At 35.6% G+C, this 123,624-nt stretch overlaps 7 protein-coding genes across 13 annotated transcripts; 3 read left to right on the forward strand and 4 right to left on the reverse strand.

The window, feature by feature from the left end:
• The first annotated feature begins 10,397 nt into the window (after positions 1–10,397).
• LOC131958354 (fibroblast growth factor receptor 3) lies at positions 10,398–29,567 on the forward strand. The gene is made up of 15 exons (XM_059323344.1): positions 10,398–11,253; positions 20,129–20,248; positions 23,867–24,066; positions 24,286–24,403; positions 24,569–24,759; positions 24,870–25,187; positions 25,405–25,511; positions 25,648–25,763; positions 26,276–26,395; positions 26,713–26,945; positions 27,213–27,326; positions 27,465–27,535; positions 27,772–27,909; positions 28,187–28,292; positions 28,405–29,567. Exons 2-15 carry the CDS (start codon positions 20,143–20,145, stop codon positions 28,435–28,437), a joined length of 1,971 nt encoding a protein of 656 aa, XP_059179327.1. The 5' UTR covers positions 10,398–11,253; positions 20,129–20,142; the 3' UTR covers positions 28,438–29,567.
• A 3,495-nt stretch (positions 29,568–33,062) lies between these two features.
• LOC131958356 (uncharacterized) lies at positions 33,063–41,689 on the reverse strand. Of its 3 annotated transcripts, none has more exons than XM_059323347.1 (13): positions 41,636–41,689; positions 41,230–41,315; positions 40,775–40,972; positions 40,428–40,580; positions 40,224–40,296; positions 39,971–40,078; positions 39,836–39,876; positions 39,468–39,585; positions 38,217–38,305; positions 37,975–38,085; positions 37,445–37,546; positions 37,173–37,274; positions 33,063–36,408 (listed from the first exon to the last, which is right to left on the reverse strand). In XM_059323347.1, exons 2-13 carry the CDS (start codon positions 41,311–41,313, stop codon positions 34,045–34,047), a joined length of 3,543 nt encoding a protein of 1,180 aa, XP_059179330.1. In that variant the 5' UTR covers positions 41,314–41,315; positions 41,636–41,689; the 3' UTR covers positions 33,063–34,044. The 3 variants fall into 3 exon arrangements, with proteins under 3 accessions (XP_059179330.1, XP_059179331.1, XP_059179332.1); XM_059323348.1 differs by having other exon boundaries at positions 41,614–41,689; XM_059323349.1 differs by having other exon boundaries at positions 33,063–33,315; positions 35,212–36,408; positions 41,230–41,683.
• A 2,791-nt stretch (positions 41,690–44,480) lies between these two features.
• On the forward strand, positions 44,481–59,570 carry LOC131958352 (transcription elongation factor SPT6). 2 transcript variants are annotated; one of them, XM_059323338.1, is made up of 38 exons: positions 44,481–44,584; positions 47,515–47,701; positions 48,618–48,814; positions 49,048–49,123; positions 49,275–49,403; positions 49,514–49,598; positions 49,743–49,842; positions 50,129–50,215; positions 50,340–50,426; positions 50,510–50,611; positions 50,727–50,843; positions 50,963–51,052; positions 51,144–51,280; positions 51,483–51,694; positions 51,870–51,999; positions 52,160–52,310; positions 52,730–52,825; positions 52,908–53,015; positions 53,106–53,249; positions 53,357–53,490; positions 53,589–53,706; positions 53,829–53,905; positions 54,027–54,162; positions 54,272–54,409; positions 54,535–54,702; positions 54,858–54,985; positions 55,084–55,291; positions 55,395–55,542; positions 55,858–56,006; positions 56,096–56,343; positions 56,599–56,687; positions 56,809–56,924; positions 57,012–57,134; positions 57,234–57,394; positions 57,623–57,813; positions 57,965–58,024; positions 58,405–58,592; positions 58,679–59,570. In XM_059323338.1, exons 2-38 carry the CDS (start codon positions 47,542–47,544, stop codon positions 59,102–59,104), a joined length of 5,214 nt encoding a protein of 1,737 aa, XP_059179321.1. In that variant the 5' UTR covers positions 44,481–44,584; positions 47,515–47,541; the 3' UTR covers positions 59,105–59,570. The 2 variants fall into 2 exon arrangements, with proteins under 2 accessions (XP_059179321.1, XP_059179323.1); XM_059323340.1 differs by having other exon boundaries at positions 44,503–44,540.
• Positions 59,571–59,629: 59 nt separating this feature from the next.
• On the reverse strand, positions 59,630–82,072 carry LOC131958353 (ubiquitin carboxyl-terminal hydrolase 32). Of its 3 annotated transcripts, none has more exons than XM_059323342.1 (35): positions 81,894–82,072; positions 79,863–79,990; positions 79,325–79,430; positions 78,847–78,965; positions 78,012–78,171; positions 77,683–77,814; positions 77,474–77,581; positions 77,078–77,193; positions 76,299–76,373; positions 76,034–76,117; positions 74,768–74,829; positions 74,331–74,436; positions 73,866–73,981; positions 73,599–73,746; positions 72,919–73,059; positions 72,427–72,565; positions 71,877–72,034; positions 71,618–71,699; positions 71,426–71,500; positions 71,150–71,288; positions 70,268–70,373; positions 69,767–69,940; positions 69,412–69,586; positions 69,106–69,257; positions 68,612–68,780; positions 68,220–68,386; positions 67,793–67,983; positions 67,613–67,699; positions 67,255–67,375; positions 66,635–66,826; positions 66,117–66,512; positions 65,663–65,768; positions 64,945–65,012; positions 64,422–64,514; positions 59,630–64,216 (listed from the first exon to the last, which is right to left on the reverse strand). In XM_059323342.1, the coding sequence occupies exons 1-35, from the start codon at positions 81,949–81,951 to the stop codon at positions 64,046–64,048; spliced, it is 4,620 nt and encodes a 1,539-aa protein (XP_059179325.1). In that variant the 5' UTR covers positions 81,952–82,072; the 3' UTR covers positions 59,630–64,045. The 3 variants fall into 3 exon arrangements, with proteins under 3 accessions (XP_059179325.1, XP_059179324.1, XP_059179326.1); XM_059323341.1 differs by having other exon boundaries at positions 76,299–76,376; XM_059323343.1 differs by lacking the exon at positions 76,299–76,373.
• Positions 82,073–93,084: 11,012 nt separating this feature from the next.
• On the forward strand, positions 93,085–100,603 carry LOC131958355 (synaptic vesicle 2-related protein-like). 2 transcript variants are annotated; one of them, XM_059323345.1, is made up of 14 exons: positions 93,085–93,154; positions 94,223–94,354; positions 94,760–94,848; positions 95,572–95,670; positions 95,771–95,842; positions 97,260–97,384; positions 97,986–98,049; positions 98,525–98,650; positions 98,926–99,057; positions 99,175–99,251; positions 99,471–99,547; positions 99,869–99,976; positions 100,297–100,408; positions 100,498–100,603. In XM_059323345.1, exons 2-14 carry the CDS (start codon positions 94,258–94,260, stop codon positions 100,589–100,591), a joined length of 1,272 nt encoding a protein of 423 aa, XP_059179328.1. In that variant the 5' UTR covers positions 93,085–93,154; positions 94,223–94,257; the 3' UTR covers positions 100,592–100,603. The 2 variants fall into 2 exon arrangements, with proteins under 2 accessions (XP_059179328.1, XP_059179329.1); XM_059323346.1 differs by lacking the exon at positions 93,085–93,154 and adding an exon at positions 93,407–93,479.
• A 2,410-nt stretch (positions 100,604–103,013) lies between these two features.
• Positions 103,014–109,528, reverse strand: LOC131958359 (uncharacterized). Its single transcript, XM_059323351.1, has 4 exons — positions 109,351–109,528; positions 105,783–106,157; positions 105,001–105,215; positions 103,014–104,171 (listed from the first exon to the last, which is right to left on the reverse strand). Exons 2-4 carry the CDS (start codon positions 106,057–106,059, stop codon positions 103,326–103,328), a joined length of 1,338 nt encoding a protein of 445 aa, XP_059179334.1. The 5' UTR covers positions 106,060–106,157; positions 109,351–109,528; the 3' UTR covers positions 103,014–103,325.
• A 4,511-nt stretch (positions 109,529–114,039) lies between these two features.
• On the reverse strand, positions 114,040–118,359 carry LOC131958358 (uncharacterized). The gene is made up of 3 exons (XM_059323350.1): positions 117,641–118,359; positions 116,786–117,006; positions 114,040–116,578 (listed from the first exon to the last, which is right to left on the reverse strand). The coding sequence occupies exons 1-3, from the start codon at positions 117,939–117,941 to the stop codon at positions 115,730–115,732; spliced, it is 1,371 nt and encodes a 456-aa protein (XP_059179333.1). The 5' UTR covers positions 117,942–118,359; the 3' UTR covers positions 114,040–115,729.
• Positions 118,360–123,624: the final 5,265 nt, after the last annotated feature.

The raw sequence follows: 123,624 nt of genomic DNA on the forward strand, positions 1-123,624 counted from the left end.
AGTTTACATTTTTTTAAAGTAATAAATTTATAAAATTAACCCGTTCATATTTCCCCAGCCTAAATTTTAAAAAGATAAAAAAAAAAAACTAGCTCTGTGTTAGTTTAAATCAGCTTAGCCGTAAGGGAGTTAACCGAGTGTGACGTCTAGCAGATCCACGCTTCGTCTCGCACCACTAATTTCTAACGGTGTTATTGGTGACGCGAACACCTCGTGATTTCACAGGGGGGGGGGGGGGGCGCTGGTTGAGGGGGTGGGGGTGTGACAGCTACTACAAGAGGCGCTAGTGCCCTAATTTTCATGTGAAAATACCGGACGATTTATTGCAACTTGGGTACTTAAATATTTACCAACGGCTAGGGTTGGATACTACGGCAACGTGGCCAGGAACAAACTGTCGTCTGCAAGTGTTATAACTCTAGGCTTTAGTAGGTCAAGTACTCTGACTGAAAGTCAGACCATGAAAATGGCAGAATTTAGTAAACATGGGCCTGTTTACTTTTTTTAATTGTTCAAATAAAACAAGACGTTTTTTTAATCAGGTTGTCGGTAACGAAAAAATAGTGTAAAAAACAAACGAATTTTAGACAAGGCAATACCGTGTGTCTACTGAGGATAGTCAAAACAAGAAAACTGAGTTGGAATGAGCATGTCACAAGATCAAACAACCAATCACAATCCAAAACAATATTGCAAGATAGAGGCGCCACAGAGGCGTAGCGAGGGGGGGGGGGTGCGGGGGTGCGGATCGCACCGGGTGACACCATTTAGGGGGGGGGGGTGACACCAAGGCAAAAAATAGCAAAATATATAGAGAAAAATTTGAGGGGGGGGGGTGCAAATCGAAAGTTTTGAGGAGGGGGGGGGTGCAAATCGAAAGTTTGAGGGAGGGGGGTCGCTACACCCGACCTCGCTACGCCACTGCTGTGCCAGGAGGGAGAAGTAGAAGGAAGGCAAAACTGGGTGGATGACATCAAGGATTTGACGGGGCTACCCTTCGCTGAACTAATCAAAGCGGCAGAGAATTATAAAGTCAACAGTTGTGCCCCAACAACCCCCCCCCCCCAAGGTTAAGGGGCAATAATAATGATGATGATAAATGGAAGACTCCTGAGTCAGATTTAAATAGGTATAGGGGAAAAAAGGCAATTGTTAAGACTGGAGCCTCAGAATAATTAGTTATGTTCGATTTGGAACTATAGGCCTACATGTCCCTTGATTTCTCTGTATTAAATAAAGGTAAAAATAAAGTTACCATTTCGAACGTGGTGGTCAATAGGGCACATGAAGTAGATTTAATCTGCCCGACCATCATTACTTACCCTAACGAACGTCATATAGTCTCGAAATTCAGATTGTTAAAAATTGTTAACAACAACAAAAAAAGTTTTATTTGTGCTATTTCTTCGACCTCCATTTAACAATAATGGTTCGTTATAGTTGATGACCATATAATTAAATTTTATAGCTTCCTCTACTCGAGCCTTAACCCATTATTTCAAACATGGATCGTTCAGAAAAAAAAAACATTTGTTCATGGTGTTATAATAAATGAACATTGTAAATCGCTTACAAGTACAAGTGCAATGGTTTGAGACGTCTCCATGGTGATGCGTATAGTAATTAGTGATTTAATCGTTTTATTGTAATGGTATAAGACGACGCTTGAAGGTTACGTATAATGTTAGGGGATTAAGTGTTATATTTTAATTATCTGAGACGCCTTCTAGAGGTTACGTAAGTAATTTCAGGCGGGGGGGGGGGGTAAGCGTTATATTTTACAATCTTTATTTTACAGCTTCCTAAAACAGTGGTGGATATTGCTTGAGCGGAGACGATTTGTCTTCAGAGTACATTGATAAGTCGTATAAAGACAGTAATGTAGCCAGGATCGTCTCAAGGGGGGGGGGGGGGGGGGTCCAATTTTTACCCGGGGACAAACTTTCGATTTGCACCCCCCCCCCCCTCAAACTTTCGATTTGCACCCCCCCCCTCAAACTTTCGATTTCCACCCCCCCTCATACTTTTTATATATATACCCAGGGGTCTATGGGGGGAGGGGTCCCCTGCCTACGCCACTGTATAAAGAAGTACGTCGCCGAAGTCACGATAAGAATAGTCTACCATGGCAGTAAACTAGCAGCGGATTCGGCTTCGTCGGGTGGTAGAGCGCTAGACCGCCAACCCGGAAGTCTCTGTGTACGTCCCTGAGTCCACCCAGCTCTTATGGGTATTTGACTCACGTTAGTAAAGTTAAGGCGGCTGGGCATAGCGCTGACCACACTATCCTTATTATGCCGAGGTAATTGAAACAGATGAATTCTACTTCTACAGCTTTATCTGTGCGATCTTTTACCACATACAATGATATCTGTACCTTTGACTCCATCCACACGTTCTTTGTCTCTAAAGAAGAAACATAGACTTTAATGAGTTTTACGTCTAGCTTTCGCAACTAGCTTGTGGTGTGTTAGAAAAAGACAATATGTATGCCTTGGGGCGACAGAACACGGGGGCCGGTTGGCCGAAAAGTCTACGATGAGGGGGTCAAAACTGACCTCGAATGACCGGCGCCTTATATGGGCGAATTAATTAAGCATTCAAATTCTCAATGTCTTCGAAAGCCTAAGCGAAGCTGGGCAGCATGCCTAGTGGTTATAGAGTGTACATCACACATGGTTATAGAGTGTACATTACACACTTGGTTATAGAGTGTATACCACACATAATATTATAGAGTGTACATTCTTTATGACTTGATTTGGATTCAGTTATGGTTCGTGTCAGGTGCCATTCATTTCACGGGTTGTAAACACTGATCCTTTTGTCGCGACTGATCAAAGGTAACTATTGTTTCATATTCTATTGCTCCAGACGTTTGCTGCATACCTCACTGATTCATTATAAGCCAATTAGATCTGTTTTACACAAGGATAACTAGCACTGATAAAGACTTCCTTTGATGTTGTATAGAGTGTACATCTCTTTATAATAGTTCAATAATTTTCTTACTTCACACTCAGAAAAAGTGAAAAACAGACATACATACGATACTTACAATTTGGCGCACAACTCATGTACACAATACATAACAAGCAGGTGTACATAACACTAATACACACCCCACATACAAGCAGGTGTACATAACACTAATACACACCCCACATACAAGCAGGTGTACATAACACTAATACACACCCCACATACAAGCAGGTGTACATAACACTAATACACACCCCACATACAAGCAAGCAAGTGTACACAAGACACAAAAACTGTGCATTTAGCACATACGATTATATAGTGTACATCACATATATACTCATAGAGTATGCAACAAACATATGTTATAGATTGAACATCACACACATGGTTGTACAGTGTATATTACACATAAGTTTATGGAGTGTACATCACACATAAGGTTATAGAGTGTCGTTATACCATGGTTATGGATTGTACGTTACACATACGTTTAAAGTGTGTACATTACACAAATGTTTATAGAGTGTTCATAACACACATTATTAAAGAGTGCACATTAAACGGAAGTTTAAAGAGTGTACATTACACAAGTTTATAAAGTGTACATAACACACATGTTTATAGATTATACATTAAACACATAGTTATACATTGTACACTACACGTACGTTTAAAGAGTGTACATTACAAATATATGTGTATAGAGTGTACAAAACATATGGTTATAGAGTGTACATCACTCATAGTAATAGAGTGTATACCACACATAATGGTATAGAGCAGGGGTCGGCAACCTTTTGAAGCGGAAGAGCCAAAAGTTACAATTTTCAAAATTTCCCTGGTTTTAAAGAGCCACTAACATTTTTTTAATTTCAAATATTTTTTTTTTTTATTAAGATTATTAGTATTTGTGCAAGGAGCTGGAGAGCCGCATCTAGATATCAAGGGAGCCGCATGCGGCTCGCGAGCCGCAGGTTGCCGACCCCTGGTATAGAGTGTACATTCTTTATGACTTGATTTGGATTCAGTTATGGTTCGTGTCAGGTGCCATTCATTTCACGGGTTGTAAACACTGATCCTTTTGTCGCGACTGATCAAAGGTAACTATTGTTTCATATTCTATTGTGTCAGACGTATGCTGCATACCTCACTGATTCATTATAAGCCAATTAGATCTGTTTTACACAAGGATAACTAGCACTGATAAAGACTTCCTTTGATGTTGTATAGAGTGTACATCTCTTTATAATAGTTCAATAATTTTCTTACTTCACACTCAGAAAAAGTGAAAAACAGACATACATACGATACTTACAATTTGGCGCACAACCCATTTACACAATACATAACAAGCAGGTGTACATAACACTAATACACACCCCACATACAAGCAGGTGTACATAAGACTAATACACACCCCACATACAAGCAGGTGTACATAACACTAATACACACCCCACATACAAGCAGGTGTACATAACACTAATACACACCCCACATACAAGCAGGTGTACATAACACTAATACACACCCCACATACAAGCAGGTGTACATAACACTAATACACACCCCACATACAAGCAGGTGTACATAACACTAATACACACCCCACATACAAGCAAGCAAGTGTACACAAGACACAAAAACTGTGCATTTAGCACATAAGATTATATAGTGTACATCACATATATACTCATAGAGTGTGCAACAAACATATGTTATAGATTGAACATCACACACATGGTTGTACAGTGTATATTACACATAAGTTTATGGAGTGTACATCACACATAAGGTTATAGAGTGTCGTTATACCATGGTTATGGATTGTACGTTACACATACGTTTAAAGTGTGTACATTACACAAATGTTTATAGAGTGTTCATAACACACATTATTAAAGAGTGCACATTAAACGGAAGTTTAAAGAGTGTACATTGCACAAGTTTATAAAGTGTACATAACACACATGTTTATAGATTATACATTAAACACATAGTTATACATTGTACATTACACGTACGTTTAAAGAGTGTACATTACAAATATATGTGTATAGTGTACAAAACATATGGTTATAGAGTGTACATCACTCATGGTAATAGAGTGTATACCACACATATTGGTATAGAGTGTACATTCTTTATGACTTGATTTGGATTCAGTTATGGTTCGTGTCAGGTGCCATTCATTTCACGGGTTGTAAACACTGATCCTTTTGTCGCGACTGATCAAAGGTAACTATTGTTTCATATTCTATTGCTCCAGACGTTTGCTGCATACCTCACTGATTCATTATAAGCCAATTAGATCTGTTTTACACAAGGATAACTAGCACTGATAAAGACTTCCTTTGATGTTGTATAGAGTGTAAGTTACACATACCTTTAATGAGTGTACATTACACATAAGTTTATAGAGTGTACATAACACACATATTTATAGAGTGTACATCAAACATGGTTATACATTGTACATTACACATATGGTTATAGAGTGTACATCAAACATGGTTATATAGTGTATATTACACATATGGTTATAGAGTGTACATCACACATGGTTATACAGTGTACATCACACACATTGTAATAGAGTTTACATTAAACGGAAGTTTAAAGAGTGTACATTACACATAAGTTTATACAGTGTATATAATACATATGTTTATAGAGTGTACATTACACATTTGGTTATAGAGTGTATACCACACATCTATATATATATAAAGCAAAGTGGTCAAGTGCCCGAAAGGGCACTTCCCGGCGCCGCAGGCGCGTCAAAATTGGCACGATGGTGCCTGGGAGCTATAGAACACGAGGGCCGGTGACGGTTCGCCGAAAAGTCTAAGGAGAGGGGGTCAAAACTGACCTCGACTGACCGGCGCCTTATATGGGCTATATTACGAAAAAAAACTTTCCTCCGACGACCTTTGATATTTTGTGGGGTGGTAGGAGAACGCCTTGGGGTGTCACAAAAACTCGCCATGTCCGGGAAAAATTGGGAAATGGGTCAAAACTGACCAGTCGTATTTCCCTATATAATCTTTTTTATGGGAAAAACAGAGGGTAATTTCAAAACGGATTTTAGGGCACTTGCCCTCTTTACATCTGGCTAATTTTTTACATGCTTATAGGTAAATAGCTTGGCCGTAGGGCAAACCTGTCGGTTTCACTCAAAGCCCTCGACGAGGGCTAAAAAGAGACCGTGAGTGAAATTCTCTTTATATGAGCTTTATTACGAACTTTTTTCCTCCGACGACCCCCCTTGATATTTTGTGAGGTGGTAAGAGAACCCCTTGGGGTGTCACAAAAAACTCGCCATGTGTGGGAAAAATCGGTTAATGGGTAAAAACTGACCAGTCGTATTTCCCTATATAATCTTTGTATTTTATGGGAAAAACAGAGGGTTATTTCAAAACGAATTTTAGTGCACTTACCCTCTTTATGCATATAGGTAAATGGCTATGCCGTAGGGCAAACCTGTCGGTGACCGTAAATAATTCAGTTACGTATCCTCATTAAATAAATTAATTTTAAAAGGCAATGTAATATAAATTATGAGATATACTGTTCATGGAACCAGTGTAGTTCTAATTCCATTTTAGTTATACATTCGTACTTTCCAATATTTTCTCTGAGAACGGAATTTAAACAACAAACAACATTTTCCCTAAAGTTAGCATTACTGTTTAAATTTAAGCACTCCACACCTCATCCATCGCTAAATAATTAAGTGTTGAAATTCTCAAATGCTTTTTAAAAATCTAAGCGAAGCTAGGCAGTATGCCTAGTATGTGTATAGACGCCAAAAATGTTCTCCGTTACCCCAAAAGCCCCCCCCCCAACCACGCTTCAAGAATGTTGGAAATCCCCAAGGTTTTATAATCTGTAAAATATACCCGTTCAATACATCAGCTTTCATAGACCAAGTCTGCACTAAACGATACTCCAATGCAGAATTTCAGTTAACTCAAAATGCGTTTATACGAAACAATATACCCCTCTTATAAAGCTTACGTTATTTAAATTCAAATAGATCTCGCTGGGTAAACGGTGGAGCTCTCTCGACGAGAGGTACACCCTTGGATGAACTTGATCACGTGCTCCAAATCTCCAATCGTATCCTTTGCAAGATAAAATCGTGCTCAGCCCCCAGTCACAACAAAACAAAAAAAAACTAACAAAAGAAACCGTTATGTTTTTTAGATTGCCGTATAAATAGGTTATCAGACAGCAACCACCCTACCTCTGTATCAAACACCCATCCACCCTAACCTTTTCATTACACGATGTTAGCGTGTGTAAGGCACCCCCCCCCCCCCCCCCAGATTATCCCCCATCCGACTGGTCGCTTTTGAAACGTTTTTTTTTTCTTTTCTAAAATTTGAATATTCCCCACGTAGTGTTTTAATTTTCTGATTTACTCGACCGTGCAAGGTCATCTGCGTCGTCGCGACAGCGTCATGCTTGTCACAAGTACCGTTAACTCGAGATAACGGAGGTGGGGTGGGGGGGGGGACGACACTACTACCCAGGTGATCAACAGGTTGTAGCCATTCTTCCATTGGCTGTTTATTTTTAACATCTTTATTTCTATTGGTTGTTCGGTAAACAGTTGCTTCAGTTTAAAAAAAAAAATTAAAGCGAGAACACAAACACACACACACACACACACAGAGGACAAAAGCACACGTACACACTCACGCCGGCATAATCCCCGCCACACACACACGCTGTTGCACACACAAAAGCGTCAACAGAGTAGAAACTTCCCGTTACGTTTTTTTTTTTACTGCACCCATAAACAATATTTCAAGTAGCGTTTCATCTCAATACATTACCACGAGATTGCCACGTGGTTTATGGGGGCCGGCCACTTGATGTGTCGTAGAATGCAGCCATACTGAAATTCGCTAATAATTTTGGCTAGTTAAAGCTAGGGCGACTGATCTTTGTACACTATCGTCGCCCCTTCCTTGTTGGAATAACCCATCAGTTAGGTCTAGACGACACCACTGTGTGAGTGTGCTTTGGGTATCGATGCCACAACGTTGTGAACCAACGGCATCTAGTTGCAATGATGTCAAACTGGTGAATTAGTATAAGTCAAATACACGAATGGAATGGTAATTGGCGTAATAAATTTTTAAAATGTGTATTTTATCAATTGTTTACAGAATAGATCTAAACGAAAACCTCTTTCAATTTCAATAAACAAAATGAAACATTTTACGCATAAGATTATTCTGCAAATGAAGATCTCTTACAGCTTACATCATCTGGAGCGATATAAAAATTATTTTTGTTTAGTTTAAAAGCTTCACTAAAATAATTTTTTTTAAAATAAGAAAATTAAAGGGAAATAATAAATATATAACTACCGACTTTTTCACGACTTATTTCCCCGGAATTGAGGATTGCAGTGCTATAAAATCCAACTAAAACAGCATTGTTGGGGGCAGCAGAGTTTCTTCCAGGCATCTCTTCGGGGGGGGGGGGGGGGGGGGGGCTATGCGCCCCCCCCCCCCCCAAAGAAAGTCTACCGCCCCGCCCCCCCGAACGAGAAGGAATTTATATAGTAAACATTCACTTTTACTAGTGTGCTACTACCCTGTGTTACACGTGTAATAGATTATTATAATAGAAAATAGTGGGTGTTGTAAACAAGCGTCGTCGACAGTGTTTTTTTCCAGATTTTGTTCTACGAAGTAGGGGGGTGGCGGTCACTGTAAAAAGGATACGGCTGTTCCACCCCCCCCCCCCCCCGAATGAAAAATAATATAATGGAATAATATATACTTTAATCAGTGTTTAAAGTGACCCCCACCCCCTTTTCAGAAAAAAAAATGTTTTAAAGAAAAACTACTGTAGGCATAGTTGGTTTTCAATAACTCGTAATTAATGCAAATGACGGTGTGGCCGCGCGGCTGAGCGCTAAACTACTACCCCGAAAGTCTCGAGTTCTAATTCAGGGTAGGAAGTCCCTAAGTCTACCCAGCTCACTTCAAGGAAGGTAAAGGCGACTGGGCAAGGTCTGACAACACTATCCTTATATATATCAAGGTCACTCAAACTGGTGAACTCTACTTCGCCTGCCCCACGTACCGTACGATTTGAAATGGGATATTATATATATATATATATATATATATATATATATATATATATATATATATATATATATATATATGTGTGTGTGTGTGTGGCATAGTGCCACATACTGAATTAGTTATCTAAAAAGGGGTCATCCGTAAATGACGTCATGCTTTTTCTTTACGAGTTTTACCTCCCCCTCCCCTCCGTCACAAAAAGCCAGACACCCCCCTAAAATGACGTCACACCTCAGCCTTCTTCACACACCGTCACAAAATTACGGACAACTCCTCCCCCCTACGAGTGTGACGTTATTTATGGACGACCCCCAAACTAAAGTGGTTAAAATTAAAACAGATACGTTTATCAGTCAGCAATGAATGCAACTAATATAAAGTTACAAACTGGAGCCAGATATCAACGTTTTTCCGTTTTGGCTCATTTGCGACCTTGTCTATTTAAGGCCGTGATGAAACGAGAGTTCTGTTTACCACAGAAACCAACGCCAAGTCTGATTTGAAGAATTGTGGGAAGGCTCAGTGTCAACAGGAGGCAGACGTGTAGTTTGCATCGGACGCGCCGCTCAGACTGTCCACACATGTCCCCCTCGCGCCACTCGGCGACTGGCCAGATATTTCACCCGTCCCCCAGGACAACAATATTTCCACAGTATCTAAGGCTAGGCCACAATGAAAAACAATTACTGTTAACAAAGTGCAGCCATATCTTTGAAAATCTCATATAAACATTATTTAAGGTACAGCTGCTATAAATTATCATTCATTCAGATATTATAATTTGTATAATAAATAAAACAGGACCTTTGGTTATTTGCATATTTTCTTATTTTTTTAAAAAGTTAATTACTAAAGCTTATAATTAGTATGAGGCATATTACGAGGGGTGTAAGGCACGGGAAAATATGCTTGGTTGAGTATGTTTTTTTGAGTAGAAGTAGAAAGACAAAATCGAAATTATAAGCAGTTTATTTATTTATTTGGAGAAATATTGTTACATATAATAGTAGCCTATATTTATTGTAGACCCTATTATAATTTGTTTTTAATTCTCTAGATCTAGCTTTCTTGGTCTAAAAAAAAAGCAGCGATTTAAGTAAAAATCGTTACATAATTCCAACCTAGAACGTAAAGCCCGAATGGGGTGGGGACGTGATATTCGCTTGGACAGCCAGCGTGCACACTTGCAAAGACGTCGCATGATTTCTCTGGGCGAATTTCCTCGCAGGCTTTCTTCATCGCGGCGAGAATCCGTACTTTGTTAGGGGTTTCCTCGACACTTCCACACACGCAGTTTTAAAACCCGAAGCCACGCCGAGGGGTTTAAATCTGGGTAGAGTTCCCTGGTGTTTATTTCGGTGTATAATTATAGATTAAACCAGACACCAGGCGTAGTGCTTTAAATATTGGTATGTGGTGTTAACTTTGAATTTGACATTCGAAATTCTTTGAGTTATGCTACAGGAAGTATAGCCCGGTTAACAAATTCCGATGCAGAGCTGTTAGGTCCGGATTTTTATTGTGCTAAAGTGGACGAAAATTATTTAAAGTCTTAAATAAATCCACAAGTTAGGGCGGAAAAAAAGATTTCCAGGACTTGCAAGTTCAACTCGTCTGTTTACACTGAAGGTTGTTGACTGGTATTTAGATCTCCTTACTCCCACCACAGCAGACGACAGGGACTGGACGAGGGTGACGCATCCAATCGCGGGCAAGCGAGACCTGAGCAGAAAACAAACTTGTTGAGGCGCACAGTCCGGTTGACAGAGGACCTCTTGTGTCGTGGGGGGAAAGACGGTAAACAAGCGAGCCTTGTTGTGTTTGGGGTTTCCATCACGCCGAAAAAGGTGAGCAAATACAGCGCGGAAGTAAAGGAAACGAGCTACTAGCAAAAGGTGCGATGGACACATTCGTCAGTGATCAATGAATTAAAACACCTTGAGCCACTGTGCTTGTTGCTTCCAATACAACAAGTTATAGTAAAACAGTATGGATTAATTTCATATCTTGAATCTATTTTGTAAACCATCCAGGCAATAAAATAATAAACTGAACACGCGACAACGCTCAACACAGGGATATTGTTTATTCTGTGTTGTATTATTCAAATTTTGAAGAACTCGATGACAGTGTAAATTGCCCAGGTGATACAAAGGTAAGACCGCTCTTTGCTAACTACCTTTCTATGAAATTTTTAATTAAATTGAAGTCCCACCATTTGGTTTTAGAATTCTTTTAGAATTACATAAAGTAGGTATAAAATACTCGAGAAAAAGATCTTGCCCGAAATGAAGCATGCGTATTTGAATCTGTTGTAAATGTGGTGCCTAACTAAATCAAACTAAATTACTGTATTATTTAATAAGTTAATAAGTTAATACACTTGTTTATCTAACAGTTACCCGTGTCCATTGTTCGGTATCTTTTGGACGATTTTTATTAGCTTACTTACTAGATCTAGATTCTACTTTACTTTTACTGCGAATTGATTACTTTTTACTTTTTAATCACTTTTGATTATATAATATTGTATATTATAGTGTTTAATGTTTATATTAGTTTATAAGTAGAGACCATGTCATTAATAAAATTAATATTACTATCTTAGATCTACAATAATAGTAGTGCTGTTAATATAATATTAATCCCCCTGTTATATTAATTTTTTTAAAGGCTATGTCCGCACGCTGACCTTAATTCGCACACTACCCCCCCCCCCCCCCCAGTCGTGCTGAAATGTGTGTAAAATATTTAGTAGGGTGGGTGGGGAAGGAAGGGTACATACTTGGGTGTGGTCTTGGGCCATGTGCATTTATTGTGAAAAAAAAACCCGCCTCTTCTGTAGCCCGGGGCTGAACGAAGTGATAGGGTCATCGCAGGCTAGGGTAATCGCAGGCTAGGGTCATCGCAGGCTAGGCCTTCGCTGTGACGAAATGAAAGGCACTGATTTCAATGAACGAGTTTCAGTGGCGTAGGCAGGAGGGTGGTTAGGGGGGTCATAACCCCCCCCCCATAGACCCCTCGGTTTATATATAAAGTATGAGGGGGGTGCAAATCGAAAGTTTGAGGGGGGGGGTTGCAAATCGAAAGCTTGAGGGGGTGTGTGCAAATCGAAAGTTTGAGGGGGGAGGGGGCAAATCAAAAGTCTGAGGGGGGAGGGGTGCAAATCGAAAGCTTGTCCCCGGGTAAAAATTGGACACCCCCCCCCCCCCCACTCGAGACGATCCTGGCTACGCCACTGATGAGTTTATTAGGGGTGTCAAACTGATTTTTTAAAGCGGTCCCAGAGCTTTTTTGAAAGTTGCTATGTCAAGAACTCATGATTCTAAGATAGTGTACACTAAATTTGTTCATAAATCTCAAGTAGTAAAAAAGTTATGACGTTTTAAAAAAATTAGTTTTTAACTTTTTTTTCAACACCCTAAAAAGTGCCATGTTTGAGAGGTTATATCTGTAAAAGTATATGTCACAAACACAATCTTTTGAACTCAACACAAACACACATACATAGAGAACAGACTCAATTTTTTTCAAACCTCAAAAATAAGTACATCAATTAAATTTATTGCTTTTAAATCGGCTTTTCTCACTTTTTGAAAAAATTGAAAAGGGAAGTAAAAAACACAGTTTGTACATTTTTAAAACATCACAAAAAAAATGTTACATGTATGACTAGAACAAGTACGTTTGAAACACACGTTTGTTCAGAAGAGTGCAGGTTTCACAATCTGTCGAAAATGCGTCTTTTTAAAAAAATTACAAAAAATAAATTATGACACCTACAGTAGATCTGAATACATAGAAATAAAGGATAATCATAGCGCTTAACATGTAAACAGTGTTTGTGTCTGTGACTAATTTATATGCGATCCAATTGTGGCTGGAACAGTGCTAGGGTCACATAAAGAAATTTTTGTTGTTGAAATAATTATTAGTCTCTAGAACCAGTAGTACATTTAAAAGTAAGAACATTTATTTAGAATGCCTCAGTCAATTTGACTTACGCGAGCTTTTGATAAAATGAGGGTCAGACTTTTGGAGCTTAACTCACTATGTGAGCCTATGTTTGGAACTGTATGTAGGGTTAGGTTTAGGGCTAGGGTTAGGTTTAGGGCTAGGGTTAGGTTTGTGGTTGAAGTAGGCCAATCATCGCTGAATGTGCGACTGGCTAATCGACCAGCACCAGTCAGACCTGTGTAGAACACAGAAGAAATAAATATTACATAGTCAAAGCTAAAGTGGGGCCAAGTTTTTTTTTAAAAACACATTGTGGTGTCGAGATTATTAAGGGGAAATACAATTACATTTTTTTAAAGTTCCACCTCTTTCAACCCTGCCCTATAACCACCCCCCCTCATCTCTCTCTGCTTCCCTGAACTTCAATACAAGACACTAATGTATGCTTAATGACAACCAGTGGCGTAGGCAGGGGGGGGTTAGGGGGGGTTATAACCCCCCCCCCCCCATGGACCCCCAAAATGACTACTTTTTTACGTTAAGCTATAGCTATTGACTTGTGTCAATATTATTTAGGGCTTAAACACTAAACACTTAAGCCTGGCAGCCTCTAGAACAACAATGTATATCATTGTGATGAGAATTGCCTGTAGAATTTAGTTATGAATTTTATTATCGCGCTAAAGTAAAGTATAATAATCTGGAACGCAGTAGGCCAAGGGAAAGTTGGCCAAGGTTAGATCAGTTAAGGAGTGTCGAAAGGGAGGGGTGGGCTACGTGGGTAGGCCTTTGTTGTCTAATATGATTGTAGTGCAATCGGAAAGCGTCTAGAAATGAAAAACAAACAAAGGAATTGATTATTATTCGCATTGAGGTTCTATAATGTGTATGTTTTTACTACTTCAAACCATTTGAAATTCATTTCACTTAATTTTTAAAAAGATAAGTAAACTGAAAATGATAAAGATGGCAGAGGGAGGAGTAGGCAGGGGTGAGGGGAGGGGAGGGGGGGGTTAGAACCTTCAAAATGACAATCCTTTACGTTAAGTTACAGCTATTGACGACGATGGACTTGTGTCGCTATCATTCAGTGCTTAAACAACAAACACTCAGGGTCGCAATAGGCGAAGGGAAAGCTGAACAAGGTTATCAGTTAAGGGGTGTAAAAGGGGGTGAGGGTGGGATGAATATTGGTACGTATCAATTATAAAATACTACCTGATGCACATCTGGCAGGAAGGCGTGGGCTTGACCCACAATTGTTGACACAAAACTTTGTGTTGGTAGGCTATATAAAAAAACTGCGTATTTGGTTAAATATAGATGTAAAGCCAGGAACCTACAGTAGTCAATTTAGACAGAATAGAAGACCAATAATAATTTGCTTTCTTCTTCGTATAGTCGTGTTTTAATGTGTATCTTTTAACTACTTCAAGCAATTTAAATTCATTTTAATGATGGCGGAAGGAAAAAGGAAATTAAAAACTACTTTATTAACTGATTTCTTTACAAAGAAAAGTAAAACTGAAAATGATAAAAATGAAGATGGTACTATTGCTTTTCAAAGTACATTACATCAAGAAATGTCCATAAATTCAGCACCTTCGACTGTTTCTTACGCAAATGATATCGGCAATTTTATCAAAGGAGTTATAACAGACGATACACGGTTGTATTTATTAGAAAACATCTGGCGTCCTGATGAACTTTTAAAATTTCCAGCAAGCGGACAAAGAAATTTAAAGTTTCAATATTTGTGGCTACTTAGGTGGAACTGGTTGACTTATTCCAAATTACTTGATGGCGCATTTTGCAAATATTGTGTTTTGATTAGTTTGAATTATCGTGGTGTAGGTAGTCAGCCTATGGATAAGCTATCAAAAATTTCATTTTCAAACTGGAAAAAGGCAACAGACAAGTTTAATGAGCACCAGCAATGTGAGTATCATAAAAGAGCAATTTTACTTTCCCAAAATCGTAAATCGGTGATGGAGAAAAAAAAATTAACTTATTAAAATCTCCTTAAATGTATCATAAGTCAACAAATTCAAGAAAATCGTTTAAGATTAGCGCCCATAATAGAATCTATAATATTTTGCGGCCGACAAGGAAATTTTTAGTTGGAGAAAACTGCTGAAAATGATGGAAATTTGATTTTTATAATTTTTTACGATAGTGTACATGTGTTACTTGTTACAAAACAATAGCTAATACTAAGATAAGTTAGTCGGTGGCACCCACGAGTTTCTATTGTCACCAGCCACCAATACTTTACACGCACGCACTTACACATGCATATGTACACACACACACACACACATATATATATATATATATATATATATATATATATATATATATATATATATATATATATATATATATATATATATATAAAATGCTGGAAAAAATTTGAACCCCCCCCATGAGACGATCCTGGCTACGCCACTGATGACAACATTAATTTTTTTTAAACGTCTCGCGTATAAAACTGTCCCGAAAATTAGTGCGAATTAAAAGATTTGATTAAGTGATCGATATGATAGCAAACTAGATGGCTTGGAGTTCGAATATCGCCGCGGCAATGCGTAAAACATGTGGACTTCTTTTTCGCACCCCCCCCCCCCCCCACATACCCCCGCGCCCTGGTGTGTACGTGACATTATGCTTCCTTAGGCGATGAAAAATAAAGCATTGCGTTGTTCTGACCGTACCCTACCCTTATGTGAAATTCCCTAAAGACGCTAATTGTATTAGAATAAAGAAACGTGGACCCCAGCCAGAGTTTCTTCCAGGCATCTCTTCGGGGGGGCGAAGCCCCCCCGAAAATTTTTTACCGCCCCCCCGAACGAAATGAAATTTATATAATTTATATAGAAAATATATACTTTTAACAGTGTCCGCCCCCCCGAAGAAAGTTTACCGCCCCCCCGAAGATTTCAAGTGCCCCCCCGGAGAAAAAAGTCTGGAAGAAACACTGACCCCAGCTTGACGTAATTTTTTTTTCTGTGTTAAAAAATAAGCCGAGGCTTCAAGTGGATCTTGGCATTTCTAAAAACCCCTCAGTGCTGAGATAAGAAAATAAAAAATGGCAGTCCCACTCAACTTATCACACAACCACATCGAGGATCTTTATCGGGTGAAAGTGGACACATCCATTCCTTGTTACCCAGTCATAATTATTTCCAGAGTTTCTTTCAGGCATCTCCGAATGGGGGGGGGGGGGGGGCTCACCGGACAAAACAGGAAAAAAAAACAATTTATATAGCAAATTATAATTTACCAGTGTCCGGTCCCCTTTCCCCCTCTCAGAGTTTTAATTTAAATACGCCTATCCCCCGGAAGTTCCAAGTACCCCCTACCCCGGAGAAAAAAAATATCTGAAAGCAACCCTGATTAATATATTTTAAACGTTGGGCTGGCGATAAATTTCAGTAGCTGGTGCACGAGTTGTTTACAATCACTTAAGCAGCACCGTTATGGGACGGGGGAAGTCAAGTTGTAGGTGCCGGTTCTCGTCTTTTGTCCACGTAGGCCTAACGGTCCCGTTCTGTGTGAACCGAGCCTGGGGTCGCAGTGATGTGATACATACGTACCCCGGGGCAAGTCAAGCATCACATTGGCCATGGTGTGCCAGAACTTGTCGTGGTGGTGCCAGGATAACTACGTCTGTTGTTTGACGATGCCGCACTATATTCTTACTTGTGTGCTGTTTTGTCAGGGCCACACACTTTATCGTGTCGATTTGTGTGCGTGTGTGTGTGTGTGTCGTCGATGGAGGTTATGGTTATTAGGGATACTACCAGGGTTAGACGGCCATCTCTTTGTTGGATGGGGGGGAGGGAGAGGGGGCACAGGGAAATATTGTCCCTCCCTCAACCCCATTTTAAAGTGCTCCCCACCTCCAGATAAAATAGTCTGAAAGCGTAGTGATATCTGCAACAGATAACCGGGGTTTCTTTCAGACATTTTCCTCCATTGGGGGGGGTATGATGTGGAGAAACACCGGTTGAGGTATTATATGTCCCTTCCCTGGAGTGATCCTTGAAAGAAGCACTACAGATTAACTTCAATACAGCCATGTTAAATAAAGAAGCAGGCCTACAGTTGTTGTTTTTTTTTTCAGTTATAAATTATCCAGTTTCCACTCTTACGTAATTAATAATTATAAATAAAGCTTGGCTCATGCATATTAGGCTTCTATACATATCTTTTCATGCATGCCTGACTGCTTTTAATAGTATTGCCATATACATGCAACATAAGGCCTAACGCGTTGCCTTCCCGGCAGCAGTATTAAAAGACGGCTGCTATAAACCTAGGTTTTTATCTGCAGAAATGTGTCGAAGGGACACCGGATATTTGACACAGTTATCTTATAAAGCTCTAAATCCGAACACCGCGTCCCCAAACAAAATAACGCTTCCGGAGTCTAGTGAGGCTTTGCTACCCAGTTTAAATGTCCCGAATCTTTCTTTACGTTTTACTCCTGTATTTTGTAGAAAAGGTCTGGTGAAAGGATTTTGACATTTGTGAGAAAACTAATAATCAAACAATTCAGTATTCGGTATCTGAAATCTGGACATATTTTCTGTGGGCCAAAGAAGTTTAGTCTAGATTTAAGCACATTGGTAGGGAAAGCGAGGACTGCTGTATTAGAAGGGGCCTAATTAGCCAAATTAAGGTTGAAGGCTATTAAGGAAAGATAATATTATTACAAGACAGGATTATTATAGAAACACAATCCTTCTTGTAAACAGGGATTTCCATCCAAGACAAAAGCGAGTAAATAATATAGGGCCTGTAACATAATAATTTCTATTGTCATAAAATTATTAACACCCATAACTTGTCATTAAAGTGATTTTATTTGTTATCGATTACTAGAATAGGGTTAGCCTACTTCTGGTTGAGTTAGCGATATGGCAGTGGTCATCAGGTACGCATACTTTAACAACGTACCGATTTCTCTCCCCCCCCCCCCTTACAACATTCTATACACAGATTGTCATTAGATACGAGTAATTTATGCGCTTTCACCTACGCAGATATTCACCAATGTTGATACGCCCTTTTCTTTTGTTGTTAAAAATCTGGGTGAATACATATATTTGTGCACAGTTGGATTGGGGAGGGGGGGGGGGTTTGGAGACGCACGCTAAAATGGCCTTATTCGAACATTCTACTGGTTCCTTTTTTTTTTTTAAATGTACCGTTATATCACACGTGTACAACCGTTATCAGCCGGGTATTTAAAAAAAAAAGCACCAATCAGTGTAGTGGTGTTTAAAACATAGTTGTTTTGTACGCTCTCTTGTTTATCTTTGCCATGTGAGGGGGGGGGGGGGTAGAGGGGTTGGGGTGCGAAGCTAGTAGGGAGAATGGGTCTGGGAAAATTTTCACCCTCCCACATGTTGTACCGCAAGACCTATAAAGAGTTCGTGCTGATTTCCCCTTTTTTCGTGCGTGCGCCCATTATAGGGCGTGTCCAATTTTAGCGTTAGGCTCTATTTTTAAATTTTCTGTTCGCTAACTCAATGATTAGGCATGTGTGTTAGTAGACTGACCCAAAGACGCCCGAAATCAGAGTTTCTCCCAGGCATCTCCGCCCCCCCCCCCCCCCCGGAGATAGTCTACCGCCCCCCCCCCCCGGAGAAAGTCTACCGCCCCCCCCCCCCTCCGCCCCAACGAAATGGAATTTATATAGAAAATATATACTTTTAATAGTGTCGTCGTCCCCCCCCCCCCCCCCCCGCCCGGAGGAAAAAGTCTGGAAAAACACTGCCCGAAATGCACTGATCTTTAGATGCCACTCAAGTACTGTCCCCCCGTCAACTCAGTACTATCCCCCCAGGGTCAACTACGCCCTATCCCTCTGTGTCCACTAGCGCAGTGACCCTATGTCCGTACACTGAAGCAGTGACCTTCAAACGTGTGTGTGTGTGTGTCCCCGCTACCAGTAGCAGCCTCGCACATCACCTTGTTAAAAAAAAATACCTGTCGCCTAGTGCTAGCTCTGGTGTGGTGCACGACTGTAACTGGATAGGGTCAGCCACAATACAAGAATGGGCCGCTAACCGGACCGTCCAGTACCCTTGACCCCCGCGCAGCTATCGAGGTAGGATGTTGCCCGGTTGTGTGTTGCTAACACTAGGTCCTGTAGGGATTTAAAAGTAATGGTCAGTATGTGTTTTTTTTTCTATTACAAATTTTAGTGTTCGGGAAGAAATATTTCAAATTGATCTTTTTTTTTTTTAAAAGAACAATTTGAAATAGATAATAAAACAGCATGTATATCTAGGTTTCGTGGCTGTCTCTTATTTATTTTCCGAATCCATAACTGGTGTTCTATAAGGGTTCTGCCACAGAGCACAGTGAAGATTATACTCTATCCTTTTATGTGCCGAGGTCAGAAAAACAGGTTAGCTCTACTGCCTCTTGAGCCGTCTGTTCTGAAACGATACTTTATTTTTTATTTTTACCTATCCAGTGGCCAGTGAGGATTTTTTAAAATCTACTATATCATTTCTCAAATTGGTTTTATAATTAAAGGCCTATATTTAAGGCCCTACGTTAGTTATGCACACTGTAAGTCAATCGTGTATTGCAAGTTAGCAAACGCACTTCCCATATTTTTATAAATTAAAAAAAAAAACACCTGAAATTTGATAATCAACATGCTGCTCTAACTTAGATATCAACATTGCCAACTGTCTTGGTTGTCGTACGTAGACTAGTCGCTTGATTTATGCGGTTTATAACGGAGCGTTTCCCTTAACAGAACTATACGAGTTGACCCTAAACATAAGTAGCTTAGGTTATCCCACGTGACCAGCGCGTCCGTTGATCAGACGCAATTAAGTGAGCGATGTTCAGCTAACCGTAACATTCATTTGCATATTCACAGGGGCGAGAAAAATCACATGCATATTAACGAGGTACACACTTGCATTCATTGTTATATATAGCAGATATGTCAACGTCTCTACTAAATGTGATCAAGGGCTTCCACGTTTTACTTCCATTGCGCTGATTCGTTGGTTTTGTAAATAAAGTTTTTGTTTATTTTCCAGGTTTTCAGCCAACCATGAAACCATTGAGGTCGTTGTGTCCGGTTGTGACAGTGTCAGTGCTGGTCCTCCTCACGTGTTGCGTCTGCGCTGCCCAAATAAACCAGCAGACTTCAGTCAAAGGTGAGTACTGTGGAAAGTCAATCGTGAGTTGTTTCAAGAAAGGTGGTGGCTTGTTGTATGTATTGTACTTGTAGTTACTAACTGTTGTGTATAAAGAGTGGTGAGGATTGTGAATAGTAGATATAGTATACGATCTTGTTCGGTAGCTGTTGTAGGCGGATCGTTCAGTAAGATGCTATTATTGTAATTTGTGTGTAAAAAGTGTATTTCCCCGTGTAAAATGTACCAGTCTTTGCCGTGCAGACACTAAACCAATGTGACGTGTTTTTGACATTCGATGGGGTTTTCCAAGCAGTGGTCTTAGTTCAAAGACACACACGCACAAATTAGACGTTTAGACATCCAACGTTGATATTTGGACATGCATCCAACGTTGATAAATGGACATGCATCCAACGTTGATATTTGGACATGCATCTAACGTTGATATTTGGACATGCATCTAACGTTGATATTTGGACATGCATCTAACGTTGATATTTGGACATGCATCTAACGTTGATATTTGGACATGCATCCAACGTTGATATTTGGACGAGCATTCAACTTGATATTTGGACATGCATCCAACGTTGATATTTGGACATGCATCCAACGTTGATATTTGGACATGCATCCAACATTGATATTTGGACGTGCATCCAACATTTGTATTTAGACTTGTATCCAACATTGATCTTTGGGCATGCATTTAACATGATACCAAAACGTGTATCCAACATTGCTATCAACAGTGTTTCTTTCAGACTTTTTTATCTTTGGGAGGAGCGGGCACGGGTAAAATTTTATATTTACTATAAAAAAAATATATTTCGTTGGGGGGGGGGGGGGGGGGGGGAAGGGGCGCGCGGTGTGTATGTGGAGCAGTAGACGTGTTTGGGGAAGGGGACGGAGTCCAGACGGACCCCCCCCCCCCCCCAGAGATGTATGAAAGAAACACATGCTATTCAACGTGCACAGAAAATTTGCTTCGAATTATATTTCACCAAACATAAGAAAGGGAACCACAACCTACTCTTAAAATAATTTAAATCTATTATCTTTTCTGTTAAACTTTTTATTCAACATATTAATTTGATTAATTGCATTCTGATCGACGCTGGGACGGGGGGGGGGGGATGCGTGTAACAATGCGAGAACCGTTCGGCTATTTTTTCCTTTGACCTTTTTTATGGTTGCGTTACCCGATCACTAGGGGCTTTGAGATCGTGTTAGGTGTAGGCCTAGACGTGGATTTTTTTTTTCAATCAACATCCGGTGTTTTCTTTAGCTTGAATACTTAACGCAAGAAAACGTGTTCAGATCGCTTTGTCGCGAAGTGGGTTACGGTGCCGCATATTTATCAATAAAATATATTTCTTAAAAAAAGAATGTACTAAAGTTCTTTCGAGAAAAAAAGTGTATGCGTTTTCCTCATATAGAATCTATATATTTTTTCGAAAGATTATTTCAGTCTGATTTACGTTTGTGTTATGACTAAACGTTACTACTTCGCTTGTGTATGTAGATTTAGTAGGTCTAACGCTATATTAAGTTTATCTTCCATGTATCAGTAAATTTCCTTAATAGTCACACAAAATTCATTTTTTTACAAGATATTTAATTTGATAACTTTTCCTAAGGTTTGGGACCAATATTTCAAATACTTTTTGTTTTACACAAAAAAAAAAAACAAAAAAAAAAAACAAAAAACAAAAAAACAACCAATTTCTAATGCCTCAATGTGGCCAAAAGAACCATTAGGGCATACTATATGTGTTCTTCGTTTTTGTTTAAAAAATAATAGTCCTACCCCGTGATATCGGCTTTAATATACAAAAATAGCACACAAAAGAGTTATAGGGCCTACAAGCGGAGTATTCAGAACGTGCTATAATCTTTATGACCTAACGTTCGTGAATGGATCTTTTCTACAACCGCGGCTGTCAACCAAAGAGGCGTGGGACACACTTCCCCCACTGATTGATGCTGGTATCATAGCTCTACACGGCGTTCTAGCACTGCCCGGCTTTACACGGCCTGATAGAAATGCCCTCTATTTAAACGGGATGCCAAAAATAAAGTTGACTTTACAAAACAGCCTTTGAAAATATCCGAACATACTTTCGTTTGATTGGCGTGCAACTAGTTATATCCGTGGGCTTGGGAGGGGAGGGGGCTAATATTTTTGTCTGTTGATTTTAAAAGCTACACAATTAGATATATTTACCACTTCCATTTCGGGACACTCATACCAAAAAGGTTTTATTAAGAAACAGTTTTAAAATTGTATTATTCCTTTTTTTTTTTTTAAAGAAAAGGATATCTGGTGGTAAACCTACTGTTAACACGTTGGGTAGTTGTTTCTTTTTATTCGCGCTACCCACTCAATACGATTACTAGGTGGTTTTTTTTTTACACCCACACAGCTATCGATTAAAATCAAGTCTTGCCGACTAACCAATAAACCATGATTTAAAAAATATATTTAGAATTCTTGATGTTCTGAAATTATCATTTACAATATTTAAATTTAGCTACGCGCATTATTTTCTATAGCCTAATCTTATAAATTTAATGTTCAAAATCTTTAGTTTTTTTCCCCCTCTGGTATCAACAATGGAAATTCTTCCTTCAGAATACGGTTCTGAACAGAGTTTGAATGTGGTCAAGCTCCACAATAGCCCGCGTAAAGCAGGAGCAGAAAACTCCCTGCCCTACCGTTTACCATTGTCATCATTACTCCCTGGCATTGTTATAATGACCCCAGGTCACATAGTTTCTTTTCATCCTGGCCAAGTGTATCACCGTGGGACAAAAAGATACCTGGCCTACTTGGTTTTTTCCCACCATCCTTTACAAAGTAGGCTACTGGCATTTTAACAATGGTAGTGGTTTTTTTTGGTTGATTTTTTTAAAAACTTTTTATTCCCTCCAAAAAAGCATTCTATCTTGATACAAAATGCATTCCAAATTCCAGTTTGATTTAAATGAAATATAAAACACTTAAAATCTAATTATTTGAATTATGTTGAATATTTTTAGTCTATTTGTGTGTTCTGAGGTATCATTTAGGCTGCATATACATTGTCTAAAAGTTAACCCATAGAAGAACTACAGTTCCCCTTTTTTAGACATTTTATAATGACAATTGTAAAAGTAAGTAAGTTTCCCTTTCAAACCTGATGGTCTATGGGGCAAGTGAGGTAGAGTTCACTTGTTTCTGTGACCTCAGCAAATGAAGAGATAGTATGGTCAGCACTATGCCCAGCTGCTTTTACTCTCCCTAACATGAGTTAGGTACCCATCAGAGTTGGGTGGACTCAGGGACGGTCTACTGACTTGAACCTGGATTCGAACTCGAGACTTACGGGGTAGCACTCCAGCTCTCTACCGCTAGACCACTCCGTCCCATGACAACATCTCATTGGTTACAATGACAATTGTAATAGTAATTAAATCTTTAAAAATACTTCCTGCTCATCCTGTAACCACGTTTTGCTCCAAGTCAGTTACAAATGTGCCAAAAATGATAAAATTGAGGCCAGGAGTGCATTAGATGTAACAATCATAAATAATTCTTAATGTCTGGTAAAAGCAGTTAAGTAAACCTGTTTTTTTTTTTTAATTTTGCTCCAGAACAACCATTTAAACTTGAGTGGTCCTCAAAGAACATGCCGGTTACTGTCAAAAAGAGAACACCTCATTCAGAAACAGAGTTTTATTGTGGTGTCCAGCCTGACAACTTTGAAAGGTGGTATTTATACGAGAGCAAGATAACTCTAAAGTGGCTAAAGAATGGAAAGCCAGTGGATAAAGATAACAGACTTAAGAAAATTGTAAGTACACCTGTTGAATTAACCATCAATCTTAGCCTATAGCCAGAATATAATAAGGTTTTTTGTATTCACTGTAAATGAGTTATTTCATTATTCCAGAATTAAGCTTAACTTTTACAGTTTTTTTTCTGCATATTAAGCATAAAAAAATCAATTAAAATATGTAGATCTAGCAAAGTATCTCATGAAATTGAATGTTTTGCTTGTTGAAAATTTCAGGGCTGGTCTCTGCACATTAAAGATCTGAAAGTTTCAGACAGTGGAACCTACACTTGTGTGGTGCAGTTAAAAGAGCTCAACATGGAGATGCAATGGCAGTTTTTTCTTGATGTTTATGGTAATATTTTAAACTTCTTAACTGAAGAATTAAGGAAGCTTTAATTTTGTATTTACTGTATGGATCATTGCATTACTGTTTAAAGATTTTTATGATTTATGATTAAATTTCAATATATTTTTTTCAAAAGTGTAGACGAATAAAAAAGGTTGTTTATCATTTCAGCTGCATCCACAAGCATCCCAATAGTTGAACCTTTACGTAATCAAACAGCCAAGCTGGGAGCCACTGCAACGTTTAACTGTGTGACCCAGACAGCCAATGTAGAGATGACGTGGTTAAAACTGAATTTCATCAACGGAAGTTGGGGTGAAGGCCCGCTTCATTCTGATGACCCACACATCACCAAATTAATAGTAAGCTCCATTTGATAGTTTATAAACCACATTGGTTTCTGAAAAGATTACATAATGGTCGAACTTATTTTACTAGTAAATTTTAAAACAAATCCTTTATAACCGAATAGGAATGGAATGCAACTCACCATCCGCTTGTATTGGAGAATGTGCAAGAAAACGATGAAGGCTGGTATGTGTGTTTACTAAGAAATAACCTGGGAGAGAACCATCAGGCAGCTTACCTCAGTGTTGTACAAGATGAAAAGCCAGTGTCTAGTCCTGTATTGGAGAGCAAGCCAACACAAAACTTGGACCAGTTCATACTCATCATTGGCATTTGCTGTGGGGTTGCTGTTTTGCTTGTTGCCGTGGCTGTCAGCGTCAGTATTTACTGCTACAAAATAAAAAAACTGAAAATGGAGCGTCTTCAACTGTATCATAAAAATGTAAGCCATAGTTTAACATTTTACCAACAACTGCTAGAAATCACTCATCAAATAAACTTTAATTTTTATGGTTTACATTTACATATTTAATCCACACTAGTAGAGGTGTTTTCTTTTCCAGATTTAGTTAAGATTATTTCTTGTAAGACTAATCTAAATTTATTTGTCTGTTTGTGTAATGTATTCCATTTTAATTTAATTTTAATTGTTTATATAGGAAGCCCCAACTTCTCCCCTGTTGTCAGTCAGCTGTGGACCCATCCCAACCTCATCATCAAGACCTATCATGCCTATAGATAATGCATTAGAGTTTCCTAGAGAGAGGTATAGTATTTCTACTTTTATGTAGTAACACATTAGTAAATTTGTTAATGGGAAATAATTTAGTTAAATGTCATTTTCAAGATACTTAGTTATGACAACAATTTTTTTAAAATGGTTGAAATGTTTTTCTTTGTAGATTGGACATTCAAGAAATAATTGGTCAAGGTGCATTTGGTGTGGTCAAGAAAGCATCAGCATTTGGAATTGGAGAAAACTCTAAGTCAAGTATTGTGGCAGTAAAAACATTGAAAGGTACGTCACATTTGTTGTAAATGGATATAGATGTTATATATAAACGTAGGATTTGTATTGATGTCCTGAATAATGTGTTTCAGTTAGTCAGATGGTAGGTAGAGAGCAGCTATTTGTACTTTCATGATGGCTTTTTTAAAATAGAGTGCTATTCATATTAAATCAGATTGTGCTGTTTTGTGTTGTGTTGAGTATTTAAAACATGTTTCCAAGATTACCTGTTTTAAGAAAATACTATTACTAGAGGCATACCAAAGGATCAGATCTATGGTATTATTAGGTGGGATTGGTTAAAGTTTCAGAGGAACATGATAGGGGTCATGGCTGAGTTAGGGGTGGTAGACCCCCAGAAGGTGGGGGAGAGGTGGCATTTTGATTTTTTCTGCTGAGTTATTTTATGGGAGTACTGTTTGTAGAACAGGTTTAATTGTAAATCTTTCTAGACATTTATTCATGTATTATTGATGGCATTAATTCATATAAAATTTTTTTTTTTTTTTTTTTATGTTTAGATGATGCAACATATCAAGAACATTGTGAGTTCATCAAGGAAGTGGATGTGATGAAAACTGTTAAAAAGATGGGTTATCATATCAACATTGTCAACTTCCTGGGCTGCTGTACACAAAATGGTAGGTTGAGGAATGTTAAACTTTTCAGTGGAGAGTTTCATTTGATAAGTGTGTGTCTGGTGTCAGTATGTGTAGTAGAGATTAAAATGTGTTCCAAGTTTTTAAAAAATTTAATCATAGTCAAGATGTAAAATGTATCTGTATTTCAAACTTAGTAAGCAAGTTTCAACCTGAGAATTTTGTTAGTTATATGAATTTATTAGCCTGGGATTAGAATTACTTAAGTGGATGGAAGTAACCACTAGATAATGCTACTCAGTTAATATACAGTCTATTGTTAGACATTGGTGTTAATGTTGTCATTCTGTGATTTACAGGTCCTTTGCTGATGATTGTTGAATATTGCAAGAAGGGAAACCTCAGAGACTACTTGCTATCATTTCGAACACGACCATGGAGCATATCTGGATGGAAAGAGGATGGTGATGTTTACATGCAAGGAGTAGACATAGAGGAAGCAGAAAATGCTAAAAATTTGCTCTCTCAGAAAATACTTTTATCATTCAGCCATCAGATTGCTAGAGGAATGGAATTCTTGTCTTCAAACAAGGTTAGTGTTTTTTTAAATAACTTATTAGTTATGTCATTTTGACACATAACTCAAATGTCTAAGATATTTTCTTGCAAGTAATATTTGTCATAGTTTGCTTTTACTCCAATGACAAATAAATCTCTTAATTTTAGATACAATATGCTGACCTTAAAATAAATGTAGTATTTTTTCTGTTTTGTACTTAAATAATCATAATTTAAGAAAAGAAATTATTTAAATATTTTAAATTCAGGAACATTTCTTGATTTTGTTGTTTTTTAATAGTGCATTCACAGAGACCTGGCAGCGAGAAATGTTTTGGTGACGGAGGATAATGTTCTAAAAATAGCTGACTTTGGTCTGGCTCGTAATGGAGACTATTACAGGAAAACTTCAGGGGTAATTCAAAATTGTACTTTTCAATTAAAAAAATAAATTATCAACTAAATGCATGTCTATAAATCATGGAAAAATAAATTTAATTTTGAACTGGGTATGATTTTCAGTGTATAACTATATGAACTTTGCTTTCAACAGGGTCAGTTCCCAGTAAAGTGGATGCCCCCTGAGGCTTTGATTGACTTTAAATACACTGTAAAAAGTGATGTGTAAGTACTCCATTGAATCTCAGTCATAGCTTTGATTAGTTATGTTAAGAATGTGGGGTAGAACTAGTTGGTTGAATAGGGCTGGTAAGTAGGTCATCCACCAGTTCTATGGGTCATGCAAGTTTTACTGAGCCTTTGAACTGGTTGGTGACCTACTTACTAGCCCTACTGATGTGCTTCTTTTTCTGAATGTACCAAGTATAATTATTTCTAAAACTTAATTTTGATAATCACAGATGGTCCTTCGGTATTGTGATGTGGGAAATATTTTCTCTTGGTGGGATGCCATATCCAACTATTCCACACCAAGACCTGTACAACAAACTCATTAAAGGATATAGGATGGAAAAACCACCCTTGGCTCCTGATTCTTTGTAAGCTCCACTTTAAAGTTTTAAAGTGCTTTAGTCAATTCTTTAATTAAAACTTAAAAAAAAAAGACTTGTCACTTTAACTGAATATTAAGGGGCTTTATTTTATAGAATTGCAATTTTAGATATTTCATTCAAATACTTAAAGTTATAAAAAATATTATCTTCATGTTTTAAAAGAATGTGAATTTTTTATGCTCTCTTAAAAGTTATTTTTATATTGCAAAATCATTGTACATGAATAATTAAAGGGAACACTTATTTTTCTGGTTGCATTTAGATATGATACAATGAAGAGATGTTGGAATCATTTTCCTGATGACCGACCTGACTTCACTACACTTGTTTTAATTTTGGAAAGGCAGCTTGTTAGAGTTTCAAATGGGGTCAGTTTACTAACAGTAATATTATAAGATTAGTATAGTTGATTTGTGAGCTTCACCTTTTTATTAAGAATCATGTTAATTGTGTAGTAATTTAAAAAATTTGTCTTGGCAGGGATATTTGGAAGTCTTGGCTGATGATTCGTGATATACTTTGCAACTTTTTTGAACATTGAAATCCAGTGATTGGCTGTTGTTTTATAATATTAGTCTAGATGCATAGTTAACTAGTGTGCTATATTGCTTCAAGTTCAGTCAAATATTTTAAAAAAATATTTTGGCTAGGATTTAATTTAAAGTATAAAAATAATTTAATATATTATGTACAAAGTTCAGAAATGTTTAAAATACTTTTTTTTTAAATTGCTTATTAAACTGATTAATAGAACTGAAAAGATAGCCTAATCTTTTCTAGTTTAAAAAATATTGTTGAATACTGTATATATATTTATTACTTTTAGTTAAACTATAACAAAACAGAATTTATTTTTCCGTACAAATTATGTTCATATTTTATTTATTTGTACAAATCCAACAATAATTTTTGTTCACTTTGCCTTGTGGCTGTTTATTACAAAAATTATTTATACTTTTCTAAAAATTTTATGTTCATTCTCTTGTTGATAAACTAGATGTAACAGATTTTTTTTTGTGTTCAATTGATAATGTGCCATTAAAACAAAGTTTTATTTTTATGTAATTGAGATACAGTTACTTTATCCTGAAGATTTATTTGACATTGCAAATATTAAAGCTTCCACTACTCAGTTTCAATTAAGAATAAGTCTTAAATTTATAATTTAAAAAAATTGCTTTATAATTTAAATTTTGAAACAAAGTGATGCAGTTTATAGACAGGCAAGACCACAGTTGTGTTAGTGAAAATCAATTCCAAAATGTGAAATTGTTGAGCTTTTAGAATACCTTTATTGTTTAAATTACATTATAATTTGTTATTTTATTAGTATTATAACTAATGTATTCACTTCAATATAGTTTATTACTATGCATTCATGTGTTCATTCATCTTTTTATATACATTAGGAATGGACAAACAGATAATTGGATTGCATTTTGCACCCAGCTGTGTATTAATTAGCAGAAATTTTATAATGTACATATCACAACAGAAAGTTGTATTATAAAAGTGCCTTTTATTGTTTTATTTTTTGACTCAAGATACCTTTGTGTTCAACATGTATTATATATTTTTTATGTGTTCACTTTGTATTATACACTTACTTTTCCCAGTTCAGCTTTTTGCAAACAGGTTTTTATTTTTAAAAAAATTTCAAACCAAGAAGTTTTAAAATTATTTGATTTTAAAATAGTACATTTTGTTATTTCATTTACATTCCAAGCATTTTGTTTTTAGTATTTTTAAGAAAGTTTTTGAAAAAATGTAACCTTGCTGCCCTTTTTGTTTAACAGCTAATATACTGATTCAGTTTTTACGTAGCCTACAATTAGAATTTTTAAGAAGAAGACTGTTTAGGAATTTAAACATTCCAAATACAACTCTAGCTCCAACATTCCAATGTCTGCATAATCATATCTGTTTAATATTTTTTATATAAGTATTTTCAATGGCAAAATTTTTGTTTTATAGACAATCCTGAAAATGTATGCATCTAAACATGATTTTTAGTCATTTCTTTTTAACTAAAATAATAGTAGATCTGTATGCATCTTGTAAATAAAATTCTGATATAACTTTTATTAAAACAGTATTTTAAAATAACATTTTTGCCCTATAGTTTTTAAAAAAAAAATTTTTCTCAACAAAATTTGATAAAATGTTTTGATTTTTTATCCATGTTTTTAATAATTGCTAACTATTGAATGATTGGTCATACCGTCCTGAGTAAATAAAGACAAATTTAATGGACCTGCTATTGTGTTCTGAGTCAATCTTAAAAATAATTAAGTTAACATGTTTAGTGTCTTTTTCTTTGTTATCTGATATCAAGAACATGACACATTCAAATGCATATTTTCAATTGTGCAATATCAGGGCTACAGGACATTACCCCCCCCCCCCCCCCACCAAGATAGAATCCTGATTCTAACTCCAACTCTGTACCTTAATCCTAACATTAAGGCAAAGACAAAAAACCTAAGAATTCACCTCACCCTAAAATTAAGCCAAACCCAACTCTAGACATTGATTTAAGCCTAACCCTAGCCCAGACTCAAACCCTAGCTGAATCTTAAGCCATGACAGGGGGGTAATGCCCTGTTCCCCAATATCAGACAGTATATTGTGTCAATTATGTTGCCAGTGACTTTTTTTTTTAAAAGTAAAAAAAAAATAAGATAAAAAATTCCAAGACTTTAATTCAATCAAACCTTTAATAGTGTTTGTTGATTAAAATATGTAAATATAAATATTTATTTATATAAATTATAAACAATACACACTCAGATCTCAAATCACCAAATAAATATATTAGTCAACTGAGTATAAAAATGTTAACCTTTCAAATTTTTAAAATAAGCATTCAAAATAACCCTACAAAGATGATGCTTTCTCTTTTTTACTCCATCTCTTAAAAGCTGATGTTAAAGTAGGTCTATGCACCAAGTAAATGTAGTGACTCAATAGAAAGGGTGAATATTACAGAATAATTTAGTAAATTAAAAAACAGGATTCTGTTAGCTATGTTAAAATCTATCCTGGTTAATAGTTTTAATACAGCATCATCTTTATACATACTTTTTAAAAAATCTTTACAAATTAAGCACATATGCCACAAACTCTCATATCTATAAAGAAAATCTAAATATAGGGTTGGAAGAAATCATGTAGTAATTATTCCAAAAATCATAAACCATGTTAAACTATTCCAAAACATGAGGCTATTTATTTATATTTTTTTTTACATATTTACACTTTCAAATTTTATGTGTGGCCATTACAACATCTGATCACACAGGTTAAAGGTTTAATAAAATGCTGTATTCTGTAGGTTAGTTCATCTAAGAAGTAGATTGATAAGTAAAAATCTGTAACTATTATCTTAATGCCAGATGACAATAATAATAAAAAAGAATCAAAAGGAATTTATCAACAAATACATCCTCCAAACTCCTTATCATCAACAAATATAATGTCATAACTTCATAGCCTCATTGTAACTACTGCCCCCAGTGATTAACATTCGTTACATTACGTTTTTAATTGCGGAAATTTTTAAAAAATAAATCCCAGTAACCCAGACGGTAGTTTTATTTATAACATATACCATGTGTATACTTATAGGGTTCAAGGGGTTATGGTAAATTTTAACATATTGTACAAGCTGTTATTTCAACATTTTAAAATCCTTATTAAAATATATAAAACACAAGCAACAGCACAAAATCACCAGGAAGAAAACTGTAAAGTTATAAGTCTTGGATATATAATCCTGTATGGACCAGTAGCATATTAGAGTCCTTAACCCATGCATAATTTATAACCATGGCCATTTGGTTATGGCTCTACCTTTATAACAGAAAATAAAATTCAGTGTATATGTATATTGTGACATATACAAAGTAAGCCAACAAGTAAGTAAAATAAGTTATGAAGAATTAAAACACTCAGAATACTTTTATAAAAATATCACTAAAATATTTAACTGTAAAAATGTATTCATTTTATTAAGAAAATGAATATGGAATGATTTTCAACTTACTTTAATTAACAACCAAATCATCACAAGGGATAAATACTTATTAAACATCTACCTATTCAACAAATAAACTCACAGCTACAAATTTAACAATGCTTTCAGTTGGGTGAAATTAGCCAAAATTTAGTCTTTTAGTCCGGTGACACTCAATAACATGGAGCAGTAATGACATGTTGAATATAAATAACTTGTATTATTTTTTTAAAAATTATATATAACAAAAGATATCAATTTTTAAAAAGTAAAAATTTACAAGTTTCATAAAAATATCTGCATTCAATTGATATTTACATGTGAAATTTTTGGCATATCTAACTAAAATATGACAACAGATGCTGCATTAAGGTTCATACAATCATTTGTAAAGTAGTATAACAAATTGTGTATGCAAAAAATTATAAACAAATTATAAAATTCTCCTTTACTGTCTTCATCAAACTGTCCTCTCATGCCATGAGACAAAAACTATTTCAATTAAATGCATGTACAGTATAGTACACAATTAGTAAAAAAAACAAAGTTACCTAACTGTAACTATGAATTGATCTTAGAAAAAAAAAAAACACTATATATGAAATTTATGTAGTCTTGTTTAAGCTTATGGACAACAATAAAGATTACCACAAGAATCATTAGCACTGTTTTAAAACTTGTTTTCTCCTACACTAATTTTAATACAAAATCCCTGATTCAGTTACAGGCACATGTTAGAGTGAGTTATACAACAATTGTAAAATATTTGTTGGCTGTCTAAGCTTACATAACAAAGAATTTAATTCAATAAACCCTCTTACAATATATTATATACCCTGAGTTTTTGATCACACTGTTATAATTAATTCTAAGTTTAAAATAATGTGCATTGAATTATACCATATGACCAACACCTAGATTTAAATAATCAATATTATTATTTAAAATATGATCTAGAATAGTTTTAAGGGTTGAATATATTAACCAACTTTTCAACGGTCATTTCACAATCACAATTTTGTTGCTCTGAGTTAGTATTTGAATGTGTAGATCAAATTTTCCAATTATTAAGGCACTAACACCTAAATCAGAAACTAATTCAAAATAATGTTTTTTTTTTAAATTTACCCCCCCCCCCCCCTCTGGCATGATAGAAATAATATGCTGTACTTTATTTTTACTAAGTTTTTCTTAAGTTTGTTCACAACATAAAAAAGTTACTTAGGAAAATGTACAATGACTAACAATTTGCAATTATATCTTATTCATAAATCTAGAAAAATAATGTAAATCTTTAAAAAAACTAAGAAATAATTAGTCTGCAGTTGTTTAGCCTTGCTTATAGTAATTGATGGACACACTTTTGTTTATTTCATCTTGAAGAAATAAGAAAAAAAAGCATTAAAAATTTGTGCCGCAAAAAACATATTTTTACAGTTTTATAACAAATTATATTTTGAGTATTGTATTTTCTTTACAGCTACAAGGCCGAAGATGAGATTAAAAGGTAATTGAAAAGACAGGTATTCTTAAGTGTCAGAATGGGCTTAGGGTCAGGGAAATATTCAGGATTAGGGTCATGGCTGGGCTAGGGTAGCAATTCTAGCAAAAAAAACTTTGATACAACCTGCTACCAAATTTACAAGTACCAAAAAAAAAACAATTTGATATTGCTTTAAATAACATAGCTAGTTAAGAAGGAAAGCACAATTGATCCACAACAAGTTGAACATTTAAGTCAACCAGTGCCATTAACTTCTTCAATTTACAATGTATAAACAAACATGCAAGTAAGCCTAGAGGTATAAAGATAAATAAATTTATATACATAACAAGGGGACCATCAAAGCAGTTTTCTTGGAGTAATAAAATTTATAGTTACAACAAACTGGGTGATATAAATATTTGATTGAAGCAAATAATGAGTGAATGCCCACTCAAAAGAGTTTATTGCATATTTCCCTTATTGCCAGACAGTTTTCAACACACCATTACACATAACATGCCATGCTATACACCAGCACCATATGTTAACCTAAGCCAGTAACAATGAATAAAATACTACGACAGGAGGCTTCAATACTGGAGTGAGAACCCATGTGTCCTTATACAAAAGAAGGTGTGGCATCAGCAGGAAGGTTCCATTTAAAGTTGTCTGTGACTGCGTTTGGGCTCATCATTTGTGATTCAGTGGTTAAATAGCTGGAGTTTATGTGATTACTGTCCAGGTTTGATGGGCTGTTGTCTTGGTATCCAATACTGCTGCTTAAATTAGATTGACTATGGTCTTGGTACAAACCACTATTGCCCAGGTTAGATTGGCTCTGGTCTTTATACCCAAAAGACCTATCTGCAGGTTGTGTCACTGCTCTTTGATCATAGGAAGAACGTTTGCTTAGGTTATCATTCAATAAACTGACAGCCGCTGACAGATCCTGGCTGTAGTTTGTCGGATAGAAATTTGTATTGTTGTTTTGGAGGCCTTGGCTATACATAGATTTGTTTGTCAGAGGTTGGTTGCTGGTGGATGTTTGCGAGACGTAGGGAACAGAGTTTTGCTTGCTGATTGATTTCCTTGGCGCTGGTTGTGGTCTAATGGCGGCTGCTGGCTGGGGCTTTACTGGCGCTACAGGCTGCTGGGGTTTTACTGGTGCTATGGGAGGTTGTTGCCGCCCCGGTGCTACAGGAAGTTGTCGTGCGTAGGCTGTGGGCTGCTGGTGTATGGATGTCTGGGGTTTAAATGAAGGCTTGACAGGTACCGTGGGTTTTTGTGCTACAGGTGGTTTCATTGGCACAGGTGGCCTTTCCTGAGACTTGCCAACCTGGCTTGGGAGGTTAAGTCTTGCTTCTTCTAATGGTCTATAGTTGTTGTCAGCAAGACTAGAACTACTTGCAGAGTTGACCATAGCTGGATGTTGATTGTATGCACTATGGTTGTAAGCTGTTTGTGGAGGAAGCGTGATGACCGGTGGCGCATCAACAGTTTTGTATTCTAGGCTGACCCCCCTAGAACCAGTGCTGTAGTTGCCTCCCATGGTACTAGCAGGTGGCTGAGCAGATGTCTGCCTGTTGTAAACAGCCACAGGATTACTTTGTGCTCTAAGTCTGACAGGGGGTGGGGCCTCAACCCTCTGGTAGTTGGTGTTAGTTGCATTCACTGAACCATAAGGGCCACCGTATCCATTGACTGCCTGCATGGTTAAATTATTAGTAGGGGCTGAGACAGCATTGGGCCCACTACCACTGCCTCCACTAGAGTTGTGAATGCTTACCCGTCTGTCTGTGGTGCTGGCTCTTCTCTCAGGAATTGTCTCACCATACATGTACGTGCTACTTCTTGTTGCATGGCTATGGTCGGTACTTTGTCTGCGCTGTGTATCTACATTATTCTGCTGTGTAAAGCTACCAGAAGATGCCATACCACTGCCCTGCTGTGTGAAGCTACTAGAGGATCCCATACCACTGCCCTGCTGTGTAAAACTACCAGAGGATCCCATACCACTGCCCTGTTGTGTAAAGCTACTAGAGGACGCCATACCACTGCCCTGCTGTGTAAAGCTACTAGAAGATCCCATACCACTGCCTTGTGTAAAATTACCAGATGACGCCATACCATTTCCCTGCTGTGTAAAGCTACCAGAAGATCCCATACCACTTCCCTGCTGTGTAAAGCTACTAGAAGATCCCATACCACTGCCTTGTGTAAAATTACCAGATGACGCCATACCATTTCCCTGCTGTGTAAAGCTACTAGAAGATCCCATACCACTTCCCTGCTGTGTAAAGCTAGAGGATTCTAAACCACTATTCTGCTGTGTAAAGCTACCAGAAGATCCCATACCATTTCCCTGCTGTGTAAAGCTACCAGAAGATCCCATACCATTTCCCTGCTGTGTAAAGCTACCAGAAGATCCCATACCATTTCCCTGCTGTGTAAAGTTACCAGAAGATCCCATACCACTGCCTTGTGTAAAATTACCAGAAGATCCCATACCACTGCCTTGTGTAAAATTACCAGAAGATCCCATACCACTTCCCTGCTGTGTAAAACTACCAGATCTGACCAAGCCGCTGCTCTGATGCATGGAACCGACCATGCTACCGTTCTGTCGAGTAAAATTACCAGCACTGGCCAGAGCAATATTCTGTCTGTAATCAAAGCTGGAGTTAACACTCTGCCTGTCAGACACACTGTACTGCTCCGAGTCAAAACTGCGGGAACCCCTCTGCTGATCATTATATACTGACTCCCTGGACTGCTGATGGCCAAACTGTTGCGGCTGTTGATTAGAATAGTGAGAAGAGTTTGGCTGGTTGTATGGCAGCGTCTGGGAGTTTTCTTGCTGGTCTGGTGCAGTCTCACCCCGGGGAATGAGAGGTTGTTTGGTGTAAGATGCAGGCTTTTGGTAGGGCTGATGGTAGGGATGGTGGTCTTGTTCATCCGTGATGGTCTCATTACTATCATCAAACTGTTGAAATAAAGAATGGTTACACGTACCATCAAAATCAAAAACATGTAGCATTTATCAGGGTAAAGTAAGTAAAGTTCCCTTTTTGACCTGGGGGCCCACAGGGCAGGTGAAGAAGAGTTCACCTGTTTCTGTGACCTCGACATATGAAGGGATAGTGTGGTCAACACTTTATCCTGCCGATTTGTCACAGAAGTAGTATTGAAATTTAATGCTCTTATCAAAACATAAACAATCATCTTAACCTTTTGTCCCCTAAACTATCGACCACCCATAGCAAAACACCACTTTTTTTAAAAGAGGGTAGGGTAATAAAATATATTTTTAAATAACTAAATATTTTTCCTGATTAAAAAAGAAAATAAAAAAACTAAAATGGGAAAGTGACATTAAAGTTGTTTTCACACTTATATGGTTCATTATTAACCACATAGAAAATCAAAGTATATGGTTCATCATTAACCACATAGAAAATCAAAGTACACAAAGATAAAGTTTTCAGGATACTGTGCAAAATTGTAATACTTTTAAAATTTTGAACATCTGACCCTAAATTAACTAAGAAAATTCATTAAAAAATAACACTATTGCTCTCATTATAAAACCATTAAACCAACTAATTAAATCCATGAAGAGCTATCAGAAATGAAACTATTCCAAAAAAAGTATCAGCTGTGGCTGTCTATCATTATTGATTACAAGTTTCAACTTTGCTAGTGAAAGGGTTAAATTATAAAAAACCTTTCATAAAATACAATGTTTACCTGATCAAAGTGTTGCTGCTCTTCTGGGGTCAATACTTGTGGAGCCCAGCTCTCTCCAGTCATAGGGAAAAAATCTTCAGGTACAACATCCACAGGGTTCAACTATAGATTAAAAAATTTATCACATAAAAACTATTGCTGCATCAACTGCATAGCAGTCAACAAGATAGATAAAATATATATGGATAGTCTAGAGTACAAGAATGAATACTGATTGTGGCTACAATTATATAAGGAAATACTCTCTATTTGAAGCGTAAATGGTAAATTACCTTGCGATCAAGAAGGTCAGAAAACACAATATCTTGGAAGAAATAAAGATCTTGAATAACATAAATGTCACTGAGACGCTTGTGTGGACTTTTGGTTAAAAACTGAGAGAAAAAAACAATACTGTGGGTCTACAATGTACTTTTTATGACAGGAAGCAAGGGGGATTTCTTTCTGCACATTACATAAATATACGTATGGTCAGTACTATTAATGCCTCCACTTTTTCAGTAGGGTCGGCATGGTTTGAAGGTAGAGTATATGACTGCCAACTCAAAAGTCTCGAGTTTGGATTCAGGCTTGAGTCAGTAATATGTCTATAAGTCCACCTAGCTGTGATGGGTGCCTGACTCACTTTAGGGAAAGTAAAGGCAGCTGGGCAAAGTGCTGATGATGCTATCCCTTCATAAGCTTAGGTCACAAAAACAACAGAACTCTACTTCACTTGCCCCATGAACCGTTAGGTTCAAAAGGGTACTTTTACACTCTGTTAGTGCAGACAGATTAAAGTTGTAAAATAGATACAACTTACCCTATTAATGACATCTTGAGCTAAATCACTTATATGACTAGGAAGAAGATATTCACATTCAAAAACTTTCTGGGCCATTTTAGTGTGGGTATCAGCACCATCCACTGGATACTACAGTGTGGTTTTAAAGAAAAGTTTAAATCAGTGGCAAAAATAAACTACTGACAACAGTGAACATTGGAAATGAAAGGAATATTTTAAATTTTTAAATTTTTAATTAATAAAAAATTGAAGTAACTGACCTTTCCAGCTAACATAGCATACATGAGAATGCCAACAGACCACCAATCAGCCGCGTGGCCATAAGGGTACACTGACAAAACTTCTGGAGCTGAAAATAGTTTTAATGCTTAATAAAACTGTATTCTTAAAATGCTCTCATGAACTCATATACACATAACATCTCCAACTGACCTAAACTTATTTTTATCATAACTGCTCACACTACTTTTAATATCATCAACTAATTAACCCACGTTTCCAAATGACATAAATGAATCATAACCATTCACACTACTTTGAATATCATGAACTCATATACCCATAACATCTCCAACTGACATAAATGAATCATAACCATTCACACTACTTTTAACATCATGAAATCATTTAATGCTTAATAAAACTGTATTCTTAAAATGCTCTCATGAACTCATATACACATAACATCTCCAACTGACCTAAACTTATTTTTATCATAACTGCTCACACTACTTTTAATATCATCAACTAATTAACCCACGTTTCCAAATGACATAAATGAATCATAACCATTCACACTACTTTGAATATCATGAACTCATATACCCATAACATCTCCAACTGACATAAATGAATCATAACCATTCACACTACTTTTAACATCATGAAATCATATATCCATAACATTTCCAACTGACATGAATGAATCATAACCATTCACACTACTTTAAATATCACAAACTCATATATCCACATCTCCAACTGACATAAATGAATCATAACCATTCACATTACTTTTAACATCATCAACTCATTAAACATAACGTTTCCAACTGACATAAATGAATCATAACCATTCACACTACTTTAAACATCACGAACTCATATATCCACATCTCCAACTGACATAAATGAATCATAACCATTCACACTACTTTAAACATCACGAACTCATATATCCACATCTCCAACTGACATAAATGAATCATAACCATTCACACTACTTTAAACATCACGAACTCATATATCCACATCTCCCACTGACATAAATGAATCATAACCATTCACACTACTTTAAACATCACGAACTCATATATCCACATCTCCAACTGACATAAATGAATCATAACCATTCACACTACTTTAAACATCACGAACTCATATATCCACATCTCCAACTGACATAAATGAATCATAACCATTCACACTACTTTTAATATCATGAACCCATATATCCATAAGATCTCCAACTATCGTAAACACCTGATCTTACCCCAATATCCCAGACTTACCCATATACTGCAGTGTACCACACACTGTCCTGGTTTGGTCACCCCCTTGCAAAAACTTAGCTAGCCCAAAATCTGTCACTTGTATGTGCCCTTTAGGATCAAACAGTATGTTCTCCATCTGAAGATTGAATAATTTTATACAATCACTTGTGTATATTAGTGTATATTAGCACATAACCTATATTTACCCTAGAGTTTTGTATACCTTTGTATACCTTTCAGTTTGTAAATTATATATAAATTAGTAATTACAAATTTTTTTTTCCCTTTAAACAAAATTAAATCTTTATGACTTTATGAAAACCAGAATTATGGGTAACTAAAACACTAACTAAAAAATAATTGGAAAAAACAAATGAATGAAATACCTTAATATCACGATAGATGACACTTGAGTTGTGGAGATAATCTAAAAACAGGGCAAGAAAAAATTAGATAAAATGTACAGTGATCAAATTTGATAAACAGAATTAAGATCATGAGAGCTGAAAACAGTGCCTCACCTATAACCAAACATATCTCTGCTATGTAAAGTTGAACCAATGCTTCAGGAAACGCTCCATGAAAAGTCCACAATGTAAACATATCACCATGTGGAACATAGTCCAAAACTGTTGTAAAAAATGATTTTTTTTAAAGAGGCCTACTTAAATAGCACTAAACGTATGCTTGAGAGCACATTATTTTCACAATGCCTATATACCTTATCAAATATTAAGTAAACAGTTAACAATATACAAAAGTTAAACAACTGACCGATATATAAAGATGTTCTTGACTGCCAGTATTCATGTGCCTTTACAATAAAAGTATGGTCACCAACTAATGACTGGGTGAAAAAAACAGAATACAAAACTTAAGTAAGTGACATTAGAAAACAGAATGCACATAAACAAAATACATTTTTAGATGGGTTTCACCCTTAAAGGAAAATAAAAGTACAATAGAATAAAATTGTACCTGAATGGCTGCTTCATCTTTACACTGTCTAATTGCTCCTTCATTAATAATTTGTCCCTTGTCTAAGACTTTCATAGCATAGAATCTTTTCTGATCTTCTCGTTGAACTTTGATAACATTTCCAAATGCACCTTTTGCTATTACATCAATCACCTAATTAAAGGTTCAGATAAGAAATTTTCAATCATAATGCATAATGTATTATGAAATCCAAAGAGCTTTTACATATAATTAACAAAGCAGAAGTTAAAAGATCTACAATAATTATTTTTATTTTTCATTTTTAGTTTAAACATCTAATATTATTGTAATCTGGAGAACTACTGAAAACTAGAAAGAGAACTTACTTCAAATTCTAGTTCATCTAAATCTCCTCGTAGAGGAAATTCTGGTAGAAACAGTGCTTCGGCAGGTGGAATATGTGGTAGATCTTCAGCTGCATGCTTTTGTTTCTTACCACCAAATTTACCAGGCTTGCCGCTCAGCTTCTGCTGACTTAGTGATTTTTCTTTGTTAAATAAAACTTGAGCATCAGGGGATAGTTTCTGTGATTTTAATAAAATTACAAAATAAATCAACTGTAGAAATACGTAATAAAGTATAAAGCTTACTTAATGCTTTTCTAAAGCTCTTGCTTGAGTAATTCAAATTTATAAGTATTAAACAAACTTACAACTTATAACAATTTCAGAGATTTTTTGAAATGTTAAAACTTTAAAGAGTTATAACTAGTTTTACTTTTACTTTTAACAAGTAAAAACAATAATTAAAATGTAGTGTATGACTATAAATAAAAACTAACCTGTGTGTCTGGAACTGATTGAGACTTTCTGAGTTTGTTACCATGGTTGCTTGTAGTAGTAGGGGCACTGCTATTGTTTCCCATATCTACAATAATACAGTGTCGTTGACAAATGAATAATTAGAGCTAAGTGAAGTCATAAACTCACTGTTGATACTGCTATGGCCTTTTTTTTTTATATCTGATGGGACTGCGAGGGTGGAAACACGATCACAGCCCACAGTCAGTAAGGTTGACGTCAGACGACAGAAGTTGGAAGACAAGAAAAAATCAAATGTCAATAGTCAAAACTCAGCAACACAAAATGGCATTTAAAGAGCCCTTTAACTAGATCTACAACAATTTTATACTTCATTGTATCCCTAATGTTAACGTTAAATAGACCTGGATATAAATCTATATTTACTATGAATTTGTTTTGCTAATAAAAATTATTTTCCCCCTCTGTGGTGAAGTAAGATCTACACAAAATGAAAAAGTAACTCATAACTTCCTTATATTTGAAGCTCTCCTTTAAAAAAAGGAAATTAATTCGGGGACTGTCAAATTTCAGGCCCGCGGGTCGCATACCGCGTGAACCAAAGGTGTGATAACTTTTAAAATGTACCAAGTTTTGTTTAAAGTTTAAAGTGACAACGACAAGCTTTGACTTATTAAAAAAGCAACACACACACACCCTATATATATATATATATATATATATATATATATATATATATATATATATATATATATATATGCCTATATATATATATATATATATATATATATATATATGCCTAAATATATATATATATATATATATATATATATATATATATATATATATATATTAGGGTACGTGGAGGTCGTCCATAAATGACGTCACACTACTCGTAGGGGTCGGGAATATTGTGACGATGTGTTATAAGGGGCGGGGGGGGGGGGGGTAAGATAGTATTTAACGTCCAACTTTTGTTTTTAAAAAGTAGTGTTAGAAACTGAATTCTAGCCGTTATTTCGAGTTTTTGAAAACTGTTATTAGTCAATAGTTATTGAAATTGATTTAAACTATATGATAACCCAGCTCAGTCAATATTTTAGAAAGAAATACATGTTTAAAAAAACTTTAACTGCAATTTTGTTGTGGGTTGTTTGATGATGTGTGACGCCATTTTAAGGGGGTAAGTCTGGCTTTTTGTGGCGCTGTTTGATGGGGGGGGGGGGGGGGGGGGGAAGGGGGTTAGGTCAAAATCGACAAAAAAGCTTGGTGATTTATAATAATCCATACCGGTGTCCAATCGTGCCATGATTTAGCTTATTTCGCTTAATTAACCAGACCGATAGAAATTCGGAGTAATGCGTTACAATTTTTCTGGATAATAAAAAAATCTATGTTCTGACAAAAATGGTGGAATCGATCGTAAAAGAGAAGCAGTAAGTCCAATTTTGTGTTTTGTCACTGTTTTGATGTAATAATGTTAGATTCTAACTGTGCTATGCTGTAGAGTGTAGAGGACTCGCGTGTATTGCTTTAAACGCACCAAGGTTCTGACGAAGTCATTCTACTTCATTAATATATACTTTTTGTTTGGAAAGTTCGCCAATTACAAACGTGAAGCAGAAATTGGTTTGTTTTCCAAATCAGTTAAAGCGTACCCTGTGCTGGCGGGTAAAAAGTACCCGTGGTACTAATTACCCGACCTGGTAGATATTATAGGCCTATTATCAATAGTTATAATCGTGCGATCTATGTTAGACTAGTTTAGACCTAGATTTTACAATTTTACCACAACAATTTCTGATTATCTTAATTTTTTCTTCTCTTATATTTTTCATCAATTTTATTTTACATTTTTCAATACAATAAGTATTTTGTTTTTCATCTTTTCTTTCAGAAAACGGATAACTATTTATATAAGGACTGCAGATCTCAAAAAGCACTTCTGCCCTAGAGAGGAGCAGTGTTTCTTACAGACTTTTTTCTCCGGGGGAGGGGGGACACTTGAAATTTTCGGGGCGGGGGGGGGGGGGGCGGTAAACTTTCTTCGGGGGGGGGGGGGGAGGGCAGACACTGTTAAAAGTATATATATTCTGTATAAATTATATAAATTTCATTCCGTTCGGGGGGGGGGGGGGGGGGGGGCTTTGCCCCCCGAAGAGATGCCTGGAAGAAACTCTGTAGAGGAGGAGTGTGTGATCATAATGAAGAAAGGCTCTGATATATAAAGAGTTATAAAGAGTTTTCTGTTCGCCGAGAAAAAAAAGTTTTATAAAATAAAGACATCCAGTATTAAATTAGCGGGCTGAACAATATCCATTGTCTTTTTTGACATACTCTGTCTTTATCCTGGATTCTGTCTATATACTTGAAAAGAACCAAATATTATAATTATGTAATTTGACAACATTTGAACGTCTAGAGGTCATATTTAACTAGACAACTATATCTGTAGAACCGTTGACGTCACGACACAAGCCACGAATCTTGTCAACGCTACCTTTACAAGGGAGCGTTGACAGTGTTTCTTCCAGACTTTTTCTTCGAGGGGGCTCTTGATATTTTGGTTGGGGGGGGGGGACGGACAACATTTTCCGGGAAGGGGGGGGGGCGGACACTGATAAAAGTATATATTTTCTATATAAATTCCATTTCGTGAGGTATACTTTCTTCGGGGGCAGAGCCCCCCCCCCCCCCCCGAAGAGATGTCTAGAAGAAAATCTGAGCGTTGATCGTGTTTATCCGTGGTGTTACGAATAGACTTTTATTCATGTTTTTTTATGACTGCCACGATGGTACATCGAGTGATTTCTTTCTAATTCCTTCATTCTAACTATGTCGAGAAAAAGAATAAAGTGGCTGTACGAATATGTACCATACGGATGTATAAAGTAACTCGATGGAAGTCAGCATTCTTTATGAGTTGCAATGCCAAGTTGAGCAATTCTAGTATATCACCAGCAAAACTGAGAGAACACTTTCATAAGCTGCATGGAGATGGAAAATATAAGAACACCACGCTCGCCGAATTCAAGGCGATGTCGCGAATTTTGTGTGAAAATCATATTTTAATGGTTTTGTTCTTTAAACACGGTGATATTGATTTACGGTTCATTTTGTGCACCTGTAAAGTATATACATATATTAATTTTTTTCTTATTATTTTAGTTCCTAGAATACTAAAATGTTAATTTTAAAACGTAAGGCAAATAATATTTATTTCCAATTTATCTTTAACTTTACACTGTCTAGATCAATTATTGTCCAGACTGGCATATATTAAACTTAATCTAAAAAAATCTGGCATAAAAGTATGATTCCGTTTTAGAAGGTCCGACAACCATCTTTGTGTACTTTTTAGATTTAGTTGATCGGGTACCCCTATTTTTCTCTCTTGTCTCACTTATAGTTTCGAGCATTTACCACGTGCATAACATTTTTATATAGATGAAATATTCACTTTGACAATATCTAATCCATATTACAAATGTACATAATGGACCCCTGCTAACACGTTTAAAAAGTTGATACCCTAAAAATTTTTCCTGCCAGTTACACTCGGCCACTGGTGTAAGTCTGGATTGGAGTAGTTCTAGTTCAGTGATCTAGAAAATCTAGTCACAATCTAGTGACTTCGTTCCTTAGACGTAGCCCCATAGCTAAATCTAACCAGGATATCTAATCTTGACTTCCTCAATGACACTACATTATCAAGATTAACAATCTACTGTACTTTTTTTTTTACTGTACTATAAAAATACTAGATCTAGATGATAAGAATTTGCCAAATAATTCAAGTTAATTGAAATTGTACTGTAACTATTTGTAACTGCCTAAAAATTCTATATTTAACTATATTTTACCTGTAGATCTAGGTGCATGGCACAGGTGTCCTAATTTGAGCTTTAAAATAAATTAAAACAGGCGTAGTACTAGATCAATTTGACCTAATCAAATATTTGTTTAATTAACAAACCAATTCTAGCGTGCATGTGTCTGTTCACAAAACTGCGCTATATTGACCTGGTTTCTTTTGTCTTCTAAATGTTCATTGTTTAGTGCTTAGGCCTATGTCTACTCTTGATTGATAGGTTGTATAGGGTAAAGGAGGGCGTTAAGAGCCGTGTGGCATTAAGCCCCAATCAACACCCCACCCCCACAAAACTCCCAATAACACTGCTAATCTACTTCTGAGGTAACAACCACTGCTGTTCTTTGATAACAGAGAAGCAGAGGATTCATTTTATGTAATTTGTGGCCCACTTGGTCCAATAGGGAGAGGATGAGACAGGATTTAATCCCACTGCTCTTTCCCTAAAATTTCTCATCTCCATAAAACCATTTTGTGAACTTTTTTTCCAAATAGACATAACTTGGGAAACTTCACTTTGTAATAAACCAAATGAGTTTTTCAAGCCCATTCTTTGTTCCTGTATTAGAGCATTGGTTGTTGTACATTTTAACACTATTTTTATAGCTATGGCTAGAATAGTTTTATTTTGGTGAATTTTTTTTGCACAGTGATTATTGGTGTCAAAACAAAATGGCCGACATTTGTCCCATTTTACCATGCTATGGAGTTTTTATCATTATCAGAGTAAAACTTGACTGATCATTACCATAATGGTTTTATTTGTTAGATAATAACTAAATCTACATGAATACATTAATTTTGTCCACTAGCTTGCCTCTTTAGAAACGTTATAACAGATACTGTTATGTGGCTCTTGAAACCCTATGTGCACGTTTCTTATTTATTAGACCACTGAATATGACACTGGTATAGGAATAGTTAACACAAAATGTATTTACTGTTAAACAGACTTGTGTCTAAATGATAGAAATACAATTCTAACCTGCTAAAAAGTAAAAATTCAGCCATCTGATGTTAGCAAGGTAATTTTTAAAATGGTACACGTACTTATTACCCCTAAGGGGCAATACAGCCGACTCAGCCCCCCACCTGTTTCTAACCAACCATAAAACTTCTAATCTCTTTGTAGGTAACAGGAATAAATGTTCTTAGGTCTCAGCCAATCTGGGGTGGTATGTTATGTAATTTATGACCCTCATGGTCCAGCAGGGAAGTAAACAGACACATTAATACCACTGCTCCCCCCTTACAATTTCTTACCACCATGATACCCAGCCCCCACCAGTTTCTGGCCAACCATAAAACTTCATCTCTTTGTAGTTAACATGGATTACAGTTACAGATCTCAGACAATCTGGGGTGGCATGTCATGTAATATATGACCTTCATGGTCTAGCAGGGTGGAGACCAAAGAGGAATCAGTACCACTGCTCTCCCCTCACAATTTCTCACCTCCATGATAGCCAGACCCCACCTGTATCTAACCCACCATAAAACTTCATCTCTTTGTAGGTAACATGGACTTAGTTCTTAGATCTCAGCCAACCAGAGATAGCATCTCCTTATGTAATTTATGGCCCTCAGGGTCCAGCAAGGAGAACAAAGGGGAAACCAGTACCACTGCTCTCCCCTCAACATTTCTCACCTCCATGTCATGTTATGTAATGTATAGCACACATGGCTTATCAGGGGAAAGCATTAAGGCAGATTAGTTAGTACCACCCCTTTTTGCATACAAGAATGTTAACTCTGGACAGCTACACACTAGTATACTAGCTACACACTAGGCATACTAATGTGCCTACTGTAAACTACTAGACTTTAGGCCCTATGTACACCTGCAATTGTATCAATTGTAGACTGGGGCCATTGGGGCCTAGTGATAGCTAGTATCAGTTAAAGTGTGTGTACACAGCATTAACTATTTTGGGGTTAGAAATTAATTGTTTTTATTGCAGAGTTAGTCTAAACAAGGAGATAATACTTATTGCCCCATTGCCCGGCTCCTTTCACCCCAAATGCTGATTTTGGGGGTATGACAATAAATGTTCAATTAAACCCATTTAAAGTATATTTAATAGACTTTGTTATTATTTTTATATTGTGTAAGATATGTTAGAATAATTTTGCCATATTTTCAATACTAAAAAATTCTTAGATTAGTAGAAATCTTTAAAAATGTACAGGTGCTAAAAAGTGTGGCTCTTAACGCCCTCCTTTACCCTATATATATACAATAATGAGGCTTGTATTTGTCATTAGGCTATTATAGGCCTACTATATTTTTAAAAAGTAATCACCATTAGGCATTAGGCCTACAGATTGGTTTTTAAATATTTTAGGCCTAAAAATGTTATATTTATTTTCAAAATGTTCAAACTTGAGTTATTTTGTATTTCCAGTTGATTAAAATTTTGAATGATTTTTATAGGGCCTATTTAGAAAATAAGCCTTCACCATGGATTTTGTGGAGAAAGAGGCTGTGGAGTCAGACATTTCGTCAGAGGAGGAACTATCAGATGGAGAGTTGAGACCAGTGAAGAAAAAGAAAAAAGAGAAAGAGAAAAAGAAAAGAGCTATTCAAATTTCTGATGATGAAGAGGAAGAAGAAGAAGAAGGTACCTAATAAAATAATTTTTTCCGGCCTAAATAGACCTATCTATTGTTTTGACTTATAAATAACTCTTGTTAAAAAAATCTTTACAATTAGCTGACTTTTGATACAATGGAGTAGTCACTAAATCAGTGGTCCATAACCTTTTTGGAGATACCAAACCCCATGAGCTTCATATGTACATTAACCAAATCCTTCTTAATAGTTCTATCGTCCACATTGACAAAGTCTGATCATGAATCATATGAGTCGAGTGTGTGTCTTGACCTTAGCCAACCCGTGGGGCTCTAACCGAACCCTTGGGATTCAATCCAACCCATGTTAAGAACCACTACACTAAATGTTTCACCATCTGAATAAAGAAATGTTGCTTTATTTTCTTAAATTTTACAAGTTTTATTTCATTCATTTTTTAATCTAAATCTAAATAGGCCGGCCTATTGTAAAAATATGTGCTGTTATTTTAAGTAGTAAAAACCCAATTGGTACTTTGTATTCTATCCAACTCAGCCCTAAGCATTTGTGAACAGCAGCTTGCTTAGCTGATCAAACAATGTCTACTATCAAGTGACCAGCTCTGTTACTTTAGAAATACTCTTCCACATTTTCATTTGGTTATCAATCATCCCATAACCAGAGGGGAATACATGGTCACCACAATTCACTTCAATTTTTGCTTAAAGTTATTCTGTAGTGGGCAGCATTCCTTGATGTCCTCCACCTGATTTCATCTTTGCCTCCCTCACCGTCTCCTTTCTGGCATTGTGCTCTGCATGATTGTTTTTGATAGGCTTTTGGAGCGTGTTACAAGTCCATACCTTTTTGAGTTTCTTAGAATACTTAGTGGGTTATCAAATTTCTCAAAATTAATTTGGTAAAATAAAGGATGAAATATTTTTTTATCCTTAAAACTTTTATAGATGAAGCAGCAATAGCTGAAGAAATGAAAGACTTTATTAATGAAGATGTTGAAGAAGAAGAGGAAGCTGCGGAAGGAAGTGACACTGATGAGAAGAAAAGAAAAAATGATTCTGATGAAGATGAAGATGATGATCAGCTAGATGATGATGACTATGACCTTATTGATGACAACTTGGGAATAAAAGTCAACAGGAAGGTACATATCAAAAGCATTCTGTTGTATGGGTTTATTTTATGTTTTGCAAACAAACTTTTATTTTCAAGTGGCAAAGTACATGAACGTCAGATTTTTAAATCACTTTCTTAATCTTCTTAAAGTCAAAGAATGAATTGTCAGAACTTTTTATAAGAATCCAAATGTCATTTTTTCATATTTCCCTTGTTATTAAATTCAAGTTTCATAAACATTTTCTGTCTCCTATTTTATAGAGAAAAAGAAAGAGAATTAAAATGATGTCTGATGATGAAGACAGTGGAAAAGAAGAGGAAGGTCAAGCAGATGATGGTCAGTAAATTAAGGCATATCAAGAGCTATTTTTAATTAAGTACAAAATCCAACATTAATTCATTAAAAATCCCTGGCATGTAAAAAATAAAGTATTCCTTTTTTAAAGGGACTGCTGGTCATGGTTTTTTTTTTTTGTTTCCACTTATAGGCAAGCATGCAATTGAAGAACAGCTTTTTGATGAAGATGAGGAAGAAAACGGAGAACGCCCTCCAGAGTCAGTTAGGGCTGTAGAAGACACTGCAAACATACAGGAGTTTGATTCAGAAGAAGAATCTGGTATCTTATCTTTTTAATCCTAATTGTCTTTTTTTTCACTTAAAAAAAACTCGTATTTTGTTATTATAGTTCCAGAATAAATTGTATTGTTAAATTTTGAATTGTTACAGATGTGGATGATTTTATTGTGGATGAAGAAGGAAATTCCATAAGCAAAGGAAAAAAGAAAAAGAAACATAAAATACACAGTGATGCGTATGTTAATTTTTTTTTTCTTTCTAAGTTAGTGCACTGTCTTTGGCCAAGAAACAATTAAAAATTAAATTTTGTTTCACATTTTTTAATGGTTTTAAAATTGTTGTCATTTGCCATAAACAAAACAAACATTTTATTTTGTAGAGCACTGCAAGAAGCTCAAGAAATCTTTGGTGTTGACTTTGATTTTGCTGATTTTGATAAATATGATGACGAAGAAGAAGAATTTGATGAGGAAGATGAAGTAAAATAATGTTCTGTATTAAAATTTAAGAATTATATTTGTTACTGGAAAGTTGTGATAAAGTTAAAGAAAATGAAGTTCTTTTGAGATTTTAATAGATAACAGTAGGATAATTTTTTAGACTAGCAGGACTATTATTTAAGATTTTATTTGTAAATTTAACATGTTCACCTTACAGCACCTACTTTTAGAAAAGATAAATTGCTTTAAAATAATAAAAATTTGTATTTTATGGGCCTAACTATTTTAGTTTGTTTTGTTAACGTTTAAAGAAATGTTTTTACAGTATGAAGAAGATGAGGAAGGGGAAGACGGGGAGCCAAGAAAAAAGAAAGGTGGACGTAAAAAAGCTGCCAAGAAAAGCATATTTGATGTAAGCTTGTTTAATATCAACCAGTGATGTCTTAGACTTAAAAACGTAAATTAAAATTCTTTTTAAATAGGAAAATTTATTTTTAGAACTTTTTCTAATACCTAACTCTTCTATTTTGAATCAGGTGTTTGAACCTAGTGAATTAGAAAGAGGTCATTTCACAGATGCAGATAATGCTATCAGACTTGCAGACTTTCCTGAGAGATTTCAGGTATGGTTTTATCATTTTGGAATGATATCTTAATGCTTAATGTAATGTCAGATCCATACTAAAAGTAAAAAAACAACTTCTAGCTTCGTCGCATCCCAGTAAAGGAAGCAGATGATGCTGAGCTTGAGGAAGAGGCAGAATGGATACACAAACAAGCATTTGCCACTCCATGTATCTCACAGCAGGTAATATTTGTTGCCATTATTCTAGCATGGTTAAGTAGTCAATTTTAGTTATTAGGTAGCTCCTCGAGGTTATTGGGTCTTGTTTAAGTATTGACTTACTTTATTTTTTTTCTAGACATACTTAGATATTGATCACATGGGAGCAACCAACACATCAAGCCGCAGAACACCTAATGCAATGACAAGCAAAATAAAGCAAGCTGTTGGATTTATGAGAAATCATAGAATGGAGGTTGTTAGATTTTCCACTGTTATTGTGATTTATTACTAATTTATAATTAACTATTTTAAAAGTCATTATTTAAGTTTTGAGATACAAAATGTTGACCCATATGTTATTCTTTTCTCCAGGTTCCATTTATTGCATTCTATCGCAAGGAATATGTTGAGCCAGAGCTGAATATTAATGATCTGTGGAAAGTTTACCACTGGGATGAAAAGGTTTACTATTGCTAAAAAGTTTATATTTAAAAGCTATTTATCCTTTTGAAAAAAATAATTTCTTAACTAATATAATTTTTTTTATCATCAGTGGATGCAACTGTGCACACGTCGCACTAACTTAACAAGGTTGTTTGAAAAAATGAAAGACTATCTTTATGAGCAGTACTCTGATCCAGACAAGCCTACTGTATTGTTCAGGCCTATCACAGAGACAGAGATAGAGAGGTGAGGTTTTTGTTTTAAAATTATTTTGTACAAAATTGATAAAATATTGTTGATAAATAATCACAGCAAGACTGTATGATAAATTTTTAATTCAAAAGTCTCGAAAACAAAATAGGAAAATATCAACTTTATGAAACATAGTTCTTGATTGTTGCATAAACTACACAAGATGTATAACTAGCTTTAAAAATGATTCAAATAGGGTGAAGAATGTCCAAACACCTGAGGAGCTGCGTGATGTGTACCAAAATTTTCTCTTGTACTATGGGCATGAAATACCCAACATGAGGAACAATGAGCAAAATAGACCCAGAGAAGAAGGGGAGGCAGAGGCTGATCCAAAGCCTAAAGGAAGCACAATGAAACAAGCTCAACGTCAAAGTGGCTATTCCATTTGCCTTGCAGCCAAACTTGGTAAAAACCCTGCTTATCAATTTTTTAGCCTTGAAAGTAGTAATTACTTTTAAAATATTTTTGTTAATGTAATTATTTGTATTAGTGAAATGGCAGAGATTTATTGCTGCCTTATACTCCACAAGGAGTGATGAGGATTAAGTAAGTAATTATTTGTATTGATTATAATCATCAGACGAAATAACACGCCAGTTTGGTCTTAAGCCTCATGAGTTTGGAGAGAATATAAGAGATAATTACCAGCGTCATGATGTCAGCCAGTGTCCTTTAGAGCCATTAGAGCTGGCTAAAGATTATGTATGCCCGTAAGTAATTTACTTTAGTAGCTAAAGATTTCAAGCTGGTGGGGGAGGGAGAAAATAGCTTCTTAGTTTAAATGTGTACAATAAAGATACATTTATTCATTTTAAATATTCCTTGCTCTTCTCAGTTATTTTAGCATAATAATCCATGAAATATTTCTAGCCAATTCCCAACTCCAGAAGATGTTTTGAAAGGCTGTCAGCACATGGTGGCAATGCAATTGTCCCATGATCCTCTTGTCAGGGCTAGTGTCAGAACAGCTTTCCAAGAGAGGGCTAAGCTGAGAGTTAATCCTACCAAAAAAGGCATGAAGGTAAATGAATTGTTTATTGTAGTAAAAATAAATAAAGTTAAAACTTAAATAGGTAAGAAAGAAATTTTGCTATTGGCTACACACTAACGTGGTGTGTTCATATAATTTTTGTTTAAAAAAATTAAAGAGTGGAAAAGTATTCTACTTCTAAAATTCATTTCAAATTATTGTTCAGATTATTTCTGCAATACCAAGCGTTCAGAAATAAAACTTCCATTGTGGCCTCCAAATTACTTTTTATATAGTAAAAGTCAAATATTAAATTTGAAAGTTTTCAGACCCTTATTCTAAGTTGTTTAATAAAAAGAATCACTACCATTTGGTTAGTTCATACATTTTGTCAGTTCATATTTCATCCCTGTAGTATTAGAATTGTAGTTGCCCTGTATGTTCCTTAACAGAGAGTTTTATCATTTTAGCTGATTGATGAAAGCCACAACTGCTACACTTTCAAGTACCTGAGAGGTAAACCAGTCAAAGATCTAAAGGATGACCAGTATCTTAAACTCTTAATGGTAAGTTGTTTTCCAATAGCTTTCCCTAAATACAATTTAAAATTTTTTTTATATGTAACTTTTTTCTCCCAATTATTTTTAGGCTGAAGAAGAAGGTCTGTTGACCATATCCATCAAGATGGATGAAGAAGATGAACAAAGCACAAGCAGCACCAGCTATTTTGAAGAGATCAAACAACTTTTCTATAGAGTAAGTTTTTTTTTAACAAAAGGCTGTTGTGCAGAATACTTTAGTATCCTGAGTTGATTATTTATGAACTAATTTCTATTCTCTGTTTAGGATGAGTTCAGCCATCTTGTCCAGCAGTGGAACATACAAAGAAGTGAAGCCTTGAAGCGTGCACTCTACCAGATACTCTACCCTCAAATGGAGAAAGAATTAAGAGCTAAATTGTCAAGTGAAGCAAGGGAAGGCGTGCTGCGGGTATAGTACACTTACAAAATGTTATTCAATTATTTGCTGCATATAGATTGTATTTTTCAAAGTCATTTGATGATTTGATAGTAAAAGTTTGTTTATTTGTACTGAAGGCTTGTGCAAGGAAATTGTACAACTGGCTGAAAGTGGCCCCATATCAGATGGATCAGCAGCTTGAAGATGAATTTGATGAATCAAACAATGAGGATGGACTGAAAGTTTTAGGCATAGCTTTCTCAACTAGCCAGTAAGTAGGCTTGTAGTTATTGATCAAACTAAAATGTAAAACATTGTTTTATTTTAAAAAAGAATAAGGACGTTATTTAAAACACTTTTTAATCTTAGGGATACACCTGCCTTTGGTGCACTGATTGATGGTGATGCATCTGTAATGGAATACATCAGGTTGGAGAATCTCACAAAACGTAAAAATGCATGGAGAGAATTGGATAAAAAGGGAAAGGTGTGCAATTATTTAAAAAATGTTCTTTATTATTACATTTTTATTTATTTATTTATTTACAAAAGCTAAATAGTACCATGGGTAAGATTATGGACCTTTCATATTTCAAAAAATAATTTCAGGCAAAAGATATGGAGAAATTAAAAGAATTCATTGCTGAAAAGAAACCCCATGTTATAGCTGTTACATCGGAGTCACGGTGAGTGCCTTACTGTTGTCAAATGACTTCATTTGTGTTTCCTTACATTTTCCATACCATGATTTTTTGTGTCTTAATTTAACATGCAAACTCATTCAACATTTTATTTTTACATTTCCAGTCAAGCTTTGATGATTATTGACGACATAAAAGGCATTATCAGTGAGTTGGAGATGGAGCAACAGATGCCAGCCATCAATGTGGAGTTGATTGACAATGAATTGGCCATGATTTTTGAGAATACTAAGAGGGCTGAGGTAAAGAAAAAAATAAAATTAAAAATAGTATTTAATTTAGTATTTAAACCAATATTGTTTGCCATTTTTGTTTAAATAAATGAATAAAATCTGTTTTTTCTCTAAACAGAATGAGTTTCGAGACTATCCTGCCCCTCTAAGGCATGCCATCTCAATTGCTCGAAGACTGCAGGATCCACTCTTGGAATTTGCTCAGTTGTGTAATCCTGATGAAGATATCCTCTGTCTCAAATATCATTCACTCCAGGTTGGTTTAACTATTTGTTGATCAGTTTTTTTATATTAACATATGTAGAGAAAATAATAATTGCTTGTCAATAAATTGTGTTAAACTATACTGTGAATTAATCGATATGTACAATCTCATTTTAGGATAGCGTGCCTAAAGAAGAATTGCTTGAAGCCCTTTATCTAGAATTTGTCAACAGAGTAAATGAAGTGGGGGTGGATATCAATCAGGTCTTGAATTTCCCTTACACAGCCCCACTGCTACAATTTGTGTGTGGCTTGGGTCCAAGGAAAGCTTCACAAATAATCAAAGTAAGAATTGTTTTATTCTGGTAATTAGTTGCATAGCACTTGTTTATATCCATTCTGGATATTTTATTTCATATGTATGATACATGCTGAACATTTTTTTAGTGTCAGTCATAAACATTATCTCTTAAAGATTATGTGTAAAAAATTCTTTTCAGACACTGAAACAGAATAACAGCAGACTAGAGAACAGAACACAGCTGGTGTCCATCTGTGATATGGGGCCTAAAGTTTTTATCAACTGTGCTGGTTTTATCATGATAGACACAAACCAGCTTGGAGACACGTGAGTTGGCAACTAATTGCTTGTGTCTGGTCAGACTGCTTTTGATATTAGGCACTCATTTGTGTGCTCATTGAATAAAAAATTTGTTCTGATTCCAGATCTGATGTTTACGTTGATGTTCTGGATGGGTCTCGGGTTCATCCAGAGGCTTATGAATGGGCACGTAAAATGGCTGTGGATGCTCTGGAGTACGATGACACTGCGGAAGATGCCAACCCAGCCTCTGCTTTAGAGGAAATTCTTGAGAGCCCAGAGAGGCTGAAGGACTTGGATTTGGATGCCTTTGCTGAAGAGTTGGAACGGCAAGTAAGTGCAAAACTGCTGATCTGAGGTAAATGTTAGATAAATTTAGTTAAAAATGTACAATTTTTATCTTATTTTATATTTTTTTCCTTTAAATCCTTGATAGGGCTATGGAGACAAGCACATAACTTTGTATGATATCCGAGCTGAGTTAAATCAGAGGTATAAAGATCTGAGAACTCCATATAGATCTCCATCATTAGAAGAAAGATTCAACATGTTAACTAAAGAGACACCAGAAACATTTTATGTTGGTAAGTGTACATTAAGTAAAGGCGGCTGGGCATAGTGCTCACCACTGTCCCTTCATATGCTGAGGTCAGAGAAACAGGTGAACTCTGTTTTACTTGCCCCCATAGACCAGCAGTTTCAAAAAGAGAACTTCAAGTGTATATTGTAAGCGAACATTTAGCACACTTAAACTAAACATTTAGCAATGCATTTATTTATTTCCTTGCATACAAATTATTTGGGTGTAAACATTTTAAATCATGTACAAAAATTAACTATTTCTTGACTGTTACAGTAACCAATTGCCATAAATAATGGTTGAATGATTTTCAATCTAGGTAAACTGGTGCAGGTTCAAGTGACAGGTATTGCACACAAACGTCCCCAGGGTGAGCAGCTAGATCAAGCCAACCCAGTGCGAGATGATGAGACTGGCTTGTGGCAGTGCCCATTCTGTCACTCAACTCAGTTCCCAGAGCTCAGTGATGTAAGTGTTCAGTTTCTCTGCTTTACAACTTCCTCTGTATGTGTTTATAAATGTGAAGAAATTAAACATACATCACATCAACTGTTTAGGTCTGGAGCCATTTTGATGGTGGCAACTGTCCTGGCGCCGCGGTTGGTGTCAAGTGTCGTCTGGACAGTGGTGTGACAGGCTTCATCCATACCAAAAACATCAGTGACAACATGGTGCGGGACCCAGAAGAGAGGGTACAGATTGGGATGACAATTCACTGTCGTATCACCAAGATTGACATAGAAAGGTTCCAGGTTGAGCTCACCAGCAAATCTTCTGATCTGGCAGACAAAGATGGCATGTGGAGGTAATCCTAAATGTACCCTTGATAATGAAACATTTTACTGGAGAACAGTGATAGGAGACCGTGGGGAGTGGAAAGCTTTTAGAGGCATGTTCAGCAATGAACGGAAAAGAAAAATGATGAATGGGATACTTTGTTTGGTTTAGTTAACATTGTTAATTTAGCCTGTTATGAAAATTTTTACAGTAATTATACGATACGATACATAAACATCTCAAAATTAGGTTAAGTAAATTTTAATGTTCATGTTTATTGCAGACCTCAGAAAGACGTCTATTACGATTATGATGCAGAAAAAGCAGAAATTGACAAGGAAAATGAAAAAAAGAAATTACAAGCCAGACAAAGTAATTATATCTTATGACAGTTTTATAGGCTAGATGTATAAATTTAGTTTATGACAATAATTGTCATGTATTATTTTTATAATATATTAGCATGCATGCTAATGACATGTATCCTTCTTAGCATACATCAAGCGTGTCATTGCCCACCCCTATTTTCACAATGTTGGTTATAAGGAATGTGAAAAATTGTTGACTAACATGGATCAGGGTGATGTGATCATTCGTCCAAGTAGCAAGGTATTTCATTTTTACAATGATTTTATTTCAACAAATTTAGTGGTGAAATTGTATGTATTTATAGTGTTCATTCGACTTGTGTTTTAGGGTTCTGACCATCTGACAGCAACATGGAAAGTGGCTGATGGAATTCTTCAGCATATTGATATCAGAGAGGAAGGCAAAGAGAATGCCTTTAGTCTTGGAAAGTCATTGTGGATAGCAGGGGAGGTAAGCTAGAAAAGTAAATTATCAGTATCTAGTTAAAAATGTGATGGAAAATTGAGTTTATCTACATTAATTTTTAAACTTTTGACTGACTTGCTTTAGGAGTTTGAAGATCTGGATGAAATTATTGCCCGATACATTCAGCCCATAGCAGCAACTGTTCGGGACATCTTAAGTTTTAAGTATTACAGAGATTCTGATGGAGGGAAAAGGGAAATTTTGGACAAGTTGTTAACAGAGGAGAAGAAAAAAGCTGCATTTAAGTAAGTAATAACTAATTTTTAAACAAGTTAGTCTGTGTTTTAGTTTACTTTAGTATATTTCTGGCCCTGTTAGCCACAACTGCAACTGGTATATGTAACAAACCACTTAATTCAAATGGTTAGAACATGACTTAACTTAAGGGACTTGAACAATTAGCAATAGTTTACCTGATATTAGTATTAGATTGCAGAAAAGCAATATTGATAATATATTCTATTTACTTTCAGAATCCCCTACCTTATGAGTGCCTCGCGTCAGTATCCAGGGAAATTCCTTCTTTCTTACATGCCACGTAATGTTGCCAGACACGAGTACGTGACCGTTGCTCCTGAGGGGATCCGTTATAGGCACCAGAATTTCAAATCGGTCAATTCTTTGATCAGATGGTTCAAAGAGCATTTTAGGGATCCAATTCCAGGTTAGTTGTCTGTGTGAAAAGTGCTAAAATTATATCAGGTTTTCTACTAAAAGTTCCTGGTGTGGTTTATCTTTGAGACCCAGTTGATTTACTCAACAGTTTAGCTGTTGTGTTTGAATGTTTATCTCATCATTTGTTGCCATATTTACAGGAACACCTTCCAGTCGCACCCCAGCCCTGTCAGCCTATACAACTCCTGCTGCACATCAGAGTAAGTTGTTAAATGCATTTGTTTGACTATTGATAGGAAGGTGTGGCCTAGCAGTGTAAACTAATGAAATACAATTCTATACTGATCTTGCAGGCAGAATAAGTGGCATTTTGTATCTTGTGCCACGGGTTTATTGCATATGAAAGCTTTTTAGTTTTAAAAATTGTAGTTTCTGCTTAAAAAGAAATTATGTTTTGTAAAAAATTATGTAAAAATCATTTATACTGCCTCAAAAAATCATGCTTTTAAAGTAAACTCTCTGCATGTAATGTAAATCCTTGACTTGATCAAATACTTTCTTATGTTCTTAATGTCTGGCTTATTTGTTTGATGTGGTTAGAATCTAATTAATAACAACGGTTAAATATTTTCTACACCAGCTCCAGGAAGGACACCTGTAGGCCGCACTCCAGTTGGTATGTCTAATGGGATGTATGGTCATCACATGGCAACGCCACATGGAACCACCCCACGTGCTGCTCCAACAGCCACACCACACGGAACTACCCCACGAGCTGCCCCCACAACTACACCACAAAGACCGTATGGAAGCTATGGTTCTTTTCAGGTATTGTAGTTTTTTAAGGTTATACTGTACCTGTAATAAAGAATTTATGTCAACAATAGAATAAGTTTTATTTGAATATTTTTCAGCCTGGTGTTACTCCAGTGATGACCCCTATGTTGACACCATCATCATCTTTTCAACATGGCGGCCACATGACAACTCCTAGGACAGGCCCTCATGTCAACAACACACCTTCATATCAACCAACACCTCGACCAATGGTCGGCCCTGGGGCACCCTGGCCTGGTGCCACACCCAGAACCCCAGCAGCACGTACCCCAAGACATGACAAAAACCAGGCATCATCTGCTGCAGACATGGATTGGGCACGAGCCGCGGAGATGTGGGCCAACCGTAAGAAGACCACCAAATCTCCCAGAGCCTCACCACGACCTTCACCCCGCACAGCTCCTAGTCCAGCTCGCAAAGGTTTTGAGTCTCCATTTGGGGGCAGCAGCTTGGGTGGGGCATCCCCACAGGGTGATGGCACACCCTTAGTAGATGAGAGGTAGCAGGCTTACATCATCACTTTTTATATTGTAAAAATATGTTTGACTAATTTATGTTATAAAATCTAATTAACTTTTGCTTCAAGTGGTAGGGGATATGAAATGCAATTTAAGCATATAATTGCATATTGATGGGGTAAGAAAATATTACAACTTCCATAAACTAATCTTTTGTGATGCGCACAATGTGATTTATTGGATGTTGCTTAGATGCTATTTAAAAAAAATCTCCGATTTAAGAAATGTTTTGATGCATTAAACCAAGAGATTAACATGGGTATAATGTTAGTACTAGCAATAGTAAACATGTAACAAATATAGCTGAATTTGAATTTCTAAATTCCACATTTTTCACCTGTCCAGGTGATTCCCTTCATTATATTTGTGTTGTAATCATGGTTGCTGTTCTCATGTTGTACAGTCATGGTTCTTTGTAAATACGAAAGAAAATAAACTTTTTCATCCTTCACACTTTTCTGTTATTTGTGAACAGTGACAGTTTACATAAAGCAATTAAAACATTTGAGTCATGATTGGAGATTTATTTGATGAAATGTGCACACATTATAAAACAAATCTACACAACTGTTTTCTTATGAAGAATTAATTAGTACGTAAAAATGGCATCACAGACTGCATATCAAGAAAAAATTTGTTAACATAGTTGAAACGGAAAGCTTAACATAGTTTCAACATTTTATACATCAATCTATATGGTTTACCTAGTCATAAAATCCATAGAAAGCACATACAAATGTTATTGGGCTGCATGAAAATCTTTAACTGACAAAAAAAAAGGCTTGAAAAGTTTGAAGCTTGATCAGCTTATTTTATTTTTTAAAGAAGTAATGTAAATTTTTTTGATTGTTGAAAATAAAAGATGCTAGTCTATACGCTGGCCCTACAATCATGTGAAAGCATATCTAGCTAAAAGACTCGAGACTTCATTAGAAATGGTGTAGGTGCACCACAACAATTTTCATTTTAAAAAGAAAAGGTTTCTCTGCACTATGGGAGACAACTCCATTAGTAAAGGAGCAGCTAATGAAAAGCAGGAAATTCTCAGTGACCTTACCAGCTCTATCTCTGTGGAATCATAACAATTATCACATTTAAATGTCTACTATCCCATCATTTAAAGCTAGAGTAGATTCACAAAATTTACAATATTAAAAAGAAAAACAATATTCTATTTATATATACAAAAATATAAAGATATGAAGCATTCTGTTGATGTAAATAGAATATTTAGACATTTGAAAGAACCATGTCAAATTATATTTTTCTACTACTAAAAGAAAGCGAATTCTAACTATACCATTGGACAGTTATTAAAAATCATGTGTATTTTGATGCACTTAAACCAAAATGTATAAATAAATAATAAAATTTAAACCATTGTTTAAGAAAAAATAATTGAGAAAAAAAATGGGGTTAAAAATAATAAGCTATCTAAATATCTATTTCTTACTAGATTAATTTCCTATACCAAAAGAGCCGACGGAACTGGTAAGCTGGAAAATTTCTTGATCTTGATACACATGAAAATCACTAAATGAAAGGATCATCTAATTTTTTCAGAGAAAGATTAAATAGCTAATCTATATTCTTTTATATAATTATAATTGTCTTATGATATTTAAAAAACTTTTAATATCAAAACTCATTCAAGTATTTTTGTATTACTTTATGGGAAAGCTTCAATTAATTTAGATCTATATTTTAAAAATGATTTATGAATATAAAAGCTTTTTTAACTTTTGTACAACAGACTACTGCAAACTGAAAATTTAAAAGGGACAACCAAATTCTTGTTAACTTTTAGCAAAACCTATGGTTATTTAAAGAACAAAAAAAAACTAGGGTTTTCAAAACTCTTCATTAACATTTGAATATTTTTAAATGGTATAAATACATAGAAAACCTGAAAAAATAATGTAAACTCATAAAAAAACCATAAAAAAAAACCAACAGAAGTTTAACAAAGCCAACAATGCCTAGATGGTATAGCACCAACAAAAATCACAATCTTTCCATTGATTTTAGAATTAAAATTTTAATAATTTAAAATGTGTCTTAAAGTGTTTTACACTTGTGTTTGGAACTGAATTAACATAATTAAAGAGGACCATTAACAAAACCAGGTCCAATACACCAATTATGTCATAATTACATGTTTTATGGGTTATGATATAAATACATACACATCATAAATCAGCTGACATAAACATAACATTATGTTATGCTAAAAAAAATAATGAAATAAATAACAGCAAATGAAATGGTTTTTAAGGCTTTATAGTCAGCAAAACATAGTAGAAAACATTAGACAAATAGTATTTTAATAGTATATACTGCTATTGGCACAACTATTCATAAAAATAATCATTTAAAATAAATAAATCATTCCCAATATTTTAATGAACCATTTTCCAAAGTAAACCCTTCTATCATGTTTGCTAACATGATCCCGCAAATAATAAATAAGGATTCTAAAGTAACCCATCTCATAAAGTTATGGTCATTCATAACTGACATGTGCTTTATACAATATAATTGTACTTATACTATGATGTGAAAACTAAATCAGTACAACAGATACAAATTTAACTAAATAGTTGCATTAAACTTATATTATTTAACTTATATTATTTAAATTATATTTTTAACTGCTATCATCTACCATGCTGCTAATTATTCTGATAAATACTTTTAGTTGAATAACAGTTGTCTTAATATTCTTGAAGTTTAAAAAAATATTAATGCTTTGTAAATAAAACAAAAGTCAACTTATTTCACTAAAGCTGCTAGCTCTTCCTACGAATAGATTGCATAATTTAAAAAACCAAAAAAATAACAAAAGTGGCACATGGTAAATGGATTAATTCGATGTAAAAATAAATAAATAAATGGACAAATTAAAACTATAGCAAAAGATACATTTCTTAGGCATCTGTGTTCCTTAACATTTTCTACTACAAATAATTAAATAATTAAAATCTAGTATCAAATCATAAAGGAAACAATTGTAAAGGTATAAAAGTGAAACAAATGAAGCAGCCGAAGGACAAAACAAAAATTCTGGATAGTTACAGAGCAGCAGATATGAGCAAATTTAATTTTTGATTTTATGCATCAATGAACCTGACTATTAGCCACTTCTCATAAACCCCAAGTTTTGAAAACCATCTATACAATCATATTTCCAATGCATTGGAACATCAAGAAATGCTCAAATCAGACAAGTTTAACAATTGCTTCTCCACAATTATACATCTTGTTTCTATTATTAGATCTTTAAATTTATAAAATGGCTACAAAGCTAAGGAATAAATAAAATATCCAAAAAGGTAACTGTCATGTTCTATGAAACATTTTGATTGTCCATGCTTAATAATATAATATATAAAATATAAATGTACATGGTTAAAAAAATGAAAAACATTTTTCACCAGTATTAGCTACATTTGGTGTTGTAGACTGCCGATGGAAATCTATTCTTCTGGAGTTGGAAACTGAAAGTAATAGTAAATGGTACTCTTTTCTTCTAGAAACTGAAAGTAGTAAATGGTAATCTTCTCTTCTAGAGTTAGAAATTGAAAAGCTGTTTTCTTGGTGATGCCAAAGTTAGTGTGCAAACAAGTCTCAATACAAAGGTTAAACTAGCTGTTTTAACTAAAACACCATAAAACACCCAACAAACTGAAGATTCCCTCTCTGGAATAATTATTTATAAATTATTATAACTATTTATAAACCTTTTTTAAAATTTCATTCTGTAATAATTTAATTACAGAAAACAATATTCTTTTAAATATAAATATAAAAACAGAACTAATAACTTGGTTATTTTATATTTACAATTCAATTGACACAATTTTTGTGTCTGTAAGGTAAGGGGTAAAATGTGTCTGACCTATTTAGTCTGTCACATAGAACTCCCCTCCACCCCCATTCACTAAACTGGCAATTATGCAAAACTACAAATAGCTAAGTTTATTGTAATTCTGGATGCCAAGTACCACAAAACATTCACAGCCAGAACTGGTATCACAAAACTTCAGCGAAACAAAACGGCTAAATAGTCTTCAGTATTTGTCAAACATTTGTATCCATGTATGTTAACTCTTACACTGCTGTACAACAGACTACTGGCACAATGAGAGGGAAACAGAATTTGAAATTATTTTCTTTCATTGCCAGAAAAATATACAAGTAAATATCTTTCAAAAAAATACAACTACATTTCCCAGGATCCAGTTTGATGAAACAAAACAATTATTTCCATAAACATCCGCGCTTGCTATGTCAAGTCATGCTGGGATACTGAGCCATTAGCTCAGGCACATTTGGATACTATTGAGCAGACGTCACATGATAGAGATGAGAGATGATCAAACTAATTCACTGAGAAAATAATGGATTGTGGGAAAAGAAATAAGATTGCACAGACCCATAAATACTGACTGTCAAGGATGATAACTCTGTCCTCAGCACAAACATACTGCAACACTTGCTCCCATTGGTTGAGAAATATTGTGGCCATGACCATCATTGACTGGAATGTTGTAGGGACAAACTGTTTTCTTTTTAAGAACCCATTTAAGGCCATGATTACAATGGAATATCCAGGCGAATTAGTTTTTTTTAAGTACATTTTTCGGAATTCACAAAAAAATTTATTACTCTGTTGATTTTTCTTCCTTGAAATTCTTCAAATTATCAAGCCACATTCTCAAGCAGAAAACAATTTGCAAGAGAAAAACTTTTAACATAAAAAAATCAAATTTTCTTCAAAATTTGAAAGTAATAAATCTATTTTGTGAGTTGAAAACAAAGCACTTTATACTTGAAAATAAATTATGTTAAAAATGTGGGCCTTTGAAACAGAGATACAGCGTGACTTAAAGAATGCTTTGATAAATACACTGGTTACACAAAGTTTTACTGTAGTATACACATTTTCTTGAAATCCGATTCAAACTCGTCATCAATTTCTGAAGTATCCGGCTCTCGTCCAGTTGTATCTGGCATAAAAGGACTAAAATCCACATTCTCTCGCTGGTAAAATAAAATGTAGGCAGAATTTTTGTCCAGCTGATGTTCAGGGACTTCCTGTCAACAATACAAATTTATTTTTAATTGTTTCATGAGTTTTGCATTTTAAAATGTATTTTAATTGTTTCATGATTTTTGCATTCTATTTTTTAATCAGCATACTATTTTTCTAGTTCAGTTTGTAGTCAGAATTGTGATCAAGTTGTCTACTAACATTTAAGAATGAGACCTGTGACATAAAAAAAAAACCCATGTTATTTACCTTACAACTGCTATCATTATAACAAAACCAGCGATCCTTTTCATTTTTTGCATAAGCAACGTAGTGCCCCCCTCCAAGTATACCTGTGTGACACTGCAACAGATTTTTAAACTCGTTAACACAGTATAGAGTGACTCAATAGTACACTATAAAGATGAGTGACTCAATAGTACAGTATAAAGATGAGTGACTCAATAGTACAGTATTAAGAAGAGTGACTCAATAGTACAGTATAAAGATGAGCGACTCAATAGTTGGCCCTACAGTATAAAGATGAATGATTCAATAGTTCAGTATAAAGATGAGTGATTCAATAGTTCATTATAAAGATGAGTAATTCAATAGTTCATTATAAAGATGAGTGATTCAATAGTACAGTATAAAGATGAGTGACACAATAGTACAGTATAAAGATGAGTGATTCAATAGTACAGTATAAAGATGAGTGACTAAATAACACAATATAATGAAGAGTGTGGAAATATGAAGCATTAAACTGGCGCAGATGTCCTAGATGACTTACAGACATGGCGTACAAGTTGTATCGAACGTTTGTATAATCTTCCTTGTCAAATTCTTTTAATCTGGCATCTGAAATAGCAATTTTTTTTTCTGTGTTAAAATCTTAGAAGGCATAGAAGAAACAGGTTTAAAACCACAGAGGTATTTTAGGAGAGATTGAGTTTTTACTGTATTAAAAATATATTTAACAATGAAGAATAAGTTTGGTTAAAAAAAAAACACATGAAATAACAAGATGTATGGGGTCGGCGTGGTCGAGTCGGTAAAGCTCATGGTTGCTAAACCGAAAAGTCTCGAGTTCGAACCCTCGGGCAGATGAGGCTCGTTAGCTGGGGACAGCCACTCTTCTAGGAGAGACAACTCCAAAATTAAACAACTGCTGCCTTGTAGTTTGTTCTTGGTTGGACAAAGGCTATGGAAGCAAATCCAAAAAGAAAAGCAGGCTGAAATCGGAGTCAATGGCCTCAATGGCGCAAAACCAGTTGACACGTAACGCTTAATTGTGTTGGAGGCGTGGTCAAGTCGGCAAAAAGCTCATCGTTGATACATTCGAACAGTCTCGAGTTCAAACCCACTGGCAGATAAATCTCGATCCCCTTCAACACTAATAATTAAGAACGAAGAAGAGAAGAAGAAGAAGACAAGATGTATGGAATAGAGAGCAGTGTTCAACAGAGAGTAGTGTTCAAATAGAAACTTTGCAAAGGTTGTAAACTCACCAATGGCGTGGGATATTATGCCAGTTTTGGAAGAACCATTAGCTGTGGATTTGATTGATAGCACGCCTGGCTTGAGGAGAGACTGTGACACATGCTGGTTTTGATTCTGAGAAAAAAATTTTTTTTTTTCAAATGACTTTTCTCTACTTTCACAGGAGAAGTAAATAACTTTAAAGAACATAAGTAAGTTAAGCTACAGAATGAAATAAATGAATAAGATCTGATGAAGAAGTGGATTAAAAAAAATGAAACTGGTCTACAATATAAATCAGTCAACAAGATTGGAGTAAAAAAAAAAAAAGAGTATAAATAAAAAAAAAAATCAGTAAATTAAATTAGGCTATGAAATGAAATATATTTAATCAATAAGATTAGTTTAAAAGAAGAATAGTAAAAATATACAATTAAACGATGCTTGAAAATGTAACATAAGGTAAGAGTTTGACGTGCTCACATGAATGTAATTGCTGGTGTCAGGTGGAATGGCAGTGACGAGACCTGAGATAGGCACTGAAAGACTACTGTTGACCGAATCTAAATTGGAAGAGGCGGAGCTTCTGGTCCCCAACCGTACAGGCGGGCTGGAGGTGCTGGACCCGTAGTGGTTGGCAAGGATGTTGCTGCTGATGGTGTCCCCGCACCCGTTCCCATCAGGCGGATCTTGAGGTGTGACGTCATTATCCGCCGTGTTGTTATGGCCTCCTTTATTGTGGTCAGTGTTTGTGGTGTCCACAGGCTCGCGGCTTGCCAGATAGGCTTTAGGGTCGAAGCCCACCAGCGGGAAGTTGACTATCTTGTGTGATTTGACCCAGCGCCCGTTTAAAAATTGAAATCTTTTAAGGTTTATAATCTGTTGAAAGAGAACCAGCTTTTTGATTTCTTAATATTAATAGTAGGATTTTAAAGTATTTATTAATATTTTAAAAATACTATAAAATCTTGAGTAAAAAGAAAATTAGGGGAATAAATTACCAGTATAGGAGGTAGCCTCCAGATATCCAGTTTTTTTGCTGCAAGACAATGTTTTTTACATTTTGAGCAATAGTAGAGTTCATCTTCGTCTAACTCCTCCCACTTGGTGAATGCTTGTAGACAAGTGTCAAGGTCAATGGGTTCAGTTTGTTTTAGTCTGGAATATGCCACACTTGTGTGTTCTTCATAAAACTGGAAGGAAATAAAGGGGACACAATTTTAAAATCTTATTCAAATGGGAGTTATTTTAATATGCCTAACACAGTGGTTCTTAACCTTTTTGGAGGTAACAAACCCCACAAGTTTCATGTGCGCATTCACCAAATCCTTCTTAATAGTTCTATTGTCCGCATGGACAAAATCCGATCATGAATCATAGGAGATGGGTGAGTGTCTTGACCCACACTGAACCCCTAAGACTGACATGTTGATAGAACTCGGGTTAAGAATCACTGGCCTAACATTAAAATAAATATTTATGAATCTTTTTTATCTAATGTAATTAAGTTTAGCTTAATTTCTTAGGATTATCTATAAGGGAAGATAATCACTACACTCTACTCTATTTATGTTTTTCAAGGGTTAGCAGTGAAAGTGTAAGATAAAAATATTGCTTTGACCTTTTCCTGTGTGGTTTGGTAGCGTAAATGCAGGGCAGTGGCCTCCCAGTCTATTGCCAGAAAAGCGCTTCCCTTGCCATACAATTCAGTGTTACATTCCACTCGACAACCCCGACAAAATCTGGAACAATAAACAGTTTTTAGATCTAATTCTGAGTGATTTATTCTTAAGCGCTTAAAGAAAAGCAACCATTTAAATTTTGTATGCTTACATGCAAGTCTTAGCAATTTATTTTTTTTGTCTTCAGAGTAAAAGTCTCAACAATTTGTTTTAGATTTCTTTGTAGCTTTTACGTGACATCAATGCTTTAAAGTGTTAGAAACTTGTGACATTTACACTTGAATAAAAAAATCCTACCTGTACCAAGGACATTTGTAACATAAAAAACCATCTTTCTGCACCTCCTTCAGCATAAAAGGATATTCATAGCCAAGGCTGTCATCACTAAAAAAAATAAAAAAATAAATAAATGGTCTGATGGCTCACATACTATGATGAACAGCTGAACATTTTTTATACTTTAAAGCTAGGCCTTACCAGTCTTGCGCATGATTGGTCACTTTTAATTCTGATGGCGGCAATGGACTAACGAGCCTTGCAATTTGGTTCCAGACAAACTGATACAGCTCTTGATTGGTTGTGTTCTCAGACCTCGGGATAATGATGGGCGTGCCGAACAAGCTCGGCCGAGATTTTTGAGAGGACATAAAGTAAACATCCATCAGGTTCTGAGAAAATTTTAAAAAAGGGTCTGATCAAATTGAGAATATCTTGATAATCAGAAATAATTTTACATAAATGCCCATTAAAAATACAACAAGACAATAAACCAATCAATTTACAGTAATGAATATAATAACCAAGTTTTAGGTAACCAACAGAATTAAGAAGAATCTGAGAGAAATGTAAGTTAAAATGTCTTATATTGCATCAACTTTGGCAATACTATTGGTTAGCGACATACCATCTTTCTATGCAGCCCTATAACGAAGTTTTCAAATCTTTCAGCAGAACGGTCTAGGCTGTTGGTGTTAGCTATACTAACATTGCTGGGACTGCGAGAGTGACATGGGGACTTGGACATTTGTACAGGCTGGCCATTCAGTTTTGGACTATTTTGTGGCAGGACACCTTAAATAAAAAAAAATAAACAATCAAACATGTGCACTTAAATGTTGTAAACTTAAAATAAAAGACAACATATTATAGGCAAATCTCAACTTTAGAAAAAAAAAAAAACAACCTTACTTTAAACAGCAATTATATCTGGCAAATCTAAACTAAAAGCAAATCAAAGCTCACGTTTAACAGCATTTATATCTGGCAAGTGTAAGCTAAAAACCAATCAAACGTTACCTTTAACAGCAATCCTATCTGGCAAGTCTAAACTCTCCCTGCTGCCAGATTGAGAGTTCTCCTCTTCCTCCGTCATCTGTGGGATTAGCGGGGGAGGGGGGAGTTGGTACAAGAAAAGAGAGCAGGGGATGAGGTGGCTGCGAATTTTCTGGTCATCTTGTGGGAGGGACTGTGGATGGAGAAGACATTGCTAATAATAACTGGAACAGCACATGGTGGAACAAAAACATTATGTGAATAAAAATGTGGATTAAACAAATATGATTGATACATCATTACTTTATAAATTGTATACAATGGAACTTTATGATAAAAAATGCTTGTTTAATTAAATCTGATTCTGTATTAAATATAACCAGACAATCAGACACCAAATATGTAACAATCTTTTTCCACACAAAAAAAGGTACAGTCTACTTTGATTACTAATTAAACAATACTTCTTCAAACAAATTAAAAATAGTAGAATAAAATGCTTGATTGAAGACACTAACCTTGACATTAGGTCCATTGACCTCTACAATTAAGAGCTCCCCGGGTGGAATGTTGGACAAGTAGCTGACCTCTCGTTTCAAACTTTTGTATTTCTCATCCATGTTCAGCCGTAATCCATATTTGACAGGGACAGAGCCATCCAATTTTTGAACTAAATATAGTTACATTTTTATAGTATAAAATCAAAATTAAGAATATGTAATTCTTTTATAAGACTAAGATTATTAGAAAAAATTCAATGATTTTGTAATGAATCTTATTAAGAATAATTTATAAAAGATACCAAGTATGTTAAAGAGACTGACCTATGACCTCTATGTGTATACAACTGTCCATCGGTAAGGGTAGAGAAAGGTGAGAGTATGGGTCAAACCTGACGCTGACATGCTCACACTCCTTACACATGACCTGGGACTTGAGGATCCCATGAAATAAATCTACAATGATGGACTGATTCCGCAGTAAATGGTTTTCCCAGGCCTAGATAAAATAAACAGTATAGAAAAAAGATTTATTTTTTTTAATCAATGTCTGCACATAATAAAATGGAGTATTTAAAAAAAAAAGTATGTTTAGGTAACTTAACAGTATACATTTTTTTACGATATTATAAAAAAAAAAATCAAAATAAGTGAATTAATTTTTTTTGTCCATTATTACCTCCCTTGCCACCTCCCTGTCCGGCCTGCCATCACTGTCTTTGAGCTCAACATAAGGCTTGTGGTGGACTCTGTTCAGATCCTCGTGGAGTCCATCCAATAGGAAACTCAGCAGCTCTTGAGAATCATGCTGCTGGAAGCCATTGAACCTTGGAGCATATTTACCTATTGTCCACTGAAAAGGGGAGATACAAATAAATTCAAATTTAAACAATGGGTTGCTTGTCAGGTCTAAATAGCCTTGGTTGGAATTGTGTAAAAAAACAACTAATGTAAGTGTGCTATTCTGATTAAAGCATGTTTTGTAAGGTAAAATTTCTGCACAATAAGAATTAATAATAGAAACTGAAGGAGGAATAACTAGCAGCACATATATCTGAGAAGCAAACTGAGAAAATTACTCTAATTTAAGTTGTTTATTGTGTTATTTATTGAAAAAAAAAGAAATGATTTTTTGAACAAGTTCTATGGTTACAGAAAGTGCTATTTCATTTGAACTCACTCTGAGTTTAAGAGGTGCTACAGTCTTGGATGTTCCGCTCCAGAGATCTTTGATTAGCTCCCCATATCTTTGAGCTATATGACCTTTCATTCCCAGCGGATTATCTCTAAAAATGAAAAAAGAAAATATATAGTTTATTTTTCAACGTATAAGATGACTTTTTAAACTAAGGAATATGTCTAAAGTTGGGTAGCTTCTCTAAAGGCTGGAATATAGCATACATCATTATTTCAATTGGGGAAATAGGGCTGGTAAGTAGGTCACCATCCAGTTCTACAGCTCAATAAAACCTGCATGAGCCATTGAACTGGTTGGTGACCTACTTACCAGCCCTAATGGGGCTATCTTATATGCCAGTCATTTTAAACTCCAAAAAATACAGAAGTTAAATACACTGGGTTATCAACTTGAGTACAGTAATATTTAAATCCTGTATCAGGTTGTCAGGTAATGTTTAGGGTAAAAGACAAGAGTACAGTAATATTTAAATCCTGTATCAGGTAGTCAGGTAATATTTGGGGTAAAAGACAAGAGTACAGTAATATTTAAATCCTGTATCAGGTAGTCAGGTAATGTTTGGGGTAAAAGACAAGAGTACAGTAATATTTAAATCCTGTATCAGGTAATGTTTGGGGTAAAAGACAAGAGTACAGTAATATTTAAATCCTGTATCAGGTAATGTTTGGGGTAAAAGACAAGAGTACAGTAATATTTAAATCCTGTATCAGGTAATGTTTGGGGTAAAAGACAAGAGTACAGTAATATTTAAATCCTGTATCAGGTAGTCAGGTAATATTTGGGGTAAAAGACAAGAGTACAGTAATATTTAAATCCTGTATCAGGTAGTCAGGTAATGTTTGGGGTAAAAGACCCACCACCCACCTGTTGAGCTCAAACAGGTGCAGGTTGCCAGCAAAGTAGTGAGTGAGTGGCCAGGTGTTGGACACACACTGGAGGGCTGCATTCATAAAACATGTGTTGCCAAGATTGTTCAGTCCTGTAGCTCCTTTCTCAGTTGGAACTGCAACAAGAATAGACAAATCTGTTCAAAAGTCAGTGTACATGATTTACCTCCCCAATGTCAGCACAATGGTTTACTTCCCCTTAAGAATTAATTAAGGTATGAGATAGTTTTATAAATTGCAATACGTGACTAACCATCATCCTTTTTCAATGTTTTGTTTTTTGCAAGCTGCGACATCTCTTCAGGCCAAGTTAGGTCCTTATTACGAACTGCAAAATATAAACCCCACATTAAATTAAACAATGTTTACCTAAACTAATTAGCTTAAATTTTTAAAAATTTAAATTTTTAGTGTAGAAAAACTAAATTTACGAATCATGACCAACCTTCCAGTAAAATTTGTTGATTATCTTCTATCTCATTGTCTTCAACTGTGCGATCATCATCGTCCAGTGGTGTGATATGTTGCTGAAATACAGTTTTGTTATATGTTGCTGAAATACAGTTTTGTTATATTATATGGTGCTGAAATACAGTTTTGTTATATTATATGGTGCTGAAATACAGTTTTGTTATGGTTGTCATTTAGGACAATAACACAACACAATAAACTTTGCTAGGATCTTTCTTCATCCATCTACTTACGTCATCTTTAGGGTTTATTTTCCACAAGCGAAAGTCTTCCCTATAAAATCTCAGCTTGTTACATAGAAATTCATAGATCTGCGCCATGGTGTGCTTGCGACTAAAGGAGGCTGTGTGCGCATGGTAGCGCCGGGGTTGTGCTGGGTTGGCTGTCAGACCTAGGATTAGGAAGTTGTAGGCCAAGATGTTACTACAGGTCAACAAAATATAAAATTGTAATCTATCTGTTGTATTGAGATTTCTTATACTTGTTTGGATTATTACTTCTGTATTTCATGTACTTTATTGTTCTTTCTTAAGTTTGTACAGTTAGGTCATCATCATTTCCCGTTCATGCCCAAGACACAGGTGGCAGATGAAGTAGAGTTAATTTACTTTAGAGACCTCAGCATATTAAGGGATAATGTCGTCAGCACTATGCCCAAAGTTCAGGTATTTTAATACAAACAGCAACATGTGTAGTACAAACATAACAGGCAATAGTCATCTAGAGAAACCTTAGCATCATTGAAACAAACATTACAGTCAATAGCCATCTAAACAAACATACTCATCCCTGCTGCTACCATCCCTGTGAAAATTGTTGCCGGGGGCGGCCTCTGGCTGGGGGTCTGGTGCCGAAGGATCCGAACACAAATAGGGTAGAGCTCCAGGTCAGGGGTGTTGCCAGATTTAGATGTGTTGATCACCTGCAACAGGAGGACACCAGGCCATAAACATCAGTGACTGTCATGTCACGTATTTTTAAATAATTAACTTACACAATTTTACAGAACCAAAAAAAAAGTTCTAATAAAAATACAAGTTGGGCAATTACATATTCATTATCCTACTAAAATTTTTCTACAGTGTCACCGTAAAGTTTATAATAGTTTATGAATAATGGTGTTAGGGTGAAAACAGTTATATTACGACGTTGACATTTTTTTTACAGGTATTAAAAATAATTTGTTAAGAGCTTTTTTAATAGCACTTAAAGAATGAAGCTACTGTTGAAATGTACAGTAGACATAGGTACAATGCCAGTACAGTGTGTACTTACTGTCCTTGGTAAGGCGGGTGACCCACCATACCAGGTGGTCAGTGCTCTCCAGATGCATTCTGGGACTATTTCAAAATCTTTTCCTCTGGTTAACAAAACATCCCGCCTCAGTCTCCCGCCTTCATTGGTCATTGATATGTACTGGAGGATAAATAGTTTACACTAGTGTTAGCAATACAGAGAGCACACAAACAGAAACTAGAATCAATTGAGTGAAAGTATTATAGTAATTAGAGTTTTAGTATTAGACTAAATCTAATTTATAAAAAAATTAATCTTACATTTACTTTTGGCACACTATTATAACATGCTATAAATAATAACACATGGAGAATAGCCAAACTTAAGAAGTGAAGGTTTAACTTTCATCTGAACAAAACTAGGAGGGAATATTTTTTAAATCTTGAGACACTGGGATAAACACATAGAGAATAACCAAACTTAACAAAGTGGCAAGATTTGACTTCTAGACAAAACTAATGGGAGGGAATATTTTTAAAAATCTTTTGGCACAGGGATAAACAGTTCACCAAAAGGAAACAATCAGTGACCATAATGTTTTTTGAAGTTTAAAAGCAGGACTTAGAACATGTGAAACACTAGATGGTGTAAAAAAGTACAAGGCCTGGTAACAGTAGAATAAAACTTTATGATGGAAGAAGTAACAAAGGAGCTGAAACCTTAGTTGGGTTGATGAGCAGGCTGTTGTTGTTTATAGCAGGAGGTTTGCTTGTAGTTAACGCCAACATTTTTCTGGAAGCTTTAGGTGAGGCCTGGGCTCGGTGGGTGGGGGTAGAGTCAGGTGGTATCAGAGAGGTGGCCGTTGACCTGTAATGGATGACATTTTGTTAGCAAGTCAAAGACAAAATTCGTTTTATTATCTCCTTTCTCATTTAAACAGGTAAAGTGCTAATCACTTGAACATATAAAAAAAATGAATAGAGTACCGATATGTCTGGTTGATGTTGTCTGGTCCGACCATTAGCACACAGTCATCATCCCATGCTATTGACTGTTGCTGCTTACTCTTGGACACCCGCTGCTGTCTACTCATAGGGTCCATCTAGTACAGGGGGAGATCAATATACATTTTGTCAATGAATGACATACAACTAAGCTAGCTTATTGACAAAGCAGTGTTAAATGATTTATTCATAAAATTGTGATGTTATTCATTGACAGGAAAGAAAAATAAATGTTTTATTAGACTATCTTTCACTGCATTTGTATGAATGAAATGAACTAGAAAAAAGAAATAACACTGGTCAAACGCCTCTTAAGTAGACAATATAACCACACAACCTTATTTTTTTAAATTTAGTTGCAGATTATAATTGAACCCCAAAACCTTTCAGGAAAAAAATAGTTCCAACCACTGGTATATCCCTAGTGCGTATAAGTAGTAGGCTAACCTCAGCATTGACGTAGTCCAGCCAAACATTCCACCACTGCATGTTGACCAGGTACCAGATCTGGCCCACCTCTAAAGGGTTTCGGCTCTCTCTCTCTAGCCAGTGTCTGAAACAACAAGTGTTTCATTGACTTCAACTTAAGAATAAATATTTTATTTATAATGAAATACATTTTAATGCATCTTAAATACATTTCTTGGACAAATAATAATGAAAAATTATCTTTTGTGAAAATATGAACTAACTTTACTGTGAAATTTAATACAAAAAAATTTTTGTTGACACAAATTTTGTCTGTCACTAAAAGCATAGGACATCACATTTTAAACTGAAGACTTTATAACAATGCTGCCATCAAGAAGAATTGTATGAATGAAATGTTCAATAATGGAAAACAAACAAGAACTTATTGAGCAATGAACCATGTTTTTACATACTGGATAATCCTTCCTTCCTCTTCTTTGGTCTGTGGGTACAGGCCTAACACAATGTGGCATATCTGAAGATATTACAGAAGGCATCAGCACTTTTTAATACTGAGTGGAGCATCATGATAATAAACATAAATAATATTTAAAATGTACATCTTTATACAGAAAATTTAGCCCTAAATATATATTCTCATTTAACATACAAACATTTGACGTGCCACAGAAGTTTGCATGTAGATTAAAGAAAATTATTACTATAAGCCCCCCCCCCCCCCCCTATGATTCTTGTAATAAAAAACTGATTGTCCTTCTAAATGTACCAGGCTTTATTTATATTAGTTCAATTAATCTATGCCAGAGTGTCAACTCTTTATTCGTGGCCACATTAAAAAAGAATACCAATTAACAGAATAACTCTTTATAGATATACAAAGTATTCATCTCAGTCATAAAAAAAATTTGAAATAGAAACTATGGCACACTAATTAATGACTATGCGATACAGCAAACATTTTACAGCAAACATTTTAAAAATACGTATCAATTTTTTAAAGTTAGGTAAAAAAATGAAACAATTTTAACAGGTAAAGATAATTTGCTTATAAACTAGGACAAGTTATCTAGGTTTTAAAGTCCTGCATAAAAATGGGCAGGAATAGCCAATAGTTCTGGACAAACTAAACCATTTGTAGTAGGTCAATTGCTATTGGTATTACACTGTGTAAAATTTAAAGTTAAGTGATGTGGATTGAAAGGAGAAACTATCCATTGGCAGATCTAAAACAAGTAAAACAATGGGCTGTGGGTAAATATAAATTTTAAAAAATAATCAATGATATCAAATTGAAAATATAATTAACTTAGTTAAATATCAGTCTAATGATGTGTGTTTATAAGTGTATTTTGGTGCAAATGGATGTTGGTGCGAGAGATATAATGAATGCATGGATTGATAAAAGGCAGTGAAATTTTGCGATAGAAACTGGTTGTTATGGTATGCAAGCTAGGGAGTTTAGGCTAGGTACTGAATGTGAGAGGTCCTCCGTGTGATGTTGAAATCAAGGATAGTTGTATGTGGATTTAGAATGAGTACAGTAGTTGAATAAATAGTGAGATAGAAAATAATAGGCATTGTGTCAAGTTATTATTGCTTGTATCATTGTGATGTGACTGATCATAAAACTGGTATTCTTAAAATAGTAGTGGATTGCGTTAAGCTCGACCCTCTCTACAGCAAACCTTACAATCAGCATGTAATAAAAAATCCATTACCTCACTAAGGAGCTCTAAAAAGTCTGAGGTCAGCTGATTGTTGACTGTCCACAACAAATAATCCTCCAGAGTCAAAGATCCTTCCTGCAAAGCAAACAATTTTTCTACTGCAATAATCTTAAAAAAAAAAAAAAAAAACAATAACAGGGAATGGAACCGAACAAAAGTAAAATCTGAAAACCCAGTGAAACAAACATTTGATGATGAAACTAAGGAGCCTGCACTACTGTGGTAAAGAACTGCACAGAGTAATGCGAAAGCTTACCTTGTTCAGGTCATAACTAGAGAGAATTTCTTTGGCAACTACAGAAGGTTCAAGAGGAGGTAAGTCTTGAGCTTCCTGCTCAAATAGACAAACACATCTTTATTTTCACCTCAATGAAACTTATCCTTCTAGCAGGCTAAAGCTACAGAAATTCATATATGACCAGGGTGTGGCCAGCAGACCAAAACTTGGGTTGACAATGTGGTTGATAATTTTTTTTTAACCCAGCCAGTAAAAAAATTGACTAGCATGCCAGTCAAACAAAGACAAACTTGGGTTGACAATGTGGTTGATAATTTTTTTTAACCCAGCCAGTTAAAAAAAATTTACTAGCGTGCCAGTCAAAGACAAACCACTTGCGTCATCAACCACTAATTACAGAATCTCATCATTATTCCACCCATCAAGAACGAGGTGTGTACCCAAAAGACCTGGTCAATTCAATAAGATAAAAAAAAACAGGAAAGGCAAGTCTGAAAGGTGTATGTCAAGTAAAATTAAGAGCCTTTATGAACCTGATGGTCCATGAGGCAGGTGAAGTAGAGTTCACCCATTTCGGTGACCTCGAGATAATCTGGTCAGCACTATGCCCAGCAACCTTTACTTTCTTTTGCATGATTGCGGTACCCATCAGAGCTGAGTCAACTCAGTGACGTTTTACTGACACAACTACAGGATTCAAACTCAAGACTTTCGGGTTAGCAGCCATGTGCTCTATCATCCGACCATGCCATTCCCATGTAGGTGTGTAACAGCCATCAACACACTGAATCACTTACCAGAGAAGCCTTGGAGTGATACACTTCTCTTACTACATTCAAGGCTTCCAGCATGGCAGTCACTTCATGCTCGTTCAGCCTGGAGTCGTGATCCAAGTCAAACACTTTAAAACAAACTGAAAACAAAGTTTACAATTTATACACTGAATTATATTCAACTAAAAAAAAAATTGCTCAGTAATACAATTTTTAAAAAGGTAAATAGAATGTTTATTATAGAGAAAAAAGATACATTTTAAAAACATTAAATAAAATTTTGAAATAAAAAATATTAAATAAAAATAATACAATTTTTAAAAAAGGTAAATAGAATGTTTAGTATAAAGAAAAAAGATACATTTTAAAAACATTAAATAAAATTTAATAAGAAATAAACAAAAAAAGAGAATGGCTTACATTTCTGTCTTTCTAATGTGGGACCTCGACAACACGCAGAAATGCCACAAGCCATTTCTTTAAAGTCTATGTGACTATCACAATTTTCATCAAATGCCAAAAACAGCGCTGTAAAAAGACAGAGTCAATTGTAAATAGTAACGTTTTTCATTAAAATATTTTATTTTCAAAGCAAAAGAAATTAAAAAAAAATAATCCCAAATCCTTACAATGACAAAGTTTCTCTGGTAAGGGCGGACAGACTTGAGACTTGAACAAATCTTGGTCGAACCGTCCAGACTTTGATAATGCTTTGAGGGTCCAGTAGCGTTTTTCCAGCTCCAGAATTTCTCTTTCTTCCACTGTGAAAACAAACAACTCGTATGCAAATTCTATCAAACAAACATGAAGGAATTCTCTTTGTTTCAATGAGACTGTATCCAAAAAAAAAAAAAAAAAAAATATGAAATACTTATTCTTAAAATGATAATTACTTTCTTTCTCTATTATAACAATAAGATATTGTAAAAAAGAAAATATATTAATTCTCTATTCTCACAATGAGTGACCCCGGCAAGAGTCTGGTAAAATGTGGGCGTGTCATGTTCCCCTGACAAAGATAAGCTTGCTGATTCCAAAAGTAGCCATTTGCTTATTATTGTTGCGTCTGGATGTCCTTTCAACCAATATGAAAACTGCTCATACGATACTTGATCAGACTGAAAAAATAAATTTAAAATAATCATTAACTGCAATGATAATAAAATAAAGGGATTCAAAATCTTTGTCAATCTTTTTAAACACAACAAGAAATTTTATACTATATACATTTATACTTAATACAAATATTGCTAACATGATTAATAAAGTATTTTCTGTAAAATAAAAAACAAACATCTTAATAAAATTTTATGTAATTATGTAGCATTGGTAGCTTTAGCTGTTTACAGTCATATGAATATCAATTAAGCTCTAACAGCTCCTTATACATGCAGTGCAAGTTTTGTCAAAAAATTCCTGTCCTAAAAATGACCATAGTTTTCTAATGTTTTGTTATCATTCTTTGAGCATACTACATACTAAAACCACTATAACTAGGCAAATGTATATAAGGCAATAGGTAAATAGGCTTTTCTAGAATGTATGTTGTCACATTAAGGACATCAGTTCAGTATTATAGAATTCCCTGAAAATTTAAATTGACTTAATCCTTTCACCTGTTCATTGATAACAGCTCTTAAATTGTTTATTTATATATATAAATAAAAAAGCAAAAGATTGAAGGAGAAATTATGGTGGTGAATTTGTGGAAATAGAAGTCAGATTTATCAACAAGTATTTGTGTGGCACCATAAAAAACCCAAAGGTTAAGACAATAAATAAAAACAAAATACCTCTTTAAACAGATTAGATAATGCTGGAGACACCTGGCCTTCTGTCTCAATGACACGTTTATCCATTTCATCCTTCTGTACATAGGTACATGAGTCGTCGCAGTACATGGCAAAGATCACTGGATAAATATGTAAACAACTTATAATGATGCTAGTCATAAATACAACATGGATTTATTTATGCAGAAAGTTATTTATAATAGAATCAAGTAAAGTGCAACATCTAATTTATTTCAAAAGTATAATTTAGGAGATATTACTTGATATTAATAATATGAAAATCTAGTTAATTTTTTTTTATTTTAATGCTTATAATATATAATATATATATATATATATATATATATATATATATATATATATATATATATATATATATATATATAATCCTAAGGAAAATAAAATGGTAAAATTGATCTAAAACACAATAAAAACTTATTTCTAATGAGACATACAAGCTTAATAATGTGGATCTTACATTTCATTTTCTCCTCTCTGGTACCTTTGGTTAGAATAACCAGACCACACAGCAGATCTTTGTAACTCAAGCCCTTGGATGTCCCACCATAGCCTCTGTAGATTAGCTGGAACAAATTCAAATAGAAAGTAGTTATTATGTCATCACTAAATACTTTGAAAGTGACTGCCCTTTAGCTGAACCAAATAAGGTTATCAGTATACTTCTCACAATCAAGTTCAAGGTCAATAGCTGAAGAGCAGTGAGTTCAGACACAGGTTGTTTGAAAAATAAAACAACAACCAAGAATGGTAATAAGAGAAATAGAAGAAACAAGCTAGTGTTACACAACTGTATTATACAGTAAACAAGTATATGCATTACTAGATCATGCTGTCCCATATTTTAGTACTAAATTAGATTTATAGTAGACTTAGACATGACCTCAGAATATTTTGACATCAGTAATTAAAAATAAAAACTCCCCAGAACCAGCCACAAGTGTATATGAGAAGAAAAACTGTTAGTTTCTCATAAGCTTTCTGACTATATCTATTACCTGGGCTATATTCATCGGGACACCTTCCCACAAAACTTCTCTTACAAACACAGTGTCAGACATGGTTGAGTTGACAGCTGTCACTCTGCGAAAAGCTTCCCTTAGTCTGGCACTTTCTGAGTCACTCACTGAAAGGTTAGAGAAGAAATATAATTATAACACTTCAATCTATTAGTTTATGAGTCCAAGCTTTCACTTCGATCTATTAGTTTATAAGTTAGAGAAATAAATCAAACATATTGCCACATAAAAAATGCACCAGCAGATGTATTTTGCAAGTTTATAAACACAACCATTTAAACTAATGTGAAAACTGTATTTTTTTAATAGAACAGTATCTTCCTCAACAGGAATTGCTTGCACTTCTAAGGAGACTATAGTGCCAACACATGTGCTGCATAAATTAGAGGCTGAGTGCTTACCTGTGAAAATTTATTCTGGTTTAGTGCTAACCCACCCCAAATAATTCTAGATTCAAACTTCCAGTGATCTCCTAAATTTCTAATTACAACAGGCAATTACAAAATATTGGCTTGGTCCTAATCATCACTAAGATATTCTAATAAAAGATCTAGCTTCATCCAAACTAAAAAGTATTCCTTAAGATATGAATTTTTCTTCTCGCACAATAGACTCATTCATAACTAATTCACTACACTATATCAACATTAGGCAGAAGTATAAATAATGTAGATTAATTTAATAAAATAGACTTGTTACAATTGCATATTTGTTATCAGAAGTAAAAGTAGTAAAATTTAAACAAGTAGGCCTTGATCATGTTTTTTGTTTCAGTTTCCATGTAGTAATAAAAAACAAATAAACAAATGATTATGTTTCTTGGATTCAAGAAATGTGACAGCATTTTATTTTGCAGAAAGGAAATGGGGGGGGGGGGGGGGGGTGTGTTAACTTTGTCATGTGTGACAATAAGGGTTGGGTGAGGGTGTATCAAATCAGCAAAAAATGGTGTGATGCTATTTAATTTTATTTTTATATTTATAAAGACGTCCCCCAAAATAGTAAATAGAAGTCCTAAATACAAGAATGTCTCATGATGATAAATGGCGCAAAACCATATTAACAACAACAATGGGAGCTTCTGGTTTTAGACTGGCATTCATCCATAGAGGGTATCTTCAATGGGATAAATCTGATAACTCGAGTACCATTACAGCTAGGTTGATGAAATTTCAAATATAAGTATTATATCAAAATCGTAGATCCGTAACAACTTTTGAGCAATTTCCAATAAAAGATCCAAATTATCTACCTTCTATCAAATTTTGAGTAATTTCTCAAAAAATGCATGTAAATTTATAAAGTACTAATAATACTCCGCACTATAATGCACAGTTTATTTGGCGTTCACTTGGTGTGCAATACTTTTTTCTATGAGATTTTATTCTATTTTAAAAAGTTTAAGTATTTAACATGGATTAAAAATAAATTATGTCTATATCCCGAGTTCCCATCCCCTGTTGTTTTATATAAGAATATTCGAGAAAGTTTACGGGAGATCACTCCCGGTTTATTTTACATTACTAACCACTGCAGATTTTACGCACCTAAAATCATTAAAAAAATAAAAATAGGTTCTTTGCATTATTATTATTTAAATAATTCACACTAAACACTGTTGATACACTACAGCTTTAAAATTTAAAACCAATTAATCAATTAGGCCCCTAGATCTAGAAATAAATTGTAAAACATTTACAGTTTACAGTGACACCTTGGCTAAGGAAATTTTCTTTGCTTTTTTGTGTGGCATTACTAGATTTAGATCTAGAGATCTAATTCACAGAGATACCCAGTTCCAAAATATTATTTTAAAAGACAGGAGATTAGTGAATCACTGAAAAATACTGAATATGAATGAATATTTGAATACGAATAGTGAATAGGAGATTCTGATCCAGATTGAGGAGGAGCGATAAGCCTGAAAAGCCGAAGTCTGAAAAAATATTAAAAATAGGCCTAACTGACGAAACAACTGAAACATGAATATTAATATAGCTATTGGCTAACCTCGCCGTGATGCATCTTCAAAAGATATCACGGATAATTTAGAGTCTTTGGCACCCATTTTGCGCGCAATAGAACGTTTCTAATTCACACGATAAATGTCAGGAAATCGAATCAAAGTTAGTGTTTACATATTTTCTAATGAAAACATTTCCCTATCCACCATCTTTAATCACGCGCTGTAGACTGAGAATGTACGAGATTTGAAAATATTTTTTTTTAATGCATAGACCGCTAGAATATAAAGTGTTCCAAATGCATCAGTAAATATAGATTAAATTATAGACTCTAATTACGATGATAGCTATATGTAATGGGACGAACTGGTACAGATAAAAAAGTTTCTTCAATCGGTACTTATAGAATTGCTGCATTCACACATTTATATTATGGGTATTGTAATATTGGTGATCGAAACCTCACATAGCCTACTAATCCTAATCATATATCGCCGTTTTAGTGCTAGAGTTAACCAGACTGGGCGTAAGCATTCTTTTAAATATAAAATATGTTAAACTATCCAAAAAAGGTATATAAAAATAAAGCCAATGGGAGTCGAATTTCAGACAATACAAATTAAGATTTCTCTCATGATCTATATTAATATAGTCTTGCTGACGACAGTAAAACAAACAGCTAGGCCCTATTTATTATTACATTCACTTTTGAAGGCTTACACATTTAAGAAAAGCTAATAAAAGTTAACAAAAGCGACATGAACGTACTTTAAACATTAACAAAGAAACAACTGTATATGGTCATCCATGAATGACAATTTAGATGAGTTTAAAAAAAAAGCCCCTACCCCCTCAGCTCCACACAGTGTTTCTTTCCAGGTACCGCCCCAAAGCAAAAATATATAAATAAAAAAGCAAATAAATAACTATAGAAATTGAAGAAGCCTTGGTCACAAAAATATAAGACAACAACGTAAGTCACCCCATTTCAATATTTCAATAAATAATGAGTTGTTACCCTTTTATTATGGGAGACAAACAATCTATGTTGATTTACACGGAAATATTAATTGAGTTGTTTCCCCTAGAGCAGAAATCTCTATTTCATAATGAAAATTTTAGATTATTTTAAAGATATAGTAGTTATAATTTTAAAAGTATTTTAAAGTATTTAAACTTGGTTTTCCTTCCAGCATGGTTTGTTTGGCTGGACAGAAGACCCTCCAAACTTTTACCAAAATGTCGGGGTATGGTCAAAGGGAAATAACAGAATCATTATTTTTATCACATGTGTTTTAGTGCTAGTTACTACCCTTTAACTTTAAATTGCACAAAACAATTCCATGAAATTTGATAACTTTGCAAGAGAAACAGTCACACTATCTTTCACAAGGGATAAAACATTTTAGTACCGTCTGGTATTGATAAATGTCTCTTATTTTTAGTTTGACAAACATATTAAAACGTAATAAAGGCAAATGCACTTTGAAGATATCTAAACAGTAAATTTATCCAAATCACATTTTTTTAAAGAGGTGAAAAACAGTAAATGAGATGTTTCAATTAGACAGACATAATTAGAGACACACATTTATTATTTGTTTTTACTATTAAGCAATTTTATTGTACTTTATTTTATTAAACGTTACTTTGAAGATATCTAAACAGTAAATTTATCCAAATCACATTTTTTTAAAGAGGTGAAAAACAGTAAATGAGATGTTTCAATTAGACAGACATAATTAGAGACACACATTTATTATTTGTTTTTACTATTAAGCAATTTTATTGTACTTTATTTTATTAAACGTTACTTTAAAAAAAGATTAAAAAAAAACTCAAAGCCTATAAGTATTTAAAAAAAAAATATACCCTAGGTATCTGAAAATAAAAATGCAGCACAATTAACCATATTTTTTTTTTATTAAGAAGCAGTGGCGTGCAGAGGGGGGGGCGGAGGGGGCCCAGGCCCCGGGCAGCCACATCAAAGGGGCATCCAAAGGGGGTAAAAAAAAATGTCTTTTTTTTTTTTAATTTTTAATTTTTAATTTTTTTTTTTTTTTTTTTTAGGAAAGCTAAATGTCTACTAAGGTTTGTCTACCTAGGCAGAATTATCAAATTATCACAATTTGCCCGAATTCACCGAAATGTGTATATACAATCAACACATGGCACTGATATAGTCATCGTACTGTCCGTGTCGTACAACCTTCAGGGAGAAAGGGGCATCGGTGAAGGGTAGTGGTGTAGTAGTCATTGATATTCCCCGAATAAATGTATGCAGTCTTTGAATTAATAGAGTATCTGATACTTGTGTAGGTAGAGGCATCTTTTAGAGAACACGCCCATAATCATTTTATACACTTGTGGTCATCCATAGAGTATTAAAGCCCATGATTATAATTTACACACTGTAGGGGCAGTGGCGGAACTAGAAAAAAGGGGCCACCCCGCAAAAAATTTTTTTAGCCCCCCCCCCCCATATAAATATATAGGCATATATATATATATATATATATATATATATATATATATATATATATATATATATATATATATATATATATATATATATATATATATATATATATATATATATATATATATATATATATATATATATATATATATATATATATATATATATATATATATATATATATATAATGCAAAGTGGTCAGGTGCCCGATAGGGCACTTCCCGGCGCCGCAGGCGCGTCAAATTTTGCACGATGGTGCCTTCGGGCGATAGAACACGAGGGCCGGTGACGGTTGGCCGAAAAATATACGGAGAGGGGGTCAAAACTGACCTCGACTGACCGGCGCCTTATATGGGCTATATTACGAAAAAAAAATTCCTCCGACGACCCCCCTTGATATTTTGTGAGGTGGTAGGAGAACGCCTGGTGGTGTCACAAAAAACTCGGCATATCTGGGAAAACTTCGTAAAGGGGTCAAAACTGACCAGTCGTATTTCCCTATATAATCTTTGTATTTTATGGGGAAAACAGAGGGTCATTTCAAAACGGATTTTAGGGCACTTACCTTCTTTACATCTGGCTAAGTTTTGGCATGCTTATAGGTAAATGGCTTGGCCGTAGGGCAGACATGTCGGTTTCACTCAAAGCCCTCGACGAGGGCTAAAAAGTGACCGCGAGTGAAATTCTCTTTATATGAGCTCTATTACGAAAAAAAATTTCCTCCGACGACCCCCCTTGAAATTTTGTGAGGTGGTAGGAGAACGCCTTGGGGTGTCAAAAAAAACTCGGCATATCTCGGAAAAATCGGGAAGTGGGTAAAAACTGACCAGTTGTATTTCCCTATATAATCTTTGTATTTTATTGGAAAAGCAGAGGGTCATTTCAACGCAGGCTTTAGGGTACTTAAACTCAGTATATCTGGCTAAATTTTTGCATACTTTTAGGTCAATGGCTTGACCTTTAGGGAAAACTGTCGGTTTCACTCAAAGCCCTCAACGAGGGCTAAAATGTGACCGCGAGTGAAATTCTCTTTATATGAGCTCTATTACGAAAAAAAATTTCCTCCGACGACCCCCCTTGATATTTTGTGAGGTGGTAGGAGAACGCCTTGGGGTGTCACAAAAAACTCGGCATATCTGGGAAAACTTCGTAAAGGGGTCAAAACTGACCAGTCGTATTTCCCTATATAATCTTTGTATTTTATGGAAAAAAACAGGATAATTTCAACACAATTTTTACGTTACTTAACCTCTGTACATCATGCTAATGTTTTGCATACACTTCTATAGATGACTAGGCCGTATGGAAAAACTGTTGTTCAGACTCAAAGCCCTCGACCAGTGCTAAAAGATGACCGCGAGTGAAATTCTCCTTATATGAGATATATATAAATAATTTGACGATCGATCCCGTTAATATTATTTGAGGTCGTAGACCGACCCTGGAGGGTAACAAAAAAACTTTAATCCCGTCGGAAAAAGCTATTGTAGTCGTTAAATATGTTTATATATCGTATTTTCTTATATAAGCATAGTAACTGTTTGTTTTAAAAAAAAAGTAAACACAGAGATACGTCATTCGGTTAATTTCCAAGGGAGGTAACCTTTTTAAATAATTATTTTTCAAATAATTGTATACTATTTTAAACAGAAACAGAAAACGACAAAGTATAGCATTTGTTTTAGATAAAAATAAGTTATTAATTAAGCTACGTATCATAATTAAATAAAAAATTAATTTTAAAAGTCAATGTAATATAAATTATGAGATATACTGTTCATGGAACCTCTGTAGTTCTATTTCCATCTTAGTTATAAATTGCGTACTTTCGAACACTTTCTCTGAAAGCTGATGTTAAAGAGCATAGGCCTACAACATCTTCTCTAAAATTAGCATTACTGTTTACATTTAAGCACTCCACGCCTCATCCATCACCTAATAATTACTATTCAAATTATCAAATGTTTTTGAAAACCTAAGCCAGGGGTCGGCAACCTTTTGAAGCGGAAGAGCCAAAAGTTACAATTTTCAAAATTTCCCTGGTTTTAAAGAGCCACTAACATTTTTTTTAATTTCAAATATTTTTTTTCTATTAAGATTATTAGTATTTATTCAAGGAGCTGGAGAGCCGCATTTTGATATCAAAAGAGCCGCATGCGGCTCGCGAGCCGCAGGTTGCCGACCCCTGACCTAAGCGAAGCTAGGCAGTATGCCTAGTATATATATATATATATATATATATATATATATATATATATATATATATACATATATATATATATATATATATATATATATATATATATATATATATATATATATATATATATATATATATATATATATATATATATATATATATATATATATATATATACTCAAACACAAAATACGACCATAGGATACTTATTGCTGGCCTGTTCGTGTTTTGAGAAATACGTGTGTTTTTTTTTTTAATTAAAACAAATTACAACATCATGTCATGTGTATAAGTGAATTAGTCTGTTTTGTGAAAATTAGTTTTATTTTATGTCTGCCGTAAGACCTCTAACATCATATAGGTCAAAAGAATATAAAACATGAAAGCTTTCTGTAAATAATGGTGTCTCGTGTCATGTTTATTTTTATGATTTTTATAAATTTTAAATACATTATCTTTATATAAAGTGTCATTCTTTAGTAAGTAATTTTTAAAAAATAATAATAAAGAAAAGTAATTGCTTTTTAATTATTTTAGTACAAATCTATTAAAAAGAGGCTTATGAGCATCACTATTTGACTATTTAAAAAAGGGAAATAAGTCATGGAAGTGGTTTAAACGTTTGCTTATCTTTGATAGGATTGATTGTAGGAGAAAGAGGACTCGGCTTTCACAGTGGTTTAAAAACGAAGGAAAAATGACCAAGGGGTGGTGTCTATAGAATAAAGATAATCCAACCGCAGCTACGGTAATCTTTTTTACAAAACAAACATTAAGTCAAAAATGCAAGAATTTTTTTTTTAACTATAACAATTTTTTTATGGTCGGCCGTGGGCCCCTAAATGGCCTGGGCCCCCCCGCGTTGCGGGGTCTGGCGGCACTGTAGTTCCGCCCCTGTGTAGGGGCATCTTTTAGAGAACACGCCCATAATCATTTTATACACTTGTGGTCATCCATAGAGTATTAAAGCCCATGATTATAATTTACACACGGTAGGGGCATCTTTTAGAGAACACGCCCATAATCAATTTATACACTTGTGGTCATCCATTGAGTATTAAAGCCCATGATCATAATTTACACACTGTAGGGGCATCTTTTAGAGAACACGCCCATAATCATTTTATACTTTGTGGTCATCCATAGAGTATTAAAGCCCATGATTATAATTTACACACTGTAGGGGCATCTTTAATGTAATTTGCTTATATTCATCATAATACTTTTGAAGGGCATCCAAACAGTAATTATGCCCGCATTCATTTTATATATCGTCAGGGCAACTTTAAAGTAATTTACTTGTATTCACGTTTGTATTTATATAATTACAGCAATTATGCCCATATTCGTTTATATATTATCGGATATTTATTATGCTTATATTCATTATTGAATGTCTGAAGGGCATCCCTACAGTAATTATGCCCTTTTCGCTTCATATTTTATCGGGCATCTTTATTATGTTTCTATTCATTGCATAATGTTTGTAGGGCATCCTTATTCATTTTGATGGACGTAACGGCATTCGTAGACTGATTAAGCGCACATCCTCTTGGTTTTTTCTTATTCTAATGATATTCTTTATTCATGGCCATTTGGATTTTTGTGTACGGTTAAATACAAACTTTCAAGTCCGTACTGTTTTGATACACTGGGCCGGGCCGAGTTAACTTCATTCTAAAGTTGTCCTTAAGTCTCACACTTCTTAATTACCGGCATTCGCGGCCGCCCGGTCGTACTGTCCAAAAACACATAAATAAGGTGTAGCTGGCTGTCACTTGTTTCCCCCCCCCCCCCTCACTTTAGGCACAAACCTTCTATTGTAAGACCGGTAATGTAATACCTAGACGCTCTATTGGCACGGCCAGAGATCCAGTAATGTAGTACTCGAATCTGGAGACTTTTTTTGGGATGTTCCATCCCATAGCCATATATTTAAATGCACAGTCTGCGTGATCTTTCACCTCCCCCCCCCCAACTTTCACCCACCCCAAAGCCAAAGCATCTACTGTCACCCACCCCTAAACCCCACACTACTGAGCGTTCTTATTACATTTGAGAGACATTTCTCTTGGATTCTATAGCCGAAAACGGTGTTTTTCCCACAATTCGAACTAATTATATAAAGTGTCCAAATCTGTCAATGGTTTCCTATTTGTTTTAATTTTAACCACTAATGCTTGTTGATATTGTAATTTGTCTAAAATTGTGTGCTTACTAACACTGTCTCTTTATATAATATATCTAAACGCATGACTTTTATTCTAACCACTGGCCATTGAACGAACAATTTAAAACACTTTATTGCATTAGAGCGATTTTCGAATAATTTATTTTATTTTTGCTTGTGATTAAAAGGGCATTTGCAGATGAAGTAAGCCCGTATTATTTTTAGATAACTTGTAGGGGCACCCAAGAGAATTTATTCGGTTTTGATGCATATGAATATAATAAAGAATACACTGTAAGGACACCCTCAAGAATAAGCATCAACAGATTTTTAATATACATTGTAGTGATATCATTTCAAACAATTGTGCCCATTTTATTTTTTATCAATTGTAGGGCATAGTAAAAGTTGTGTTAAAGTATTTTAATGCAAAGTAAAGTTATCTGTAAAGTAAATGGGCGCTTAAATAGAACTGATGTTATAAATAGTAGAGCCACCTGTAAAGTAAGTGAGTCCACGTTGATTTAATGAATTGTGGGAGTTATAACGACCCTGGTAGCCGTTACTGGATTAATTCCCACACAGGGTTTGCATATGAATACTTGGGGCCTAGAGCCGACCATTAAGTGCGGGCCCCAAGTTTAGCGATACTAAAATTCTATCAAACATCGACAATGCGCACAAGCAGAAATCGCTGTGCTCTATGACTAGAATCGATATTTTCTCAATGTATCGAGTTAAGACGAGACGCTTTATTCCTACGTATCCGACTACTTCGACGTACGAGACAAGACTATTTTATGTCCGTAACTAGTACAGGCATCCAAAAAAAATACACCTACATTGGTCAGAATACAATAGGGTATCCCAAATTTACATACCAGGTACAAGGGGGTGGAGGGGGAGGGGGAAGGGCTCACTCAATCAACCCATCGCCAGCCACCAAACAATCACCCGGCGACCGTGGTTCTCTTCCCTGCACACGAGGTGTGCCACCAATGTGTTTCTATAAAATACAGCATTGTTCAAGTTCGAGATGGGGAGGGGGGGGGGGGGGGGGTAACTTACTAGGCCTAACATCAACCGTGGCCTCAGTCGTAGCAATAAACAATGGCGAACTTTGACCTTTTAGTTTTTTTCCAATTTAATTCAACGGTGACCGCAGCCCGACCCCGGTAGGGTAATGGAAACTGTAAATTCTTTTGTTGGGCTTGGCATATAGCCCCTCCCCCCCCCCCCCAACATCCGGCATGTCCCCATACTGTTTTCTCCCTCCCCGAATGAGTCAGTCATTCTTTTGGATATATATGCATGGAGTCTTCTCAAGAGTTCAGCTAAGTCAATTTTTTAAAATGATTTTCTATTCGTATTCTGATTAATAACATAATGTGTGTTATAATTTATCGTCAATAGTAGGGCTACTAACGCTTTAAACACCGTAATTTATATATATATATATATATATATATATATATATATATATATATATATATATATATATATATATATATAATTTATGGGGGGCATCTTCCTTTGGTTTTGCCCCGGGCAGCAACATAGCTCTGCACGCCACTGTTAAGAAGCTATCAGTAAAAACTAATGGCATTAAAACAACGAAGAAAAAAACCCACCCAGAAATGCTTAAATCTGAAAAATTTGATTACTAATTTTTATTTACGAAACAAATATCTCCTTATAAACACATTTTCCGTTGTAGTAAAAACAGCATCCGATCCTTCTTTCAGATGAAGGATTGTGTGTGTCAGTCGCGTTCTCTCTCTGTAGTTCTAATGTAAGTTTCCTATATAAGTAAATTGTCGATGCATTGGTTATTTATTATGCTGTCTAATGTTTGTAATGTGTTTTTCCCTAGCACCCCCCCCCCCCCATGTTTAATGTCCTGTTCTTAGTGCAGCTCCGTCGCTGTCAAATCTGTTGTCATTATTGTCACCACGGCTTCTGTTGTCATTATTGTCACCACGGCTTCTGTTGTCATTATTGTCACCACGGCTTCTGTTGTCATTGTTGTCACCACGGCTTCTGTTATTGTCACCACGGCTTCTGTTATTGTCACCACGGCTTCTGTTATTGTCACCACGGCTTCTGATATTGTCACCACGGCTTCTGTTGTCATTATTGTCACCACGGCTTCTGTTGTCATTATTGTCACCACGGCTTCTGTTATTGTCACCACGGCTTCTGTTGTCATTTTGTCACCAAGCCTTCTGTTGTCATTATTGTCACCACGGATTATGTTGTCATTATCGTCACCACGGCTTCTGTTGTCCCTCCCTGAAGAGATGCTTGGAAGAAACTCTGTTTTATAGTCCATAGAAGTAATTCTTGATCTCGTAATTGTTTTCTGAAACGTATAGATCTAATTGATAACACATTTTTAGGCACATTTAAGTTTATTTTACGTACATTTTTCGGTATTGCCAGGAAACATAACTCAATTTAAAAAAATATTTTAAGAAATAAAATATATAAATATAAACTTATTTTCAATGTAATTATAATAAAATTAGAGAGCCTTATTTATTAATTTTTTGCAATGGTTTATGTTAAAAATATTTTTTTTTAAATATTTTCTTTTTAATTTAAGAAAATATAATCAATAATCATACAGTTCTTAACCATAACTTTTTACGATTAATGTTTTTATTTCAATAATTTTTTTTCAATACATGACGCGGCGTTTTAATTTTCAATAAATCCAATTATCTAGAGTCTTGCTTTGCAAGACGAAATAAAAAAAAAGTAATAACAATTGGTATTACCTCAATTAATTAAACCAGGGGTCGGCAACCTTTTGAAGCGGAAGAGCCAAAAGTTACAATTTTCAAAATTTCCCTGGTTTTAAAGAGCCACTAATTTTTTTTAATTTCAAATATTTTTTTTTTTTTATTAAGATTATTAGTATTTGTGCAAGGAGCTGGAGAGCCGCATCTTGATATCAAAAGAGCCGCATGCGGCTCGCGAGCCGCAGGTTGCCGACCCCTGAATTAAACACATAAACATATAATGAAGTTGTTATTAATGCAGTTTATTTTCTTTATAAATTTGAAGACAGGAGGGACCGCTGTGGGGTTACCATTCTGCCAATGCTTAGTCTGTGTACACGTTGTTCAAAAAAAAGAAGCTCAACCTTCCTTCATAAATAAATAAATAAATAAATATATATATATATATATATATATATATATATATATATATATATATATATATATATATATATATATATATATATATATATATATATATATATATATACTTTGTTTCTTGGGGGGGGGGAGTGACACCACTAAGTCCCAGATACAGTTAAGTAGCTATTGCTAGTCAGTCAGTCCCACATAGGGTCACGTGAACCTAGTGCATGACGTCACCTTTACCTGTCCGGTTTATCTACCAGACGGCTAGCAGTGACGCCAACTGACCTAATTAATTTTTCCCATAGGTAGGTCAACGGTTCTCGTGTTACAGGAGGTCTACGACATAAGGGTAGGTGAGTGGTAGGCACCTGGGATTTTGTCGGGTCTACGGCATTACCCCCACCCCTGTCAATTACCCCCCCCCCCCCGAATATTTCCCCACGGAGATCTCCCCCCCCCCTCGCAGTCGTTACCCCCCCGTCAATTACCCTTCCCCGCCGCATGCCAATGTACCCTGACCCTAACACTAACCCTAAAACCCAACCACTAACCCCTACTCGAAACCTACATCTAACTCTTACACCTCCCTACCGTATCCATAACTGGGTGGTGGGGGATATTTGCTCGGGGGGGGGGGGGGGTAATTTCGGGAGGGGGATGTTCGGGGGATAATTGACGGGGGGGGGGGGGGAGGGTAACGTCCTGTGATTTTGTCAACTACACTAGGTGGTGATTTTGTCAATAGTACTATGGTAGGTGGTTGGTGATTTTGTCACTATATTAGGGTAGGTATTGAATGAGGTAGGTGTGTGTTAGGCACCTATGATATATGGTGAACCACACTAAGGTAAGTATTATTGTGCATATGTTGAGAGCTATATCCGTCGATGTTTTGTCTCAGTCGAAGTCTTGCTCTTCTTGTCGAATATAAGTCACCTACAACAACCTCGCCACCGAGCACGATATGTGAATTTCTTTAAGGGGGGACCTGTAGTCAAAACACATTGTGTTACAAGCTACACAATACATGCTTTTTTTTGGAATTGTATTAACTATAAAATACTCACGCTACAAAATTCCAACCTCCCTATTTTAACTTTCAAACGATCTCCATTATGGCTATTTTTATGTTTCCACCCCTCTCTCTCTCTTTCCTTTAGTGGTCCACTCTACTGTCTCTACTGTCCAGTGACCCAGGGCAAAATGGATCTGAACCGCTGGTCGAGTGACATCATCGTTCCAATTAGATAACTAATTAATTTCACACCATTAATATTTCTTCAGGGTGTGTTGGTGTATTTAATAGGTACGTTTGTTTACATTTTTAAAAAAAACGTGTAATCGAATTTATGTTGTGAACTATTCCTGTATGATGAAATAAAACTAGCAAGATGTTGTTTATTGAGTTTTAATTTTAGCATATCGTGTTAGAGTGACTTAACACACCGATGACACGACTATTTCATAGTTAAATTATCACAGTGACACAGCAGGTTGGGGAAGTAGGTCACTAATTAATTAAACTAAAATAGTTAGATAAACACACACACATCTTCATCACTGAAAGTAGTCTTTAAAAAGTAAAGTACTACATTTTCAAATGTAACTTCAACCTTGGCTACAAGTTATTTGTACGTACCACAAAAAAAAAAGTAGAATCTAATTTAGGTTAAGTCAAATTATCTTTTTGGTTATGGCAGATGATATAGAGTTCGTCTGTTTCTATTACTTCTGTAAATGAATACATGTTTTGTCAGCGACGTATCTATTCAGGTACTCATAAAAGCTGAGTGGGCTCAGGGGCGTCCTATCGACTCGAGTTGCCACCCATTGTTTACAGATGCTAAATGATTTTTGTAAAAGACGATTTGATTTTGTTTTTCTGTCATACTATGTTTGGTTAGGGTTCAGTCTTGATACATGAGTACAAGGAAGGACTGACACACTACCACCAGCGTTATATTATACATATAGTGCGTTTTACATGTACTATTATCGACCCACGCTTGCTTTGAACACATCAAATCTTGTGGGCGGGAACGCCAGGTGTTTCTGTTTTACAGGTGTGCCACCTGGCAAGTTTTTGACAGGTGTGCTACTTCTGTTTTTGTTTGACAGGTGTGCTACCTGACATGTATGTATGTCGGGCGTGCTACCTGCCATGTATGTTTGACAGGTGTGCTACTTCTGTTTATGTTTGACAGGTGTGCTACCCGCCGTGTATTTTTGACAGGCGTGCTACTTCTGTTTTTGTTTGACAAGTGTGCTACCTGCCATGTATTTTTGACAGATGTGCTACCTGCCATGTATTTTTGACAGATGTGCTACCTGCCGTGTATTTTTGACAGGTGTACTAACAGTCTCTGCTTGACAGGTGAGCTACCCACCATGTGAACCAGCACTCAGGGCATGCCTTTTGTCTCCCCTGCACAAGCACACAGTCCAGCGGTTGCCATGGCGATGGAGGAAACAAGTCCTTTACTAAAATCGTCACGAACACAAACGGGTAATTAAAATTCTGCTGGTACCTAATAACACATGCCATCTGGTGGGTCGAGGGGAAGTACATGTTTAGACCTGCTGAGCTCGAGGGAGATAAAAAGTCAACAAACTATATTATAATTTTAAAACAAATGCATTGCATACATTTTTTTCAAACACGAATTCCTACCTCCGCTCCAGTTATGTCCCTTTACAGTTTACTCAAAGTTATGTCCCTTACCTCTGATGCTATGTTTGCCTCACAGGGACATGTTTTCGCATTAAAAAAAAAAATTTTCTAGTCACATCCTCATCCCACTCTCACACATCTCCACAAACGATCAAACTATATTAAAGTTTTTATTTAACGAAAAAATTAAGTGCATAGAGCTTAAAGTTGGTCAACTTTTTTCCATAAAATCTCTCCCAGGTCCAATGTATTCGGTACAGACAGCCATTGATGCCTTGGGCTTTGGGCGTTTTCAGGTGAAAATCTCAGCTCTAGCAGGTCTGTGTTATGTGAGTACTGATATATCTTATATTAAATGGTATATCTTGTAACAACTTACTGACTATAAACTGATATATTGTATTTCAACTGAATGACTATAAGCTATATCAACTGAGTGACTATAAGCTGACTTAAACCTCTAGATAAAGGATTTAAATTATTAATAATGAAGTTGTAAAGTTGAATATTGTTTGTACAATAGAATATTGGAGCGGCTGTGTCTGTTAGAGAAAACGAGATGACGCGGTTGGGGGTGAGTGGGAGGGGGGAGTAAAGATATACCATTTTCGAACAGAGTTTCTTCCAGGCATCTCTTCGGGGGGCTTGCCCCCCCCCCCCCGAAATTTTTTTTACCGCCCCCCGAACGAAATGAAATTTATATAATTTATATAGAAAATATATACTTTTAACAGTGTCCGCCCCCCCCCTCGAAGAAAGTCTACCGCCCCCAACCCCCCCCCCCCCCCGAAAATTTCAAGTGCCCCCCCCCCCCCCCCCCGGAGAAAAAAAGTCTGGAAGAAACACTGTTTTCGAAGTTTTAGCCCAAAGACCAATATGTGCCTATACATTGTCTTTGGCCTCTGTGCACACACGAGATTATATTTATAGTTGACTTCAGGGCGTAATGAAGATACTATTGACTCCTCATTCAAAATAAAAATAAAATCAACACTGAAATCTGTTGTAAAATTCCAAATATGTTTTTTTTTAAATCTCCCACCCCGCCTCAGATGTCCGACGCTATGGAAATGATGCTGTTGTCCATTTTGGCCCCTGTGCTGAAGTGTACCTGGCAACTGAGTGGACTACAGGAAGCTTTGCTGACCTCGGTAATTTTAAATTTATTTAAAATGAAGTAGAACCCAACCTACATTTTTAAACTCTTTTATTTAATTTTTTTTTAAAATTATTATTATTTTTTTTTTGCAGGCTGTTTTTCTGGGGATGGGGATCACATCAAACTTTTGGGGATATTTGTCGGATAAATACGGACGACGGCCGGTACATACCCTGAGTAACCAAACACATTGTTTAGACCATTTATTGTTTAGAGTTTGATGAGTGAAAGTGGTGGCCGAAAAGCGATTTGGCCAACCGAATTTGGCTTGGATCTTTAAAGAAAGCTATTTGTGCCAGTTATAAAGGATGTCTAGCTTATCATTCTGCTTATGTTAAAGAAAACAAATGCAATTTAGCACAAAATATAGAATCTATTAATAGTAATACTATATTCTACTTGAAGTTCTCTAAAAGCAAAATGAAATTTTGGATTGTTTTAGTGTGATTAGGTCAGGGGCGGAACTACAGTACCGCCAGACCCCGCAACGCGGGGGGGCCCGGGCCATTTAGGGGCCCACAGCCGACCATAATCAATTTATTTTTTTAGTTAAAAAAAAATCTTGATACATTTTTGACTTTATGGTTGTTTTTTAAAAAGAATACTGTAGCTGCGGTTTCATTATCTTTATTCTATAGACACCATCCCGGGTCCTCTTTCTCCACAAATCAAACACACGCTGTTGTCGGAAAAATTCTTATGAAAATCGCGTGAATGATAGGCAAGCGTTCAAACCACTTCCATGACTTATTTCCCTTTTTCAAATAGTCAAGTATGTGTGCTCTTAAGCTCCTTTTAATAGATTGCACTAAACAAATTAAAAAGCAATTACATCTCTTAATTATTATTTTTAAAAATTCATAATAAAGAATGACAAAGCATAAAAAGGAAATGTATTTAAAACTAATAATATAAATACAAAAAAACATGAAAATAAACATAACGCGGGAAACCATTACACATACAAAGCTTTCATGCTTCATATTCTTTTGACCGACCAACATGCTGGAAAAATTAAACATATATTTAAAGCAGAGATTTTCAGACTAATAGCACTCACACACACAGAGTGGATAGTGAGACTGATCTTCGATTTTACGCTGTTTACGATTGTCATTATTAATTAAAAAAAAAAAAAAATAGCACTCACAGAGTGATCACAGAGCAAAAAAAAAAAAAATAGCACTCACAGAATTGTGACGTGTTCTTGTAACTTGTTTTAATTTCTTTAAAAAAAAATTTTTAGTATTTTTAATTTTTAAAAAAAAATCGAACAATCCCGAAATGAGTACTGTGTTGGTATTTTCATATTTTGTTTATATACAAAGGCACACACACACACACACACACACACACACATATATATATATATATATATATATATATATATATATATATATATATATATATATATATATATATATATATATATATATATATATATAGTTGGGGCCCAAAAAATTTCTTTGCGGGGTGGCCCTTTTTTTCTAGTTCCGCCACTGGATTAGGTTAGTGTATTATGTTTTCAATTTGCCAGATGTCAATTTTGCTTTTAAACACTGGTTATTTTTGACTTGCCAGATATTACTTTTGTTTTCTGCTTTCACTGGCTACTTTGGAATGTTAAGTTCCCTGGCGCCGTCCTATATTTGGATGGTCTGTCTACGATTTATCGTTGGATGTGGATTAGGAGCGACGCCTCAAGCGTAAGTTAAACTTTTTAAAGTTACTTTAAAAACAACAACAGGCCTACATTTCTAAACTTAAAATATAAAACTTACTTTTAGTGATATCCCCGTTTTCCGGGGGGGGGGGGGGGGGGGGGGGGGGCGGACAGTGGTAAAAGTAAAATGTTTTCTATTTAAATTGCATGTCGTTCGGGGGGGGGGGGGGGGTGTATACTTTCTTTGAAGAGATGCCTGGAATAAACTCTGCAACCAAAACACCTGGAGTTCGAGGTTTTGGAGGAATAAAAATTACCTTATTTAACAAAGAACATGTTCTCTGTATATGAAATTTTTCTTATCCTCGGACCTCACACATATCGATAACTAATCATTTTTAGGAGCAAGAGCTTTATAAGCAAGTAATTAACAGTTCAAGGAGCTGGTAATTAACAGTTATAAGAGATTTATTCCATGTAAGATGGGAAATATGCATACAGATTTTCTTTTAGGCCTCTTTTTTGGGTGTATGGGCACTGCCCCCAAGAGTAAATAAAAAAAATATATAGAAAGTAAATACTTTAACCATTGATGTGTTGCTTCTAGAAGTTCTAATTAACCAAATTAGCTCTTCCATCCCCAGGATGACCTACTACTCAGAGTTTTTGCCCACAGCATCCAGAGGCCAGTGCCTAATGGCCATAGCTGTAAGTCTAGTATAGTGGCTTTAGATTTTTGGCTAAAGCTGTAAGTCTAGTATAGTGATTTTCTTTAAGTCTAATCTGAATGGTGTAGCTGTAAGTCTAGTATAGTTGCTTTAGATTTTTTGTCTTTAAGTCTAATCTGAATGGTGTAGCTGTAAGTCTAGTATAGTGATTTTCTTTAAGTCTAATCTGAATGGTGTAGCTGTAAGTCTAGTAAAGTGGCTTTATATTTTTGTCTTTAAGTCTAATCTGAAGGGTGTAGCTGTAAGTCTAGTATAGTTGCTTTAGATTTTTTGTCTTTAAGTCTAATCTGAATGGTGTAGCTGTAAGTCTAGTATAGTGATTTTCTTTCATTTTAATTTGAAGGGTGTAGCTGTAAGTTTAATCTGGTGGTTGTAATGTTATAGCTACAGACTGAAAATATTTAAACTTGGTTGAAAAAACAATGTATTTTTAACAAACAGTTTTTGACTTGTAGTTCATGTGGGCACTTGGGTCTTGCCTTGAAGCAGTTCTTGCCCTTGTTGTCATACCAACCCTTGGATGGAGGTGGCTGCTGGGAATTACTTCAATTCCTGTGTGTCTGTTTTCAATGTTGTTTAAGGTAAAGTAAAATAATTGTGACAGCAATGATAGTTTGACCATTGGCAATAAAAGTTAATTAATCATAATCAGTTACCTCCCTTAGTGAACACTATAAAATATTAAAAACAAACAATTGAAAATATTATATAAATAGCCAAAAGACATCAAGTTGTTATAAATCAGTAGCTTGTCTATAGTTTACTCAAACGAACAATTCAATTTTATATGATCTGTATTAGAGTTTTTAAAAGTTAAATTATTACAGACTTAACTCCCTTAACATGATTGTCTCAGATGTTGCCTGAAAGTCCCAGATACCTTTTAATCCATGGTCAAATGAAAGAAGCCACAACCGTTTTAGAAGATATGGCCAAATCGAACAAAACAAGCTTGCCAGAAGGGACATTACAAGAGCCAGAAAAGCAGGTAAAACATTGGGCCTCTGGTAAGTTATGTATAGTGGCCATGGAATCAGCTCCTGCTTATTATAGTATAATGTATTTCTTTTCATTCAAATATTGAAGTATAGTTTTATAATTACAGAACCACACAACTAGCAGTTGGAAAGACTTATTTCAGTCTGAATACAGAAGAACTACTATCTTAGTTTCTTTGATGTGGTATAAAATTTATTTCCTTCTATCTATATTAAGAAATTTTGAAAGTATTGAAAAATATTTCTTTTTAATTTATTAATTTACCTACCAGCAAATAATCAATTAAAAACAAACAGCAGAAAAAAAAATTAAAACATTTATATTTTCTCCTATGAACTATGTTGCAATGAACTATATATCACTTAAAGTGTAGCAGTAAAAAAATAATTTTTCCTAAATCAGGCTGAGTGGAAACATGGGCTACTATGGTACAGCTATTCTTACTACCAGTCTGTTTGAGCAAGCAGATGGTTGTCATGGTGAGGAATTTTTAGAATAGAAAAACATTCTTATTTCCTTATCATGTTTTTTTAAAATTATCCATACCTATTTCCTGGTTCTTTACTTTATGTTAACTTTTTCGGTAATTCTAATTAGTTTCTTCCTTTCTTCCTTCCTTCTTTAAAAAAACTAATTCTCTTTTAGTTTCAGTATTTTTTCCCTCTTTATTTTTAAAATTGTTCCTGCTTTTTATTTCTTTATTCAGGGTTAATAAAAATATTCATATTTCTTGCTTTCTTTCTTTAAAGAATTCCATCACTTAGTATGTCTGTCAGTGTTTATGTCTCAAGTTTTTTCAGGCTATGACAGTCAGTCCTCTCAAGAAGAAAAATGTGACGTCCACTGTCAGGCTTTGTCTACATCGGACTACGTAGATTTTCTTGTCACAACATTAAGTGAAGCTCCAGGTACTTGTTCCTCAATGTTTATCTGCTGAAAATATAATCTACTGGATGAGCTAAAAGCATTCGCTCATCCTCATCAAAGACAGGCATTCACTTATCCTCATTAACCAAAAGAATTCACTTATCCCAACCTAAAAATTGATTCCAGATATCTGTCTCATACACTACAATTTCATAACTTTCTGCTTAGGATTAAAATTTATTTATCCTGCTCTGAATCTATTTGTTCTTTTTAAAAAAAAATATTAATGTTGTAAACAACCAAGTATAAATGTTTATATTTAGGTTTATTTGTTATCCATGTACCCTCTCTCAATGTACAGGTTTACTTGTCACAATGTTTCTACTGTCTAAACTGGGGAGAAAAAAAGTGCTTGTCTCCCTTTATTTCTGCTACACAGTTGTGTTGCTGATGTGCAACATATGTGCACCAAGGTAACAATTACATTTTTTCTCTTATTTAACACTTAAAAGTATACTTTTTCAAAGATAAAATTTTAAATTAAAGTTTTTTAAATTTGTAGGAGTGTTTTAGTGGCCTTGATGTTTGTAACAAGAGCTTTGGGGAACGGAGCTGCCCAGGGCAATTATGTTTACACCGCTGAAGTAAGGCTTTAACAAACTAATCAGGATGAGATAATCAGATATAGCTAATTATTCTGATTGCTAAGTAATTTATATAAGGGATAGTTAATTTATCTGAATATAGTTACGTAATTTTAAATTCGTTTAATGCTATTAAATTATTTTGAAAACTTATTCATGTGTATAGTGGTATTAAGAAATTTGAATGTTTGTTAAAATCTTAATGAATAATCACATTTATTAATAGTAAAAATTCCACAACAACTACCAAAATTCAAAACAGTAAATATTTTAGTTTTGAAAACAGGTGTGGTGAAATTCTTGTGGATTTCCCCATTCCCATGTTGATGTTTTATGGATTTCCCCATTCCCATGTTGATGTTTTATGAATTTCCCCATTCCAATGCTGATGTCTTGTGGATTTCCCCCATTTAAATGTTGATGTCTTGTGGATTTCCCCATTCCAATGTTGATGTTTTGTGGATTTCCCCATTCCAATGTTGATGTCTTGTGGATTTCCCCATTCCAATGCTGATGTCTTGTGGATTTCCCCATTCCAATGTTGATGTCTTGTGGATTTCCCCACTCCCATGCTGATGTCTTGTGGATTTCCCCATTTCAATATTGATGTCTTGTGGATTTCCCCATTCCAATGTTGATGTCTTGTGGATTTCCCCACTCCCATGCTGATGTCTTGTAGATTTCCCCATTTCAATATTGATTGTTTGCAGGTTTTCCCCACAGCTGTGAGAGCTGTAGGGCTGGGCTGGAGCAGTAGTGTATCAAGAGCTGGGATACTGGCTACACCTTTCATAGCTCAGGTCTGATTTTAAACTTCCCTTACAGACCTAATAATCCATGAGACAGATAAAGTAGAGTGCATCTGTCTCTGACCTTGACATTTGAAATAATTTATCACACAGTATGTTAAAGACTGTACATTTTTTTAAAGATGAAATTTGATGTTCTTATTCTCATTTTTCTTTAAAATATTGAATGAAAATTCTTGATTTTTTTTAGGTTTTGATTAAGACATCTGCCTACTTGTCTATCTCAATTTTTGCCTTCATGGGTTTCATAGGAGGTGTTTCTGCTCTGTTTCTACCTTATGAAACAGCCAACAGGGAAATGAAGTAAAATAAAATGCTAAACAATCATTGGTTAAATAAAATAATTTTATCACTCAATACATTTGAAAAGTATGAATGAACACAATTGAGGAACAAAATAAAACTTGTTAAGATAATGCTGACTTACACATTTGTTAAATATATTGTAAAATGTATACACACCACAATTTATACACAATACAAGATTTTTTTTCATTGTAGTATATATTAAACGATGATTATGCAAATAAAATAAAATGTCAATTGTTTATGATTTCACTGTATAAGTAAGAATAAAGACATACTAAATGTTCCTTTAAAAGGAACAGATCAATTTAATATTTAAAACTGAAATGTCGTTATCATAACTTCATTTTCAAATTAAGCATCCCGTGGAAATGGGCAAAAAAAAACGTTTAAATGTTGAATTAAAAAAATATAAATCTCTATCTTTATAAAACAATAGTTACACGATAAAGTCAAAGTACCAACACTCATACCATTAGATCCGAAATTGATGGACTGTTAATATTCCAGTTAAGCTAGGTGTATCAACATCAACTTACTTACATACAATACTAAACTTTTTACGCAACTCTTCAAATTTTGCAAAATGAAACAAAAGCACTTAAACAAACTAATTTACTAATAAATGTTTTCACACATATATTTTTTAAGTTAAAATTTAAATGTTCTATTGGTAAATTTAATAGTACAGTTTATTATTTTTAAATAAAAGATTGTAGGTACTTACATTTACAACGCTGTATTACAAAAGTGCATTTAAAGCTTAATATTTTAATATTTTCTTTAATGACCAAGGAAGTTTAATATAGCGAGAGAAGTAAAAAAAAACCATAACTGAAAAGGAAGTTATCTCCCTTTTAAAAAATATTCACATTGTAGACTATTAAACTATTTAGCTCATGAAATCAATTGTTTTATTACAGTATGTATATTGAACAGCTTTAACTGTATGATAATGTAATCAGTAACAACTAATGAGCAGTATCACGCATAATTAATGTAATTATAAAAAATATAATAGGTTTGTAAAAATATAGCAATATCATAAAATAATATCATGACTTGTAAAAGAATACCATATTTAAATTGTTTTTTTAAACCATACACAAGATATTACAATATCTCCTTGGTATAAATAATAATAAGACTAGGTGGCAAGAAACAGAATTTGGCTGGTGAATTGATTTCAATAGATCAGTTCTGCTTTATATTCATGTGTTATACAATCAAAGAATTAAAACTCAACTTTTGGTGCAAAATGAAATGAGAACTAAACTTGGAGTTAAAAAATAATCATTTTAAGTAATTACATTTTTAAAAAAAATGAAATTAAAATAAACATATGTCAAATATTATAGAAGGATAATTTTCAGATCTTTTTCAACAAGAATATTTTCAGTTTAAAACTTAGTATTTAAGTAGAAAAACATAACAATAAAACCAACTAAAACACCTATTAAATTAAGTAGAAGCTCAATGAAAAAATCCATGTAGTTTAAAAAAAATAATTTAAAAATAACAAAAAAATAGTCTGTGATATAATCTTAGGATAGAAATGGAGCTCTAAACCTTAATCAACAACATGTGTGCAGAAATTTAATGCTTAAAAAAAAAGACTTAACTAAATAACACTAGATAAATCTAACTATCTTAAAATAATTTAATTTAGAATCTATGTCATAGGCTGAGTGAAAAGCCATGTATGGGCCCCATGTACCACTGCACTGCCGGGCCCCAAATAAAACTGAGGCACCTGAGCTACCTTGACAGGTGGGTGTGTCATACCAAATTTTGTACACAGGTAGGTCAAGCTTCCCCAGGGCAGCCATGTAGTTGATGTAATCTTCCTCCGTGCGAGACCCAAACCATTTCCTCTCCAGGTCCCCTGCCACTTTAGCATTGGCTAGAGTCACCTCGGACATATTCTCCTCCGTGACCCTGATCACTCTTCCGATGCTGACTTTTTTAGGGAGACCATGCGGGTGGGAGATGACAATAGCAAAGGCTGACATTCTAGGGAGAATTTCTTTCGGCAGCTGGTGAAAACAACGGCACTTGTCAGTGTCTATTTGCTGCAAAATATGGACGAGACTTTCGTCGTGGAGCGTCACTTTGAGAAATGTTTTATCCGAGGATGGTTTCGTGTAAAAAAGTTTTGTTGCATATTCCCTTATCACCCCGACTCTGTCCGAGCTGTCGTAGAAAAAATCGACAACTGTTTTGTTGAGCTCGTCTTCATCGTAGATGACGTGTTTGTTGGTGAAGACTTTGACGTCCCCCTGGTAGATCTTGTGGTGCTCTCCCAGGTCAGCCTTGCGATGACAGTGTGGTATAGGACAGTCGACTGCTTGAATGTCTCGGGGGTTATCAAAGACGTATTTGCCAGAGGCGGTTCTTGTACTTCTTGTGCCCCGAAGTCTGGCACAAGCGTCTTCGTTTGGTCGGTTTTTACTTGTCCATTTTACTAGAACACGCACCTGAAATGGATGGGGTTTTAAAAAAAAATTATCAAACGTTTTATAAGCAATTAGAGGAGTGTTTCTTAACCTGGTTTTGACTGAACCCCAGGGGACTCAGATGTTCGGCGGAGGTCAAGACACACACCTGACTCATGATTCACAGTCAGATTTTGTCAATGTGAATGATTGAATTATTAAGAACAGTTCACTGACTGCGAATATAAAACTGGTCGGGGTTCAGTATTTCCAAATAGGTTAAGAACCACTGAATCTGAGCACATAACTACCTATCTAAAGGTAAAGAATTAATTTCTGGCTTGAGTATGTAAGATGTGAGTGAATCCCCCCCCCCTTTCAAGTTTGCCATGGTACCTGCCTCAAGTTAGGGGCACTGAAGTGTATGTAACATGGTCACAGAAACAGATAAACTCTACTTCATCTGCTTTATTGACCATCAGTTCTGAAAGGTTAACTACTATCTTGAAAAGGATTTACACTTCTATTTACTTCACGATTGTTAAATATAAGCACTAACTAGTGACTGATTCAGGTTAACAGCCAAGCATTCATGAATACCTTACTAATCATGTACACATCATTACACTAACTCAGGCTAGCTATAGGGATTCGTGGAGTCTATAATACAATAGGACAATAGGGTTCTTTTGCATAAAAGGTTAAAAGAACACAGCAGTCATAGTGGGTAAGGACAAAATTTGTAGCTGCTTTCACAGTATGTGAGACAGTTTCTGGGCAATGAAAGTTTATTGTTGAATTTTGTTAACCTCAGTCATTTTAATATCACTAATATCTTCGGAGTATAAAATAAAAAAAACTTAGAACTTACTGCTGTTTTTGACTCAGCTAAAATATATTTTGCTACACGAGGGTGTCTTATTTCTATTGGAAGTTTCTCAACAGAAAATTCTCTCACTGGTATAAAGTCTGCATGATCATTGTATCCATTTTTTGGACATTTGTCCAAATCCAAAAATATTGCATCTTCATTGATGGAGGCTTCTGGATAATCAGGTACTAAATCCATCTCTGATATCCGTCCACCTGGATAAAATGATATTGACAGCTTTAATTATCAGATGTAATCAAATTAATTTGAAATAATATAAACAGACACTAATTTATTTAAAAAAAAAAAAAAACTTTGCTTTTTTAAATAAAATTCTTTCATCCTATTAGGTGGATATAAGCCATATATATCTAAAGTACCTATTACACATTTCATTGGTATGTTATCAAGACAACCCCATATTTATTTAAAATATTTAGTATGAACCAGATCATGTATTTCTTTCAGATATTTTTCTCAGAGAGTGGGGGACCTAACTAAATTTTCCAGGAGAAAGTGGACACCAATTTAAGCATATATTTTCTATTTTTGTTAATTTTATTTTATTTGGGGGATATACGTTCAGCTTTTCTTCAGACAATCTTCTCTGGAGGGGGTCAGGGGAGGGGGGGGGGACGATCTGTCAGGGATTCAAAGGGTCGATTCTAAATATCATCCTTGTTTTTTTCTATTTGTTCAGGGGAGAGGGGCAAACCCCGCCCCTCAATGAGATACCTGATACTGAAAAAAACTCTGACCAGATCCAGCCGTATTATTTTTACCTTTATAAAAATTCCCCCTGGATTTATCCTCCTTACACTCCTTTTTGTGCTCCTTCCAATGGTTTAGCTGGCACATTTTATCACAGTATTTAGCAAGCCAGCATCTGGTGCAGGACTTGGTGTTATAGGAACTCTTGCCACAAAAAGAGCAGTCATGTTCAACGGGTAAAAATTTCTCCACTTTGCCTTTGATATCTGGCTTTTTGTGCAGGGTGTTCCTACAGCTGCTTGTAATATCAAAGAGGACATTGTTGTTGTTGTGTTGGATTGATGCCATGATTTTATGGTCCAGTTCACATTGTGTGGAGATCTTGAGTGTTGGTGGGTTTTTTAATTTGATTTCAGTCTAACATTCACAGAGCCCCCTGGTTAGATCTGTTTTTAAATAAAAATAAAACATATTTTTGTATCAATACACCTAATCACATTTTTAAGAAAAATATTGAAAAAATATTTCTCAAGAATGAAAATCAAATTAGATTGCTAAACTTATTAATCAATATAGTGTTTACAATTACTTGACAGTAAGTAAAATAATACATTCATACCTATAGAGTACTTAAATAATTTAATAAATGTAGAATCACTTGATCAGGCATATTTTGGCCAACTATTATTGTTAGCCTATAGGCCCTATATATATATATATATATATATATATATATATATATATATATATATATATATATATATATATATATATATATATATATATATATATATATATATATATATATATATATATATATATATATATATATATATATATATATGGCAGTATTTTTTATGAGGGAAGAGGGGTAGGTTTAACTAAATTGTTCCATATAAATATATAGGCTATACTTAAACATGTATATCTATACATACATCCCTGTATACTGTATACTGCATATGTATAATTTAATGTAGATCTATGATTTATACTAACTTATAGATATTAGGAATATTTTTTTCACCACAACCCTCATACAACAAAAACCTTCCTGCGCCACAGGCCTTGCTTATTAAAATTAAAGCTTTAAACTTTAAACTAGGCCTATACACTATTAAATAATTATACATAAGTAATTGTATAACAGGTGGAAGTGTAATCAATTAAGCAAGAAGCACTCAATTTAAAATAAGTTTTAATACACATTTTGATTTTATAGGTCTAATTCTAGTAATAATGTAATATTATTTTAATAATAATTTAACTATGTAGTTTAGTGCTAAAGTAGGCCATATTGGGCCCATATTTAAAAAAAAAAATTACGGTAATATTACTAAATTACCTGATGTTTACCACCTAGCCTCCGTTGGTTAGACAGTGTATACACTGTTAATATTTATTATTTAACTAGATCTAGATCTACATCTAGTTCTAGATATATCAAATATACATGATCTAGATCTAGTCTAATTTCCCGTGATCCTATTATTAACAGTCGAGTCAGTTAAAGAATAAAGATGATGGATTTCAACTTTTTGTTAAATCGGTGAAATTTTTCTTGAGGCGTTTTGGTAAAGGAATTTTCCAGTGTAGTTTACTAGCTATAAATAGATTTTCGTCTGCCGTGTTGTTTTTTTTCCTGCGAGGAGAGAACATAATGTGATGTGTAGCCTAAGTCAGTGTTATTCAAAACTTCAGAAGAAGAAAAAAGTCCAGTTTTCTGCATTTAAATTTAACAGGAACCAGACCACATCAAATGTAATCATTATTCTGGGCTTCTGTGACTAGGGGTCGTCCATAAATGACCCTCACACTCGTAGGGGGGAGGGGTGCGTAATTGATGGGGGGGGGGGGGGGGGGGTTCAGATGGTGTGACGTCACACTTTTGTATTCAGAGTTTCTTTCAGGTATCTCTTCGGGAGCCCACCCGAAAAATTCCCCCCCCCCCCCCCGAACGAAATGAAATTTATATAATTATATAGAAAATATATACTTTTAACAGTGTCCGCCCCCAAAGAAAGTCTACCGCCCCCCCCCCCCCGAAAATTTCAAGTACCCCCCCCCCCCCCGAAGAAACACTGTTGTATTATAAAAAAAGCAATTCTTGAAAACTAGTTTTAGCCCTTATTTTGCGTTTTTAAAAAACTATTTTAATAAAATGTAATACGAATTGATTAAAATACTCTATGTTGACAGAGTTTAGACAAGATTTTTGGAAAAAATATCGATGTTTTAAGAAGAATTCAACTGCAATTTTGAGAGGGGTTGTAGGCTGAATTATGACGTCATTTTAGGGGGGGGGGGTCTGGCTTTTTGTGACTATGTGTGACGTCAAAAATCGTCAAAAAAAAAAAGTGACGTCATTTATGGATGAACCCCTACATCATGTATTTATTTGGCATAGAGAATATTTTGGTTAGGCCTATATGTTTGTTAGTTAATGTCCATATTAATATAAAGTAGCATTGTTAAAGTAGGTCAGAGATTTTTAGGCTATGCCTATAGCTGATGCAACTATTAAAATATGATGCAGTCCTATATCTACAACTAATAAAAAAATTTCCCGGTTTTTAGATTTCAATGAATTTCATGTAACTTTTATTTATAGGCAGTGGCGTCACTATGTCAGGCGGTACCCGGTGCAGTAATACAGCACAGAATGTCGTCCCCTCCGCTAATGGCTATAACTTTAAGGAATTTCGTGTCATCCCCATTCTTTATGTTTTCACCCTGTGCCTAATAAGACATTAACTGAAAAACAACAACAACAACACAAAACAACAGATTTAAAAAATTATAATAGTTAGTTTTTGTTTTCGTGTAACCCCACTGTATTGTGTCACCCGGTGCGGATGCCCCCCCCCCCCCAACCCTTGCCTTGTGACGATACTGTTTATTGGACAACTTGTAATATATAGCATAATGAGCAGATTATGTGATAGCACAGCAGTGGGTGGGTGGGGTGGGTGCTTCTTTCCGGCATCTCTCCGGTAGGGAGGAGGGGGTTTAGTCCTATTAAACGATATATATAGGCATATATATATATATATATATATATATATATATATATATATATATATATATATATATATATATATATATATATATATATATATATATATATATATATATGTATATATATATATATATATATATGACCTATATTGTGCAACAGGATAGGCAAAATATCAAATTTGTTATATAATGCGTGCACTATACTTGAGCGGTCGTCCCTTTAGTATAGTCTTTACCCCCCCCCCCCCCCACTCCCACCCACACTTATCATCACGAGCTATCACTAAACGCGCGCCCAATCAACAAGATCACGATAAAAAAAAAACACCATACCTCCTAATACCGCTTTTACACTTGCGACGTGTATACTGTCATGTCTAGAAAAATAAAAAAACTTTCAGCAAGTTAGTTAACAAATTCCGCGGGAAAATGTTTTCAAATGACACTAACTTGCAGCGAGATTTTCTTCCTTCGCGTGTAAACGCAGTTGAAAAAATAACAATAATCCTAAAGAAAAATAAATGTAATAAAATAATTTTTATATAGACCAATTTAAAAACGCCCCCCCCCGTCCTCCGTAAATATTTAAAAAAGAAGAAAACAGTTACATTATCAACTTACTTTGAGCGCGGCACTAGTTATGAGACTACTCAATTTAAGACAGCAGCTAAAAAAACTGAAGACACAGATTGGAAATGCATTTTCTTCCAACCATAGATGTATTATACCAACATCCCCATGGATCAACTTCCCTTTCCAAGTCCCAAGTCCGCAATATTTTAACACCCCACGTCTAATCAGCAACAAATCCCAAGGAAATGGTACGCTTAAACTATAGTTAAAAGTAAAAAATGTCGGGAAAAGCGCAGTTTACTGTTGCTAAAATAAAAATTGTGTTTTATAATGTAGAGAGGGGGCTGGGCTGGCGTAGACGGAAATAACCCAAACAGCTGTTTGCGCGGTTCGTCAACAGGATATTGTAGGCTGAGCTGTTTGTGCTATCGTGTCGCTGACTGTGTGTAGCAGTCGTGTAGACGCGGACCGGCATGGGGTTAAAATAACATCCAACAGCGTAATTGATAAAGCTTGATTAAAAAAAAAATAGCTGTTAGTTTTAGATCAGGCCTACAGCTCGGCACTATCGTCAAAAACTGGATTTTTTACTCTTACTTTCAGGGATTGTCCCCCTTCACACACGTCTGCCCCCCCCCCCCCCCCCCCCCCCCCCCTCGGACGAAAGAAAGACATTAAATTTTAAAAAAGAAAATATATCTCTACCACCTTTTTCCCCCCACCAGGTGCAAAATATATGAACGAAATAGAATTTATATAAAAAACATAATTTTACCAGTGTCCGCCTTTCGGAAAGTGTAGTCCACCCCCCCCCCCCACACATTTTCCTTCCCCCCAGAGAAAAAAGTCTGAAAGAAACACTGAACCACGGTCATGTATACCAATAGCTAACTCAAGCCGAATACCTAAATCCTTACATATCAACATTCCCTGTCTCCCGAAATTTTAGCTAAACAGCCCTAAACATGATTCGAATCGATAATTCTTAATTATATTGATTAAATTGTCTGCCATCACCGCATGCCGAACAACAACTGTGGTACCATACCGAGAAAAATGGAGGCCAATAAAAACAGTAATCTTCGTGTTGTCGTCTTTAACTGTGTGCAGTTGTTATTAATTAAGGGGGATTAGGAGACGTCAGGTTAGATTGATTATCTTGGAGACAACAGTTGTGCCCGATAACCTGACCTTGACTTCTGTAATGGTACCTGTATTTTAATGGTGTATAAATTAAACCATAGTAGGTTTCCTTTTTTTACATGGCATCACATCCTGTTTCAGAAATCAACATCGGTCGACTCCCATTTGGGTTTATTTTAACAGAATTATTGGCATCATATTATAAATAGATCTAGAATAATAACGTCACAATTTTTTGACGATTTACCCCCCCCCCCCTCCCTCCACGACGTCAAACCTGAGCCCATACCCCCTCCCCCTAAAAATGACAGTTTTTGTTTTTTAAACATTGATTTCTTTCTAAAATATTTACAGTGTATGGTCAACATTGATTATAATATTTTGTATAGAAATTGATAAAAACAGTCTTTTAAAATCGTTAAAAAAAGACCGCCTAAAATTCAGTTTCTAACATGGCTTTCTAAAATATGTAAAAGTGTGTCGTCACATTTTCAGAGGGTGGGGTGGGTATTGACCAGACTTGTGCAGAGGGTGGGGTGGGTATTGACCGGACTTGTGCAGGGGGTGGGGTGGGTATTGACCGGACTTGTGCAGGGGGTGGGGTGGGTATTGACCGGACTTGTGCAGGGGGTGGGGTGGGTATTGACCGGACTTGTGCAGGGGGTGGGGTGTGTATTGTGCTGGGGGTGGGGTGGGTATTGACCGGACTTGTGCAGGGGGTGGGGTGTGTATTGACCGGACTTGTGCAGGGGGTGGGGTGGGTATTGACCAGACTTGTGCAGGGGGTGGGGTGTGTATTGTGCAGGGGGTGGGGTGTGTATTGACCAGACTTGTGCAGGGGGTGGGGTGTGTATTGTGCTGGGGGTGGGGTGGGTATTGACCAGACTTGTGCAGGGGGTGGGGTGGGTATTGTGCTGGGGGTGGGGTGGGTATTGACCAGACTTGTGCAGGGGGTGGGTATTGTGCTGGGGGTGGGGTGGGTATTGACCAGACTTGTGCAGGGGGTGGGGTGTGTATTGACCGGACTTGTGCAGGGGGTGGGGTGTGTATTGTGCAGGGGGTGGGGTGGGTATTGTCCAGACTTGTGGAGGGGGTGGGTATTGACCGGACTTGTGCAGGGGGTGGGGTGGGTATTGACCAGACTTGTGCAGGGGGTGGGGGTGTGTATTGTGCAGGGGGTGGGGTGGGTATTGTCCAGACTTGTGGAGGGGGTGGGTATTGACCGGACTTGTGCAGGGGGTGGGGTGGGTATTGTGCTGGGGGTGGGGTGGGTATTGACCAGACTTGTGCAGAGGGTGGGGTGGGTATTAAGCTTGTAGCCTACTACAGGTTCCTATCTGTATTGACGTTTTCACATTAGATCAGTGGTTCTTAACATTTTTGGGGGTACCGAGTCCCATCAGCTTGATATAGTACGCATTCACCGAACCCTTCTTAATAGAAAAAAAAAATAGATCATTGAGTTAAGAACCACCGAATTAGTTAGATGATGTTTATAGGTAATTATAAGCCTACATTAAGTTAAGGATTATGTCTAGTCTAGTAGGATAATATGTCACATAACGTGTACAACTCACGAGTTCATTATTAGTCAAAGCCTAACCTAATAAAATCCATATTGTGGCACATATACTGTAAGTTAATTTAAGCTTACAGGTAACACTTTATCATGAAACTAATTTTTAAAAATATGACGTGAATAAATATTTTTAAGTAACACGTAACACTGAGTTATGATTGCAATGATGAGGTGAACGGAAATACCCACTGTTAAATTTGTCTATTTTTAAAGTTTTCTCAGAAAACTTGAACTTGGCAATTTTATGGTTTTTTTTTAATGCGCGATAAAAATCTCAGTTGGTAACCAACGTCTTACACATATCGGTTCTTTTTTAAACTGAGGACCCTGTCCGGATGTTTGTTGTTCGGACTTAGGAACACGATTGTCCTGGCCAGATGTTTGTTGTTCGGACTTAGGAACACGATTGTCCTGGCCAGATGTTTGTTGTTCGGACTTAGGAACACGATTGTCCCGGCCAGATGTTTGTTGTTCGGACTTAGGAACACGATTGTCCTGGCCAGATGTTTGTTGTTCGGACTTAGGAACACGATTGTCCCGGCCAGATGTTTGTTGTTCGGACTTAGGAACACGATTGTCCCGGCCAGATGTTTGTTGTTCGGACTTAGGAACACGATTGTCCCGGCCAGATGTTTGTTGTTCGGACTTAGGAACACGATTGTCCCGGCCAGATGTTTGTTGTTCGGACTTAGGAACACGATTGTCCCGGCCAGATGTTTGTTGTTCGGACTTAGGAACACTTTTGTCCGGTTTCTATTAATCAATAGCTCCTTTACATAAAGCGCAATAGCTGTATATACGCTAACAAATAAGATAACAAAGTTGCTAAAACATTTTAGTAAAAGGTCACTCATAAATGGCGTCACACTCCAGGGGGAATGGGGTAGTCGCGCTATTTTGGGGTGGGGAATGTCTTCAAATTCTTAATATCAGAACCGGTTTTTTTTTTTGGGGGGGGGGGGGAATGTAAGAATCGGCTAAAATGGGTGACATGTTCATGATCAACCACAACACAAGTTTACTGATCTTATCCGTCACCCCCCCCCCCCCCTTCACTCCGTCATCCTCCACCAAAGTAACATCTACCACCCACAGTATCCAATGTCTGCATCTCCGGTGATATCTGATTTGCACGAAACAGTACGCAGATGTTTTTAGTTGGTCGTCCATAGATGACGTATTACTCGTAAGGGGTGGAGGGTGGGGGTCCGTAATTTTGTGACGATGTGTTATGAAGGTGAGGGTTTGGATAGTGTGACGTTACACTTTGGCTTTATTAAAAACTGAATTTTAGCCATTTCGCGTTTTTGAAAACTTTTTTGTAGATTGTGATAAAAATTGATAAATATACAGTACAGCAATCAATGTTAAGGGAGCTCAGTATATAATATGTTAATAAAAAATCGACGCTTAAAAAAATTTAAACTGGAATTTTATGGGGGTCGTATGCTGAGGTTTGTCTTCATTTTAGGGAGGGGAGGGGTCTGGCTTTTTGTGACGATTTGTGATAGAGGGTAATGTAAAAATCGTCAAAAAAAAAATTATGATGACCCCCGGGGTGGGGAAAGGGGAGCAATGCTGGTGGCATGTGACATTATTTTTTAAATTTAAATCGAAATTTTCCCCCGGACTTATACAATACAAAATTTAAAATAGTTTAGTAACGACCGATCCAGGGGACATAACTTCCAACAGAAAACATGGTTCCAATGTTAAAATTTTAATAAAATTAACACACATATGGACTACGGAGAAAAAATGAGGAAGTTTCAATTGAAAAGTCTAGCTAAGTACACATTACTATTACAGAACACTTCTGTTATTATCACAATAGCAGAGGCGTAGCGAGGGGGGGAGGGGGCACATGTCCCCGGGCGCCGACCTTAGGGGGGCGCGAAAATGGGTTGGAAAAACAAATTTGAAAAACAAAAAGGTTTGAGCGGGGGTGCAAATCGAAAGTTTGAGGGAGGGGGAGGGGTGCAAATCGAAAGTTTGAGGGGGGGGGGAGGGGTGCAAATCGAAAATTTGTCCCCGGGCGCCGGGAAGGGTCGCTACGCCTCTGCACAATAGACACAGTAAAATAAATATATAATTACAAAGTATACTTTTCAAACTTCATTGTAGTCCAACACACATAGTATATATTTAAAATATATCACATAAAAGATGAAGAGACATGCGTTATGGGACAGAGTTATTGCACTTGTAAGCTCAATGTCATTCATTTGATACTACAGGCCATGGTTTTAGTGTCAGTTGCTACATGTTATACAACTAATGTCCGTTTATCTTTGTCAGGATTTGAGTGTTGGTTCATTCTTTACCAGTCAATCTATTAACTTCACAAACAAGGGGAGAGCATTAAGATAAAAATTACAGTGAGAATAGAGTCACCCAAGTGTGGAGTTACAAAAAAAGTTATATTGAAGATATAATGTTGAAAAATAAAATCCATGCAATGGATTACTCTCCAAAGCATGGGTACTAATAACTTAATGGATTTAATTGGATGAGTTGTGCAACGTGTTGCTGCTCTAAATTTAGAGCAATTAAAATATTTAAAAGTGACACATGTATACAGATAATTCATTTCCTGGTAATTGATATTTCAATAAATAAAAAAGTACAACATAGTTTTAGTAATAAGCTAAAATGAAGCTGCAAATAAAGTTTGATGAAGATCAGCAAAATAAGCCCACAAGAACTAGAAGCTTAATAATTTATTGCTACTCTAACATGCTGTACAGTAGCAACAAAGCTCTATAACTATATAATATGGCACAACAAGTCTGCAAATATAATAGAGGTCACAAAAAATGACGTATAAATTCTAAATGTGTATAGTAATTAGTAATTCAAATTGGTTATGTAGTGAAACTCTTTGGTTTTATTCAGTTTGCTAGTTTTCGTTGGAGCTCTAGAATTTTGGGATACGTTCAACCTCCCCACTCCCCTGATATTATTGATATCATTTTGTTTAAATTGGTTAGATAATAAATATAGCTATAAACATGTAAAGTTTCATCAATAATAATTTTAAAAAATTCTTTAAAGACAAATCAAGGGTTAAATTGTTGAAATATTACCTGTTATCACAATAATAACAGACTGTTTTGTAGAGATCATGATTTACTGACTAAAAAAGTCATGATTACAAATGGAAAACTAAAATTAATGTTTAAAAAAATTATTACAAGCTTTTTAAATATTTTGTTTAACCTAATTCTATGGCACAGACTATACAATTACCACTAGCATGTAATAGTGTCCTAAAAAATCTTTTCATCCTATAAAATACTTTGGCATTTTCTAATATTGTTAGCTTGTGCTAGTAAATATTTGACTTCATGACTAGTTTTGTGACTTTTCTTTGAAAAAATTTACAAGTAATTAATATACACAAACATCACAAGAAAAAAGGGATTTCTTGAGTATAAATATATGCCATAAAATATATCAGCTTTTCTCTTGAGTTTAAGTTTAATAAAATTGTACAGCTGTTTGGTTTTTCAAAAACCTTAATGAGACTTCAAATTATAGCCAGTAATGTTTCAATCCATGATTGGCCAACTTCAAAATAATGGACTTCTAACATATAAATATGTGCTGTCAAAATATCAGTTGTTTTCTTGTGTTGAAATAAAATTGAACTTTTAGGTAATTTTAAAAACCGCATCGATACTTCTATTTATGGCCAGTTATGTATCAATCCATGAAGCGTCCAACCTTAAAATAATTTAAATTAGAATCACACTCAAACGCCGTGTGATACGCTGTGTACGGCCCCCAGACCCCGTTGTTGTGACGCGCCCCAAACAGCACCGGTGCTCCAGAACTACCTTGGCAGGTGGGCGTGTTGTACCAGACTTTGTACATGGGCATGTTCAAACTACCCAGGGCCTGCATATACCTCCAGTAGCCCTCTTTACTCCTGGAAGCAAACCACTCTTTCTCAAGCCTCCCCACTGTCTTGGCATTAGCGACAGTTTCGTCGGACAGGTTTTCTTCTGTCACCCGAATCACTCGACCAATGCTGATCTTTTTCGGTAAACCGTGAGGGTGTGATATAACAATAGCGTACGCAGACATTTTTTGTAAAATTGCTGGTGGAATCTTCTGGAAAGTTGATGACCTTTTCACCTCCAGGTCCAGCAAATGCTCAAGAAATTCACGTTTGTGGACGGAGAGTTTGAAGAAAGTTCGATCCGTTGTTGGCTTGGTGTAAAATAACTGGACTCCGTACTCTCTGACTACTCCTTGCCTGTCGTCACTGTTGTAGAAAAAATCCACAACGGTGTTTCTTAGTTCTTCATCGTCAAACAGAACATGCTTGTTGGTGAATATTTTCAGATCCCCTTCAAAGTAGGTGTGAACCTCACCCAATTCTTTTGAGTAGTGGCAGTTTGGTATGAGGCACTGTTTTGAAACAAAGTCATTAGCATCATCCAGAATGTAGGTACCAGACGCTGTTCTTGCCTTTTTTGTGTTTCTGTAATTAGCACATGCGTCTCCATCTGGTCTATTTTTACTTGTCCAATTAACAAGAACACGCACCTGAAAAATTAATGCATAATGTCATAGATTGGTCAAAATATAAAATTCAATTTAAAAACTTGTTTTTAATTACTAATTTTCTTAAACATTTATTTAAAAAAATATATATGAATATATAATTAATTAAGAATATATAATTAACTTTAATTCATATAATAATAACAACAGGATTTAGCAGATATAAAACTAGAGAAGATCTGTACTTACTGTCATTTGTGACTCAGCTTTTAAATAGTCTGTAACAACATCGTACTGAATACTCTGTGGCAGATGCTGTGTGGTAAACTCCTCTACCCCAATGAAGTCTGCATGGTTGTTGTGGCCATTCTTAGGGCACTTGTCCAAACCCAGGAAAATTCTTCTACCAAATGGCCCTGCTTCCAGCACATCAGTGCCAGAAAACAAGTCAAACTCAACTATCCTTCCGCCTGTGGCAAAGAAATCATAAAAGCAAAATAAACTATTGGTGATCATTTATAAGTTATGCACCTGTAAATTTAAATTAAGGTTTTAAAAAAAATGTAAATGTTTTAACGTGCTCTACTAACTAAAAATTTAAGTGTAAAATTAAAGGATTTTGTTTGACATTGATACTTTTTGTCTCAATAAAACTTATAAATAGGGACGGTGTGATCAAATTGTAGAGCTTACAATTGCTAACACAAAAACCTTGAATTCATATCCCATATATAAGATCTCTTTGACCCCAAACAATTATGATGGTACCTGACTCATGCTAGGGAAACAAAGGCAGCTGGGCATAATAATCCTGACCACATTTTCCCCTCATATGCTGAGGTAATTGAAACAGATTAACTCTACTTTATCTGCTCCACATGTCTTGGGCATGGATAGGAAATGATGATAATTTACAATCACAATTCAAATGTAAACCATAAGTTAAATAAATATATGGGCTAGTAGGGCAAAAAAGTAGAGCTTAGTTGAAAAATCCATATAATAGGAGGAACTATTTTCTTAAATTCTTGTTCCACTTCATAACAAGATGTGAAGCTTATTTGACAAAAATTTTAAAACACAAAACAAAACACAAAACCTCACCTTTAAAGAAAAGTTTTTGAGATGGGTCCTCCCTGCAATCAGCCCTATGCTGTGGCCAGTGATTCCTCTGACAGAAACTATCGCAATATTTCGCCCACCAACATCGAGTACATGACTTGAGATTAAAAGAATTTTTCCCACAGAACGCACAGATGTGTTCAACAGGTAAGAAGATTTCTGTATTTTTAACATAGCGATAATTCTTAAACTTATTTCCAGGTATTTTTGGTCTTGATGATGCATCAGAGGCATCAAATACAACTACAGAATGACTTGAATTTGTTTCTCTTTTGGCTGTCATTGCAAGAATACATTAGGTAAATACTTCAAGTACTCTTATACTTATATCTTAACTACATTTGAATTTTTTTTAGCTTATTATTATTTATTATTATTAATTAGGCCTAGATCTAGTAGTTAGGGCTTAGGCTTTTATTTAGTTTTTTTTAGGCTACATTAAATTTCAAGGCTCAAGGCAGGCAAACGTCATCGTGATTTCATTAAAAAATGTGACAAAAAATAAAGCCCAGATCCAAATCTACAACTGTCAACTACAAGTGACAACTTCTCTGTCAACTGCGCAATTCTAGACGATTCTTGAATGTAAATATAAGATAAACAGCAGATCTCGAGTTCTTCTTGTACAGTAACAGTAGGCCAGTATGCCGTAGGCTAAACAGTACAAGAAAACGCAACACACCAAACACAACACAACAGCAATGTTTTCTTCTAGATTTTAGTCCTACTTTTACTTTTTCTGTCTATAAATAGCCGGCTGGGTAAATCCGTTTGTAAGTAGCCCACATCTGAACATTACGTGGCAAATGTGTCATGCATTGCATGGATTAAGTTTTTCTGACGCAACTAATTTTACTCGAGATCTAGCTAAATCTAGTTAGATCTATAATATAATAATTAACCATAAGGAGGCTTTATACAGATAACTAGAATTTATGTCTACAAGCCAAAGTGCATCTTTAAATCCTAATTTCCTACATTCATCATTGGTTATGATCAGGCTATGATCATTGTTCAAGAAGCCCGGGGAATTTTAAAAGGGGTCCCCCACCCCAGAATAAAATTTTCGTTGTGCATATTTCTCCCCTCAATCAAAACCTAAATTTTACACCGTGGCGTGAAGAAATGTTAAATAATTTTTAAAATATCAACTCGAATAGGATTATTAAAGCACCATTCATGGGATAGGGATCCATCGGGATTTTTTCCTGGGGGCCCACCGGAATTTTTTCCTGGGGGCCCACCGGAATTTTTCCCTGGGGGCCCACCGGAATTTTTTCCTGGGGGCCCACCGGAATTTTTTCCTGGGGGCCCATCGGGATTTTACCCAGTAGAACTGCGGGCCAGTCCACCTCTGGTTATGATTAATGTATGCGACCGTAAAATACTGGAGAAATGTGACCGGCTGTTCATAAATGACTAAATAACTGGGGTGGGAGGGGGTGACTTTCATGATAGTTTACTACTAGAGAGGTAGTATTAGTTTTTATAATAATAAATGTCCACTCCGTAAAGTAGCCTACATTTTGTTGGCACATTTCTTAGAAATAGAAATTTTTTGAAAAAATAAAACAGCTTTTCCTATCTTAGAGATAAGCTTAATTAATTAAGGTGGGTGGGTGGAAATTTGTGACGTGGTTTTAGTCACGAGTTTCTTCCAAAATAAAAAAAAAGGGAATTTATATAGAAAACATACTTTTACCAGTACCCCGACCCCCCCCGAGAAAAAAGTCTGGAAGAAACACTGGTTTTAGTAGGGAAGGTCTATCTGTTATGAAGACGCGTTATGATGCTAACGAGGGATGAATGGGTGGTGTGTGTGTAGGGGGGGGGGGGGGGGAGGGGTTTCAGAAAGTGTGACGACACATTTTGCTTTTTAAATAAGTAATGTTAGAAACTGAATTTTAGCCGTTATTTCGCTTTTATTCCACCTTTTATTTTGTGAATTGTAATAAAAATTGATCATTGTAGATCTACTCACAGTTAAACAATCTTCGTAAATGTTTTAGAAAGAAATCTAGGTTAAAAAAAAAATTGCTATTTTGAGAATGTGTGGACGACTGAGGTGTTTATGGATGACGTCTAACCAGAATTTCTTCCAGGCATCTTTTCGGGAGGGGGGTGGGGGGGGGGGGGGCGGCACTCTGTCTCCCCCCCTCCACGAAGAAAGGCTACCGCCCCACCGTATATAATTGAAATTTATATAGAAAATATATACTTTTACCAGTGTCCGCCCCCCCCCCGTGAAAATTTAGTCCGGCCCCACCCAGAAACACTGAAAGAAAAAACTTGTAAAGTTAGGGGAGGATGTAACAAAAACATTAAGAGACTAAAATTAATGAATATAATTTTCATAGGAATCATAGGTCTACTACAATAAAACAGTATGAGACATTAGTTTAAAAAGCAAGAGATACGAAAGTATACACTTCTGCTGAACAGCGTGGTGGGCGGGTGGCGCCCGGATGTTGATCTAAGAGAGTGTCAAAAGGGAGGAGAAGGGGGGAGGAACGGAGAGCTTATTTTAGTTTTAGTGACTGGTTTACACATATGTATACTCCAAGTTATTAAAACAGATAACCAGTGGCGGAACTAGAAATCAAAGGCTCCCCCGCAAAGAAAAAGCTAGGGCCCCCCTATATATATATATATATATATATATATATATATATATATATATATATATATATATATATATATATATATATATATATATATATGGGGGCCCTATATATATATATATATATATATATATATATATATATATATATATATATATAATCTATATCCTAACTGAGTAATTTAGTCTACTTCATTGCAATATATAACTATTCTGAGAGAACAAACCAGAAAAAATTTATTCCAAACTCATCCAGAAGTGAAAACATCATAAACAAGCTGGTCAAAAATATATAAAGAAGTTAGCTTGATTCGTGAATGGTTTATCGCGTTATGTTTATTTTTTTCATTTTTGCCTTTATAATATCAATTTTGAAAACATTAATTTTTATAGCTATAGTATTGTATAGTACGTCTTATTTAAGTAATAATTCAGAGAATCAATTACTTTTTAATATACAGAGTACAAAACTATTTAAATGAGCTTCGTGGGCATCCCTATTTTAAAGAAGGGCAGTAAGTCATGGAAGTAGTGTGAATGTTTACCTACCTTTCAAACTATAGCTCTTGTAGATTTTAAAATATTTTTCTACGCAACAATCTCTGCTATAGTAGACCAGTTTTTTTTTTTTTTTACAAAACCACTTTCAAGATGCATGAAAAACATAATTTTTGAAAAAAAAAATCATTGTTTTTTTGTCGGAACTGGGCCCCTAAACGTCCTGGCCCCCCCCCCCCCGAATTGCGGGGTCTGGCGGTATGGTAGTTCCGCCCCTGCAGATAACATGCTTAATTCTACATAGACAACTGAACTATTTTCCACATCGATTGTAGGTCTACAGGAGGAAAATAAATTTAGTCTAAAGAGTTTATGGCCAATGACCAGACACCTACTCCCTTGCTTTAATTTGAGGTGGGGCGGCGTTCGCTAATGTAAACTGAAAGAATTTGTATTGTTATGTAAAAAAAGAATAATTATACAGCACTTATTCTTTTAACGTTTTAAGACAGAAAAATAAAATAACCTTTATGATTGTTTGATTTTGGAGTTGTCTCTCCGAGATAGGTTACTGGGTCTCATCCGGACGGGGTTCGAACTCGGGACTTTTGGAGTTAGTAATCATGAGCACTCCGGCCCGACCACGACGTCCACATCGACCAGTAAAAGAGTACATACGTGTGGGGGTGGGGGGGGTGGGGGGTGGGGACTCGCGGTTGACAACCGGTACGGTAACTCCCCCCCCCCCCAACGACTACTCGGTGTTTTTTCGACAGATATTTCTTTCCCTGGTGCCTGGGGTAAGGGGAGACAACAGAGTTTCTTCCAGACATCTCTTCGGGTGGGTGGGGGGAGGCGAAGCAATTCCAACTGCATCCACCCAAAAATTTAGGTCCACCTCCCGAAAAGTTTCAGGTGCCCCCCCCCCCCCACTAGAAAATAGTCTGAAAGAGACACACGTGAGGCACTTCAGACTTTCCAAGCGAGGGGGGGGGGCGGTTAAATTTCTGGGAGGAGGGGGGAGGCGGACACTGGTTAAGGTATATATTTTGTAATAAAATTATATAAGTTTATTTCCTCCTGGGGTGACCATCAAAGAGATGCATGAAACAAACTCTGTACATACCGTACAAGCTACTCGAGATAGATCAGAGGCGTAGCGACCTTCCCGGCGCCCGGGGACATACTTTCAATTCGGCGCCCCCCTCGGGAGCAAATTTTCGATTTGCACCCCCCCTCGAACTTTTCATTTGCACCCCCCCCCTCAAACTTCAAACTTTCGATTTGCGACCCCCCCCCCCCCTCGAACTTTTCATTTGCACCCCCCCCCCCCCCTCAAACTTTCAATTTGGCGCCCCCCCTAAGGTCGGCATATGTCCCCCCCCCCCCCTCGCTAAGCCTCTGAGATAGATCAATGTCCTAACCTGGGTGATGTCTCTCTATGCTCAAGTACGTACTTAACTTTAATGAGTTGTTTAATTAATAATTAACATAGAACTCTCTCTCTCTCCTAAATGTGTGACGTCATTTACAGACGGCTACACTTAAATTAAGTAGACTGAAATGTATGCGTTATTTAAAACAGAGGTCATGTATGGGGTATAAATAGAACGCTACGACGAACAATGCTAAGTAAACCACGGCTTATATTTTCACCACAGAACGTCTGAGTCACGATTATTGTAGTAGGAGCGGCTTCAATAGAACACGTGGTTTAAGTAAACAGCGTGGTATGTGGATGTGGATGGGGGAGGAGGAGGAGGAGGAAATCCCAGACAATATGTGGTCAAGTGGCGGTGAGGACGTGTGGTTTTTTTTATATACAGCTACACGTATAACAGTAACGTTGTTATATGAGTCTCCACAGGGTGACTAGAATAATAGGACATTTTTGTTTGTTTGTTTGCGAACTCTATTACAATAGGCTGCGAGGACCTAGGACATTACCCCCCCCCCCCCCCCGATCAACGAACACCCCGGACTTTTTCTCTCGACATTAGACCCAGAGTTATTACCCCCTTGTCAATTACCCCCCCCCCCCCCCTCACGCTGAAGAACCCTGACTCTATCCCTAACCCCAAAACCTTGCCACGATTATAACCCCATCTATATTACTACATCTAACCCTAACCGAAGCCCTAGCCCTTGTCCTAACTCCACCCTAACCCTATAATATAATATCCATAAATGGGCGGGGGTAATTGATAGGGTGGTGTCAGGGAGGGGGTATTTGACCGGCGGGATTATGTCCTGCTCCCTGGCTGAGAGTATTGGTTTCAGTGGCGTAGCGAGGTCGGGTGTCACCCGGTGCGGCACTTAATGGTGTCACCCCCCCCCCCCAGAGGCGCAGCGACCCTTCCCGGGGACAAACTTTCACATTTTCGATTTGCACCCCCCCCCCTCAAATTTTCGATTTGCACCCCCCCCCCCCTTAAATTTTCGATTTGCACCCCCCTCGAACTTTCGATTTGCACCCCCCCTCAAGTTTTTTCTCTATATATTTTGCTATTTTCCCCCTAGCTACGCCTCTGATTGGTTTTATTATCTCCCTCCATATAGATCTACTTGTAATTGTCGGCTTTGTTTCTCATATTATTAAAGTTAGAGAATAAAAATACAATAACAAAACAGCGTTCTTGAAAAGTTCTAGAGAAAGGTTTCTACATATTTGATTGATAGATTTGTTCGTACGTACATAAGTAGGCCTACTTATTACAAACTAATAAATTATTAAAAGTACGATTGTCTGTCCTGGATTTTAAATAAACATTAAAATCAATGAACAACATAATGTGATGCGATTTCACCACACTGCAAATTTTCACACATGGTGTAACCCCATTGACAC

This window comes from Physella acuta, unplaced genomic scaffold, assembly GCF_028476545.2.
Source record: "Physella acuta isolate Inbredline_101_S28 unplaced genomic scaffold, ASM2847654v3 ptg001320l, whole genome shotgun sequence".
Lineage (NCBI taxonomy): Eukaryota > Metazoa > Mollusca > Gastropoda > Physidae > Physella > Physella acuta.

What these genes read in the sequence shown, in the direction of transcription:
- LOC131958354 (XM_059323344.1), top strand. Translation starts at nt 20,143, where the DNA reads ATGAAACCATTGAGGTCGTTGTGTCCGGTTGTGACAGTGTCAGTGCTG. An exon ending in CACACATCACCAAATTAATA is followed by an intron (nt 24,760 to 24,869) that starts GTAAGCTCCATT and finishes ATAACCGAATAG; the next exon opens with GAATGGAATGCAACTCACCA. An exon ending in GGCAGTAAAAACATTGAAAG is followed by an intron (nt 25,764 to 26,275) that starts GTACGTCACATT and finishes TTTTATGTTTAG; the next exon opens with ATGATGCAACATATCAAGAA.
- LOC131958356 (XM_059323347.1), bottom strand. Translation starts at nt 41,313, where the DNA reads ATGGGAAACAATAGCAGTGCCCCTACTACTACAAGCAACCATGGTAAC. An exon ending in TAGATGAACTAGAATTTGAA is followed by an intron (nt 40,581 to 40,774) that starts GTAAGTTCTCTT and finishes ACCTTTAATTAG; the next exon opens with GTGATTGATGTAATAGCAAA. An exon ending in ATGCTATGTTAGCTGGAAAG is followed by an intron (nt 38,086 to 38,216) that starts GTCAGTTACTTC and finishes ACCACACTGTAG; the next exon opens with TATCCAGTGGATGGTGCTGA.
- LOC131958352 (XM_059323338.1), top strand. Translation starts at nt 47,542, where the DNA reads ATGGATTTTGTGGAGAAAGAGGCTGTGGAGTCAGACATTTCGTCAGAG. An exon ending in CATAAAATACACAGTGATGC is followed by an intron (nt 49,599 to 49,742) that starts GTATGTTAATTT and finishes TTTATTTTGTAG; the next exon opens with AGCACTGCAAGAAGCTCAAG. An exon ending in GACAAAGATGGCATGTGGAG is followed by an intron (nt 56,344 to 56,598) that starts GTAATCCTAAAT and finishes TGTTTATTGCAG; the next exon opens with ACCTCAGAAAGACGTCTATT.
- LOC131958353 (XM_059323341.1), bottom strand. Translation starts at nt 81,951, where the DNA reads ATGGGTGCCAAAGACTCTAAATTATCCGTGATATCTTTTGAAGATGCA. An exon ending in CATAATATCCCACGCCATTG is followed by an intron (nt 65,013 to 65,662) that starts GTGAGTTTACAA and finishes TTGCTATTTCAG; the next exon opens with ATGCCAGATTAAAAGAATTT. An exon ending in ACAACTTGTACGCCATGTCT is followed by an intron (nt 64,515 to 64,944) that starts GTAAGTCATCTA and finishes AATCTGTTGCAG; the next exon opens with TGTCACACAGGTATACTTGG.
- LOC131958355 (XM_059323345.1), top strand. Translation starts at nt 94,258, where the DNA reads ATGCCTTTTGTCTCCCCTGCACAAGCACACAGTCCAGCGGTTGCCATG. An exon ending in TACAAGAGCCAGAAAAGCAG is followed by an intron (nt 99,058 to 99,174) that starts GTAAAACATTGG and finishes TTATAATTACAG; the next exon opens with AACCACACAACTAGCAGTTG. An exon ending in GCAAGCAGATGGTTGTCATG is followed by an intron (nt 99,548 to 99,868) that starts GTGAGGAATTTT and finishes AAGTTTTTTCAG; the next exon opens with GCTATGACAGTCAGTCCTCT.
- LOC131958359 (XM_059323351.1), bottom strand. Translation starts at nt 106,059, where the DNA reads ATGGCATCAATCCAACACAACAACAACAATGTCCTCTTTGATATTACA. An exon ending in CAGGGGGAATTTTTATAAAG is followed by an intron (nt 105,216 to 105,782) that starts GTAAAAATAATA and finishes CATTTTATCCAG; the next exon opens with GTGGACGGATATCAGAGATG. An exon ending in TAGCTGAGTCAAAAACAGCA is followed by an intron (nt 104,172 to 105,000) that starts GTAAGTTCTAAG and finishes CATCCATTTCAG; the next exon opens with GTGCGTGTTCTAGTAAAATG.
- LOC131958358 (XM_059323350.1), bottom strand. Translation starts at nt 117,941, where the DNA reads ATGACAGCCAAAAGAGAAACAAATTCAAGTCATTCTGTAGTTGTATTT. An exon ending in TCAAAAACTTTTCTTTAAAG is followed by an intron (nt 117,007 to 117,640) that starts GTGAGGTTTTGT and finishes TCTTTGCCACAG; the next exon opens with GCGGAAGGATAGTTGAGTTT. An exon ending in AAGCTGAGTCACAAATGACA is followed by an intron (nt 116,579 to 116,785) that starts GTAAGTACAGAT and finishes TTAATTTTTCAG; the next exon opens with GTGCGTGTTCTTGTTAATTG.